The 106,516-nt window shown below is 43.0% G+C and overlaps 1 protein-coding gene and 1 long non-coding RNA gene across 3 annotated transcripts; one reads left to right on the top strand and one right to left on the bottom strand.

Annotated features, from left to right (window-relative positions):
• Positions 1–4,113: 4,113 nt before the first annotated feature.
• On the bottom strand, positions 4,114–8,385 carry LOC112112870. The gene is made up of 2 exons (XR_002908641.2): positions 8,299–8,385; positions 4,114–4,260 (listed from the first exon to the last, which is right to left on the bottom strand). It is a non-coding gene; the product is annotated as an uncharacterized LOC112112870 (long non-coding RNA).
• A 283-nt stretch (positions 8,386–8,668) lies between these two features.
• On the top strand, positions 8,669–62,706 carry AZIN1 (antizyme inhibitor 1). 2 transcript variants are annotated; one of them, XM_024208940.2, is made up of 12 exons: positions 8,669–8,858; positions 15,816–15,953; positions 39,211–39,408; positions 42,591–42,764; positions 43,274–43,446; positions 47,924–48,058; positions 51,808–51,889; positions 53,173–53,247; positions 55,023–55,188; positions 56,188–56,306; positions 61,185–61,399; positions 62,029–62,706. In XM_024208940.2, the coding sequence occupies exons 3-12, from the start codon at positions 39,307–39,309 to the stop codon at positions 62,138–62,140; spliced, it is 1,353 nt and encodes a 450-aa protein (XP_024064708.1). In that variant the 5' UTR covers positions 8,669–8,858; positions 15,816–15,953; positions 39,211–39,306; the 3' UTR covers positions 62,141–62,706. The 2 variants fall into 2 exon arrangements, with proteins under 2 accessions (XP_024064708.1, XP_024064709.1); XM_024208941.2 differs by having other exon boundaries at positions 8,686–8,778.
• Positions 62,707–106,516: the final 43,810 nt, after the last annotated feature.

The following is a 106,516-nucleotide window of genomic DNA, read 5'->3' as shown; positions in this document are numbered from 1 at the left end:
TCCCCCCCCCCCCCCCCGCCCCTGCGCTTGGCTAACTGCAGGGAAGGATTTCTTATCAGCCACAGGCAAACAGCCCAGTAGGAACGGCCACCTCTGTCCCCTTAATTAAGTTCCCGTATTTCAAGCAGGTTACCATGAGCGATATCACTCTCCTGAGGATTACACAGCGAGATAAAGAACGGATGTTGCTTGAATGCCAGCAAACACCGGGACCATACGCTGCCAGGCTTTGTCAGGCAATGATACCAGATTACTTGCTGCAAGCATGGCGTGGACAAGTGTCCTACCATGGAGGACGGAATAAAGCGGCACTGCCCAGAAACCTTGTGGCAAGGCTTTTGGAGTACCTCCAGGAGAGCTTCATGGAGATGTCCCTGGAGGATTTCCGCTCCATCCCCAGACACGTTAACAGACTTTTCCAGTAGCTGTACTGGCTGCGAATGCATCCCAAGTCCTCAGGGCAAAATAATCATTAAAAAACCTTGCTTTTGAACCATGTTTTATATTTTAAAAGGTAAACTCACCTGAGGTCCCTTCCATGGGGTCATGGTCTTGGCTACTGGCTTGGGAGGCTTGGGAGGGTACTTCAGTCAGGCTGAGAAAAAGCTCCTGGCTGTTGGGGAGAACGGAGTGCTGGGTGCTCTCTGCAAGATCCTGATCTTCCTCCTCCTCCTCCTCCTTCTCCTCCTCTTCCCCACCCTCAGAATCCTCAGGTGTAGAGACTATCCCAGACCCGGTTTGCATGATCACAGGTGGGGTAGTGGTGGCGGCCCCCCCTAGAATTGCATTCAGCTCTGCGTAGAAGCGGCATGTCCGCGGCTCTGACCCGGAGCGACAGTTTGCCTCCTTTGTTTTTTGATAGGCTTGTCTGAGCTCCTTCACTTTCACGTGGCACTGATCTGAGTCTCTATTGTGGCCTCTCTCCATCATGCCCTTGGAGATTTTTTCAAAAGTTTTGGCATTTCGTCTCTTTGAACGAAGTTCTGCTAGCACTGAATCCTCACCCCATACAGCGATCAGATCCAGTACCTCCCGTGTGGTCCATGCTGGTGCTCTTTTTCGATTATCAGCCTGCATGGTTACCTGTGCTGATGAGCTGAGGTATCTGTGGTATCTGTGGTCACCTGTGCTCTCCACGCTGAGCAAACAGGAAACAGGAAATGCAATTCAAATTTTCCTGGGTCTTTTCCTGTCTACCTGGCCAGTGCATGCGAGTTCAGATTGCTGTCCAGAGCGGTCAGTGGTGCACTGTGGGATAGCTCCCGGAGGCCAATACCATCGATTTGTGGCCACACTAACCCTAATTCGGATTAACAAAATCGATTTTGACGTTACTCCGTTCGTCGAGGTGGAGTACAGAAATCGATTTAAAGGGCCCTTTAATTCGAATTAACTGGCTCTGTAGTGTGGACGGGTGAAGGGTTAATTCGGATTAACGCTGCTTAATCCGAATTAAAGTCCTAGTGTAGACCAGGCCTTAGATTGACGCTCCCCCCAGTGTAGACCAGCCCTAAGAGACTGACCTACAGAGGTCACAGCAGAGAGGTAGGTGACACAAAAAGTGGCAAGGAGGCAGCAAGGAACAGAGGATGGCAGGGCAGCCAGGCAGTAAGGAACAGCAGCTGGCAGGGTGGCCAACCAGAACAGGTGCTCACATGGCAGTACAAGTCAGGTGTCTTCTTCCCTGGGTGGGAGGTGAACTCACACAGATGCACTTCTGAACCCTGGGTCCTCACTGACCAAGGACAACCACTCTGAGTGGGGGAACAGAGAGGGGCACAGTAAAGGAACTTTTGGTTGTAGAACTCAAGAACAAGAGGCAGAAAACTCTGCCCCATGCACTCAGGGGTGGGTGTCCTGCTCGCAGTTTTATGTTTATGTTATTCTGATGCTCTCACTCCTTCTTTTCCTTAGACTAATGAAATCTCTCATTCTATGATCACTTTCACACAAATTGCCCTCCACCTTCAAATCCACAACCAATTCCTCCCTGTTGGTCAGAATCAAATCTAAAATGGCCGTCCTTGACTTTTTGAAACAAACAGTTGACCCCAATACCTTCCAATATTGGAAATTTTGCAATATTACTTTTCCAACAGATGGCTGGGTAGTTAAAGTCTCCCATTACTACCAGGTCTTGTTTTGGATATTTTTGTTATTTGTTCTAGAAATGCCTCTTTCACCGCCTCTTCCTGATTTGGTGGTCTGTGGTAGACCCCCCTACCATGATGTCACCCCTATTTTTCCTTTTATTTTTACTCAGAGACTTTCAACTGGCCTGCCACTCATCACTTTTAACCAGTTGGTTTCACAGTTAATAATAAATGTGTATTTGATTTGCTTTTCATACAATCTATCTCAAAAATTGAATTCTGACTGTGGTTTCCCCCATGGCTTTCAAAATGTAGTATCTACTTGGTTGCTTCCCCCATCTCTCCGCAGGGTTTTTTCTTTCCATCTTCCCTGCTGCTTGTACACCCTGGGGACGGAGCTCCCAATAGCAGGTTGTAAGCCTGCCTCAGTGGAAAATGAGAAGCATGTGCATAGGGGTGTAGCACTACAGGGATTTTAAATTTTTGTGCCCAGATGCAGAATACCTTGCAAAATACCTGCTTTCTGCCTGCTGATCCTGGTCCTGTTGACTTATACACATGGAACCACCTATGCCTACAGGAGACGAAGAGACGCTGTAATGAACCCAGAATTACTTGCCAGTTTACCTTATCCTCACTGAAGTGATTGACAAAAGGGAAAGCTGAACTGGTGGAAAAGTGAGAAGCAAAGACGAAGACACCCAGACCTACCATGCTTGGATGCTGTATACTTTAAAAAAAAAAAATTCTGAAAAGTTGACAGGTCTGTACCTTTTGCTTAAGACTATCAACTTGCTCTGTATATTATTATAAAAATACCACTATACATAGTCTTGCATTGAAGGAAAACAAGTAGTTTCCCTCCACAGTGGTAATTTAATATTTTTCTAGTGTTGGGTGCATTTTCAGCTCAGCCATAGGTTTGAAAGGCAGAAGCACCCATCCTTATGTGGCTTTTTGGTGGGTGTAATTGAGCTGGACAATTCATTCTATACTTGTGTGTGTATAATAGAATTGTGATAGTTTGAACAAGGTGAGTTTTTAAAATATCCTAAACATGTCATTGTGGTTGAACTACTGGATCAGGACTGTGGATCTGGGTTCAATTCTCAGATCTACCACTTCTTTTGTAACCTTAAGCAGGTTAGTTAATCGCTCTGTGGCTCAGTTGTAAAACTAGGATAATACTTTCTTTCCTCAGGGGGTTTTGTGAGGACAAATTGTTTGTGATGTGCAAAGATACTAGTGTTGGAGACCATAAGTGCCCAGATAAACTCTATGGAATATACAGGGCTACCTAAGTTTTTTAGTGCACATATTTGCTTATGCAATAGTCTTGAGGGCCTGAGAAATCCATAAAAAGCCTGAGTTTGCCAGGTCCGTGAACATGATTAAAGCCTTCTTCAGTGAGAGTTAATAACAGCCTATTAATGCTTAGTGAAGTCAGTCAGTTAATAGGTTGTCATTAGCTCACTGAATGAGGCTGCTGATGGACTTTAAAGACCTAGTTTCTGCCATGACATCTGCTTCCAAATGGATAGAGCGACATTATTTTTGTGGGGGCCTCCAATCAAAAGCAGGGCTCCAAGCTGCCATAAGGAAGTGATGCATGGCTGCCCACCTGTTCTGTATTTTGAGAAATGCCTTTTATTTGATGCCTAATGGTCCATGACCCATTTCCAATAAGGAACTACCACAAAACACTGAATCAGATAAAATGTGTTTTCAAGCAATAATTATGCCAACAATCAGACCCTTTGACATAAATTAATTATTTTGTACTGTGTAAACTTTTGTTCCATGAATAAAAATATTGTGGCCTGGTGTCCTTTAACAATTACTTTTGCCTGACATTTTTCATGGAGCAGTCCTTTATTTTCTTAACAAACTGGTACCACCCCACTCCTTGTGAGTGACAATCAGACTTCATGCTTCCTTTCCCCCCTGCTCCCGTTGCGAAGTAGAGGTGAATAGGATGCTCTAGTAATATGTTGCTTCTTCCATTTTCAGTGCCTTTGCTGAAGTGGGTTGGAGGTTGGGAAGATACGATGGTAAGTTGTTTCCTTATCCTTGGTCCCTTTACGGGGCTGCCATGGGCAGATGCAGTGCTCAGTTGTTTCCTTCTCCTTGGCCCCATGGCTGGCTGGGGGTTGGAGTGGGCAAACACCTAGAAGATAATAAGGTGATAAATAACAGTCAGTGTGGATTTGTCAAGAATAAATCGTGTCAAACCAACCTGATAGCTTTCTTTGACAGGGTAACAAGCCTTGTGGATAGGGGGGAAGCAGTAGATGTGGTATATCTTGACTTTAGTAAGGCTTTTGATACTGTCTCACATGACCTTCTCATAAACAAACTAGGGAAATACAACCTAGATGGAGCTACTATAAGGTGGGTGCATAACTGGTTGGAAAATCGTTCCCAGAGAGTAATTATCAATGGTTCACATTCGTGCTGGAAGGGCATAATGAGTGGGGTCCCGCAGGGATTGGTTCTGGGTCCAGTTCTGTTCAATACCTTCATCAGTGATTTAGATAATGGCATAGAGAGTACACTTATAAAGTTTGTGGATGATACTAAGCTGGGAGGGGTTGCAAGTGCTTTGGAGGATAGGATTAAAATTCAAAATGATCTGGACAAACTGGAGAAATGGTCCGAAGTAAATAGGATGAAATTCAATAAGGACAAATACAAAGTACTGCACTTAAGAAGGAACAATTAGTTGCATACATACAAAATGGGAAATGACTACCTAGGAAGGAGTACTGCGGAAAGGGATCTGGGTGTCATAGTGGATCACAAGCTAAATATGAGTCAATAGTTTTCAAGTATATAGAAGACTGTTACAAGGAGGAGGGAGAAAAATTGTTCTTAACCTCTGAGGATAGGACAAGACGCAATGGGCTTAAACTGCAGCAAGCGCGGTTTAGGTTGGACATTAGGAAAAATTTCCTAACTGTCAGGGTGGTTAAGCACTGGAATAAATTGCCTAGGGAGGTTGTGGAATCTCCATCATTGGGGATTTTTAAGAGCAGGTTGGACAAACACCTGTCAGGGGTGGTCTAGAGAATACTTAGTCCTGCCTTGAGTGCAAGGGACTGGACTAGATGACTTCTCGAGGTCCCTTCCAGTTCTATGATATCCTAGTGAGTTGTTTCCTCCTTTGCCCCCTCACAGGGTGGGTGTGTCAGTAGCCAGCCTGTCTTCCCCCACCCCCCGGGATACCCTGCTGGTCCAGAGGGTGAGCCCGGGAGTTGCTGAGGCGCTCTGAGGCCCCAAGTAGATACTGGCTATGGCCCTATTTTCCTCTACCCCACCCCCATCACACTGCGGTCCTCAGCCTCCTCCATGCCTCTGAAGTCTGAGCCGCAACAGGGCTGGGGCCTCCCCCTGCTGCCTGAGGCCCCGGTTCACGTTACTGCAGCCCCTCAGGGAACGGAGCAAATCCCTCTCGGCCGCTGCTGGGGGGAGGCTGCCCAGCAAGGATTTCCTTAGACACCCCCCCGAATTTCCCCAACACCCCCCAGTTACATGCAGTGTTGCCAATTTAGTCATTGGTTGGAAATTTGAATTGAAATTGAAACATTAATACACACTTTAAAAGCATATGCAGTATATGAGAAAATACTTGTACCTGAGAAAGCATAATGGGTTTGAAAAGTATGAACAAAGACTAGCTTCCTCATACAGCTGTTATTTATGACAATGTCGGCACATTTGTTTTGGCTATACTGGCCTACCTAATAATTTCAAATTATTATTTATAAGCAAGGTCTGAATGAGCTCTCCCCTGACAGCTAATGATGAGCCAGTGGTGGGTGGAAAGGCTTCAGGACCAGACTGTGTTTACATGAACACACCTACTCTGCCTAGGTATCCAGCAGACAGAGCTATGCTGCCCAAGTGATCAATTTTGGCTGGGGTTGGGTTACAAATCACTTAAGTATTAAATGTGTGAGTCATGAAATGTTGTTATCCTTATTGTATGAGTAAAGGGCAGCAAACTGTACTTAGCCTGACTGAATGAGGGGGTCTCCCTCAGTGCTTAATTTGTGCTAGGGCTTGCCAGGGCAGAGCCTCAGCACCTCTAGGCTTGGCAGTTCATAGTTCTGGGACCTCTGGGCTTGTCACATCAGTTATGAAAGTAACAAACTTGCTTGAGCCCCAGCACCTCTTTCATTACAAATTAAGCACTGGTCATCCTCAACTGAACTGCACTTGCTAAGCAGGAGAGTTGGATGCTATATCCTAGTGAAGAGAGAGAGGGTAGGGCACAGGTGTTTTGCTTGGTGGTGTGGGCTCTGCCAAAGAGTCACAGGCACTATTTGACCTGCCCCTCTCTCCTGTTTAGAGAGAGAGATGATTAGGCTCCATAGAGTCTTTTGGTTTGTTAAGTGACCACCAGAGCTGAAATTACTGATAATCAGGTCTAAGTGCTTAGACCTGCTGTGGGACAGTGTTTCTGTGGAAGAGACAGCCCAGCCTGAACTAGCAGTGAGGTTCCCCCAGTGAGAGCTGAAATCACTGAGAGCTGGATGGAACCGCGAGAGACCGACTCACAGAGGTCACAGTGGCAGGTGGCAGCAGAAGGTGACAGTGCAGGGACATTGGGGACAGAGCGGTAAAGTGAACGGTGGCACAACAAATAACAGCGGTCAGAGCATTGGACTATGTTTTAGTGACTTCGCTCCAGAATGCTAGATTTGTGACTGGTAAACTTATATAAATATACATTTCCTAGTAGGCCAAGATTTTTAAAATGCATTATTTGCCAAGGTCATTATCTCACATCATTGCTATCTCAAGAGGTCATTATCTTGGGGAGTTTCTGTACTAAACTTTATTATTATTATTATTTTTTATGTGAGAACGGCCATATTGGGTCAGACCAATGGTCCATCTATCCCAGTATCCTGTCTTCCAACAGTGACTATTCCAGGTGCTTCAGAGGGAATGAACAGAATAGGGAATCACCGAGTGATACATCCCCTAAAAGACTGAAGTCTTGGAAACAAATAGAAGATACACTGGGACTGAAGTTCAAACCTTGGAAAACCTGCCGGCTTTCTCATGAGCAATTCTTGGCTGTTGTCTTAAAATTACTGCAATCATTATTACTGGCTTTGGAAAGTATCCACCAAGATAGGACAGATCTAAGTAATGAGAATGGTGGACTACTTTTTTTTACTTAGTTCAGAGAAGACTATCACCATTCTCTCTCTTGTAAGTCTATTGTTGAAACCACTTGGGTCATTAAACAATGTCATCCAGGCATCTGCTACAACAGTAGTAGATCTTTGTCAAGCAATAGAAACTACCCTTGGATCAATCAGAGATATCCATTGAAAATGTACTAGAAGAAGCAAAGATTTCAGTCCAGAAGTAAACTAATGAAGGTCCTTAAGCGAAGAGGACAAGAAGTGTTTGTTAAGCCAGCTGAAAAAGTACACAGACTTGATTCTTACAAATCTACAATAGCTATTTCTGGATTCTACTCAACCTCTACATAGCTTTTACAGATGCCTGTCTTATAACTACAGTTGAGTGGAGTGAGGCACTACCAGCCATGGGGCTATGATGTGATCAGGACAGAATAGAAAATTTTGAACACAGAGTGGAATATCATATGACAAACAAATGAAGATTTAACTTCAACTTCTTTATCATCACTAGTGGTTCAACCTAATTTTTGTGCTATTTTTCCTGGGACGAAAGAAGTAGAAATTCATCTCTTGCTGCTCCCAGTCACAACAGCTACAGTTGAGAGTTCTTTTTCCTCATTGAATAGAATTTTGTGTTCTGAAAGAAGTTGCCTTCTGCCTGATCATGAACATATCATGAAGGACTGGAAGTGACGGGCACACAAGAAGACACCAAAGAATTGTGCAAAATTCCAACAAGAAACCAAGATGGATGTAGATGTCATGCTTCACAGTAGGCTTGAGTAGCCAACTTTAATTTTTGTGATGATTTTAAAACATGAGTTAAATCTCATAAAATGGTCGTGAAACATTTTTCAGTTTTTACTATGGTGCCATACAGCCCACCTTCACCCTCATGGTCTCAACCCTCCTCGGCCCTGACCCTCCCCCCCAATATTCCATCCCCCCTTCCCATTACAATTCCTGGGGAAAACACTGCCGCCCGGGCTGTAGGGGCCAGGCCCGGCTGCAGCTCCGGGGCTGGGTTACCTCAAGTTTCCCACCTGTTGGCTGGGCGCTCTCGCGGCCTCGCCGGGCAAAGGGAAGCCCAGTCGGCAGCTGAGGGGCAAAGGGCAGGGGCCGGGGCCGGCTCTCTGCCGGCGCACGCGCCCCAGGCCCGCCCAGAGCGCTGTGCCTTGGGTAGTGGAGGCGGGAGGATGCGGGTTACCGGCTTGGCCCGCGGCAGACACCGCCCTCTCCCCCATGCTTGTGACGCGTGGCGCCGCCTCCCGCTCCTCCTATAAGTGCCGGGCTGCGGCGCCCCCTCCTCTTCTTTCCTGTCTGCTCGGCGTTGTTGCGCGTGTCCCTGCCCGGCTGGCCGCCACCACCCCGCTCTGCCCGGCTCGCTCCCTTCGCGCTCCCGGCCTGCCCGTCTCTCCGCGCCCGTGCCCCGCCGTCCCAGCGCTGCCCTGCGCTCCCCCCGCCGGCCGCCCCCGCAGCCTATGGCCCTGGAGGGCGCCGCTGCCGCCGCCTGTATTTCTGCTGTAGGTTCCCACATCCCTCTTTAAAAATTCCGCCTAAAAAGCGAAGACGATTTACCAAATCCTTCGGGCCGTTGTCGCACGTGAGTACCCGGGCTGGGGGCAGGGCGGAGGGAGACCCCCCACCCCCGGGGACACGGCGTGGGGGGGGGTGCAGGCCGACCCCCTGCCCTCCGGCACTGCGCATTGCCGCGCAGGGGCCGGTGGGGGAGATACCCCCAAATGCTGGTACATCCCTTTTTAGTATGGCCACGGGGTGGGGGTGGAAAGCGAGAGCCCCAAACCCCCGGGCACTGTGGCGAGCAGAGACCCCCACGCCTCCAACCCTGGCAGCTGCGAAGCAGACGCTCTCCCAAGCCTGGGACTTGTGGGGGGTGGGACGGGCCCAGCCGGGCTCTGCGGGCTTTTGGTTCCAGACCTCCCGGCTGGTGGAGGGCAAGTTCCTAGGGCTTCGCAGGCTCCAGCCCCCCAGAAACAGCGGGGGCTGTTTGTCCCCTTCCCCGCATGAAGGGGGGTCGGGGGATCCAAGCACCGCTTCTATCCTCAGGAGGGATCCGCGGACCTCCGGCCACCCCCGCGCCGAGCAGCGGCTGTGGGAGGCGTGAGCTGCAGGTTCTCGGCAGCAGTGGCGGGTTGGGGGAGCCGTGGGCAGCACCCCTTCCCAGCAGCGGTAGTCGGGAAGAAGGGGATGAGTCAGATTTGTCCCCCTCCCCCGGTACGCATTGCTGCGGCTCTCTGCCGCTGAATGCGGGGCTGGCGTGTCCTCCCGGAGCGGGCCAGGAGTGAGGTGCTGTTGCACATTTAGCAAGGGAATGTGTGTGTGGAGGGTGCTCAGCAGCCGCTTCTCGAACATGGCGGACACCCGTGTGTGTGTGGGGGGGGAGAGCGGGGATCTAGGGGCTGCTGTACGGTGGCTGATGTATCTGTTCGGGGAGGGGGGGGAGAGGAGACTAGCCACAGACCCAAATGTGACTATGTAAGGGGGCTCAGCAGCTGCTCTAACATGGCGGATTCCTGTGGAGGGGGTTGGGTGGCTGTGTGTGATGTGTCTCAGTCTGAAGTGGGTCAGTTAGCAGTAATAGCGGACTCCTCCTCCAGCTGCTTCTGCGTTGCTCGATGCCCTTTTTTTGGGGGTGGGGGAGGAGAGGGGAGTCTCTTGACCTGGCTACTTAAGAACAGTGAAAAGACCCCTCCCCATCTCCCCCCAGGAATAGTCCTTGTAGCAGGAGCTGTTTCATCATCACTTCCCCTTGTCAGAGCTGCCCTGGCTCAGTAGTGTTGTTTCCCTCCCATGTGGGTTTTCACTGATTCTCTTTACAGTTAGTAAACTGACACTCAGAATGCCATTTTGGGGGGCATAGGGAAATAGGTTTGTAACTAGATGTTTTGATCAGTAAAGAAGGCCTGACTAGACAGGAGAGGAGGACAAGGGAGCAGAAGAGGGTGTTTGTAGCATGGCAAAGACTCTTCTCTTGTTTCTCAGAGGCCATGTTGTATGTCTGTGTAACTGTGACTATCCATCCGGGTTCTGTTGTGGTGTCACATCTCTTTTCCTATCCCCATCACTTGAGCCATGTTGTGGGTGCTGGCAGTTGGTAACCCCCAATGAGATCTTTATGCTCTGCCTTTGTTAATGGGGTTCGTGACCGGGGCATGTGTGAAGCTCATGTGGCAGCAGTGGGAGGAGTAGGGGTTGAGGATATTGCACAAGTGGCCTGCTCTAGCCCTCACCTGGGGGTCTTAATGTCTTGGGCACATTGACTTAATGCTGATATGCCAGTGGGTAAAGAATGCTCTTCCGTACCCCCTCTATCCTGCTTAGCAATCATGCTCAACCTCAGACACAATCTCTCCTTCCCTTGTTGCCTCAAGGACACACACACATTCTCCCCTCCCCTCCACCAGTCTGTCAGGCTAACAGTAACCGGGTTGCTGCTGCCCACCAGTTCTTTTGGAAGTGTCTCGGTTAAGCCCATTTTTCACTGTTTTGGCTGCCTTGGGAGTCCTTTTGGTCTGATTGGTTATGTCCTTCTCGGTCACAGTGGTGGCCTGTGGAAAGTGTATGAAGGAGGACTGAGTCACTACTCAGCGGCTGTTAGAATGTGTACAAAGGGGGTCTGGCTGTCAGTGTATTCTCAGAGTGGTGTCAGCTGGGTGTGTTTGTGTCATGGTCCCATCACCTGCTTCATTGGAAGGGGGTGCTAGCAGAGAGAAGAGCCAGATTGTGAAGTGGGGGGTGAGCATGCAAAGGGGAGATGGTGAGGGAACTGTAGGGCTTTTTATACACACATGTAGAGGCAACATGGTGGGGACTGTATTATACTTGCAAGTGTGCGCACACGTGTATGAGGTGATTGGGTTTGGAAGACTCATGTTCTCACTGTTAGCACACTGCCATCCATACAAAATATAAGCTTGGCTGACTCGGTAGTCAGAACAAATGTGTAACTGCAATAAGGGTGGATCCAAATTGTGGATATCAGAGGAAAACAAGTCTAAACCTCTTTCAATCCTTTTTGATATGTATCTTCTGCTGTGCAACATCCTGCACAACCAAGAAGTGACAGTACACAGGAGCAAAAGTTCTGTTACAGCGATTTCCCACTTGCTGCAATTCAGACCCTGTCTACAGCAGTCTCTGGTGGCTCAGCATAGCTTGTTTGGGTAGCCCCAGTGGAATACAGCTGCATTGTGTCAGTAGCTGTGGGAAGTGGCTGTATAACAATTATGAAATGGATTAGCTCTGGCTTTCCTTTCTCTGGGCCTCTACTCAGAGCTCTGACTTGTTCTTTTACACTGCATGCTTATATGTGAGTGGGCTGAAGTGTTGCCCCAATTCTTCTCCCCTCCCCCGAGTTTGTGAGGGCTGCCAGCTCTAGAGATAATGCACTTGCTTGCTGTTCTTCCCTTGGTGAATGTGAGACACAACAGCATTTCAGCCGGTTTTTGTCGTGAATAATGGTGGTGGAAGGGGAGGAGGGGTTTGTTCCAGTCTGGACTGGTCCAGTCTGGTTCTTTCCTTCCTGTCACCATGCGAACAATGCTGCTGCCGTCGCGGCTGCTTGCGACATTGCCTCTCTCTTCCCCCCCCCCCCCATGTGTCTCAGACTGCAGTGAGTGCAAGAGTGAATGCCCCCTCCCTGCTCTGCCTCGTATACACAGAACAGCAATTCTCCCCAAAGCAGCTCCAGCAGGCGTGCTCTTCTGCCCGCCATCTCTCTCTATTTCCCAGCGGGGTGTCAGACAGGCAGCACTGAACTCCAAGTCTGTGGGGAGGAGGGGATTGTGGCTGCTTCTGAGGCTAGGACAGGATTTGGTAGTAACATAGTAATGTAAATGTTTCTCCTCCGGGGGAATCCTTCTGTATTGGAGAAACTGAGCTACAATAAGCTGTACCTCTGGCTGCCCCAGCCTACACTGTAAAATTAAAAGGGGACTGCATACCTTGGCTAGTTTTGAGTCTCAAATATTTTCCTTAGTGGGCTTGATGCTGATGTGAATATTCTGTGTAATAAATTGCACCATTCTTACCATAGAGGGGGATTAGGAGTGTCACCTGGGGGGGGGGGGGGGAAATTAGGGACATTACATTATTTTCATTAAGTATTTATGTAAATAAATGAGCTAATTTACATAAGCCATAAGCTTCAGTTTAAAAGTAATTGTAGATTTAGTGTTGGTGAAGGGAGTCAGATGGATAGCTCTGGCAACAGAAGACACTTTGATCTGCAGGGCAGCAAGGAAGGCAAGCTTCCCACACGCTGTCCTACCAGCATGCCTCAACACTGATCTTGAAAGGATCTAGGGACAACAGGGATAGTTCTGTTTCCATGACCCATGCACTTCATGCTGTCTCTGCTAAGTGTGCCAACTAGTGCTGTGAGTCATATGATTCTGGATTGTAGGGGTTTGGGCCCTGGATATTTTAGTTCAGTGCCTTTAGTTTTTCATAAGATGATATGGACAATGGATGATTTTATAAGTGTTATAAGGCAAAGTACAGCTACTAGGCATTTAGTTGCAAAAAAATTCCTTGACTGAAAACTTGTTCTTTTGGTAAAGACCATTTTTTTTTATTGCCACTTTTGAGACCTTCAGTAAAAATAGGGAAGAATCAAGCATTTCAGTCTGGACATGAGGCAATTCCTTTAATTCATCTATGCTGCCCAGAAGAATTAGGGACGTGGCAACCCTGCTTGAAATGTTAGCATGTAGTACTTGACATTTTGGCACTGTCCTATTTTGATCTGGAAAACTGAACATTTTCATTAAATTCTTTACCTCTTAGAATAAAATTCTTTCAAAAGTCAGACTTCATTAATGCTGTTCTATCCTTTATGGATATTTGATACAGTTAAATACTCGTGCATGAGAAGTGAAATTGTACTTTCTATACATTAGTTGAGATCACTGACAAGGTGTGTGTGTGGGGGAAATCCTGAGTTTAGGACTTAAAATGCTAAAGTAAAATTCCAGTGCATTCCTCTAAAACACAACACAAAGTTATCGCTAGGGAATATTGTCAATTTTTATTCTAGCTCCAAGGAAACTGGCTCTCCTGCTCTCCCCCAGCTCCTTGTGGCATGTGGCAAAATTCATTTTGACTGTACTGCAGATCATATTTGCTTGTATTGTGGCCTTTTACGTACTGCAGTAAAGGTCATCTTTTCTGCTTGCAACACCTGTTTTTAAGAGACTTGTTGTGCTGTAAGTGTTCTCAGTTTGAAAGCAGCATACAGATGTTCACATTTTTGAACAGCATCCAAAAATAGTGTAGATATTTAAACATTTTGCTTTTGTGAAATTAACACTTGATTTTAAAACAAATATTTCGTATGCCAATAGTTTGAGAGGTAATTTTATTGGCTTAGCTTTAATTTAAATAATTGCAATGGAAAAATTAAAGTTAACTGAACATGAAAAGTAACTTTCAGTCAGTCAGCTAGAAGTAAGGAATCCCAATTCATTTTTAACAAGTGTAGTTCAGTTTTAATATTCATAACTGTATTAGTAAATGTTCTATAGTTTGTATTGTAAAAGTAATGACATTTTATTAACGAGATTCCACTACAGCACTGCTGTTATGCCTTTGCTGGGATGGAAAGAAAGATGATATGTTTGGAGTGCAAATTATGTAATGTGAACTAGCATAATTCTCCTGTTTGCTCATTTATCCTGGCCAATACATATATAAGCAACTGCTATGGTTGAAAAGACCATTATGTGATAAAGGATAGCCATTTTTGGTAGCCCATATGTATTCAAATTTTTCAGTTTAATATAGATTTACTTTTATTAAATATCAGTAGTACTCTGTATTTTATACCATGGATTACCACACACTTCTTAATCTCCGCATGTCCCAGGTTTCCAGATGACCTGTTTGCTTACATTGGTTATTGCAATTATTTTAAAATGTGACAGCCACTTTTAGTTTGTACCTGTGAAGAATTCAGTTTGTGTAAGCAGGGCTGGTTTAAACTCCACTGTTACCCATTACAGCACTTTTCGAAATGACTATTGTAATTGAACTCAGGTATATAAACCCCATATTTTAACACCTAAGGGGATGTCTACATAGGGACAGCTAAGAAAATTAAAGGTGTGAATTTGAAGTGTATTAGTAAAACTGCATTAAATTCCTGTGTGGATGCTGTTACTCAGAATGGAAGAGGCCTTAGTTTGGTTTATTTCAATTCACTTTGGAAGTGAATTAAACTAAGCAGGATTAAATTCACTTTCAAGGTGAATTGAAATAAACCAAACTAAGGCCACTTTAATTAAGAATGAATGTGTTCATGCAGTGGTTTAATGCAGTTTAACTATGCCACTTTCACACCTTTAATTTGAATTAATTATCTTTGCTGTCCCTCTGTAGACAAGACTTTAGTTTGACTTTTGGATCTGTATTTAATAGCTTTGCCCTTTAAGGGCCAATTAAATTGCCAGTTTCTTGATGCACAGACTCTGGCCTCCCCATAGCTCAAGGCCCCCAACTTTGCCCCCAGAATACATCCCCAACCACTCTCTGTTATGCGGGTGGGTGGGGAGGAAGTGAGAGCACTGTAGGAGGGCCTAGAAGATATGTACCCACTTGAGGGTGGGGACTGATTAGAGCTGGGTAGGAATTGGGAAAATATGTTTTTGACTCTTTGAGGACTTGTGGTGGATTCAGCATCTCTACTTAGATTAATTAAATGTGGTCTTTGAGAGAGGGACTGCAGGCCCATGAACTATGGGAAGTTCTTCAAAGAGTATCTGTTCTAACAAACCTGTAGTTCATCATAGGTGGGCTATCAGAACAGTGGTGCTCTTTGCACCACTTCTGACTCTGCTAATCCCCTCAAAAATGACTATTAAATTCCATGTGTACCACCTTATGACCATTACAGTCCCATACCCCCTTATGTCACTCCATCCTAAAGCTTAATTCTCCTGTGTACTTCCCACCATCTCCCTCACCCACGGATTGTTATGTTTTGTCCTTGTATCCACTGCCCGTAGTCCCAATTTCAATCATCACACATTGCTTTGACCTCCTGTGCTTCTCAGAGCCCCTTTGGGAGGGGATTGAGGCTCTCCTGAGGAATATGGGAGATGACCACTACTGTAGTGAGACTAGGGTGACCAGATATCAGGATTATCCCTATAAAATTGGGACATTTGGGGCTTTTTCTTTTATAGGCACCTATTAACCCCACCCACTGTCCCGATTTTTCATCCTTGCTATCTGGTCACCCTAAGTGAAACAGTAAGGGGAGGAGGCTCTAGGGAGGCATAAATGTCAAGAGGCCATAAGGTGGATAACATTTATTGATAGTTAAACATGTCACTGATGACAATTTGACTTCCTTATGCTCATTTGTGTGTGCACTCAGCTTTGAAAAACAGGCTCTGTAAATTATTGTTGTAGATTACTATAACAGGAGACAGCAGTCCATATTAAAAGTGCAGTTAAGAACAGAAGTTCCATGTTTGACAGTAAAGTGTTGTTTACTCCTAAGTTATCAATTTTATTTATCTATGTATTTTTCCTACAGGGCAAACTCTCTGATCAGGTTTACAACTATCCAGAAGGCCTAGGAGAAGTGCTTTATAGAGAACAGTTCGACTTCAACGCCGAGCCACCTTGGGAACCTAGCTGATGATAGTAGGGTTCCATCTCCTAACTTGTCCATGTAAGTCTTTTTTTACAGTTACGTAAGCAAGGAAACAACTTAGAGAAATGTGTAGGACACATCTATTCTCTTTTATAGATCCAGATACCTTGATAAATATTTAATTTACTTTGTTACAAGAGTTTTTAGTGGGTGGAGAAATGTATGGAATCTTGGGCTATGAATCAGGAAAGCACTTAAATTTGTGCTGAAGTCTCTCCCTATTCAGGAAGAATGCTTAAGCATGTGTTTAAGTCCCACTGAAGTCAGATGCTTAAATGCTTTCCTGAATCACAGGAAATTTTTAAAATAAAATGCTATGTTCATTTCCAATCTGTTTGACAATTGTAGTTCCATTGTGCTAAGTTGGAGATCATAGCTATTTAGAATGTTAAATTATAATGTTTGGCACAGCACTATATGTTTTTAATGTTTTATATCTAAATAGTTAAATCGGCTATTGTAAACAGTCAGTATGAATATTGCTCTAGAAGGGTGTGCCTCCCCAAAAAGTCTGTCTGCATTATTTGCTAATTACCTTGCTACTTCCACAAATAGTTATAGTTCAATTAGAGTAGAATCTTGAATTCTGTGCTGGACAGACATTATGTACAAATTATAAACAGACTTAAAATTACAGTGGCAGGCTATGAAAGAAAGCAAAGACTTTGCTCTCCGATAATGAATGTCCATACCAGATCTTCCAATTCCATTACACTTTAATCTTAAGTCATCAGAAGTGCATTAGTGACGAAATGTTCAGGTTTTAGTTATTGTAATTTTCTTAAAGTTGAAAAACCTAATTTCTTGGAAATCTAGAACTTATGCCAGTCATTTTTGAATCAACTTGTTGTTTTTTTCCCCCCAATGGCGGCCTTTAACTTGCAAGATCTTGCTCAGTATTTTGCACTTGTGTAGTCCCCTTTTGTATAATATTGTAAAACAATTGCTTAAGACGGCTTTCATAAGTCTTACTGTTTGTATAAGTGTAACCCTAAAAGTTAAGATGGTTTGATATTCTATACATGGTACCTTTATTTTTTTTCCCTCAATTTGGCTCAAAGCAATATGCTGTATTGGTTTATTTGCTAATTGCTGTATAACTCTTAAGGGTGAGATTTCCAAAAGCACCCAAGCGAGTTAGGAACACTCAAGTGCTTTTGAAATCACCCCTTAGAGTTAAATGAGATACCAAAGTGACTGGTATTTATAATACAAATTGAATCCTTTATTAAAAAACACTTTGGTGGGAGAGGTTGGGGGAACGACTTGGCTGATCGTGACTCATAGCTTTGTTTTGTTGGGGTTATTTTTCTTCAAGCTTATAAGAAAATTGTTTTGAATGAATCTAAATATGCTTACTTTTATGCTCCCCTTCTGAGAGAATGCTTCTCAAATTGAAAACTGCCTGGAAATCTCTTGCTTGCTGTTTTGCAGATAACACCTATGATTACTGTAATGAAAGAGGTTTCTTTTCAGGGGTTTTTTCCCACTTTGAGTTTGACTGCACTTTGTACATGGTCAGTTCTCCTTGACAGATGGGCCTTTCACAGAAATAGGGGATAAAGGAAGTACATTTAAAATGATAGGAAAATGTCACTGCAGAATCAGAAGAATTGTCAGAGGGACTTGGGGGCGGGTGTAGTATACAATTTTAAATTCATTTTGAAAACTGGATAGATACATATCCCTTTAAGTTGATCAGTTACAAAAGCTACTAGCCAAAATGTTTTAATGTTTAAGCCTCCTAATTCTTTTTTTACTGGTGAATTAGCAGACATGGCATAGGGAATAGTGAAAATTGGTTTATCATAGAGCTTAAGAGGAACAAACTAGGTGTGTCCCTGGATGTATTGTTTATAGCGATGTCTGTTTTGTGGTAGGAGCTGTTACTCTTCAAGTAGTATGATTACACGAGTTTAAGCTTAATTTGCTAGTGATGCAAGCAACGGCACACAAGTGTTAATCAGCCAATATACGCACATCTTGGGTGTGCTGAAGCACAGCAGTCCCTCAAACACAGCCAAGATATGCTTAAATTAGCTGATTAATGTGCACCTTGGGAGTTTGTTCCACTTATAAAATGGTTTATTGAGGAAAAAGTCAATTAAGCATTTAAGCATAATTATTAATCTGTGTCATACAGACACTCATAAAAATCTGCTTATGTCTGAGGGTGTGTTTATGTTCCCATTAAACCTGCTTCGCTCCCGTTTTTCTTCCTTCTCTCCCAGCTGATGGTGGCAAAGGAGGACCTGCTTGAGCTGTTTTCCTTTGAAACTACTATGATCCCATTCTCTTGCTTAGCTTTGCCTTGGTCTTTCAAGCCATGCTCCTGCTGAACAGCATATCTGGGCTAGCAAATGTGGTTTGATCTACTGTAGAAAATCTGCTTTGTTTGCTGCCAGATCCAGCTGAATGGAGAGATGAAGGGAATTAGTAGGCAGTGGGGAAGCCATTTAACTTTTAGCCAGACCCACCTCTGTCAGGTGAAAGAAGCAGTGGTTCAAAAAGCTGTCTGAATTTTACAGCTCTTGCCTTCTCCGATCCCATCAACCACTTTTAATAAGATAATTTAAAATTAAAGATTATTCAATTTAAATCTTACATTTTCATATGAATAATTTTTAAAAGTGCTTGGCTATTACAGCGATCTTGTTGAAGAAACTTTGTAGTCCTGATGTGAATTGAAACATGTAATTTTCTCCCAATGAAGTCTCTTCTCCCACTCAGACTGCAGCTTTCATCCAAGCCATTTTTATAATCTTTTAAAAATGCAACCTTAGAATTGATTTTAAACCCTAGACTAAAGGCTTTCAATGGATACTACTTAAGTTAAATAACACATGTAATAATGCATAATGACTGAGTGCACTTGGTTAAATTTATAAGGTCTATCTCATGTACTTATATGGTTCCCATTACTGTAGTATCTGAGCACCTCTCAATCTTCACTAAATTTTAGTGGCCAAAGAATTATGGGAGAAACTTGGGCAAAACGTAAACAATTGATTTAACCTAAGCTTTGGATATTTGAAAGTCTTGGGTTCTTCAGTTACTGTTCAGAAATCCCTATGCAGCTATTGACTTTAAATCCTGATTGTAGTTTTGCCCAGTGAGCAGAGCTGAAACCACTTAACGAGTTTATTCCTTTAAGTTCTTGCAGTCAGATTTTTTTCTTATAATGATGCATAATGGATGTAGTCACTTACGATTTATTAGATAGTCGAGTGTAAGTTTTACTATATGTATGGTCCATAAGAACTGATCTGTAGTAAGGTTATTTTTGGCTTCACTCCTCACCTGCCCAGTTGTAGAGCTACAGTTCTACTGCAAAACCAGAAAACGAACTGAGCTAAACATAAACACATCAGCTCAGCGTTCCCACTGATTAGACTACTGAGGAAAGGGTAATCAGGGAGTAATTTTGCCAGCAGATGTTGTGAGAAGGGGACCGGGGGGGGGGGGGGGGGAAAGAGGAGGAATCAGACTTCTATAACTTTCCAGAAACCTGTGGGACCAGTGGTTTCTATTAACCTCAGATTTTTTGATATTGGTGACATCCCAGAGTGAAGTATTCCTATAGACTTTAAGGCCAGAAGTGACCATCATGTTTGTCTAACCTGACCTCCTGCTCATCGCAGGCCACAGAACCTCACCCACCCACTCCAGTAACTCAGCCAGAGGTTATGGGGCTTTATAGAAATTCACATCTTGATTTAAAGATTTCAAGTTACAGAGAATCAACCATTTAATCTAGTTCAAACCAAGAAGTGACCTGTGCCCCATGCTGCAGAGGAACTTGAACCCCCCCAATCACACATACCCAACCCCCAGGTCTCTGCTAGTCTGACTAGGGATGGGGGGGATTCCTTCCTGTCCCTGAATATGGTGATCATAAGACCCTGAGCATATGTGAGACCCACTAGCCAGATACCTGGGAAAGAATATTCTCTCGTAATTCAGAGCCTTTGCCATCTAATGTCCCATCTCCGGCCAATGGAGATATTTGCTACTAGCAGTCTTGGATGGGCCAAGTGCCATTGCGGGCAACTTCATCTTGCCATTCCCTTCATAAACTTAGCAAGCTTAGTATTGAAATAAGTTAGGTTTTTTTGCTCCTGCTGCTCCCCTTGGAAAGCTGTTCTAGAGCTGCACTCCTCTGCTCATTAGAAACCTTTGTCTAATTTCAGTCCTAAACTTGTTGATGGCCAGTTTATATCTATTTGTTCTTATGCCAACATTGGCCCTTAACTTAAATAACTCTTCTCCCTTGCTGATGTTTATCCCTCTGATGTATTTATAGAAAGCAATCATATCTCCTCTCAGCCTTCATTTTGTTAAGGACCATAACTTGTTTAGCCTAAGTCTCCTCTTGTGAAGTAGGTTCTTCATTCCCATGGTCATCCTAGTAGCCCTTTTCTGCACCTGTTCCAATTTGAATTAATCTTTCTTAAACATGGGAGACCAGAATTGCACACAGTATTTCCGGATTAGGTCTCATCAGTGCCTTGTATAATGATAACACTTTCCTGTCTCCTCTGGAAATACCGCTCCTGATGCATCCTAGGAGCATATTAGTTTTTTTCACAACTGCATCACATTGGTGGCTCGTAGTCATTCTGTGATTGACCAATACACCCAGGTCTTTCTCCTTCTCTTCCTCCTCCTCCTGTCTCTTTGGACTAATATGTCCCCAGCTTATAGAAAAATTCTTGTTAGCCATAAGTGCATGACCTTTCACTTTGCACTATTAAATATCACCCCATTTCTATTACTCCAGTTTTCAAGATTATCCAAACCATCCTGTATGATATTCCAGTTTTCCTCTATATTGGCAATACCTCCCAACTGTCTCATCCGCAAATTTTATTAGCACACTCCCAATTTTTGTTGCAAGGACATGAATTAAAATGTTTATAGGATTTGGTCCCAAGATAGTTCCTTGAGGAATTCCACTAGTAACCTCCCTCCAGCTTGACATTTCACCTTTCTGCATGATCCATTGTAGTCTCCCCTTTAACCATTCCTTAGCCACCTTTTGATTCTCGTATTAATCTCCATCTTCTTCAATATAACTAATTTCCCAGTTCGAACTGGATCAAATCCTTTACTGAAATCTAGGTAGATAAGATCTACTGCATTTCCTTTGTCTAGGAAATCTTATTTTAAAGAGAGAGCAAGTTTGTCTGGCATGATTTACCTTTTTAAACACGTATTTCATCCCAATTACTGTTTGTTTCTGTCTTTAATTACTCTTTCAAAATTTGTTCTAAGACCTTACAGGCTTATTACTTTGACCCCAACTGTATGCAGTTTCCCAGATCACTTTTTTCCCTTTCTTAAATGCAGGCATTGTATTTGCAGTTCCTCCAGTCATAGGTACAAGTTTATGGATTCATTAAAGATCCTTACTATTAGGCTTGCAATTTCATGTGCTGCCACTTCTAATAGCATTGGATGGAGATTATCTGGCCTGCCCAGTTTGGTCCCATTAAACTGTTTGTGTTTGGCTTCCATCTGTGGTAATTTCTACTTCTATATCCTCATTCCCATTAGCCACCCTGCCACTGTCCCCAAGTGCCACATTATTCTTATTAAAAACTGAGGCAAAATATTTAAGTGGTAGACCATACCTACATTACCTTTAATCTCCACCCCATCCCTCAGTGTTTAGTGGTCCTACTTTTTTCATTGTTTTCTTTATATGGCTAAAATAACCTTTTACTATTGGTTTTAATTCCTTTTGCAAAGTCCAACTTTGCTTGGTTTTTGGCAGTTCTCACTTTTTCTCTACACTTTCTGACCTCCAAGAAGTAGCTTTCCTTGCTGATCCATCCCTCCTTCCATTCCTTGTAGGTTTCTTGCTTTCTCTCAATAATCTGGTGCTTGTTCGTCCAGTTTGGTCTGCAACCCTACCTTATGAATTTTTCCCCTTGCTTGGGATGCAGGCTCCAGATACTATCTTCAACTTTGACTAAGTAATTCGAAGCCTCTTTCACATTCAGATCCTTGATTTCTTCAGTCCAGTCCACTTCCCTAACTAATTGCCTTCATTTTTTTTTTTTAAAGTTTTGAAATCAAGGGCCCTAGTTGCAGACCTGTTGTTGTTTATCCTTCCTTTTAGTTTAAACTGAATTAACTCAGGATTCACTCAAACCAAGGTTGTCCTCTACAACCGGCTCTTCTATGAGGTCCTTGCTGCTTACTAAATCTAAAATAGCATCACCTTTTCTTAGTTCAGTGACTATTTAGTGGGAAAAAATCTGTCAGCTATCACATCCAGGAATATCGGTTAAAACTATTAGAGGTCTCTAGCCATATCCAAATCAGATCATGGGGTCTGTAGCAAACCTCAAGTGTTATCCCAGTGGAACCTCTTATCTTTCTTCCCCAAAGTGACTTTGACCTGAACAGATTTTTATCTGTTCCATCACTTCTAATTTCTTTATAATCTACCTCGTCATTAATATACCATGCTACTCCACCACCTTTACTTTTCTTTCCTGAACAGTGCCTATGCTTGATACCTGTAATCGAGTCTTGACTATTATTCCACCATGTTTCTATTATCCCTATATTAGCTACATAATAACTTCCTCATCAGTAGTTCTAGCTCCTCCATTTTGTTACCCAGGCTCCTTGCATTGGTGTACAGACATCGTAATTGTTTCTGTTTGGCTTAACCTATATTTCTAACCTGATTTAGTAGTCATTTTACTTCCAGTATCTCCTACCTCACTGTTACTGTCATTGGTACTGGCACTATCTTTTTATTTTGTTGTCCATTCTCCTACCCTCTGCTCCTTTCTCAATTGTTGTATTTTTACCTGATTTTCCTCACTCAGTATTTTAATCAGATGTAGTGATTACATCACCATCTCCAATTGTCTTCTCTGAGTTCCTAGTTTAAAGCTCTTTTAATCAGTTGTCAACCTCCATCCCAGAAGTCTATTTCTTGCCCTACTCCGGTGGCGTGCATCTCATGCGAACAGTCTTCTGTCCATGAATGCCTCTCAGTAGTCTAACATCCACAATCCCTCCTTATAGCACCATTTCCTGAGCCACTGTTGATCTTCATAATCTTCTCTCCCTTTCTGTCCTCCTCTAGCAACATGTAGAATCCCAATGAAGATCACCTGAGACTGTTTCTTTAAGCATCTTCCCCAGCCTGGCATAGTCTCCCTTGATGTGTCCCAACAAGAATCTTGCTCTCACATTCCTTCCCATGGGAAGGACAATCAGTGGATTCTTTCCTGCTCCCACTAGGACCCTCTTCAGCCTCAGTCCACATCCCATATCTTAACCCCTGAGGATGGAGTGGAGGTTAAGGATAATCGAGGCATGGCCCAATATCTAAACACATACTTTGCCTCAGTCTTTAATGAGGAGCTTAGGGATAATGGCAGGATGACAAAGGGGAATGAGGATACGGAGGTAGATATTACCACATCCGTGGTAGAAGCCAAACTCTAACAGCTTAATGGGACTAAATCGGGAGCCCCAGATAATCTTCATCCGAGAACATTAAAGGAACTGGCACATGAAATTGCAAGCCCATTAGCAAGAATTTTTAATGAATCTGTAAACTCGGGGGTTGTACTGTATGACTGGAGAATTGTTAACATAGTTCCTATTTTTAAGAAAGGGGAAAGAAAAGTGATCTGGGTAACTACAGGCCTGTTACTTTGACATCTGTAGTATGCAAGGTCTTGGAAAAGATTTTGAAGGAGAAAGTAGTTAAGGACATTGAGGTCAACGGTAATTGGGACAAAATACAACATGGTTTTACAAAAGGTAGATCATGCCAAACCAACCTGATCTCCTTCTTTGAGAAGGTGGTAAATTCTTTTTAGACAAAGGAAATGCAGTGGATCTAATTTACCTCGATTTCAGTAAGGCATTTGATACGGTTCCACATGGGGAATTATTAGTTAAATTGGAAAAGATGGGGCTCAATATGAAAATTTGAAAGGTGGATAAGGAACTGGATAAAGGGGAGACTACAACGGGTCATACTGAAAGGTGAACTGTCAGGCTGGAGGGAGGTTACTAGTGGAGTTCTTCGGGGATCGGTTTTGGGACCAATCTTATTTAAACTTTTTATTACTGACCTTGGCACAAAAAGTGGGTGTGCGCTAATAAAGTTTGCGGATGACACAAAGCTGGGAGGTATTGCCAATACAGAGAAGGATTGGGATATCATACAGGAAGATCTGGATGACCTTGTAAACTGGACTAATAGTAATAGGATGAAATTTAATAGTGAAAAGTGCAAGGTCATGCATTTAGGGATTAATAACAAGAATTTTTTGTTATAAGCTAGGGACTCATCAGTTTGAAGTAACAGACGAGGAGAAGGACCTTGGAGTACTGGTCGATCACAGGATGACTATGAGCCGCCAGTGTGATTATGGCCCTGAAAAAAGCTAATGCGGTCTTGGGATGCATCAGGCGAGGTATTTCCAGTAGAGATAAGAAGGTGTTAGTACCATTATACAAGGCACTGGTGAGGCCTCATCTGGAATATTGTGTGCAGTTCTGGTCTCCCATATTTAAGAAGGATGAATTCAAACTGGAACAGGTACAGAGAAGGGCTACTAGGATGGTCCGAGGAATGGAAAACCTGTCTTATGAAAGGAGACCCAAAGAGCTCGGTTTGTTTAGCCTAACCAAAAGAAGGCTGAGGAGAGATAAGATTGCCCTCTATAAATATATCAGGGATAAATACCAGGGAGGGAGAGAAATTATTTAAGCTCAATACCAATGTGGACATAAGAACAAATGAATGTAAACTGGCCATTAGGAAGTTTAGACTTGAAATTAGACAAAGGTGTATGACCATCAGAGGAGTGAAGTTCTGGAACAGCCTTCCAAGGGGAACTGTGGGGGCAAAAGACCTATCTGGCTTCAAGACTAAGCTCGATAAGTTTATGGAGGGGATGGTATGATGGGATAGCCTAATTTTGGCAATTAATTGATCTTTGACTATTAGCGGTAAATATGCCCAATGGCCTGTGATGGGATGTGATTTTCTCTTCCATCAGATCATTCAGGTGCTACTTCATACATACAAACAAAGCATCTTTCAGGTATTCTCTCTGCAGCTTCCACATCCACTCATCTTTGAGTCACTACCTCTGCTGCTTCTGTAGCTGTCATAGCCTTCCCTCCTAAGCTCCTATTAAGAGGGAGAAGGAAAAAATAACTCACACGCCCTTCCTCAAACTCATGTTTTCAGGTCTGTTTGCTGCCTCCTGTGATAGACTCCTGTAGCAAGATGAACTGGCAAACTTGAGGGAAGTGGAAAGGATTTTTTAAAGTTATTTAAAACTGAAATACCTTAGGTAAAAATTTCGGCACTTCTCTGTAAGAGGAAATCTTCCCTAGCACCACCAGTCTTCATGTGGGAAAGGGTTTAGTTCTGAGTTTGTCTTCTCTTCTCCCTTTCCCTACTTCCTTCATCCTCAAAAATTACTCCGCTGCTGTTGTACCATAGAAACCCAGGAGTGAAAACTCATCCAAGCATGGCTAGTTTATGGATTGCTTTTGTGAGAATAGTAGCGTGAAACTGATATAAGCCAGATATTCTGGGGCTGCTGGGGAATTGGGTGTGTTCTCGCGCATAAGCACACTCGCAATCTCCTCTGTGGCATTGTATACCACAAGGCAACTAGGAAAATGCAAGAATTCCACTTAGTCTAAGTTTTATTTACATGGGGATGTTAAATCAGAATAACTACTTTGCCTTAAAGTGCATTGCATCCACACGACTGATTTCTAAACCAAATTTGGTGATTAAGTTGCAGTAAGTAATTCTCCTTAAAACAAGTGTAACTTCACCATGAGTTAGTTTGCTTGAAGTTTCTTGTGGACTCAGTCCTAACTATTCCAACTACTATCCCAGAGTAGATTGCTTCACTTATAGATTGAGCTGTCTTTTATTTGTACCTGTGTGCTTTCCATTGCTTTGTCATCTTGACTGGATGTCACTTCTTTGTTTAAATGCTAGTGGCAGCTAGGAGTGTGTACCCCTTTTTGATACAAGGTAGTAGTGAGTTTACATACCTATTATAGTAGACATACTGCCACCATACTTCCATGTGGACCCCTTCAGAGATCTTGGATTTGACTGCCATAGGAGAGCTTAATGTTCAGTTCCTGCTGGAGAAGAGTCACCAGAATGCAGACATGTACAAGATAATGTCCGAGCAAGTGAAGGCAAGGGACTGCTCCTTGAACTGGTACCAGTAACAGGTCAAAGCAAAGATCAAAGTACTTGAAGACAAGGAATAAGACCATGGATCATGCTCCCAGAGCCTGGCTATACTATGAAGAACTGGACTGCATGTTTTTCAAGCGAGATTTCCACCAAACCAGAGAATATGGTAGGCAGTTCCACAAATAGCCCCCTGACAATAGAGCAAACAGCCACTGAAACATGGCAAAATAAAGCAGATTTCTTGGGACTGCATATCTAGCTAATGTCTTCTTTCTCACCCCCCCCACCTCTTCTTTTGTACCAGTGGAGTGGAAGGGTGGTATTGTCCTGGCAATTAGCAGTGCTACATCCATTCAGAGTTTTCCCTATTACCTTTTTGAATAAGATCCTTCTATGTCTCTTTTGACTTGCCTCTGAGTAACCTCCTCCAACAGAGGACGGCCTGCATGTGCAATTACTAATCTGTCCCCTACTCACCAGAAAGCGTACAGCCTCTCATACCCATCGTACAGCCCAGCAGCCATCCCAATACCAGCTTTTGCACTGAATGCCCTTTCTATGCGGCAATAACTTGGAAAACTCAAAGGGCACTTCCAAGGGGGAAGAGAAGGGAATGCCATTTCCAAAGTGTGGGGAAAGAAACATTTTTAGGGGTGGAGATTAGGTGTGGAATAATAAGTACTTGTGTGTGTGTTTGTCTGTCTGATCGAAATCATCCTACCAGAGTGCCCTGAAGGCAGAGTGGAAAATGCTCCGAAAGCAACCCCTCCACCAAAGATCAAAATGGAACAGATAGCCCTGGAAAGGGACATGATGTAGAGACACACAGCTGCTCAAGTCCCTTTTCTTACAGAGGTCAAATACTGCACCCTACCCTTCCAATGGTCCTGCAAAATAGAGAACTCCTTACTGGACCTACCCTTTCACTTACAGGACATTTGCACACTGTTCTTCCCTAGCGAGTGAATCCCCTACAGGAGTGTTTGAGCACACCTTAGGTTGGCCTTTCCCCGAGGCCATTCGTCTTAAGTTTGTATTACAGTCTTGATTAATTGTTTTTGGTTTCATTAAAGAAGCAATGTAGGAGTGATGGCTTTAATTTAGTACATTCATTTTGGTACAGCTTGGCTGAAAAATTTCAGTGAGGCACAGCACAATCCATAAATGGCATAATATTCCTCCCCATCACCTCTTAATAAAATGAAACACACCTTGGTTTGTTTCTTGGTTACAGTATACTCCTTACCCCTAACAACTTCTGGCCTCAAAGTAAGAGCACAGTGCGTGCCTCACCTTGTTTCCTTGACCACTTGGGGCATGTTCAGCAGCACCCTTTCTGCCTGGTTTGAAAGTCTCGCCACATCCTGCTCCCACCCATCCTCCAGGCTCTCCTTTGTTCTTACAGATGTACAAAATATAGCAGGTGCTTATGATGAGGCACTTAATGATAAACATCCAGCCTTCTCATAAGGCACCACCCTCCTAGCCTTCCTTCCAGACACACTCCACTAGCATTCTATACCTACTCCTGCTAAAATCAAACTACTCCTTTTTCATGTCCAAGTGTACAGTAAAAGACTTTGAGCCACAGAAGCAGAGGATAAGCTTGGTCTCCCAGAGTGACAGGAGGAACCATAACTCCATGAATGTCTGTAGTAGTTGTGGAGTAAACATTGCATCGCCTATTCCTGCAAGGAGGCCTGAATTTCTAAATATCCTGGCATTATGGACCTCCAGCCCCCTGCACATGAATACAGATGGTTCTTCCATGGTTATCAACCAGGTCCTGCAGCAGCATGGAGAAATGCCCCTTCCTGTTGATAATCTTTGTTTTGGTGTGGGAGGGGCAAAAAATAAGCAGGTGGATCCCCTTGATAGCCCATATGCAATGCAGGAGCCCCATCTATGCAAAGTCATCAAACTCCTGTGCCTTGCCAAGATTCATTACATGGCACAGCAGCACCCTCATAGCATTGGAAACTTCATCAGAACAGCCCCAACAGTTGAACTGCCAACATCAAACTGGTTAACTACTGACCTGTTCGCAATCAGGGAGGGTTAGCTTCCAGAAGGTGATGGCCGCATGCTTCTCCACAGTGAGGGGAGCTCTTAATATTGGTGTTCTGCTGCTCCAGCAGCTCTGGGGCAAGCTCTGTACAGATCTTTAGGAAAGTGGCCTTTCTCACTGTGAAGTTCTGCAGCCACTGCTGGTCATCTCAGTTCTGCATCAATATCTCATCCCACCAGTAGTCACTGGGAGTTGGCTGAAATGAGAAGCAGCACTCCACCAAGTAAAGCTGCTCTATATAAATGCTGTGCAGAACTAACTGCTTAATTTTAATCCTCCTTCTCTCTTAGCTGTATTGCTGCATCATCAAAAGCCCTATGAAACTGCAGACCTGAATCCATCTGTCAGCACAGCTCCAAGTGCATGTGTATCATCCTGTTTGTATTGATGACTGTCATGGCACAGGGATTCATCTGTGCTGCCTGACAAATTGGAAAATGACACCGGCAAAATGAATGGATGCTGGGATGGCACCCTGGTCTAATGGCACTTACTGACTCAACAGAATAGCTCCTCGGATATATTTGGTCATATGTGCTGCCTTTAGTGACAATATTTTAACTGTTTTTTACTTGTTAGCCCTGCAGAACTAACGCAGCTAGTGATGTAAGATGAATTCTCTTCCTCTTAGTGCATCAGAAGACTTGTTTGCTAAATTTGCAATCTTTTACCCTTGTAATTCCCCTGAAGACAATGGAGTTGAAAGTTGTTACTGAGAACCTAGCTTAGCCTGCAAAGCCCCTGATACTGATTACAGTGCATCAGAAAACTTACATCAGAATGATTTTCTGACCAAAAAAAGTCCTGTTTGCCAAACTGAAACTTTCTGTGGGAAGTTTCAGCTTTGCTGAAAACTTTTGGTTTTTCTGTTAGGAAAATCAAAATGACAGTTCCCTGGCTTTAGGCCTCAAAGGCTTTTGCCAATTTAAATTTCTGTGAGTGAAATTAATAAAAGCTTTCCAGGACAGGTGCCAAGGCTGAGCACCCTGACTTGGTCTCTCAAACTCCCCCCTCTCTCCCAGCTATGGCAGAGACTATCATTTTGCCTCTCTGCCCCTGGAGCTAGAGGGGAGGCTCTGCGCCCTGGCTCTCTGCCTCTCTGGCAGCCTAGCTGTAAGGCTTGTCAATTTCATTTGTAAGGAAGCTAAAGACAGGAAACTGAAAAATTCCAGTTTGGTTCTCCCAAAATGGATTTTTTTTTCTTGAAACATCTTCCTGTGAATTTTTTTTGCGTTTTTGACCATTTTGTTGTGGTTCAGGATGATTTCTCGCCCCCCCCCTTCCAGAAAAAACATTTGGACGGAAGGGGGTTGGTGGGAGGGGATTTCTATTTTCCAGCTAGCTTTTATGGTGATGTATATCAAAGAAGGAAACCACCTTAGCTTTTTTTAGAACATAGGCTGCATATCCAGTGCTGTCAGTTTAAAAAATACACTGTAAACGAAGGCATTCGTTATGGACACTCAGATACACTAAACCAATAGTTGGTTTGAATCGCTTTTCAAAGCAAAACTGAATTTTAACTTTTTTGGCTTTCAGATATTTGTATTTTAACAGCAGTATTTAAGTATTTTAAATTAAGATATATTTTTAATTGAAAGTTTTTAATCTAGGGATCCACTGTTACATCCCCAGGCTCTTCATGGTTTAACACGTACATCAAAGGTAGCAATTACATGGCTATGTGGCTGTCTTTCATAGTGCTCAGTTGATGGTAGTTGGGTCTGCCTTAAAAGATATTGCCTGGAGCTTGATGAAGAGTGACACTTGTGGGGCAAGGAGGGTATTGTTACTACCAGCACATTACATTTGTGTGACTTATGGTAATTTAACATTCCAAGCAAAACTTTCACTTCATAGTTTGGAATGGTGGTTTCTGCCCAGGTTGTTCAGTGAGGTGCAGAAAATGATTAAAATTAAGTACTAAACCCATTTCCTCCCTCTGTTTGTCATTTTGCCCCCCCTCCAGATATCTTGTCATCTTTGATTCCATTTAATTGAGTTGTGGGGCAGAAGGAGAAGGGATCTGAAGAAATCTCTCCACTGAGCTTAGTCTGTAATAAAGGGGAAAGATTTAGGTTTATACTAAACATCATCACCAACACGTTGATTAAATTTGAAAATCCCAGCCTGTATTGTCGAAGTATGAAACAGTTGGCCTAACTCTGCTCTCACTGAAGTCAATGGTTGACTTTAATGGAAGCAGAGTTAGACCAAGGCTGAGACCTTTAGAAAATGCATATGTACAGTAACTCTTGACAAAATCAGATTTTTTTTTCTAAATCCTAAAATGAAGAGCCAGCTTGAGTGTTGGACAGATGTGTACCTCCAAGGCTACTGAAACCCAACAGCTGAAGCTGTGTTCTCTCTAATCGTCCTTCATAGAAGGATCAGTGCAGCAGAGAATCCACTTGCCTGCCCGCTGTGTAGGGCTGCTGCAAAGCTATGTGCCACATGAGGAGTGAGCAGCTCCTGGAACCTTGCCCCTTTTCCAAACAAATCGACATCCGTTCTACTGCCTGAGGAGCCTCTGCACCTGTGAAGAAGGGATGGATTTGCTGTATTTAATTTTTTCTTTAAATACACTTTAAAGGTATAATGTCTAATTGTATATAAAATGTTAATTAACTGCTCATTCCCAAAAGTCCCTTTATTTTTGCCTCCTGCCTTTACAGTAATTAGTGAGTTTTCATTTTCAGAATTCAGTGGTTTTACTCAAGCTTAACTCAAAGCAGAGATGATACACTCTAACCTTCAGCAGACCAGATGTTCTTAATTGATAAAAAAAATACATAGTGCATCTTCTAAAACCTGGCCTGATTTTTAAAAACTAGCCCATTTTGTAGTACTAGACAGATAATTTAGAAAAACTTTGGGAAATTTGAGCAATTTAAAAATTAATGTACTAAACTGAGAATGAATAAAAGCCTTCTTGCTCCTATTTGTGCTGAATTTCATCAGTTGTCTAAACATGCAGCTTCTTTTTCAAGTAGTGTCCTTGTGGGTGCTCCGCTATAGGTGTATGTGCACCTCTAATCGGAAATTTTAGGTTGCAGTGTCAGTTCAGCCCCCACATGCGCTCTTCCTCCCTCATGGTCTGCCTCGAGTCTCGCTAGCACTGCTCAGATGAACACCCCCCAGTGGGGCCCCAGTTCCTTCTTGCCAGCCTTTGGCCTCAGCGAACAGTTGTCCCTTTCTTATCTGTTATTAGCATAAGTAGTAGTTGTTTTTGTTTTCCTTAACAGTTAATGTTTCCTTTTTACCCCATTGGGATTTTTAAAAAAAAAAAAGGAAGGAAGGAAAAAAAACTTCAGTTTCCCTGCCCTGTCTGGGGGTATTTCTCTCCTCTCTTCTCCTCCCCCCCCCTCCCCCCCAGGGCATTTAGAAGACACTAAGTTTTTTAAAATTAAAAAAGAGAGAGAGAAGAAAGGAAAAGAACTTTCTTCTGCATTTCTTACTGCTAGAGTATGATCGCTCCCCTCCCCTGCCATTCCCAGCTTCAAGAGGTGCCTCCCTCTGCCATCTTGCAAGAGCCAGGGGCTGAAGTTAAAACTCCTCCTTATGGAGAAGGCACTTCAACCTCCAGAGGGCTCTGGTGCTGACCCTGGATCACCTCCAGAGCCTTCAACTTCAAAGGGGGTAGAATTGTGGAAAAACAGATTTCCCCCCATAAAAGCTTGTGGAAAAAGGGGCTCCAAACCCCCAAACTGAGTTGGCCAGCCAGAGGGGTTCCGTAGTGTGATCGACCATCTTGGTACCAGCGGCTCCGAAGCACAGTACCCAAAAACATTAGGGTGCCTGTGCTATGAGCTCTGCCGCACCATCTAGAGACGCCAGTCCTTTAAACTCTTCCTTTCACTTGCGGAAAGATCCAAAGGCTCCACAATACCATAAGAACATAAGAGCAGCCATACTGGGTCAGACCAAAGGTCCATCTAGCCCAGGATCCTGTCTTTGACAGTGGCCAATGCCAGGTGCCCCAGAGGGAATGAACAGAACAGGTAATCAAGTGATCCATCCCCTGTTGCTCATTCCCAGCTTCTGGCAAACAGAGGCTAGGGGAACCATCCCTGCCCATCCTATAGCCATTGATGGATCTATCCTCCATGAACGTATCTAGTTCTTTTTTTGAACACTGTTCTAGTCTTGGACTTCACAACATCCTCTGGCAAGGAGTTCCACAGGTTGACTGCATTGTATGAAAAAATACTTCCTTTCGTTTGTTTTAAACCTGATGCCTATTAATTTCATTTGGTGACCTCAGTTCTTCTTTTATGAGTAAATAACACTTCCTTATGTACTTCTCTACACCAATCCTAATTTTATAGACTTCAATCATATCTCTTCTTCTCTTCTCTGCGCCCCCCCCCCCCCCGGTCGTCTCTTTTCCAAGCTGAAAAGTCCCAGTTCCATACCCCTAATTGTTGTTGTTGCCATTTTTGGAACCTTTTCCAATTCCAATATATCTCTTTGAGATGAGTCGACCACATCTGCATGCAGTATTTCAAGATGTGGGCATACCATAGAAATCATAGAAGTGGAAGGGACCTTGAGAGGTCATCTAGTCCAGTCCCCTGCACTCAAGGCAGGACTAAGTATTGTCTAGACCATCCCTGACAGGTGTTTGTCCAACCTGCTCTTAAAAATCCCCAATGATTGAGATTCCACCACCTTCATAGGCAATTTATTCCAGTGCTTAACCATTCTGATAGGAAGTTTTTCCTAATGTCCAACCTAAACCGCCCTTGCTGCAATTTAAGCCCATTGCTTCTTGTCCTATCCTCAGAGGTTAAGAACAACAATTTTTCTCCCTCTTCTTTGTAACAACCTTTTCATGTACTTGAAAACTATCATGTACCCCCTCAGTCAGTCTGGAGAAGAGAAATCTTCCCTCATAGGTCATGTATTCTAGACCTTTAATCATTTTTGTTGCGCTTCTCTGGACTTTCTCCAATTTGTCCACATCTTTCCTGAAATGTGTGCCCAGAACTGGACAAAATACTGAGGCCTAATGAGTGCGGATTAGAGCAGAAGAATTATTTCTCGTGCCTTGCTTACAATACTCCTGTTAATACATCCCAGAATTATTTTTTGCAACAGTGTTACACTGTTGACTCATATTTAGCTTGTGATCCACTGACACCCAGATCACTTTCTGCAGTACTCCTTCCTAGGCAGTCATTTCCCGTTTTGTATGTGTGCAACTGATTGTTCCTTCCTAAATGGAGTACTTTGCATTGTCCTTATTGAATTTCATCCTGTTTACTTCAGACCATTTCTCCAGTTTGTCCAGATCATTTTGAATTTTAATCCTATCCTCCAAAGCACTTGCAACCCCTCCCAGCTTGGTATTGTCCACAAACTTTAGAAGTGTACTCTCTATGCCATTATCTAAATCATTGATGAAGATATTGAACAGAACCGATCTCTGCGGGACCCCACTCATTATGCCCTTCCAGCATGACTGTAAACCCCTGATAACTACTCTCTGGGAATTATTTTCCAACCAGTTATGCACCCACCTTTATAGAGGCTCCATCTAGGTTATATTTCCCAATTTTGTTTGAGAAAGTCATGCGAGACAGTATCAAAAGCCTTACTAAAGTCAAGATATACCACATCTACCGATTTTTCCCCCCCTCTATCCACAAGGCTTGTTACCCTGGCAAAGAAAGCTATCAGGTTGGTTTGACACGGTTTGTTCTTGACAAATCCATGCTGTTACTTATCACCTTATTGTCTTCTAGGTGTTTGCAAATTGATTTAATTATTTGCTCCATTGTCTTTCTGAGTACAGAAGTTAAGATGACTGGTCTGTAATTCCCTAGGTTGTCCTTATTTCCCTTTTTATAGATGGGCAAATATAGGGCCCTTTTCCAGTCTTCTGGAATGTTTCCCATCTTCCGTGACTCTTCAAAGATGATTGCTAATGGTTCAGATATCTCCTCCATCAGCTCCTTGAGTATTCTAGGATGCATCATCAGGCCCTGGTGATTTGAAGACCTCTAACTTGTCGAAGTAATTTTTAACTTGTTCTTTCCCTATTTTAGACTCTGATCCTACCTCATTTTCACTGGCATTCACTATTTTAATGTCCAATCGCCACCAACCTTCTTGGATTTGTATAGAGGCAATATGATATTTTGTCTTATTATCTATCCCTTTCTTAATGATTCCCAACACTCTGTTCACTTTTTTGACAGCTGCTGTACATTGGGTGGATGTTTTCAGAGAACTATCCACAATGACTCAAAGATCTTTCCTGAGTGGTAACAGCTAATTTAGACCCCATCATTTTATGTGTATAGTTGGGATTGTCTTCCAATGTGCATATTAGCTCAGACTATCCAAATGGGTTTCGGGTTGCATTAATCACTGTTATCAGGGGCGCAAACTGTTGCCTCGGTCCGGAATCCTTATGCACTCCACAATTTCTATCGTGGTGGCATTCCTTAAAAATGTCCTTATTTTGGAAATCTGCAGAAGTGCGACTTGGGCCTCTGTCCACACTTTCACAGAACAGTATGCAATCACTGGAGATTTGGCCTTTGATGTCATCTTGGACTCCACAGTACTCTGTAGTAACAGACTCCACTCCAAAGTCCCAGCCCTCCATCGGGGATACTGCTGTGAAGTCACCTACAGTGGAACACACAGAGGGACACCTCTTGAACAGTCAAACACTAGTTTTGCCTTAAATGGTAGTACACCTCTACCTCGATATAATGCTACCCGATATAACACGAATTCAGATGTAAAGCAGTGCTCCGGGGGGGTGATGCTACGCATTCTGGCGGATCAAAGAAAGTTCGATATAACGTGGTTTCACTTACAACGCAGTAAGATTTTTTTTTTTTTTTTTTTTTTGGCACAGCGTTATATCGGGGTAGAGGTATATTAAGAAATGACAGCAACGGAAGTGAGCTTATTTTCCATCTTTTTAACTCCTGTTATAACTTGTCCTCTCTTTTGTCCATCAGTCCCTGACTAGATTCCAGAACTACACCAAATTTAATAAAATGAAGATTTGAGCTAGAGTCTTCCCAGTGTTGTTTTGTTGTAACTGCTGCCTGCGGTCTGAAAATTGGGTTCATGGGCTCCTCCCTAGGACACCGGCTAGCTGTCAAGTCCAGGATATTGCTGGAGTGTTTAAAATGTTATTGCATTGTGCATAGTAGCTATGTAAACAGTACTCTGGTGTTCCATATTGGTGTCACTGATTCCAAACCAAATGTGCTGAGGTTAAAAGTAAATTTTTAATTGCCAAACATACAAACTCAACCTGATCTGATAGACATCTCCACTGTCTTTCTGGTTCACATCACTTGTAGTGAGGTTTCTACAGCTAAGAACTTTGTAAATAATTCTGTTGATGCTAATCAGGGGATCCATCTCCCTCTGCTGGAGTTGTTTTGGCCCTGCAGGCCTCTCGAAAGTACACTTCTCAGATAAGCTAGATGTACAAGGGCAGGTATGCCAGATAAGAATGTACAGTTTTTTTAAGGCACTTTTCTGACCATATAGTTTTAAAATGAGTCAAGGCCCCAGGATTTGTTTCCATACACCAGATTAAAATGCGAAGTAGAATTGCATATTAGTTGTCCATCTCAAAGATGGCCTGAGATACCAGCAGTATTGTTTTTCATAACCGTACTAAACAGGATTAACTAAATTAGTTTTACATTTCATTTCTGAGTATCCTTTTGGGGGAAAGGGTGAAGGGGTTAGTACAGTGTACTCCTGAGAGAATTCTGTGCCAAAAAAATAAAAATTCTGCACACAGTATTTTAAAATTCTGTAAATGTTATTTGTCAATAAATAAATGTGATGGCTCCAATATGGCATTGGGGAGCACAGGCTACTGACAGCACGGAGATGGGAGATCACCCTGCAGCCCTGTCCCCTCCTCACTAGGACATGGACTTTGGTGGTGAGGCTGCACCACCTCTGACACAGCACAAGGGCCAGGCCTGCCCCAGAAACACCCCGAGTCCCTGCCCCTCCATGCCAGGTGAGCTAGGGGTAGGCAGGAAGACTCAGCCCAGCTGGATGCAAGTGTGAGGGGGTGCAGGTGTCTTGGTGGGGGTTCTAGGTGTCGGGGGATCTGGATGCAGATCTGGGGTGGAGTTTGTCAGAGTGGGGCTTTGAGTGTAGGGGCAGTTTGGATGCAGGGGTGAGGGTCCAGATGCTGAGTGGGCATGGGCTTGGGTGCAGGGGGGCTCCAGCTGCAGAATGTGAGGCTCATTAGGGTGGGGGTTTGGGTGCAGGGGGCTCTGGGGGGGGGATATGGATTGGGGGGGGTGTCCTGGATGCATGGGGGTTGGGCGGATGGGGGAGCAGCTCCCTATACAGTGACGCTTCCCCTCTTGGACTGAGAAGCGGGGAGGTGGGAGGTGTGGGGGTGGGTCTGACCCAGCCCTGGCTGCTCCTTGCAGGGGAAGAGGAAGTCCCATCCTCCCAAGCCAGGATTAACAGCTGAGCCTGGCACAGGGTAGGAGCCACTGGCTGGAGCATCCCAACCCCCCACCCCCCCGCCCCCAGATTTACCTCTCAGCTGGCTGCTCTGGGCACGCAGAACAACACACCCACGCTGCTGGGAAGTGGAACATGACGACTTTTGCGGATTCCTGTTGCTTCCCCATCAGAGAGTCATTTTTCATCAGGGAAGCAAAGAAATCTGCGGGGACGTGAATTCTGCGCATGTGCAGTGGTGCAGAATTCCCCCATGAATAGTACAGTGGTCTTCACGCCATCTGAAGTCCTAGTTATCTTACTAACTTTTGGAAACTCAGCCATGTTTTGTGGTGGTTTGGGTTATTTTTAACCCCTTGATAGAAATATAGCTTTTTGTGCTTTACTTAGGACCCCAAATATAGGAAAATGCTGATCTTTGAAACAATGGGTTCTTTTCATTTGGTTATTGCAGCTTCTGTACAATTATTCCCAGAACTGTTGTTAAAATCTACAAAGCTTTTATTTCAAAGCAAAGTAGCACATCTTTCTAGTAAGCTCACAGCTTTTTCCTAATCAGTGTGACATCTTCAACCAGAGATTTTGGGGAATATCCACAATGTTTATGTAAAAATGGTAGCTAGACAATTTTTATAAGCTCCAGTCTGGGATCTGGACAGTTAATCTTTAAAATCTCAAAGGGTTCTAACAGAACTTGTTTTAAGCAGGATTAAACGAGTTCAGCCTATTAAGCAAGTAAAACTGATGGAATGATCCAGTCAGCAATTGGTAGTTCTCAGCCATGTGCACATTTTTATGTGAAATTACTTGGCCTTATGTCACATACCCCCATATTAATACATTGCGTATATTTAATAAAAAATGTTTTAGTTATTCAGGGCCCTTCTTGAGCCAAATTGTCACTCTGTTAAATTGAATTGATGCACCTTGTTCAGAAAAAAACTTTTAACTGTCAATACAGACTTTATTATTAAACAAGACAAATGAATTGAAACTTGGCTATGAATATATTTAGAAATACATATATTTGCATGTTTCTTACATCAGCGATTTATTTTGAAGTCTATCACTAGTAATCTCACCATAGCAAACACAACAAATGAGCTTTAAAACATGCAGTTATAGCTCTTATACAGTTTCAAAGCTTCTTAAATAACTGCTTTTCACTGATCTTATCTCCATTCTATTGATGTCTTTAGCTCTTCTGAAATAGAGATGTGAAAGACAGTATATAAAGTTAGAGTGGCACAAAGTCAAGTATTTTTTCCATCCTGGATTTAATATATGCATAAAATGGGTATGCATTTGTATTTTATAAATTCAAAACAAAACTGTGAACGGAAAATATAAGAACAGCCTAACAAATCTCAATGCTAGCATGTTTCCAATAGACTCAAGGCTTCTTTGCAGATAAGGCGTCTACAAATAAGGGCTTGTCTACACTTAAAACGCTGCAGTAGCACTGCTGTAGCACTTCAGTGAGGACGCTACCTATGCCGATGGGAGGGGTTCTGTCAGTGTAGATACTCCACCTCCCCAAGAGGCAGTTGCCAGGATTCTCCCATTGACCTAGCGTTTTCTACACCAGTGGTTAGGTTGGTTTAACTGCATTGCTCAGGATTATGGATTTTTCATGCCCATGAGCAACATAGTTATACCAAGCTAATTTTCTCCTTTAGACCAGGCCTCAGCAAGAAGCATACTGTTGAAAGCCTTGGTATACACATCTGTCTCCAAACATAAGGAATAACACAGAAGTTGCAGCTATTAAGACAATAAAGAACATCCAGTGCTGATGGCACTCAGGATGTTGAACTATGCTTCCACACACAAGGTGGATGAGGTAATATATTTTATTGGACCAACTTCTGTTGATGAAAGAGACATACTTTCAAGGCACACACAGCTCTGCACAGATCAAAAGCTTGTCTTTTTCACCAACAGAAGTTGGCCCAATAAAAGAGATTACCTCACCCAACTTGTCTCTAATATCCTGGGACCAACATGGCTACAACAATACTGCAAACAAGCTTCCACCCACCCATGTTTTGGGTTTATGGTTTATCTATGAGTATTTTTAATCATTTGTATAATCCAGAGCAGTACATTTTGAATCCCTGTTGCAAAACACAAATAAATGTGTCCAGCCTGAGACCCTTACCAAGAACAGGACTTTCATATGAACTATTTCAGCCATTTGAATAGCAGTAAGGGTAGTGCCTTTCTAGTAGAAAATGACAGTTGACTCATCTCAAAGTTTAGCATCAGTTTAAGGCAGTTTTATTCTATTTTACTCCAAGAATTAGTAAAATTGTGTATCTTTGTGCAGGACTCACGATCTCTTGATCCAAGGTAAGTGAAGGGAGCAGAGCAGAAAGCTTCATTTAACAAGTGTCTTGTCTTATTTGCAGCACAACAAAAATGGAAGGTCCTTTGTAAATTTAAATAGAAGCGTTGGGGAATGATGAGTGCTGTTTATCAACTGTTTATTTTACCATTTTTTTCCTGTTGTGCAGTTTGTTGCATAATTTAAGGACCCGGATCTAAGGCTTGGCGGCCTGTCCCTTGTGTTTCTTGGTTTATGACTGTCGGCTTTGCGGAATACGGCTGAGATGAAAGGATTTCTTGAGGATGCAAACTACTCCATTGGCCTGCTGGATGAAGGAGCAACTCTTGGAGATGTTATTGACAACTATGTTTATGAACATACACTTGTAAGTATTTGATATCCAAGCCCTTCTAGTCTAACTGAATTAATTTTCATTTATAATTTGCTAGTATTTAAATTCTTCAATTCCTAGTCTCAAATTAAGTCTGACTAGCAAGTGTATTGTAGGCAAGATGGCAATGACACATACAGTTAAGGTTGCCTAACATTTTTAATTATAAACCCCTTTCCAATTGCTTATAACTTTGCCAAATTTTAACCATTTGGGCTGAAATTTTCCATGTTTGCTCTCTGCCTCGCTGAATTTTGTTGGCAATGTTTGAGCAAAAACTGGTCAGCCACTTCCAAAAATGAGGTTGTGGGGGAAATATCTTCGCCAATGTTAAATAAATAAAATTATCCAGCTGTTCCTATGAAGAGCTTTAGCATCTATGGGATTTGGAGCAGCGACCTGAAGTTTGGCCAGTAGATAGTGCTGGGGTTAGAGAAGTGTGTTTTACTGCCCCCATGAAAATTTGCCCAGAGTTGGCTGATTCATAAGCTTCTGAAAGGAATCATTTGCACATGCTCAGAGATTGTTTGGGTCTTCCTGTTAAAAATTTCTATATTCCATCTGCACTGAGTACCCCCACTAGTTCCACAGAGCTCTTCTCTGCATATGCTAAGTGCACTGTTTATGCTCCCAGTTCCCAACGAGCCTCCTACATGCTAGGAACAGAGGGGGTGGGGTGGGGGAACAACAGCAGCTACTCTTTCAGCCTAGAGGAAGGTATGCTGCACTGGGAGCCAGGAGGAGACCATGAGTTCTAGGCTTGGATCTTTTACTGACTGGTTTTATTAATTCTGTGATGTCAGACTTTTTTATTGAGCAAGGTCTCTCACCCCTATCTTAAGAAGCAGGCAAACAGCATAAAGGGGTAATGGAAGGGTTGCACAAGGCCATCTGTGGCAGAGCTCAGAATACAACCCCTGTTCTTTAATATGCCATACCTAAGAGTTAACCAGGTTGCACAGGTGACCTGGCATTTTCCTAACTTTTGAGTGCTTGACTTTAGAACCTTAATGTACTTTTAGTATAGACTCTTGTATAGAATTGTAATTATAATCTTGATGCCTCAGATAGATGGGGGAAAGAACCCTCAAATCATGTCAAACCAACCTAATATCCTTCTCTGACAGGGTAACAGGGTTTGTGGAGGGGGGAAGCAGTAAATGTCATATCTCGACTTTAGTAAGACTTGATACTATCTCACATGAACTCTTCTTAAGCAAACTAGGGAAATATAGCCTAGTGACGAACCTACTATAAGATGGGTGCACAACTGGTTGGAAAATCGTACTCTGAGAGTAGCTATCAATGGTTCATACTGAAGCTGGAAAGGCATATCAAGTGGGGTGCAGGAGGGATCTGTCCTGGGTTCAGTTCTAGTCAGTATCTTCATAAATTTGCCTAGTGGCATAGAGAGTACACTTATAAAGTTTGCAGACGATACCAAGCTGGGAGGGGTTGCAAGCACTTTGGAGGATAGGATTAGAATTCAAAATGACCTTGATAAATTGAAGAATGGTCTGAAAAAATAGGATGAAATTCAGTAAGGACAAGTGCAAAGTACTACAGTTAGGAAGGAATAATCAATTGCACAAATACAAAATGGGAAATGACTGCCTAGGAAGGAGTACTGTAGAATAAGATCTGGGGGTTATAGTGGATCACAAACTAAATATGAGTCAACATTGTAATATTGTTACAAAAAAAAGTGAACATCACTCTCGGACATAGTAGCAGGAGTGTTGTAAGCAAGACATGAGAAGTAATTCTTCCACTATGGTCTCAGTTGGAGTACACTGCTCAGCACTAAATTGCTCAGCAAAGGCCTCCACAGGAAAGATGTGGATAAATTGGAGAAAGTCCAGAGGAGAGCAACAAAAATGATTGAAGGTCTAAAAAACTTGACCTACAAGGAAAGGTTGAAAAAATAGGATTTGTTTAGTCAAGAGAAGACTGAGGGGGGACATAAGTTTTCAAGTATGTAAAATGTTGTTACAAAGAAGAGGGTGATAAATTGTTCTCCTTATCCACAGAAGGCAGGTCAAGAAGTAATGGGCTTGAATTGCAGAAAGGCAGACGTATATTAGACATTAGGAAAAATTTTCTAATTGTAAGGGTAGTTAAGCACTGGAACAAATTACCTAGGAAAGTTGTGGAATCTCCATCACTAGATGTTTTTACGATCAGGATAGACAAAGACCTGCCAGGGATGGTCATGATTAAGGCTACGGTTTAGTCACGGGTATTTTTAGTAAAAGTTATGGACAGGTCACAGGCAATAAACAAAAATTCACGGCCCATGACCTGTCCATGACTTTTATTAAAAATACTTGTGATTAAACCTTGGAGGGTGTGGGGGGGCATCTGGGTGGGTGGCTGAGGCTGGGGGGGGGGATGCTGCTGGAAGGGAAACATCCAGGTGGTGGCTGAGGCGGGGCACCCGGGGACAGCGGACCACAGCGGCTCTGGCCGGCTGGGGACCGCTGCCCGGGGCCAGCGGACCGCAGTGGCTGGTGTGGCTGTCCTGGAGGCCACCTGAATAGCTGTCCCCAGAGCCAGCTGCTTCGGTGGCTCTGGGGTCAGCCACCCTGGCCCCTGCAGAAGTCACGAAAGTCATGGAATCCATGACTTCCATGACCTCCATGACAGACACGGAGCCCTAGTCATGACAAATACTTAATCCTGCCTCAGTGCAGGGGAACTGGACTAGATGATCTATCGATGTGCCTTCCAGTCCTACATTTCTGTGATGCTATGGCCCTGCCCCCGCTCAGGAAAGTTAAGGACTTCTTTAAAAAACAAGCACTTTTTTTTAATGGAAATATTTTGTTACCTTAAATATAGATCTTGCAAAAGCCATAATACTAGGCATTTAAGGTAGGGCCTTTCATCCAAAGAATTTTAAAGTATTCTGTAAATAATTTTAACAACTTCTTTGAAGGAGTAGGTATTGCCTTCATTTTAAAATTGGGTAAATTTTGGCACAGAAGTCAAATGAATTGTCCAAGGTCATACATTAAGCCAATGGCAGAATAAAAAATATATAATCTATTCTTCCCAGTCATTCTTTGACCTAATAAACATGAGATATTTGTGCTTCATAGGATATGTTTGCTTTGACTTCAGGTCCACCATTATAGATACGTGATTTTTATTTTTCTACTGTCCTTTGTTTATAGACTGGAAAAAATGCATTTTTTGTTGGTGATCTTGGAAAGCTTCTGAAGAAACACAATCAATGGCAGAATGTGATGGCACCAGTAAAACCATTTTACGCTGTAAAATGCAATTCCACTCCAGGTGTACTTGAGATTCTGGCAGCTCTTGGAATTGGGTTTGCATGTTCTAGTAAAGTGAGTGTTTGTTCTGTATATCCTGTTTGCCTGTCAAATTACCCTCTCTCTATCCTGGAGTCTGTTAAATCTGTCCTATATAAAACTTCTGCTCTTGGTGTTAGTTACCATGCGGACACATTCTTTGCCTTAAACTGTAAACCCTTTATTATGACTCAGTATAGCAATTCCATTTTGTACTATTGAAGCAGCTTATAATACACAGTTTAGCTAGAAGAAAACCTTATTTGAGCTATACAGATGCTCCCCGACTTACGCAAGCATTCCGTTCTGGAACGCCTTGCGTAACTCGAATTTTGCATAAGTTGGAAATGTATAACCGACCATTACGCAAAAAAACAAAAACCCTCCTATTTCTAGCTTACGGAACTTTTTCCATAAGTGCGGATTTGCATTAGGTTTGCATGACCCGGGGGATGTCTGTATATCCCCACATAAATTGAAGATAAATTCACTACTGAAACTCATTTGTCATGTGTCTAACACTTTAATACTGTCTTGTTTTTCAGTCTGAAATGGCATTGGTACAAGACTTGGGCATTGCTCCTGAAAACATTATATATACAAATCCTTGCAAGCAAGCTTCTCAGATAAAATATGCAGCGAAAACTGGGGTAAACATCCTGACTTGTGACAATGAAAGTGAATTAAAGAAAATTGCACGTAACCATCCAAGTGCTAAGTAAGTGTTGCATTGAAAAGAGAGAGAAATCTTAGTTTCTCTTATTGCTGTGGGAATTTAACTTTGACTGTGGTATGGGTTGTCTGTAAACCTGGAAGGAAGAGAAGCATGTGTGTTTTTTAATGCAGTTTACTTGCATGTATTTTGTCCAACCTTGGCTCTGGTGTAGCAGTGTTTCTCTAAAGATATTTTGTTGCAGGATTTTCTCTTCTGGGTCTCAGCTTCCTAGCATAACAGGTGGAACTCCCCATGCTCAGAAAAACCTGAGGGGAACTTTGGCTTTGGGGGCCGAACTTTCACGTCAGTATTCTGGCAGTTTAATTTCAGTACATTGGCGCCTGCCTTGGGGCCTCAGCTCCTCTTCATCTACCAGTAGTCTTACTTTGCATGGCTTCAGTGTTTTATTTCAGGATGTCATCCATTTACTTGACTCCCAATGGCTTCAATTGTCAACAAATGAGCACATACATTGAATCTTCTGCCTGGGATTTGGGTGTGTTGTGTAGTGGTGTCAGATACACCTGCAGATGTCACTAGCGAATTAAGAGTAATGGGTATTGCCTTCAGTCCCTTCTTGAGATACCCCAGCCATGGCTTAGAGTACTTCCAAAGAGAAATCACTCAATCATAAACCTGAGTCTGCTTCCGCTGCTGAGTGCTGGAGTTCTGTTAGTGCCACCCACATTGGTACAGATTCCACTTCCCTCTAGACCCAATGCGAGAGAGCTTCCTCAGAGCATCTTGTATCATCCCCATTCATAGCTGGGGGCTTGACTATGGTCTGAGCCTCCCTGTGGAAGAAGAGAGTTTTTCTCCGACACTCCCAAGTCACAGGGAGTCAGTACTTGAAGTGAATAGTACTGTGCTTCATGTTGGTTAACAAGGCGTTGCTTCCATGTAAATTTCAACAGGAAACACCAAGAAACAAGGTGCCCTGACATATCACTACCAAAGCGCCTGACTCTGTTCAGGTTCACATCTTGGAGATGGATCTGGGGAGATTCTGTGATAGTACTGTTTGGGATCTTGCCAAGTCCCTCCTGGTTATCTCTCAGGCTGTCTCAAAGGCTACAGTACTACCTTCAGTGCTTCTTTCCCACCCTGCATTGGGACCTGCTGGCGCTTCACACAATCAGAGCACCATCTGCACAGATACTACACCCACACTAAGTTGGTTTGGTTGGTGCATGAAGCATTGGCTTTGACATAGGTACCTCATGCAATTGAAGGGTCTTAACAAAAGTAGTGTAGATGACTTCTGTGCTACTGTTTATGCTCCATTAGCTTGTTAAATAGATCACTGTAGTGGGAGCAGGGTGGTGATCAGGATGACATGGCTTCTATTTGGAATCAGATAAGCTGACCACCAACTAATTGCAAAAACATCTCCATTGCAGAGCAGCAGCACATTAGCAAGACTGTGGGAGGATCTGGCTTCCTCCAGTTTCTTGAAAAACTGGCTAAGTTGGCTAGTTTGAGTTAGTGCCAGTTCAGGAATCTTCAAAGGCTATAATCAAGACTTTCACCTCCATCCAGTAGGGTTGTGGTGCCATTGCACTCTCTTTGGGTCCAGCTGGTGAAGAAGCAACAGGCTGCCCAGACTGCCCTGTCAGACAGTCAAGAAGTGTATTTCTGTTAAGTTTCCCCTCTCTCTGCCCTGCCCCATCCCCTCATGAGCTTGTGGTTGAGGTGGCCATGGCTGGAGCAAAGACTGTTCATTGTGATCCTGAGCTTCAGTGCTAAGATTCTTTTGGACAAAGGTTTACTAGTCCACAGTTGGATCCTTTTGCATTATGAAATATCAGTTCTTCACAGTCAAAGGACAGACTGACTTTTGAAAAAGGCCTCTGCCCTAGTTCAGTCCATTTCTTATGAGAAAATCCTTGGAGTCTTTAAGGTAAATAAATAATCTTAGTGCAGGAGGTCATGGACCTGGGCTGGCATCTGGTGCGGACAGCCTTTGATGTGGGTGATAGTAGCTAGCATGTGTATGTGAAAGCCTTTGTAAACTAGAAGGCCATGTTAAAGAATCATTCAATCAGAGTCAAAGTGGCTTGTGCTGTCTTCCTCATGGATGTTTCTAGCAGTCTACAAGACTGCTACATGATACTTGCTCCATGCATTTACAAAGCAGTTGCTTAGATTCAGCATATAGGAAGAAATCCCATTTTGGAGTATAAATCCTGTAGAACTTGAGTCCAAATTCTCTTACCACATAGTTTTATTTCTTTCTGGATTTCACCTGAGTTGGCTAAACTTTTAAAGTCCTTGTGTTTGTCCTACAGACTGTTCTACAGTCTGAAGTGATAAGCCTGGTTTTCCTTTTGGGAGGTATCTTATACCTTCTTTATGTACTTCAAAAATAATTCCATATTTTTTGCATTGACTTGCTGCCAGTTCCAGTCATGTGACTCTAATTACTTGCATTCCTGGAGAGAATCCTGCACAGAAAATTGAAATTCTTCTCTGAAGATTTTCATCCATCTCCATCGATGTTTGGAGAGGAACTTTTTTGAAGTGTTGGTTTCTCAGATTTTGATGCTTTTACTATTCAGCCTTCTGAGGCATTCTTTTTTTCTAATCATTTTTGTTTTGTGATTGGCTAATTTTTCTTTGCGGAGCCTTCACATTTTGCTAAAATCTGGAATTGACTGAAAGAATCCAAGGGCAGTAATTATGCTCAGGGTGTCATGTGACCTCCAGTAGGGAAAGATGGATCATGCTCCTACCCACTACCATTGCCTTTAAGGGCCAAAAAGCACCAAGATCTTAGACTTCCTCCAGCCTCACTTTAGCCAGCTGAGACCCAGGCGTGAGAATCCTGCAAGATATTTTGAGAAGAGCAAAATTACAAGGTAAAGTAGTTTTCTTTTATCTTGTACAGTTGTTTTTGCTAGAAAATCTTTACTGATGCTTTATAATGCTGTCATGAAAACTTGTCAGTTCAGTATGGCATATGTAGTCTTGGTTAACAAATGTTTTCAGACTAACCTTGGTGCTACATAACCTGTAGTGTGCAGAAATAGATATATTTTTGGTGTTTTCATATGGTGAATTCAAAGGATTTGATTTTGTCAAATAACTAGGCCCAATATATAGGTTTGTCCAAATGTTATTACAGAACATTGTATAACTAAAATTGTTTAATTTTGATCACAGAAATTTTTTTTTTAAAATCATTTACGTGTTTGTGCTGGTGAAAGAGAACCAGGAAATGAAACTGGCCAGTCTACTTTATCCAAAATGAGTGAAATGCCAGCAGTAACAAATGGCATAAATGATGAGCAAGGATGCTGAAGGGCACACGTGGAAGAAATGGAAGTTAGATTTCCCCCCTCAGGCATACCCCTTTAAACTGTCTTTCGTAAATGTTTGCAATTTGAGGATTCTATTAAATTTTTGGCAGTTGCTAGATTATCACATCACTGGTAGTAGCCAACAGTGTGCTTATCTTTGCTTGGCAAGGAGACTGTGATCTTTCCTTTCAGATGCAGAACTTGCCAGTTATCCATGCCTTTTTCATCTCCAGATTGGATTACTGCAGTTCACTCTGCATGGGGTGCTTGGACTTCACCAGTCAACCTTCAGCTAGTGCAAAATGCGGCTTTTTATGTTTGATGGTGTTTCTCACTTGGGATTGAAAATGGAGTCATTGACCCTTTTAGCTGACGTTGAGTGAGTTTGTATTAATATAATCTTGTGTTTGTACACTCTGGTTTTGATAGGCATGTCTTATCAAATTACCACTCCATAGTAATTAAAGCATAACAAGACTGATTAAATATCAATTAATGAGACTCAGCTCACGAAGCCACAAGAAATTAGCCACCCCCAGCTCTAGCCAAAGACTGAGTTAATAGGTCTTCTAGCTATGATATGTGAGACCCATTGGAGGAGGAGAAATGGCACTCCGACAGCAGCCTCCTTCTCGCAGGCAACGAGGAAGTAATGGGGGAGGGAATGGAACACCCCTTGCACCCAGTCCAACTGCCAGTGGAGTAGGGGGGTTGGGAGGGGTCTCTACATGTATCAGACTTCTACTAGACAAGGCTGATGTAAAAAGATAAACACAGCAGGCTCCAAAGGGAATCCCAGGGCACTCTTCCTCCTGCCAGCCAGGAGGAAAGGGCTGGAGAGAAGCAATCCCATTGTCACTAAAGAGCAGTTTATGAGCAAGCACTCCTTATGAGAAGGTAACCCTTTCTTTATTACAGCACCCAACAGACTCTTGCTGCTACAACAGAGTCTTAGTTGCTGCATTTCCAAATCCCTTTTCCTTGTTGGCTCCATGTTTTAGCCCCTAATTGCTAGTTTTTTCTCTGTACAGGATTGTTTTTATTAGGCTCACTTGACTCGTCCATCGATGGAGCTGGAGTATTGACAACATAATCAACATACTTCTGACAGTCTTCAGGCTTCACATGTGCTGATGATGATGTAAACCAACTGTGCCCCAATCATCTTCCCCTTCTCTTAGGCTCTTACTACATATTGCCACAGAAGACATTAGTGGAGCTGAGGAGATGAACATGAAATTTGGCACCATGCTGAAGAGCTGTAGGCACCTCATGGAATGTGCTAAGGAGCTTGAAGTCCAAATAGTTGGTGTTAAGTGAGTAGCTTTTTCATTTTTTTCCCTTTTATGTGTAATATTAAATACTCAAACTTAGATTTAACTCAAATTTTTTATTGTGCCAGTTTATTCTCCTTCCCTTATAGGGAACAATATAAAATCCAGTTGCATCATTTGAGAATTTTTGGTGACACTTATGCATTCAAATCAGTATGAAACAGAAAAGTAATTGCATTTGAGCTACAAAAAGTGTCACTGATGTTAAGGCAACCCAAAGTGGATATGTGAAATCCATTTTGCTGTAGTCAGAAAAACTGCTAGAGCGTTTCAGCCACTGACTTCCCTACTCTTGCTCTTGTGCTTTCCAGTGATTGGCTTTTATCTGTCTAACTCTGCATAGAAAAATGAACAGTTGGACTGATAAAAGGCAGTAGGTCAGTGTGGGAAAATCAGTACAGATACTGGGTGAGATAATGCTGTAAGATTTAACTATGAAAAGTTTTTAATGATGTCCATAGTAATCACTTCAAGTTCAGAGTTCTAGTAATTTTAGTTTTTGACCTGTAGATGGCAGAGGATCTTCTTGAAGTGTTTTTAGTCTTCCTAAACTGAGTGACCTGTGGTACTTAAATCTAGAGTAAGCTAGATACACAAAGATGAAAAATTCTCATATCACACTGATCAAAAATTGATGCACAAATTGTCTGTATGCTTTCAACTGCTGCAAAAACTTGTGGAACACTAATGAACATGTTTGATAGATTAAGGAAACAGTCAAAATAAGAGGAATATTCCTTTATCAGTCACCGGGGTGGGTTAAAAAAATCTATTTTTTTTTTTAACCTAAACACATTGGATTTTTTAAATTAAATACATTTTTCTTTTTAAATAAATGAACCTATTTAAAATTGAAGTTGGCAACATATGTTAATGCCTAAACTTACTATAATCTCTTAAAAGTATTAAAATTTAAATAAAAAAGTATTCAAACAGTATATGTTTGCTGCCATAGCTTTAAAGAAAGTCAAAGCACTGAACTGATGGAAGTCATTGGCTAAGCACCTGGAACCAGAGTGTGTTGAAATGCGGAACCAGCTTTTGACAGCATTAGCTGCTTCTGCAAGTACAGAGATAATATTTTCTTCATTTCAATTTATTCAGTTAGTTCAGTTTAATGACTCATTCATTCAAATTTGAGAAACCAATTGGGAGCTGAAAAAGCAGAGAAGCTGCTTCTGCTCTTCCAATATACAAAAATGAGGAGGTGTCTGAAGATGAGATGAACTACTTCTAAATCCTGAAGGACATGACCAGAAACAATTCAGTTCGCTAACTGCAGATACTTCCTTTGTTTATAAATCTGTTTTAAATGCAAAATATGTTTTGATAAACTTTATGTATCCAGCACACTTAAGGTATTTTTAACTAATTTTAAAAAGTTTTGTGCATTTTTAATTGAATTCCAATTTCCATTGAAATGTAGTTTGACAAACATCAGAAGTAAAAATATTAATCTAGTAAACCATCTAGAACTGCATCATTCACCATTTTCTAACATAATAAAATGCAAAAATCTGAATAAATGTATGTAAGCTATATAATTGCTTTGAAATAATGTTTATAGATAATGTATCATCCTGGTTAGCAAAAAGAAATACCAAATTTAACCAACCAATGAGAATCACCCTTTCTTTAGAAAAATAACTAAAATGTACAAATGCAAAACAGGATGAAAATTGATTTAAATTGATCCATCGTGTCTGTCACAATGAAGACTTAGACTCTGGATGAGGTATCAGTAGCTTAATCGGTCTAATTTTTGTCACTTCAGTAACCGTCATATTGTGGCTGAGCTTACTTAGCACTAAGGATGAGAAGAGAATACAAATTGTCAGCACACAGGGTTAAATCAGTTTGTCTAAAACTGTTCTAACTTAATTTTAGAAATGAAAATCAGTGGGGCCACATGGCTCACAAGGGTCCAAAAAGAGGCAGAAAATATAGCTGACTCTGAGTTTGTGCCTTCATTGTCTCCTTCCCTCTTTCAGATGTTTGTCCAAATAATCTGGAAAAGAACGCTTAGTCCATCCTTGTGGCAGTGCAGGATTGGGCTCTAAAATATGTTAAAATACTCTATCCATTTTAGTTCAAACTTACATTCTACTCTTTCTCCTTCCCATCATTTGGTTGTGGTGAGCTTTTTCTTCTAGCTACGGGTCATCTGTTTTATAAATAAAAAACGGTACAAAATGCAAAACAGCTTATAGAATACTGAGTGAATACATGTTGCATATCAAAGAAGTATGCACATGTTAGAGGTTGAATGACTCAAGTGGATTGATAATGGGATACAGAGCCTTTCACCTCTAGATTGGTTCTTACCCAAGTTAGTAGTGATCAGAAGCGACCAATGGCTTTTCTGACCTTATCTGATGCAGAGTTAGTGTTTTTCACAAGCGCCGAAGCTTTATATTATAGGGGCTTGAAACATACAAGATGTAAAATGAATTGGTCTTCATCTAGTTCCCTTGGACAAGAGTCACCCTCTTAATTGGCACTTTGTTGGAAGCCTGAGCAGAGTGGTCTAGACTGCATAACCATGGAAACTGAATTACCTTCTCATCCCTTGTGTCCATATGGATATATTTTTATAAAGGAAATGTATACCTTCACAGTTGTATTTATATTTTTGTGTTCTGTACATAAATAAGACCTCATCATTCTTCTGGGGTGTCAGAACAACAAAGTTCATAAGCACTAGGTCACTTTTAAAAGGCCCTGTGCTAGTGAGTGGGCACAAGGAACAATTTTTCTGAATAAACATGGTGTCACAATATTTTAAATTTCCAGGATGAAAATGTTTATTTTCTTGTGTCATCGCAAGATAGTGATCTTAGATTTCGAGACCAGACTTCTGGCTTAAACTGTGCTCTATTCCTTTTATGTCTGTAGTTTTAGATATGAGAAAATGACTGGTTTGACTGATCTGTTCTTAGACTCTTGTTTCCTAGCTAATGTTTTCTGTTCACCTGTTTTGAATTACCCCATCTCATCTGTGCCATCAGTCTGTCTAGTCCACAATCTGGTCTACAATGAAAATAATCATAAAGAGGATAATTGGGAATAACTGTTCCCAATTGTTATAATATCTACTGTTTTACTGTGTCCCTCTGGTCATTTGTACAGTTCTATAAACATGCATTACAAAAGTTTTAATTCTCCAAACCTAAAATTCTGTTTTTAAAAAAATCAAAACTGATATGGACACTGTGAGTAGGGAGGTGCTAGGACTGTTTTTGGAGTATTTTCTGTAACTGGTTCTCAGATGCTATCTCACTACTGAGCCTATTTTTCTTTATAAACCTCTTTCAATAAACTATTTCTATGGACTTGCCCTTAGGCAACTTTAACTGTCATATCTTGAAAACACTGACACTCAAATTTCCTTTTTTTAAAAGATTAGAATGAAGCCATTGTTAGACATTCTTAAATTGTGCTATACAAATTTGTCTTGTGTGTGCAAATGGGCTAGAAGGAAAGCAAAGATGTTTTGAGGTCTCTTCCTATTGCATAAATTTCTCGTAAACAAATAAAACCTTAATCACCTATGCATGGAATATACATGCATTTCTACTACTATAAATACGTGTGTACTGTCAAAACATTACTTCGTTTGTCAAATTCCCTTGAGTGATCTGCTATACGTCCCTATTGGTCTAGATATACCAATGTTCTGTTGTTAATGCAGGTTGTAGGTTTGTGTATTTATTATATTTCATTTCTTTTAGATTTCACATTTCAAGCTCTTGCAAGGAACCTCAAGTGTACATTCATGCTATAGCTGATGCTCGGTGTGTGTTTGACATGGCTGTAAGTAAATATGCTAACATACGATTTAATAGAGGAGTCATCCTACTATATTCTCGCTAATGGAGATAAGAAAAATTCTTTCCTAAAATGTGTATTGCTAGTCTGATAAGGACCCTTCAAATAACAGAATGATTACACACAACTGAATAGTAAATTATAGACCTTACTGAATATTTAATGTGAGACAAATAAAATCTTCCACTAAAACGGATTGTATTTTATAATTTTAATTAAGGGCCAATGGGTGGTGGTGTTTTTGTTTTGTTTTGTGGTGGTGGTGGTTTTTTTTAAAGTCCAAGATCTCAACTCGAGCAGAATACAGTTAAGAATTTATTGTAAATTCTTTCTAAGTTAAGCTTTCTTAACTTAGCTTTCTAAGTTAAGAATACATTGTAAAAGTAAACTAAAATGTTTATCTACCAAGACCAGTGAACAGGTTTTGTTTTCTCTGCATGAGATGAAATCACTACCAACTGAACAATGCATGTGGCTGCCTTCCTTATGTTGCCGTATATAATTATGTCATTGGGTTTTGCGGTGGGGAGGAACAGAACTCTGATCCTCTTGGCAAAAAGGAACTGACTTGTTGACACTGGTAAATTAATTTGTTGTTTTAGGCTATAAATGTATACTACTTGTGTTAAGGAAACAGATTTTTGTATTGAAAATATTTCTCTTCACTTTAAGTGAGAAAGAAAAGTTTAAGCTCGACTTCAGCAAAATCCAAGATCATGACCTTACTGTGATTATTGCAAAATTATTGATGTGATTAATTACACAAGGAAGACAGTTGAAGTTCCCACAGCAGTTTTAACTCTGCCCCCTTGTGCATATGCATTACAAGAGTGGCTTTCATTACATTATCACACCATGCAGCCATTTATATTATACATAATATTATGTGCATCTAACGTTAAAAACATGTAATTCTTTTCCACTAGATTGTAGTAAAGTATTTGCTGAACAGTGTATTGCACTGTCAAGTTTTGTGAGAAAAGACTCTTCTACTGCATACTCAGAGGCCAAATTAAGGTTGCTTTACTTTAGAATTGCTTGATTTATTTAGTCTCTTTACTAATATTGCAGTAATGTTTAATGTAGAATAATACTAGGTATAACCGGAGTGAATTGTTCTCTGGAATACTCTTTACTGTATTTAAGATGTCACAATTTCACATTTAAAGCATGAGCATACAATATTGAATGAGATTGGAGAGCTCGTCAATAAAAACTTTAATTTCTATTGTCTGCATACTTAAAGGCCTGTCTATACTTCCTTTTAGGAAGAATTTGGCTTTAAGATGAACATGTTGGACATTGGTGGGGGCTTCACAGGTTCAGAACTTCAGCTGGAAGAGGTATGCAACTCAGTGGAAGTTAGAACTAGCTTGCCTTTCATTTGTCGGTTTGGAGTTTTTGACATGTCAGTTTCCAGCTAATATTGATAGTTAAAACCTGGATTGACAGTAGATTTAAAACCATGGGGATGGACTGGATTATATGCCACAATTGCACTGTGGAGTCATTAGCAGAGAATTAGTACAGATCCATGAAGTCCTGCTAGTCTCTCAATTCTGATTCAACCAATGTTACATAAATTAGTCACAAAATTGTCCCTCAGGTGCTAAGGATTTACAGATGAGAGAAACAGTAACCATTCTAAATTGACAGCAAACCAAAGCCTCAGTTATCCTTGTAATTTTTAAAATTTGCATGCTTCTTACCATGAAGATTTTAGCCCTTTCTTCTGGAGGCAGTTCTTTTTACTGTGTTCATAGTGGATGAATACTGACCTGCTGCTGCAGCTGGAATTTTCAGTATTTTGGTTTAGAACTGAAGACATAATGCATCAGCTGGACATTTGCTTTAATGAGCCAAATTAAGGTTGCTTTACTTTACATCTGGCTTCTGCTTTGCATCCCACAATGCACCGTGAGAAATCCCGGAATGCACACTGCTCAGCAGCAAAGGACAATGCAATACCTCCAAGAATGCCAGCAAGCCTCCCTCATGTGTATACAGTGAAACACACTGACAGAGAGCACACCATCTACACTGAAGAGTGACAGTGGCATAGCTACATTTTTTTTAGGGATGTTAAAAATCCACGCCCCTGAGAGACGCAGTTAAGCCAACCTAAAGCCTAGTGAGGACAGTGCTAGGTCAACAGAGAAATTCTTCCATTGACCTAGCTCCACCTCTCAGGGAGGTGGGTTACCTACAGCTATGGCAGAACCCCTCCTGTTGCTGTAGTAAGTGTCTACATTGAAGCATTTTAAGTGTAGACAGAGCCTCATTTGATCTCTGGTTTGGTGTCATGACCTGGTCACTAGTGAATAATGGCGATTTAGACTGATCACTGTATTTTGTGTACTCTTAAAGATAAACTCCCAAAGCCTAGGTTGCTGAAATGAATAGGTTCAAACAGCTAAAATCATTAATAGAACTTTGAAAATTGCCTACTTAGTCCGTGTTTGCCTTATCAAGCAGCTGTGGACAAGTCATGCAAGACTATGGCATTAATATTGAAGTTAAAAATCAGATTAATGTTGGGTAAATTCAGAGAATACCATCTGTTTCTTTATTTGTCAAGATGCAAAACTGTAGTTGACCAAATTGCTCTGTTTTGTTTTTGTTTTTTAAATGCAACCCTGATGCACTTCATGGATTCGTAAATAATTTTACATCTGTTGTACTACAACCACTTTGAAATTACTTAAATGGGTGATTCGGTCATTTGGATGACTTGGACTTAACTGGAGACTGAAGATAATGATACTTAACTCCTTTGTAAAGTGCTTTGAGATCTACTGATGAAAAGCACTATATAAGAGCTAGCAATTATTATTAGGTGCCTAGGTATGGCATCAGTATCCCAAAAGTAACACCCATTTTATTTTTGTAAATCTTAACTGTGGTGTCTGAGACTTGATTCAGCAAAGGCCCAATATGGGTAGTAAAAATCAGCTTGTGGCCAACTCACCAGCACTGTAAATTGTTGGTTGGGAATTTGTGACAGAGGACTTCTGTGTCTTGATTTATCAATCAAGCACCTTTCACAAGAACTGTAAATAAAACTTCAAAATAAATCAGATGAGCAATCTAAACATTAGCTGTGACTTCAATTTCCTAGGTTAATCATGTCATCAGTCCATTGTTGGATGTCTACTTTCCTGAAGAATCCGGTGTTAATGTGATTGCAGAGCCTGGATGTTACTATGTTTCATCTGCATTTACTCTAGCAGTTAACATCATTGCAAAGAAAGCTGTTGAATATGATAAATTTCTTCCCTCTGGAAGTAAGCAACTTTTTTTTTTTTGTACATGTGTGAATCAGTACAAATAAGTCTCCATTTTTGTCAGCATAGCTCAATTTTATGTGTCGATCATGAATTATGCTTTTTTTTTATATTTTTTTCTATTCAGTAACTGGCTCATACTTGAGTCTCAGTCTATTTTTTAAGGTTCTGTCCCTATGTTAATCTTAGGCTTGACAGAATTAAGTGTTGATTTTTTAAAAATAATTTTGACTGATAATACTGATGTTTGTTTTGAAGCATATTTTTTTCATTTATATATAATTTAAATTTTCACATTTGTGGGATATTATGCGGCGTGGTCAGACAATACTTACTTTGTTATAGTAGATGTTGAGTTTCAAAAAGTCCAAATTTTTTATAACTGTGAAAACAAATTATCAACATCACATGTCAAAATATATTAAATGAATATCGTTAATCAAACTCTAAATTTCTCAAGCAGCGCTTTTCTTTCTTTGCCTATCTGTACACTTTGTTATCATTGGTGGAAATATTTTTTCATCAGTTGGTGTGTGTACAGTAAAAGACATTTACTGATAAAAATCTAATCCTTCCAAGCCTGGTTAATCTGCACCTCTGTTCATTTTCTGTTTTCTGGGTTTGTTTGGCATTGCTGGTTGTTTCCTCACTAGTAAATAGATGTGACTCATTTATGATCTTCAGGCATCCTATCAGCATATAATTAAAGCTGAATTAGGGGAAGATGGAAGAACATGCATTGGAGCTACTATTGTCCCTCTTGTACTAAAAATGGAATTTTTGGATGTTTTCAGTAATGACTAGAATATTAAGTATGCAAAATGTGTCCTTAAGCATAGCCTTTAGGGGTAGGCTTGAATTGATATTGTAGTCTCATAATTACACTTCTTATCCCAGTGCATGTTTTACGTACTCTTGGGTGTCGGGGGGGAATTAACTGTTACAGAGGATTGCAAATTGAATGTTTATTATAAAAATATGTAACCATTTTTCTTCCAGTGGAGCAAACCAGGAGTGATGATGAGCCAATCTTTATGTACTACATGAACGATGGTGTTTATGGTTCTTTTGCAAGTAAATTGTCTGAGAAATTTAATACCATCCCAGAGGTTCACAAGGTGAGTCTATATCATATTCTTACAGAATTTACAAAGCATTATTCTTTTGCAGGGAAATTCTGCAGATCCATTACAATGGATCTTACTCCTGTTTGCAGCTTCTTTGGAGCAGTACTGCCCCAATCACAGGCGCAAGTGGCCACAACCCTGAAGACCCAGCCACTTCTAGCCAGTTTGAACTGCCTCCAGCAGCTGCAGGAGGGCTTTACCAGATGACCTGCTCAGAGCAACAACCAACCAAACAAAAAGGATTCTAAGTATTACTGGGCTTTTATTTGGCCTTGGAAAGGGTGTAGGTGGGGGGAGGAGTTGTGCTCTGCAGCAGGCTTGCTGAAACACCTTTTCCCCCCGCCCCGTTTTTATACCAGGGTTGCTGGCTGCAGAAGTTTCCATTGTAACCTTTCTGGACATGCCGCTCTGGTGGAACAGCTTCAAGGCAATTAGAGGAATAGAGAAGTTGGAGGAAAAGGGCACAAAAATGTCTGGGCTAACTGGACCCCACTTAGCATAGTCGGCTATGCCAGAACTGCCTGGCCAGCTGAACTCAGCTTGTTTTGCCACTCAGCCATGCACTACTTGCCTGACTAATGGGACCCTGCTCATTGCAGGTCAGCTATGCCCCATACTGCCAGTCCTGGAGGGCTGAGGTAGAGAACAGCCCAGACGTGGAGGAACAAGCAGCAGTAAAGGGCCTCTTACTTGTTTCTAATTTACTTCACCCTCTTTAACAAGGTGGGAGTCATCCCTTATGGAAGCCTGCCTTGCCCATCCTAGGATTCAGTGAGACAACATCGGTGTTAACTGTTGTGTAGCACTACAGGGCCCACTAGGGGATTTAGTAAGACAAAAGGGCTGTGCCATGTGATTATTTTCCCTGCTCCTTCCACAGGCAGGGATTTAAGGAGCTTCTATAACATTCAAGGGCTCATCTCAAAATAATGTTATTTCTGTAGCACAGCAGGTGCAGTTCTTTCCCCTGATCCCCTCTTTGTTGATATTCTATTACCATAGGTAAGGCTAAGATTACGTCACAGAGGTCATGGAATCTGTGACTTCCAGAGACCTCTGTGACATTTTCTGCTTCAGCCAGGGGCTGGAGCTGGCAAGGGCCCCCACAGCTCCCAACCGCTGCGGGGTGGGGCTGCAGCTCCCAACCGCTGCGGGGTGGGGACAGACCCCCACATCTCTGAGCACCTTGGGGGCCACGGACCTGCGCTGAGTGCTGGACCCACCCCTCCCTATTTTGTCAGTTATTTTTCGTAAAAGTCAGGGACAGGTCATGAGCTTCTGTGAATTTCTGTTGATGGCCTGTGAGCAGTCTGACTTTTACTAAAAGTAACCGTGACAAAATCTTAACCATAGGCTGCTGAGGCCACTCTTCTTTTGTCCTATAGAGCAAGGGATAGGCAATACTCAGCAGCTGCCCCCCCCCACCCCTTAGAGTTAATTTCTCTTGCTTTTTCTTCCCTATAAATCTGAGAAGAACATAAAAGGCACACTATGGACTCTGGCCACAGGTGTCACTCCTCCACAGAGGAAATTTCTAAGGCTTGATTTTTCCTAGTAAAAAGGAGGAGAAAAAGGTGCAGGGACTTCCTTCTACTTGTAGGTCACCACAATACAGGAAGAACTCAGTTTTTGTTTTTTTTTTCTTTTGAGGAGTAATCAGAAACCATTCTCAGGAGTATTTGGTGGGGACTCTGTATGCCTCCAGATAAGCCCCTACAAAAGGAAACATGGGGAGTGTGAGGGAAGGGGAATTAGTTCATCCACAAACAAATTTGTGATAATTTGTACTCCCAACGTTGATGCAGTCCTCATGTTAAAGAAATTGATAGTGTTTATATAAACACTATAATTTAAAAAACAACCCCCAACCCTTTTGTGCCTCCACATCTTGGACTAGAACCAGGCATACGTGGCCAGACTACCTATTGAACATTGTGTCATTAAGAACAGAAGATCCTTCAGACCAGCAGCCTGGTTGAGAGATTTCCTTAACCCTCTCACATCAGAACAGCCTGAGATTTACAGTAAGAGCAATGAGCTAAACTTAGTCACACCACCAGCTCTGCCTGAGGCTATGGAAGTCCAATCAGGTACTGGTTACTGCTGAGTAGCACAGGGAGCACACGCTTTTTGTGACTATAAACAAAGCTGTCATGGAAACCTGCTTACATAAAATAATTTAAAAAACGTACTAATCATGTAAGGAGCCCTGATAACTCAACAGGAGAAACAGACTCTTCTTTGGGTCTTGGCACTCTTTGATCCAGCTAAGACTTATAGGAGGGATGCCCAGCTAGCTGATTGATACACAAAGTGGCACAAGAGACAGAGATGATACAGCAAGAAAACGCTCTGCCTTTTTCAAGCAAACATGATTACAAGGTGATAATATATGATGTAGTTTCCCAAATAGAGGGCATATAGAAAGAAATTTGTAGTGGTGGATCAATGCTACATCAGAAGAATGAATCTTAGGCAGATAAATCCAGTCCAGCTTACCAACTTCCTGCTCCCCCCCCCTTTTTTTTAAGCTGACAAACACCAGAATATAAAGACTGCAGTATATTGTCTGCTTCAGAATGGGGTAATTGGGCTCCCAGAGAACAAGAAGGCTTAGACTTCTACTCCATCTGCTTCCAGGACCAAGTTCCAAAGAGTGGAAGTTCTTGAATGGATTTTCTCCAAAGTCACAGGTCAGGATGGAGACCCTAAGTTCTACCACTGCACCAGCTTTTCATCATTAATTGATCTGAAGAACACCTATCTACACATTATTATGCAACCCTCCCGGAGGAGATATTAGCATCATGTGCAACAGACTCACCATTACCCATATACTCCTTTATTCTTTGGCCTACCTGCCTTTCTGAGGCTGTCCTCCAAAGTGCTTTAACATTGTTTCTGCTCAAGCAGAAAAAGGTTCTTGTATACACGTGCTCAGATGACCTGTTCATCAGAGCACTGTTCCTGGAAAATGCCCACACAAGAGAGTCACCATACAGTCCAGATTCTTTCCTGTCAACATCACAAACATCTAAATGATGGCGCTATTACTTCTGGGAATAGTTATAGCTATCAACCTCCACTCCAAGCCAGTGGTCAGAAAGCACAGTGTTCTTCGTTCTCCAGTCACATCTAACAGGGCTCTGATGTCTTGGATAAGAACAGAAGTCTCTCTAGGAACAACATACTGTTGAGAGACTCCACATGGTTTTTCTCCATAAATTTCTTGAGCATGTAGGACTGTCCTTTTTGTGCCATTGCCGGGGTACTTGGAAGAAAGGGTATGTTGCAATGAGGAGATTGGTGGAGAAAACCTATACCAGCTTCAAGAGCAGGAAACCTCATTCAGGGAACAAATTTCATCCAAAGTTAATGCAAGAACAGACTTCCAACACAGTATCAAGTGGATCAAAATAATTAGGCCTTAAGAGCTGTCCTGATCAGCCAAAGTGTAGCGGTGATCCCTTACAACACTTCAGCAATAGCTTTAAACAAGGACAAAGGTACCAGATCCTCAGCCTGGATGAGCATCTAATCTTTGCTGTTCCTGGCTGCATATTTTGAAAAGAGCAAAAAAAATCTTCTGTATATTCAAGCACTACATATAGAATGAATAAATAAATATAGCACCTGATTAAAGTAAAGGAAAAATCCAGGAAAGTGGAGGCTACAGCCTAAGGTCTTTGAGTGGAGTCAGCCCTGAGTCACCAGTGTGTTAATGGACATATCTGCAGGCAGAACCCAGCAAAGACGAGTCTCCTTTCTGATGAATAAATTAATAGGCTGCAGCCATGATTATGCACCTTTCTTCCAAGGCCAAAAGCCTGACTTTCTGTTTCTGATCACAACACTCTCCAGGACAAACAAACAAGGCAGAAGTGAGCCATGGTGACCCCCACGCTGTCATGGGAAATCCTGGGTCTCATGTATAATTCAGGTGGCAACCCCACTCAGCTATGTCTCCTCTATAAAAAGAATCTGCTCCCAAGGACAAAATTCTGTACCCAAGCCCAGAAAATTAAATCTTAACTACATTATGTGAGAGGTATCAATTAAAATAGGATATTCAGATGTGTTAACACTACCTCTTTAGCCCTGAAAAAGTATTTTTACAAACAGGGCATCTTCAAGGGCCTGGTCTGTGTGTCGTGTTACGTTATTGGCCTGCATGGAACAGGCAAAGCATGCCTCCCACCAACAATAACTGGTGCTCATTCATTCAGAGTCACTCATCTCCCTGTCTTCTCATTGTTCCTGTTTTCCCTTCATGGAAATGCACTGCTTTTAGACACCCTGTTGTAATGGCTCTGTGGACTTTCCCTGTGAAAAATACGAAAACTTACCTTATCTTTTCTCAAAAGTTTCCTTTCTTCCAGTAGTAAAAGTCCACAGATCCAACCCAGCACAAGGACTGTGGTCTGAGGTAGGCTTAAACCATCACATTCGCCTCCATTTTGGGGGGGACACACTATATATTTCCTTGGGGTGGAATTTGAAGTTGGGGGCATAATATATTTGGGGTGGAATTTCAAGTTGCTCTGCAGCAGAAAATGTTTATGAATTCTTATCTGTTAACCTGTGAATTAACCTTTAGAGGACTTTGCACTACAAAACATCTTTGGAAGTATCTTGAACTGGCTAGGTCTTTAGGGGTATGGCCACTCCCAGACTGCCTGATTGACAAGGCTTTTCTGCCCCAAGAAACTGCAAGCAGGTGTGAGACCTATTGTAATGGATCTGTGGACTTTTCCCCTAGAAGAGAGGAATTTTTCAGATATAAGAACATTTATATTACTTTTTTAATGTGTCTGTAAAACTTTCTTTTGCCTTAAACTAAAGCCTGACTTGACTGGATTGTTTTTGTAGAAATACAAGGAAGATGAGCCTCTGTTTGCCAGCAGCCTTTGGGGTCCATCCTGTGATGAGCTTGATCAAATCGTGGAAAACTGTCTTCTTCCTGAGTTGAGTGTCGGAGACTGGCTGATCTTTGATAATATGGGTTCTGGTACCTTGGGTCAACAGTCTGCCTTTAATGATTTTCAGAGGCCACCAGTTTACTACATGATGTCTTTCAATGACTGGTAAGATGATGTTCTCAATATTTGCAGTGGTAGTTGCACTCAGCTTTCCCCCCCGAAAACATTTAAACATAATCCTACAGTTGGATGCATGGTATTGATATAGGAAGATTTATTTCAAAAATCAACTTACTTCATTTTTCTTTTTTACAATGCTACCACACTGTTTCACCTTTCAAACTGGACTACATTAACATGGACTAGGTATTCTCACCAGCAGTGTCCATGCAGGGCAGTTAGAGCACAATGGTTTGGAGTGCTCTACAGTCCACAGCCCCATAGTCTACCCTGTGGTGCGATGGAGACGAGTCTTTCATTTAAGACAATAGTAGAATGCATACAGTTGTAGGTATTGCTTTGCTGGCTGATGAGTCTCTGTGCAACTGTCCAATGTGTTAAAAGGAAGTGTTGTGATAAGCACAGCCTATGTAACATATATTCACCAGTAAATACCTCAATGCGAGTATTACTAAAGTGGAAAAGGTGAACTTAATCTTAAGTCTGCCAAATAATTTTTTTGTTCGACTGAATACTGAATTTAATGCTGGTTTCCAATGTTAAGCCGCCATGAGAACTTTAAACTCTCAGGTCTATGCTTCCTGAACATACCTCTGTTATACTTTCTGCTGTAGGTATGAGATGCAAGATGCTGGAATTACTTCAGACACATTGATGAAGAACTTCTTCTTTGTGCCTTCTTGCATTCAGCTGAGCCCAGAAGACAGCTTTTCCACTGCAGCTTAAACAGGCAGTAACGCTTCATGTAGACTTGCAGTTGCAAGCCTGTAGTTTGTCTGGTCAACATTCCACTGTGGAATTAAAATGGAACAATCTTGAATTCAACTCGTTCTCTTCAAAACTTGAAAATTAGTAATAGCCAATTGGGACCAGGCAAAACCAGCTACAACTACAATTCACTGGGGGTGGGAGGGTTAAATAATAATGTCCAGATTTAAACTTGCCAGTTCGTTCAACCCCTGAGCGTTTAAATAAAATATGCAACAAAATGGATGACTTAGTCGAGATGGAAACCCATCACTTGGGTTCTCAGTTAAACAGTTTACATACAAGTACACAGTTTTTATACAAAGGATTCCTGTTAGAAAGTCTTGTAAAGTTATTGTCTTTCACCCAGATATATCAAATGTCAGTGGGAGACTAGTGTGACTTCATTAGAGATGTTCAGTGTATTTAGTGTGTAAATTTGTGCTTTGAACTGTAGTTCAATAAATGTAAAATTGCATCATAGTATTTGTTGTATTTGACCCTTGACGTAACCCGTGTATGATTGCAATAAAACTTTGTGTAGATTTTTTTTTTCCCAGGCTCTCTTTGTGAGAGGGACTAGATAGCAGTGAAATGGATATGTAGATTGTTTTGAAAGGATTTTTTTTTTTCTTCCAGCCTATTTCAGGTTTAGGTTGGCAGAACATTAATGAATAATTAATTTAAGTTTGGTGAACTAGTGTGAAGGGAAGTTCAGATAAGTTCCTGGAAAGCTGAAATGCAGTTTGTGATGTTGCTTCAACATAAACTAAATTATATTAACATTTCTAACACCAAAAATAGCAAACCTTCAAGACAACAGTAGTGAATAGCAGTACCTAGGAGAGGTAGCTGTAGCTAGAATGCATGTAGAACCCATGTAGATTACAGCTGTACTGAATGTTAAATAGAAATGTCAGGTCCCTTTTTTTGAACCAGCTTTATAGAAAACCTTCAACTAGTCCTGTACAGCATTAAGTCTTTGTAATAGAAGGGCTACATGTCTTCAGAAACCTTGATGCTCTTTTGCACTGTACTTTGTGTATTTAAGTAACAGCAAAGCACACCAACTATATATGCCAACTAATCTTAACTGAAGCTGTTAGTGGAATTACTTGTTCTGTTATTAAAGCATCTTGATTCTTTTCTCCCGTCCTCCCCTTTTTCATTTTAACTTATTTTTCTTGCTAATCTGAAACTGTTAGTCAGCCATGAGTATTTCACAATCCTATTAAATCCTGGATCCCTGAATCAAAAGGATTAATTAGAAAATGGAGATTATTTTTTTAGCTCCTTACCCGGAGTTGTGAAATTTCCACCTGACATGTACACATGCATTTAACATTAGTGCTAACTGGCAGGAAATCCAAGTTTGCAGTTCAGAAAGGCTAAGAATACATAATATTTTATACCTTTAAAGGTGGAAAGAAAGTGAGTTTATCATGGAATGATCCTTTCACCTTGGACTTCCAGCGCCAAGGGCTTGCCTACACACAGTTCTAGATCTGTAATTACATTCACAGTAGGGAATTGTACCATGCTGTTTCTCAATTGATAGAATAGTGTAGGCCAGCCTTAAGGGAAGCACTAAGATACCTAAATACTTCTGAGGATTTGGGCCTAAGTACCATTGAAATCAGTGGCTGTTAGGTGCTTAAATACCTTTGCACCTCTGGGCTTAACTGTCTTGTGCTTTTTGAGTTAATGAATTGTTCCTGTCTTTTGAAGGGATAGACTGAAGATGGTCATGTTATAAGAATTATTTATGGGGGTTAATACATTGGGAGTTAGTTTCTTATGGAAAATCTAGCCATCAGACCAAATTTCTCTAGGTTTGAAAGAGTCCATGTACTCTAGTCCTCCAATGGCAGGTTTGGCTGAAACCCTAAACAAATATAAAACATCAGCTAGGGTTATCTGAGATCATGTTGAAAAATTCTGCTGTGGAGCCTTAAGGAGAATTGTTTTATGTTGAACTTACAGCTCAGTTGCAAATTCCTTTGTAAATGTTATGGTGGTCACTTCAGACATATCTATTGTATATGAAGACAGTTTGCCATAAAAAAAATTAAGTTTGAACCCAGTATGTATTTCAATTTGATGCTAAAAATTGTTACCATCATTTGTTTACAATATTGTAATCTCAATTCAAACGTTAAAATATAAACCTGAATGATTTCTATATAGTAATTGAACTGTAATGTAGCTTTGTCATGCTGAATACACATCTACAACTTCTTGCTCAGTGGCTCAGAAAACTACTCTTGTGGACCTTGGTATGAATACAGTGGGGATTTTAAACCATTAATTTCCATGATAATATTCAAGCGCTGTTTCAAGTACACTGGAATAATCATGTATGTCCCAAACAGGCTCAGTGTTACACCATACCTATGTTCACAAAACTATTAAACTATAAAGCCCAAGATCTACTGCTGCTTAACAGGCCCTACCACCAGCACCCTCAAACGGCCCTCACTGTGTGGCAGGAGGTGAGTGAAAGAGGCTCCCCTACATCAGTTCTTAAGATAAATAAGAGTAAGGCCCTAGTACTTACCCGAGAAGATACTGTCATCCCTGCAAGGGAGATGGGACCCAGAAATGGTAGACCCTGACTTTTGTTGCTCATGGAGTAGATCAGGGTACCTGCTGCCACCTCTCTGGGAAGGAAGGTAGGCCCACAGTCACTTCAGGTGCTGGACAGGGTGGGGGGCAAGCTGTGGCATGCCAATGGCACTTGATAGTCTTAATCCATTCCTGCCTGTGGTGAACAACCAAGCCTTTTAAGTATTCAGCCCTTCAGTTCACACAAATAATAGCCTAAACTTATTACTTTAGATCAGTAGTTTTCAAACTTTTCTACTTGTGACCCCTTTCACATAGCAAGCCTCTGAGTGCTTATAAATTAAAAAACACTTTTTAATATATTTAACACCATTAGAAACGCTGGATGCAAAGCAGTGTTTGGAGTGGAGGCAGACAGCTCGCGACCTCCCATGTAATAACCTTGCAACCCCCAGTTTGAGAACCCCTGCTTTAGATCATCTCCTTTCCTACCTGAAGCCAACTAGAATCTGCATCCTGAGAGTTTCCATGGTAAAATGCAATTAGCTATAAACCCATTTTTTATTAAAACCCTTCTTAAAAAGATGGTGGTCATGCAGGCATACCATTTACTACTGCAGTATTATAGAGTCAAAGATTTTAAGGTCAGATGGGACCATTATGATAGTCTAGTCTGACCTGCACAATGCAGGGCACAGTATATCACCCACCCACTCCTGTAATAAACCCCTAACCTATGTCTGAGCTATTGAAGTCCTCAAATCATGGTTTAAAGACTTCAAGGTGCAGAGAATCCTCCAGCAAGTGACCCGTGCCCCACGCTGCAGAGCAAGGCGAAAAATTCCTTCCCGATCCCAAATATGGTGATCAGCTAAACCCTGAGCATGTGGGCAAGACTCACCAACCAGACACCCAGGAAAGAATTCTCTGTAGTAACTCAGATCCCGCCCCATCTAACATCCCATCACAAGCCATTGGGCATATTCAAAGATCAATTAATTGCCAAAATTAGGCTATCCCATCATACCATCCCCTCCATAAACTTATCAAGCTTAGTCTTGAAGCCAGATATGTCTTTTGCCCCCATTGTTCCCCTTGGAAGGCTGTTCCAGAACTTCACTCCTCTGATGGTTAGAAACCTTCATCTAATTTCAAGTCTAAACTTCCTGATGGCCAGTTTATATCCATTTGTTCTTGTGTCCACATTGGTACAGAGCTTAAATAATTCCTCTCCTTCCCTGGTATTTATCCCTCTGATATATTTCGAGAGAGCAATCATATCTCCCCTCAGCCTTCTTTTGGTTAGGCTAAAGAAGCCAAGCTCTTGGAGTCCCCTTTCATAAGACAGGTTTTCCATTCCTCAGATCATCCTAGTAGCCCTTCTCTGTACCTGTTCCAGTTTGAATTCATCCTTCTTAAATAGGGAGACCAGAACTGCACACAGTATTCCAGATGTGGTCTCACCAGTGCCTTGTACAACGGTACTAACACCTTATCTCTACTGGAAATACCTCTCCTGAAGCACCCCAAGACAGCATTAGCTTTTTTCACGGCCATATCACATTGGCAGCTCATAGTCATCCTGTGATCAACCAATACTCCGAGGTCCTTCTCCTCCTCTGTTACTTCCAACTGATGAGTCCCCAGTTTATAACAAAAATTCTTATTAATCCCTAAATGCATGACCTTGCACTTTTCACTATTAAATTTCATCCTATTACTATTACTCCAGTTTACAAGATCATCCAGCTCTTCCTGTATGATATCCTGGTCCTTCTCTGTATTGACAATACCTCCCAGCTTTGTTTCATCTGCAAACTATTAGCACACTCCCACTTTTTGTGCCAAGGTCAGTAATAAAAAGATTAAATAAGATTGGTCCCAAAACCGATCCCCGAGGAACTCCACTAGTAACCTCATTCCAGCCTGACAGTTCACCTTTCAGTATGACCCATTGTAGTCTCACCTTTAACCAGTTCCTTATCCACCTTTCAATTTTCATATTGAGCCCCATCTTTTCCAATTTAACTAATAATTCCCCATGTGGAACCGTATCAAATGCCTTACTGAAATAGAGGTAAATTAGATCCACTGCATTTCCTTTGTCTAAAAAGAATTTACCACCTTCTCAAAGAAGGAGATCAGGTTGGTTTGGCATGATCTACCTTTTGTAAAACCATGTTGTATTTTGTCCCAATTGCCATTGACCTCAATGTCCTTAACTACTTTCTCCTTCAAATTTTTTTCCAAGACCTTGCATACTACAGATGTCAAACTAACAGGCCTGGATCACCCGGATCACTTTTTTCCCCCCCTTTCTTAAAAATAGGAACTATGTTAACAATGCTCCAGTCATACGGTACAACCCCCGAGTTTACAGATTCATTAAAAATTCTTGCTAATGGGCTTGCAATTTCATGTGCCAGTTCCTTTAATATTCTTGGATGAAAATTATCTGGGCCCACCGATTTAGTCCCATTAAGCTGTTCAAGTTTGGCTTCTACCGTGGCTGTGGTAATATCTACCTCCATATCCTCATTCCCATTTGTCATTCTGCCATTATCCCTAAGCTCCTCATTAGCCTCATTAAAGACTGAGGCAAAGTATTTGTTTAGATATTGGACCATGCCTAGATTATCCTTAACCTCCCTCCATCCTCAGTGTTTAGTGGTCCCACTTCTTCTTTCTTTGTTTTCTTCTTATTTATATGGCTATAGAGCCTTTTACTATTGGTTTTAATTCCCTTTGCAAGGTCCAACTCTACATGGCTTTTGGCCTTTCTCACTTTATCCCTACATGTTCTGACCTCAATAAGGTAGCTTTCTTTGCTGATCCCTCCCATCTTCCACTTCTTGTAGGCTTTCTGTTTTTTCTTAATCACCTCGCTGAGGTGCTTACTCATCCAGTTTGGTCTACAACTCGTGCCTATGAATTTTTTCCCCCTTTCTTGGGATGCAAGCTTCTGATAGTTTCTGCAATTTTGACTAATTTCCTTATTTTTTTTAAGTTAGCCCTTTTGAAATCAAAAACCCTAGTCACAGATGTATTTTTGTTTATCCTTCCATTTAGTTTGAACTGAATTAGCTCATGATCGCTCGAACCAAGGTTGTCCCCTACAACCATTTCTTCTATGAGGTCTTCACTACTCACCAAAACCAAATCTAAAATAGCATCCCCTCTTGTTGGTTCAGCAACTGCTTGGTGAAGGAATCCATCAGCTATTGCATCCAGGAAAATCTGAGCCCTATTAGTATTACTAGCACTCGTCCTCCAGTCTATATCTAGGAAGTTGAAGTAAATACTAATGGGACTTGTGTGATCATGGCAGACTTTATTAAAAACATTAAAGAGGTCTCTATCCATATCCAAATCAGATCCCGGTGGTCTATAGCACACCGCAAGTAATATCCCAAGGGAGGCTCTAGTAGCTTTCTTCCCCAATGTGATTTTTGCCCAGACTCTGTCTTATCCATTCCATCACTTATTTCTTTACAGTCTACCTCATCGTTGATATACACTGCTACTCCACCACCTTTACCTTTATTTCTGTCTTTCCTAAACAACACATACCCTTCAATACTTGTACTCCAGTCATGACTACTATTCCACCATGTTTCTGTTATCCCTATAATATCTGGTTTCACTTCCGGCACCAGTAACTCTAGTTCCTCCATTTTGTTACCTAGGCTCCTCGCATTGGTGTACAAACATCTTAATTTTTGCTGTTTGGCTTTGCTCACATTCTTTACCCAATTAGGCCCAGACATTCTACCGCCAGTATCACCTATTAGACTGGTATCTACACTACCCTTCCTCCTTATGTGTTGCTTCCCCCTGCCCCCAATCTCCTGGAGAGAAGTGATATGGATCAGCTTTTTATTTTTAAGTAAGTTTTTAGATCTCATGGTTGCAGAGAAAAGCATGAGAACGTGAACTGGAATGTATGCTGAAGGCTCAGAACCAGAAGGCAAGTAAACCCCCCTATTTTTAAAATTATGATTTTTTTTTTTAAATTACATCTGACTCATGATCTTTGAATGGTTGAGATTGGCAATACTACTACTTCATAAGCAAATTGGTGTTTGGATCGTAGTACAGCTACCCCGTAGCCTCTTTGTATAATACAATAGTATTGGGTCCTCCAGTGGAAGAATGGCTGGCATGAGAAAATTACCTGTGGGCAAAAGGACCTATCTATTCTGAAGAGGAGGAGGGCTTGACTTTGTTGCAAAACTAGCTCCTGTGGAAGTGGTCACAGGCTGAGTAGAATATAGAACCCAATATTAAACAATACCGTAACCTTCAAGCTAAACAAAGCCACATTTTTCACATTACATTTTAATCTCCTTGCCCTCTGTATAGTCTAATCTGAGTTAGGTGTTTTAATAGGATTATCCAGCCAATTGCTGTAGAACAAAGCCAATTATGCTTGACAGTAAGAGCTAGCTGACAGAAGGGAAACTTGCTGTAAGACAGTAACAGCACTAACAGATGAATTTCTGTTACTGCAGCCATTCCAAAGTCTGGAAATTGACACTAATTAAAAAAAAAAAAAAAAAAGTCCACATTGTTGAATGGCTGAGTAGGTCCTATTTTCTTAACCTTGAGATTTAGAATGAGAAGACATTTCCTATCATATAAAAGTTATACAGAAGTCATATTTGGAAGATTAATTCACGTTTGTGTTATTAAAAATACACTAGCCAAAGATTTAGACCTCAATTCTTTGCTAGCTTTCACTGTCTCTGAAAAATGTGACATTTTAAAGGTCTGCTAGCATATTCATATTACAAGTTTACTGTACATCCTCTGCCTACTGAGGGCACCTGCTGTTTGTAGCCAATCGCCTCCCAACAAGGCCCTCAATTCTACCGAGGGCACAAATAGCTATGATGCAGAAAACACCCATCGAGGTCTGAAAATGTAATTGTAAACAGGGAATCACCATCAAGCCAGTGTGGTTCTAGCAGGATCCCACATAGATCAGTTCTTGACCCTATGCTGTTTAACATTTCATTCAGTGGCTTGGAAGAAAACAAAATCATCACTAAGCAAGTTTGCAGATTACACAAAAATTGGGGGAAGTGGTAAATAATGAAGAGGACTGGTCACTAATACAGAGTGATCTGGATCACTTGGTTACATTAAAATACATACTGTTTGCTTGCACTCAGTTTACTAAGTGTAAATGTATACCTCTAGGAACAAAGAATGTAAGCCATACTTGTAGGATGGGGGACTCTATCCTAGGAAACAGTGACTTTGAAAAAGATTTAGGCATTGGGGTTGATCATCAGATGAACATGAGCTCACAATGCAACCCAGACGCCCAAAGGGCTAATGCGATCCTTGGATGCATAAACTGAAATCTTGAGTAGGAGTAGAGAGGATAGTTTACCTCTGAATTTGACACTAGTGCAACCACTGCTAAAATACTGTGTCCAGTCCTGGTGACCACAATTCAAGAAGGATGAGGGGAGGGGGGATTGACAGAGTTCAGAGAAGAGCCATGAGAATGATTAAAGGATTAGAAAGCATGCTTTATAGTGACAGACTCAAGGAGTTCAAACTATTTAACATTAAAAAAGGATGAAGGGGTGACTTGATCACCGCTATAGGTACATATGAGAGAAACAAATTTAATAAGATATTCAATCTAGCAAGAAGCTAGACAAATTCAGACTGGAAATAAGGCATATATTTTTAACAGGGAGGGTAATTAATAACACTGCTCTACAGCCAAAATGCTTCTGAAATAAATGTAGTCAAACTTTACTAATTCTGGGTCACTGAGAACGAAAATGACGCTTAAAATTGTTGATTGGCTCTAGTTTTCAAGATATGCTATTGGGTCAGTATATACGACCCTTGACTTGGGAATGGCGGAGGATAAGTGAGTTATAAAGGGAAGGGATCTCAATTTAAACCAGAAATGACTAAAATATATCTTTGACTGGATCTATGAATAAATCTATGACTGGGTTTGGACAGTACTTGCTTTTTAGGCAAAACAATGAATGATGCAATTTGAAGCTGGTATTGCATCATACATTATATGAATTGCATCATGTTATTCCTAGAAGTCATGGATGATGCAATCATAACGAAGCTTACATCTCTCTGCTGAACAAATTGTCCTATATCAGCTCTAGAAATCATACAGTGTCGTGCTCTCTTATTTGTCAGTGTTTGATTTTGCAAAGAGACACATTTCTGTTTAGCCAAAGTGAGCAGAGATGCCTCGTACTTGTGTGAACAGTGCAGATAACTTCTGCTATGTTTGTGGTGAAGTGACTTTTGCATCACAAAAGCGCAGTATAACCACTATGGTTAAGAAAGCCTATCACCTTTATTTTGGCTGCAAAACGAGATCAGGACAAGAGGTGGGCCCCACACATGCTGCAACACTTGTGCAACAAATCTTCGCCAGTGGTTGAACAGGAAAAGGAAATCTATGCCTTTTGCAGTGCCAATGATTTGGAGAGAGCCAACAGATCATACCAGCAATTGTTACTTCTGCATGGTGCCTCCAGTTGGGAAAGGTGTGTCAAAGAAGAAAAAGTGGACTGTGCATTATCCAAACATTCCATCAGCTAAACGCCCAGTACCCCACGGAGAAGGACTGCCGGTTCCTGATGCACCAGAATCATTCTCACTTGAGTCAGACGAGGAAGAGGATGAAACTTCTGGTCCTGAACCATCAGTGTCACAGGACCCACATTTTCTCCCATCCTCCTCCTCTGAACCACACCTCATAACACAAGGTGAACTGAATGACCTTGTCAGGGATTTGGAACTACCCAAGAGTAAGGCAGAGCAGTTGGGCTCCAGACTACAGCAGTGGAATCTCCTGGCGGGTGATGTTAGGGTTTCCATGTTCCGTGACCGTCTAAAGGATCTTGTCCCATTCTTCTTATGGAAGGTGATCTTGTAGCCTGCAACTACGTCCATGGTGTGATGGCAGCCCTCAACATCGTTCACGATCCAGATGAGTGGAGACTGTTCATTGATTCATCGAAGACGAGTCTTAAAGCTGTTTTACTGCATAATGGCAATGTTTTCCCATCAATTCCAGTTGGTCATGCAGTCTATATGAAGGAAATCTATGACAACATGAAACAACTTTTGAGGTGCATAAATTATGACCAACATCAGTGGCAGCTTTGTGGCGATTTGAAGGTTGTTGCTCTCTTGCTTGGTCTGCAGACTGGATACACAAAGTACAGCTGTTTTCTCTGCAAATGGGATAGTCGTGCAAGAGATTCCCACTACATCAAGAAAGATTGGCCACTCCGACAGTCATTGGAGCCTGGGAGGAAAAGTGTTCAGCATCCACCACTTGTTGAATCAAGGAAGATTTTGTTACCACCCTTACACATCAAGCTGGGTCTGATGAAGAACTTTGTCAAGGCCATTGACAAAACACAAGCAGCTTTCAAGTACCTCCGTGGAAAATTTCCAAGGTTAAGTGAAGCTAAGATAAAGGAAGGTGTCTTTGTTGGTCCTCAGATCCGTGAACTTCTTCGAGATGATGCATTTTACCATGCACTGCGTGGCAAGGAAAAGACGGCATGGAAAGCCTTCCAGTTAGTGGCAATAAATTTTCTCGGAAACAACAAGGCAGAGAACTACAGGTTGTTGGTGGAAAACCTCCTCAAGGCATACAAAAGCCTTGGTTGCAACATGTCACTAAAGATACATTTTTTGCACTCTCATCTAGATTTTTTTCCACCGAGCTGCGGAGCAGTGAGCAACGAGAACGGTGAGCGATTTCACCAGGACATTGCAACAATGGAGAAACGCTATCAGGGCAAATGGAGCCCATCAATGCTTGCAGGCTATTGCTGGACAGTGACAAGAGATGCTCCATTTAATGAATACAAGAGACAAGCCAAGAAGCGCCGAGTAGACACTGAATAGGACTAAACTATGTACATAATAGTTTTTTGCCTTTTGTTTCATAATAAATTTTATTTATATAACCCTTTTGCTGATTTTTAAAGTGTTACATAAACAGGACAGGTGAAATATTATCATGTAAAGCAACCATAAACACATGAAAAGACCTAGGTTTACAATTTATGATTAAAACTCTACTATCTACACAATATACATAGACATAAAATGTAAAGACTTAAATATCTTAGGGTACGTCTATACCCAGCCGTTAGTTCGGCGGCTGGAAATCGAAGTTCTGGGTTCGACTTATCGCGTCTTGTCTGGACGCGATAAGTCGAACCAGGAAGTGATTGCCGTCGACTGTGGTACTCCAGCTAGACGAGAGGAGTACCGCGGAGTCGACGGGGGAGCCTGCCTGCCGCGTGTGGACCGAGGTAAGTTCGAACTAAGGTACTTCGAACTTCAGCTACGTTATTCACGTAGCTGAAGTTGCGTACCTTAGTTCGAATTGGGGGTAAGTGTAGACCAAGCCTTAGAAACAGTAGCCAATCAGTTGTTTTAATTGTCATATTTGAATTCAGCACATCAAAATACATAATAAATAGCACATTTTATCTCTGAAGCAGACGACTTCTCAAAAATTGTAGACCAGTGTAATTGGAACAATTTACCACATGTTATGGTGGATTCTCAGTCACAGGCTATTTTTCAATCCAGATGATGTGTTTTTCTAAAAGATATGATCTACACATTATTTTGGGGAACTTCTATGGCCTATGTTATACAGGAGGTCAGATCACAATGGTGCCTTCGTCCTTGGAACCTATGAAACTGTGTCTGGCCAGAAAATAAAGCCCCATCCATAGATAACTGTGGCCACATGTATGTGACCTCCAGGCTTTGTTATTGCAACTCATGCCTAGGAAAGAAGCCATAAACCCTGAAAAAGTCTAAATGGTACTACACATAGCAGCCTGTCTGCTTGTCACATGTCTCCTAGAACTCCCCCCCAGTGTTCTGCCTCCCCTAATAAGAGAGTCCAGTTCAGCATCTCTATCCTGATATTTAAAGCTCTTCGTGTGAATTGATCTAGTTACCTGAGCCACTACCTTTCTCTCCAGCACAGTGATCTCCCGTGACACCTTGGTTTCACTGGATCAAATTTATGACCAATAACTGAGAGGTTTGTCAACGTGGGAGACAAAACCTCCACAAGAGGTAGACAGAAACTATGGAACTCGCTTCTGCAACAGGTAAGAATAACCACAGTTATCAGCCTTCTCAGAACTAAATGCAAAGCTCATCCCTTAGACTTGGCTTTCCTTCACTAAAGTCTTTGCACCCACACAAGACCTAACCAAGCAGTTTCTCCTACATGTTGAAAATGGAGAAGGAGAGATTGTTACATTTTCTTTTAAGTAGCTGGCAGGCACTCAATACTATAGTGATGGGGACAAGATACTTAAACCAGTCTGATTATTTGTAATATAATCCTGCATTGGCAGGGGATAGACTAAGTTATCTAATAGGTCTTCTCTCTGCATTCAGTTCTGCACATACCTGTTTTGAGATGGCAGTACATGTAAAATACCTGTTTTACCCTTTCAGGAAAGGATGACAGAAATCAGTCACCATCATCCCAAACCCAGATATGAGAAAACCAGAGGCTCCATCAGAATAACATTCTACATTAACACTTCTGTTGTATGTGTAATGGGTGAAAATGGGATGTATCATTTCCTACACAGCTCAAACAGTTATGTCTATGGACTTGTTCAATCTGATCTTACAGGCTTGATAGGACAGCACATGGGCTAATCAAATACTTCTTTAATGAAACAGACAAACCAGGAAGGGTTGTCTGTTGGTGCTACCTCATCACTTTTTACCAGCTTACTCCCCTCTTCCAGCATTAGCCTCCTCTTAGTGTCCCACTATCACTCTCCACTAGGGGTCACAGCTTTACTGGTATATTCCATCTGACCGACTTAGTGCCTATTCCCTCAAGAGCCAGCCAGTAGATCGCTTTAAATCTTGCATTAGAATATATCTTCTGTCTCTAGCTTATGAGCGTAAAGCATTGTGTAATACTCGATGTGATGAACATTCTGTAAAATAACAATATTGTATTTATCACAATGACTATAATGTGAACAACTCCAATCCCTGACTTCCACAGCAAGGGTTAACTTCTCAATTCCCCCACCCAGATACATTCATTACAGAAGTGGGTCTTGCCTTCTAAAGTGACTATTATGCCTTTCATTTCTCTGGGCAGGACTTTCCTTGAAAAGCTCAGACCTGAGGACGTTTCTGGGATTTGGTAGTGACACAATAAGTAGTGAAAGTGACAGTCAAGTCAGATATACGAAAGTGCAACGTGTTTTATTCTTAACCACACATTGCATGAGCCCTGTCACTAGTCTGGCACCAGCACTCCCTTCTCCCCCCACTTGGATGAGATCTACTGCTTTCTTGACAGTAGCTATTCCTTTTCCTAGAGTATTATCAGTGCACTAACACATGGTGATACCAGCAGTACTGACAGCTGCAGCATGAAATACTTGGTTTGTTGCAGTACAAAGAACCAGCACAGAATTCAGGGACCAGCCCATCTGCATGTCACAAACAGACTGTCTCCTTCTGCCAAAGAGACCTTTTTCCCCAGCCTAGTTGGTTTATTCAAATGCAAATGTCCATGTAGCACTGAAGGCACTGCCTGAATCACTGGCTCTTTAACTTTACGTAGGCAGACAGATTGGACGTTAAAAAAAACAAGCAAACAAACAAACAAAAATCTTTGGCTTAAGTAACATTATATTGACAAATATTTGTTCTGTTTTACTTGTAGTTAAAGTGTTATTAAATGATTATTAATAAATAACACCTAGTACTTACATGATAAATTTCCATTTGTAGATCTTAAAGTTCTTTACAACATTGGGTACCCATTGTCATCCTCACGTGAGTTCTGGGGAAACTGTAGCACAGAGGTTAAGAAACTTGCCCCAGGTAACAGTGTGTCAATGGCAGAGCCAGGAACAGAAGCCAGTGCCTCAGGCCCAGTGCCCATGTCATTTGATCATACTACCCCTTTATTCTTCCCAGCAGATTGAAATAAAAAGCTAACTCTTCCCTACACACAGTTACAAGAGATCAGAACATAATTTCTGTACATCTGGTCAAAGCTACAGTCAAACAAAATGGATGTAATTGTGTCAAGTTCGCTGCTAGAACCTTAGAGCAAGAATTCTCCCTTCCTCTCCCTGCTATTTATTTTAAACCCCTCCCTCCATCACAGTTGCTTTGTTAGGGCCTAAACCCAAGAATGCAGATTATCAGCACAAGTCCCCTTTTAAGTCACTGGGAGATGCAGGTGCTCAGCACCTCTCACGATCAGGCCACTGCATTAGGGTAGAAATTCATTCTCCGAATCAGAGACACTTTCCTGAGACTTGCTTTTGCAACAAAACCAAAATGCTAACCATTTATTTTTGGTCCTTTTCTTTTCCAATTGAGGACATGGTCTCTAGTGTGTTTGTCTCAGCCACAAGCCTCTTCAGGCCCATTATTCAGATGTATCTGAAATGGAGTCAATGCCAGTTGCAGCCTAGAGCATCTGTTTGGATGATACGTTGTGAGTCATGTCCTCCTAAGGATCTATACCAGAGGCAAAGCTTTACTGGCTTCCAAAGATGTTCAGAAACCATGCACTGGTCTCCGTTGTTGATTTTCTACAGTTTTCCAGTAAATTTGGACCAGTCTAGCTGACCATCAACATGCTGCATCAGTGCATGATCTCCTCTCCTTATAGTCCTGAAAGAAGAGCTTCATTTGGAAGGCATGGTCCAGGATGGATTGAAAGTGCAGCTGAAGCCGGAGAGGAATGAGTTTTTGTCTCATCCCATTCTCCCCATACTACGTTTCTGTCTAGACCTCACCTTTTTGTCCATTTTCCTATTTTCTCCTCCACTTGTGTCTTACCCCATTATCTGGGGTCTGGTCATTGTGCTTCTGCTATTTTCACCTGCCCTAGCTGGCACTAATGTCCACTTGCTTATCAACTTCTTTGATACAATCCATCCATTGCTTCCTCAGCTTTCCTCATGGTCTCTTTCTTACCACCCTCTCCTGCCATGCTATCTTCACTCTCCTCTTCATTCATTCTTTGTACATATCCAAACCAGCAAAGTTGCGCTTCCTAGATTTGTCAGCCACATCACAGACTTTGACTTCCATCGTAGAATCATAGAACTGGAAGGGACCTTGAAAGGCCATCTAGTCCAGTCCCCTGCACTTAAGGCAGGACTATATTATCTAGAGCATTCCTGACAGGTGTTTGTCTAACTTGCTCTTAAAAATCTCCAATGATGGAGATTCCACAACCTCCCTAAGCAATTTATTCCAATGCTTAACCACCCTGACAATTAGGAAGTTTTTCCTAATGTCCAACCTAAACCTCCCTTGCCAGAATTTAAGTCCATTGCGTCTTGTCCTACCCTCAGAGGTGAAGAAAAACAATTTTTCTTCCTCTTCTTTGTAACAACCTTTTACATACTTGAAAAAAGTTATCATACATGTTATCATGTCCCCCCTCCGTCTTCCTTTTCCAGACTAAACAAACCAATTTTTTTTTTTTTCAATCTTCCTTCATAGGTCATGTTTTCTAGACCTTTAATCATTTTTGTCACTCTTCTCTGGATTCTCTCCAATTTGTCCACATCCTTCCTGAAATGTGGTGCCCAGAACTGGACACAATACTCCAGTTGAGGCCTAATCAGCACAGAGTAGAGCGGAAGAATTACTTCTTGTGTCTTGCTTACAATACTCCTGCTAATACATCCCAGAAGGATGTTTGCTTTTTTTTTTTTGCAACAGCGTTACACTGTTGACTCATATTTAGCTTGTGGTCCACTATGACCCACAAATCCCTTTCCGCAGTACTCTTTCCTAGGCAGTCATTTCCCATTTTGTATGTGTGCAACTGATTGTTCCTTCCTAAATGGAGTACTTTGCATTTGTCCTTACTGAATTTCATCTTATTTACTTCAGATCATTTCTCCAGTTTGTCCAGATCATTTTGAATTTTAAATTCTACCCTCCAAAGCACTTGCAACTGCTCCCAGCTTGGTATCGTCTGCAAACTTTATAAAATGTACTCTCTATGCCATTATCTAAATTATTGATGAAGATATTGAACAGAACCGGACCCAGAACTGATCCCTGCAGGACCCCACTCATTATGCATTTCCAGCATGACTGTGAACCACTGATAACTACTCTCTGGGAACAGTTTTCCAACCAGTTTTGCACCCACCTTATAGTATCTCCATCTAGGTTGCATTTCCCTAGTTTGTTTATGAGCAGGTCATGCGAGACAGTATCAAAAGCTTTACTGAAGTCAAGCTATACCACCTCTACTGCTTCCCCTCCCTCCCCTCCATATGTATAAGGCTTGTTACCCTGTCAAAGAACGCTATCAGGTTGGTTTGACACGGCTTGTTCTTGCCAAATCCATGTTGACTGTTACTTATCACTTTATTGTCTTCTAGATGTTTTCAGATTGATTTCTTAATTATTTGCTCCATTATCTTTCCAGGTACTGAAATTAAGCTGACTGGTCTATAATTCCCTGAGTTGTCCTTATTTCCCTTTTTATAGATGGGCAAATATAGGGCCATTTTGCAGTCTTCGGAAATCTCTCCCGTCTTCCATGACTTTTCAAAGATAATCGCTAATGGCTCAGATATCTCCTCAGTCGGCTCCTTGAGTATTCTAGGATGCATTTCATCAGGCCCTGGTGACTTGAAGACATCTAATTTGTCCAAGTAATTTTTAACTTGTTCTTTCCCTATTTTAGCCTCTTCTGATCCTACCTTGTTTTCACTGGCATTCGCTATGTTATACATCGAATCACCACCTACCTTCTTGGTGAAAACTGAAACAAAGAAGTCATTAAGCACCTCTGCCATTTCCACATTTTCTGTTATTATTTTTCTCCCCTCATTGAGTAATGGGCCTACCTTGTCCTTGGTCTTCCTCTTGCTTCTAATATATTTGTAGAATGTTTACTTGTTACCCTTTATGTATCTAGCTAGTTTGATCTCGTTTTGTGCCTTGGCCTTTCTAATTTTGTCACTATATACTTGTGTTATTTGTTTATTCATCCTGTGTAATTTTCCACTTTTTGCAGGACTCTTCTTTGATTTTTAGATCATTGAAGATCTCCTGGTTAAGCCAGGGTGGTCTCTTGCCATACTTCCTATCTTTCCTACGCAGTGGGATAGTTTGCTCTTGTGCCCTTAATAATGTCTCTTTGAAAAACTGCCACCTGTCTTCTATTGTTTTTCCCCTTAGACTTGTTTCCCCATGGGATCTTACCTACCAACTCCCCGAGTTTGCTAAAGTCTGCCTTCTTGAAATCCAATGTCTTTATTTTGCTGTTCTCCCTCCTACCATTCCTTAGAATCATGAACTCTATCATTTCATGATCACTTTCACCCGAGCTGCCTTCCTCTTTCAAATTTTCAACCAGTTCCTCCCTATTTGTCAAAATCAGCTTCTCCCCTAGTAGCTGTCATCACCTTCTGAAATAAAAAATTGTCTCTAATACATTCTAAGAACTTATTGGATAATCTGTGCCCTGCTGTGTTATTTTCCCAACAGATGTCTGGGTAGTTGAAGTCCCCCATCACCACCAAGTCCTGTGCTTTAGATGATTTTGTTAGTTGTTTAAAAAAAGCCTCATATACTTCTTCTTCCTGGTTAGGTGGTCTGTAGTAGACCCCTACCATAACATCACCCTTGTTTTTTACCCCCTTTATCCTTGCCTAGAAACTTTCAACAAGTCTGTCTCCTATTTCCATCTCAACCTCAGTCCAAGTGTACACATTTTTAATAGATAAGGCAACACCTCCTCCCTTTTTTCCCTGCCTGTCCTTCCTGAGCAAGCTGTACCCTTCTATACCAATATTGCAGTCATGCATATTATCCCACCAGGTCTCTGTGATAACAACTGTGTCATAGTTGTATTTATTTACTAGCATTTCAAGTTCTTACTGCTTATTCCCCATACTTCTTGCATTAATATACAGACATCTAAGATACTGATTTGATCCCCTCCCATCCCCGCCTGTTCTGTCTTGTCTCTCCCTTATCCCTGCTATAACAGCCCATGCTCCCACTCTAATTCCAAACCTTCTCCCAGGTCTCCACGTTCTTGACTTACCTCTGGGCTTTGGTCACTTGCCCCCTTTGAATCTAGTTTAAAGCCCTCCTCTCTAGGCTAGCCAGTCTGTATCCAAATATGCTCTTCCCCTTCCTCGATAGGGGACCCCATCTCTGCTTAGCAGTCCTTCCTGGAACAGCATCCCGTGGTCAAGGAAGCTGAAGCCCTCCTGATGACACCATCTTCACAGCCAGGCATTCACCTCTAGGATGCATCTGTCTCTGCCTGGGCCCCTACCCTTGGCCGGAAGGATCGAAGAGACCACCACCTGCACTCCCCACTCCCTCACCCTTACTCCCACCAGAGCCCTGTAGCCACTTCTGATCTGCTCAGAGTCATACCTCGCAGTATCATCAGTGCCCACATGGATGAGTAGCATGGGGTAGTAGTCAGAGGGCTGGATGATCCTTGACAATCTCTCCATAACGTCTCGGATACAGGCCCCTGGCAGGCAGCATACCTCCTAGGATGCCATGTCAGGACGACAGATGGGTGCCTCCATCCCTCTCAGAAAAGTGTCACCAACCACCACTACTACCCTACTTTTCCTCCTGGGAGTGGTGGCTGCGATCCTCCCAGCCTTGGGGGTACGTGGCTTCTCCTCCTCCACCTTTGGGGGGCGGGGTGGATTCCTCATCGCTAATTGCCAGGGCAGCATATCAGTTTTCCATCACCATGGTGGGTGGGTTGGGAGTAGAGGTGGAGCACTGCTGCCAGAAGTAACCAGCTGCCAGTGCCCTCCTTGTGACAGAGCCGTATCCTCCTCCCCCAGTGGTGTGACAGCAATCCTCTGTAGCTGGATAGCTTCCTCAGCCTTGGATGTCTCCATGTGAATACTCTTGAGGAATTCCTCGTGGGCACGGACGCTCCTCAGCCTAGTCATCTCCTGTATCGCTCCCACCTGCTTCCTGAGAGATTCCACCAGCAGGCACCTTTCACACTGGATGGTCCCCCCAGCTTGGCTTTCTGGGAGTGGGAAATGCAGGCCACAGTCTCTGCAAATCCACACCAGGATCTGGGTAGAGGCATCTGTGGTTAGGTTGTCTGTCTGGATATAGGCGCATGTGGAGGAGACAGGAGCAGCGTTGGCACTGGCGATACGGCCCTTCCTAACCATAGCGACTATATTACAACTCCCCTCCTACAAACTCCCTCTCAAACTCCCCTGTTTGCTAGCTCCCCATCCTAAGGCTTTCATTTCAAAATCTTGTCCTGTCACATAACTCTTTTTATTGCGTGAAGACTTTTAATCGCAAACCCCTGTAGGCACTCAACCTGCAGTCTCTTCACTGCCCCTGCTTCAGAACTATTGCTCTGTACAGTGGGCCTTCAGTCTCAGTGGCATACACAACTCCTGAGAAGTTATCCCACACTCTTCCAGCTCTCCCCAGTCTGAACTGTATTTCATGTTCAAACTTGCCATCTTCTGTAACTTGGCCACCCAGGTACTTGAATGGAATAAGAATAAACCAGACGGATCAGTTCATGTTTTATTTCATAATTGTTTATATCAGAGGCAGGGGTACAAGTATAGGGAATACATCCTTCCATAACTTGACAAACCATTACTTGAAGAGTGTCCTGGATGTAATTCTCCATGAGTCCACACACTGTTACTCAGCCCTGAAGAAACAGCCTTCTATCAAGCACAGCACTGAGCTGAGTTGACTTAGCAAAGCAGGCATGCACTGAGCCAGTGGTAAGAGCAGCTACAGCAGAAAAGAGGCTGAGGTCAGTGAACCCTCAGGAGCAGGATTCAGGGGCTGGGGGAAAGCTTGTGGATAGCATTCATGGAGAACGTTGTAAGGATTTTGATACACTTTCCTTGTTTTCCCCCAACTGCTACTTCCAGGAACCCTTCTGTTCTTGCGCCTCCCTCCCTGTATTGTTACCTCTCCAAACTGTTATTGGGCCTGATCCTCTTTTCCTTCTATACCAGGGCTCGGCAACCTTTCAGAAGTGCTGGGCCGAGTCTTCATTTATTCACTCTGATTTAAGGTTTCACGTGTCAGTAATACATTTTAAGGTTTTTAGAAGGGCTCTTTCTATAAGTCTATAATATAGAACTAAACTATTGTATGTAAAGTAAGTAAGGCTTTTAAAATGTTTAAGAAGCTTAATTTAAAAGTAAATTAAAATGCAGAGCCCCCAGGACCGGTGGCCAGGACCCGGGCAGTGTGAGTGCCACTGAAAATCAGCTCGCGTACCACCTTTGGCACATGTGCCATAGGTTGCCTACCCCTGCTCTATATCCTGTTACTGGGTGACCTAATTTGCTTACTCTGTTGCAGCTGCCATCTATGTCAACGACTCGGAAATCTCTCTCTCCACCCTGACCTTCCCCTGCAGTCCAGCTGCCCTCCTCCAACTATCCTGCTATCTATGATGCTGGATGTTCAGTCTCCAGTCCAGCTTCAATATGGTGAAGACTGACCTTCTCACCTCTCTTCTCCCTCCCTCCAACACCATCTTTCTGTTCATCCAGATTGCAACCTTGAGGCTAGAGCCACAAAGGGATGTAGGTGCCTACATCCAAAATTTAGATCCTCAAAACCTCTGCTTGGCTGTCACCTACCCCTCTACGTGCCTAAATTTCTGCCAGTGGAAGAGAGAGACTGAGGCTGACTCTATAGCCCAGTAGTTACGGCTCTCATGTACAATGAGGGCAAGTCAGGGTCAAGACTTTGCTCCACATTCACTGGACTACGGGGGAAAGTCATCACTACCACCAGTTTTTGTGAGAAAGTTGCCCAAGTCAGGTAAGCCTAACTCAAGGAGGGGGTTCATGTCTCTGAATCCCAACTAGATATAGGCACCTTCCTCTGACCTGGTGTTAGGCACCTAAATCCCTTTCAAAAGCAGGGCTTAGGCCAGACCCCTCTCCTCAGCATGTCCTATTGGCTAGCTTAGGTAGCCTTCCACTCAGTGTGCTGGCTTTTGTGGATCCCATTCTCATACATCTCCCCCCCCCATCCAGGGTGTATAGGGAGCCTGGGCACCTGACTCAAGGCTGTGAGTTATGCTAGGCGGCAGGGCATCTAAACATTAGGCCTTGCTACACTGAACCTAAGTCCCCTTTGTAGATCTAGCATTTGGTGTCATGTTTCACACATCCAGGATGCCACCAAATCCTGACATTTCTTCCTCCACAATATACAGTCATTCCAACCCTTCCTTTCTGCCCCCACAGCTAAGAAGCATCTCCATGCCTTGGTTATCTCCTGCCTTGATGCAGTCTTGAGGATTTCCCCACAATTTTCTTTCTGCTTTACAACTCATATCATGGCCACCATCACTCCAGCTGGAGCTAGCCAGCCCAGACAGGACCCCCCGCTTCCAAGCCTGACAATAGTAACCTTTAATTGGCTAGTGGACTGGCTGCTGACTGGCAGAGTTTCCCTTGTCCCTGACCAGGTCATCTCTGTAGCATTCCCATACCCTGCTGATGGACCTTGATTTTTTTGTTTAAAAGCTGACATCTGACGATAACACAGCCCCAGCTGGAAAAGAGGTGTGGAGACCAAGGAGATATAGGGGTGACGGTAAAAAGAGACAGGCATCGAAGAAAGTGAGGACAAGGATTAGGAGCTAATATGTCTCCTTTTCCAATTTGCCTTGAACCTGATGTTCATAAACCCTCTAAATCACTCTCATTTTCCATAGTAACTGCCATCAGCAGGAGAGGAGCCAAAATAAACTGTCAGCTCAGGGTAAATTGTTCTGCAACAGATTCCAAGGTAATACGCAAGGCCCTGTCTATTCACAGATGTTCTACTGTTTTAACGATATTGGTAGAAGCCCTAGGGTGGATACAGTTACTCTGTATAACTGCTTATACCAGCATAGCTATTCCTGTAGGGGAAGGGGAATGTGCGTTACTGGTATAAAGGTGCCTTTTACCAGTATAACTGTGCCCACACTTGAGGTTATACTAGTATAACTATGTCAGTTAAAAACAAAAAAACTAAAACCCCAAAATAAATCATACCCTCTCAGAAATAGTTATACCTGTACAAAAACTGGGTGTAGCTGTGACAAAGTGGGAGTTTTCTATAATATGATTCCTAGGCATGCCTCAGTTTCTCGATTTTCCTTTCCTCTCCCCTTCCCTGATCTGTCCCGCCCACCGCACCAGTCCGCCCACAACCCTGTTCCCCAGCTCCAGATGGCAGCCAGCAGCAGGGCACAGCTGCAGCCTCTATCTTAGCCCCCTCTCCTGCAGCTGACTCGAATCATGAAAATATTTTGTGCAAAATGCATAAGCGTATGGAGACAGTGATTACAGGGAAAGAAGTTTGGTTGGCATTCTCTGTTTGCATGAGGTAGACATGGACATTGCATGCCAGTAAAGTTACAGGTTTCAGAGTAGCAGCCGTGTTAGTCTGTATCCGCAAAAAGAACAGGAGTACTTGTGGCACCTTAGAGACTAACAAATTTATTAGAGCATAAGCTTTCGTGGGCTACAACCCACTTCTTCGGATGCATATTGAGTGAAACATATCGAGGAGATATATATACACACATACAGAGAGCATGAACAGGTGGGAGTTGTCTTACCAACTCTGAGAGGCCAATTAAGTAAGAGAAAAAAAACTTTTGAAGTGATAATCAGGTAGCCAAGTACAGACAGTTTGATAAGAAGCAAGTGTGAGAATACTTACAAGGGGAGATAGATTCAATGTTTGTAATGGCTCAGCCATTCCCAATCCCTATTTAGCCCTGAGTTGATTGTGTCTAGTTTGCATATCAATTCCAGCTCAGCAGTCTCTCGTTGGAGTCTGTTTTTGAAGTTTTTCTGTTTTAAGATAGCCACCCGCAGGTCTGTCATAGAATGGCCAGACAGGTTAAAGTGTTCTCCCACTGGTTTTTGAGTATTATGGTTACAAACACCTGCTCCCAGCTGAGATATAAAAGCTCCATAACATGTTACAGTACAAAAACTTTACTGTAGGGACAGCAAAGATCTTAGTGGCCTTTCACAGGCTCACACAGAGGAAAAACTGGGAACACTGAATGCTTCAATCATTGCAGAACTCTATTTTTCTCTGAACTTTCACCATGGCTGCAGGGCAGATAAAGCAAAATCAAAGACTGAGAAATTGCTCAGGTTTTGGCTGGATATTTTGAGGAATAGCTGCATGGTATAGCTCACAACTCCTTTCCATGCCTGCAGCACTTCTGGGAGGGACCATCTTGGTGAATAACTTCAGTGTACCTCACTGGTCTATCCTTTGCCTTTTTGAATAAGGCCATTCTCTGCCTCCTGCCTCAGTGTAATGTCATCCAGAATCAGGACAGCCTAAATGGGATGTAGAGGGGATTACTGTCCAGCTCGCTCCTGGAAGTGCCCCTTCTGACAGCATACAGGCACCTCCAAGATACACCAAAACTGCAAAGCCAGACTGGGAACATACTTCCCGACCACCCCCAGACTCAGAACATAATTCCCAACCCAGCCTATGTCCCCACCTCCAATGCACAACAGCAAAAACAAAAATCCCAAAGCACACACCTCTCACCGGCTCCCCCAAGGATGGGAAGACTCTCAGGGAGATAAAGTCAGAAATGCACGCTAAAAATGCTGTCACAGCTTCCCTAGAATATGAACAATAGTCACTTGTGAATTTTTTCCTCTCTTCCAAATACTCCCTCAGCCACAGCACCTGCACTGGCCAGAACCTCAAGGACAGGGCCTTTATCAATGGCTGAGTGGCTGGCTAACCCGAGGGGGAGAAAACAAAACTTGTGATGAAAACTTCACGGACATCACTGCAAAGTCCAAAACACCCCCCCCCCCCCCCCCCCCCCCCCCCCCACACACACAAAAATGGTGGAGGTAGTTGTTGAGGATGGAAAGGGAAACAGACAGACAGGGAACTCTTCAGAGATTGCGGGAGTGGCCAATGACATTGTGGGATTCAAAGCATTGCAGTTGCCGGAGCCAATATTGCCGTGGCCAAAGCCTGCACCAAAGAAGACAGGGAGATACAGAGGCAGCTCCTGAATACAACACAAAGCCAACGTGCTGTGCTACAACGTAGGTTGCTGTTCAGGCAGCAGGCACTGCACTGTTGTAAGCCAGGACCCAGTCATGTTCTGCAGCCCCTAGACAACACAGGGTAGTGGGAGCACCAGTAACTCCTCCCTGCTGTACCCCACAGCAGAGCTCCCAGAGGCCATTCCCCTCGTAGAGCCAAGCTCAGGGCACGGAGAACAGTTGTACCTGCCGGCCCAGCTCTTTAGAGACCTCTACTGCCTGGTAACTTCAAGCCTCACCATTCAACACCATAAGACCCATGAATAAGAAGAGGCAGAGGCAAGACATAAAGTTTGCCTGTGACTTCAAGCCATGCACTGTGCGGTTGCACTTTAATGTTTTGACTATTGTTTTAATTAGAGGTTCCTTTGTTTTTTAATGCATTGTTTCATAATTGAAAAACTGTTTCATTATGGCTTCATTTATAGGTTATGTTTTGCTTATTACGTAATAGATTAATGTTTCTTCTATAATAAAAACACTGAGAAATTCAATTAGGGGTCAAGGCACGTAACACTGAAATTCATTACATTTTATATAACTCATACTATTTTACAAGAGTACTAGGCAAAGAAATGAGGCAAAATAAGGATTGCCACAACATTGCACCTCCAGTGCCCATAAACACCACGAAACTGCTCACAATCCATCCAGCCTTCCCTCCGGGTTAACAGCTGGATGTACAGCTGCACAGTTTCAGGCTTGAGACTCAAAGTAGGAGCAACAGGCATCCTTGACAAAATTGTCCTGTCTGTTTTCATTTTCTACTGGACACCTTGCTGGCTGCTCAAACTGCTGAGCAAGTGTCTGCGCCTCAGCCTCCCACTCATCGCTAAGACTCTCCCCCTTTTTCTCACAAACATTGTGCAAAGCACAACATGTTGCTATGATCTTGGGCACTTTTTTTCCTGCTGCTTCCAACCTATTCCACAAACAGCACCACGTTCCTTTCAAACAGCCAAATGCATGCTCCACTGTCATTCTGCAACTACTGAGACAGTAGTTGAACAAGTGTCCTATGAATGGCTTCATTAGCCAGGGAAACAAGAGGACAAGCCGTGTCTCCCAGGATAATGAGCAGCGTCCACACCATGAAGGTCCATAGTGTTCCTGGTGGCAAGCAGTCCTTCCACCACTAAGGTATGGAGTTCTGAAAGATCATAGCGTCATGGATCTTTCCAGACCAGCCAGCATGTGACCTTAGATTTGCCCATGGTGTTCTGCAAGCCCTTGAAGCACCATGGAGAAATGACCCTTTCTGTTTATAAATTCTGATCCCTGATGGGGGAGGGAGGTTTGTGGGCAAATAATAGGTGCATGGGTCCCATCAATTATCCCAGTACAATGTTGGAAGCCCATGTGTATAAAGCCATCAATAACTTCCTGAACATTACCAAACTTTATAACCCAATTCAGCAGTACCTTTTCCATGGCAGAACACGCCTATATGACAATGGCCCCTCCCCATGCTGAATTGGTTAGCTATGAACCAGTATCATAGAATATCAGGGGTGGAAGGGACCTCAGGAGGTCATCTAGTCCAACCCCCTGCTCAAAGCAGGACTAATTCCCAACTAAATCATCCCAGCCAGGGCTTTGTCAAGCCAGGCCTTAAAAACCTCCAAGGAAGGAGATTCCACCACCTCCCTAGGTAACGCATTCCAGTGCTTCACCACCCTCCTACTGAAATAGTGTTTCCTAATATCCAACCTAGACCTCCCCCACTGCAACTTGAGACCATTGCTCCTTGTTCTGTCATCTGCCACCACTGAGAACAGCCGAGCTCCATCCTCTTTGGAACCCCCATTCAGGTAGTTGAAAGCAGCTATCAAATCCCCCCTCATTCTTCTCTTCTGGAGACTAAACAATCCCAGTTCCCTCAGCCTCTCCTCATAAGTCATGTGCTCCAGATCCCTAATCATTTTTGTTGCCCTCCGCTGGACTCTTTCCAATTTTTCCACATCCTTCTTGTAGTGTGGGGCCCAAAACTGGACACAGTACTCCAGATGAGGCCTCACCAATGTCGAATAAAGGGGAACGATCACGTTCCTCGATCTGCTGGCAATGCCCCTATTTATACAGCCCAAAATGCCGTTAGCCTTCTTGGCAACAAGAGCACACTGTTGACTCATATCCAGCTTCTTGTCCACTGTGACCCCTAGGTCCTTTTCTGCAGAACTGCTACCTAGCCATTCGGTCCCTAGTCTGTAGCAGTGCATAGGATTCTTCCGTCCTAAGTGCAGGACTCTGCACTTGTCCTTGTTGAACCTCATCAGGTTTTTTTTGCCCCAATCCTCTAATTTGTTTAGGTCCCTCTGTATCCGATCCCTACCCTCCAGTGTATCTACCACACCTCCCAGTTTAGTGTCATCTGCAAACTTGCTGAGAGTGCAGTCCACACCATCCTCCAGATCATTAATAAAGATATTAAGCAAAACCGGTCCCAGGACTGACCCTTGGGGCACTACGCTTGAAACCGGCTGCCAACTAGACATGGAGCCATTGATCACTACCCGTTGAGCCCGACGATCTAGCCAGCTTTCTATCCACCTTACAGTCCATTCATCCAGCCCATACTTCTTTAACTTGGCGGCAAGAATACTGTGGGAGACCGTATCAAAAGCTTTGCTAAAGTCAAGGAATAACACATCCACTGCTTTCCCCTCATCCACAGAGCCAGTTATCTCATCATAGAAGGCAATTAGGTTAGTCAGGCACAACTTTCCCTTGGTGAATCCATGCTGACTGTTCCTGATCACTTTCCTCTCCTCTAAGTGTTTCATAATTGATTCCTTGAGGACTTGCTCCATGATTTTTCCAGGGACTGAGGTGAGACTGACTGGCCTGTAGTTCCCCGGATCCTCCTTCTTCCCTTTTTTAAAGATGGGCACTACATTAGCCTTTTTCCAGTCATCCGGGACCTCCCCCAATTTTTGGAAAAGTAGCATTTGGGGAGGGGGAGTGGGGCTGGTTTTCAGATGGCAAGGACAACCCAACTGATCACAGGTATGGGACAGCTTATATTGGTTCGCTGCTGCTGCAACTCAGGGGTTAGTTCAGCGCATAACTCCAAAAAGGCTGTCTTTCCCATCCTGAAATTCTCTCCCCACTGCTATTTGTTCCAGGTCTGCAGAATGTCCAATCCACACTGGTTTCCCCAAGCCCAGAAACGGCCCTGCACAGCATCAAGCTGCTCCAGGAACCAGTCCTCTGCTGTCAGTTGCTTAGCGTCCTCCTCTTCTTCGTCATCCTTGTCCTGCTTCTTCTGGCCCTGAATCTCCTACTACTGAGATCACATCACTTGCTCAGTGGGTGGAGTCCAAAGCCAAATGTATCCAGCATTGAGAGCTCGAATACAGCCCAAACTGCTTCTGCACATTCAAGGTTGCCAGCATAGCAATGCAGAGCATTGTTGGGTCTGTGTGGGCTGACAGCAATTCAGAAATGGTGCTAGGCCGCCCAAAGCGGAAGGACAGAGTGGAGACAGAGGAAACATCGGTGTTGGGGGGGTTGTTTGTTTTTCCAAAAATTAAACACATCTGGCTTCTGCTTTGCATCCCACAATGCACAGTGAGAAATCCCGGAATGCACACCGCTCAAAGGACAATGCAATACCTCCAAGAATGCCAGCAAGCCTCCCTCATGTGTATACAGTGAAACACACTGACAGAGAGCACACCATCCTGTGTGCACACTATTAGTGGCGCTTGCATATTGTGCATTACCTGACACACCCCACTTGTAGTCAAGCCCCACGTGTCTGCGATTCAACAGATACACTGAGCTATATGGGCACATGGCTGCAGCTTTGATCGATCCCCACACAACCAGTGAAAACAATTCAGGGCCCAATTATTGCATTTTGTCACTGGCCTCTGCAGGGGGCAGAGCATCAGGAAGCGTTCAAGGGGCACACTCCTTCCCTGAGCACCTCAACACAAAGGGGGAGCAAGTGGAACCCACTGGTTGGTATGTGTTACATGTCCCCCTCTGTGCCTGATCCACAGAGGATATGAGTCTCTTACAGTGCCAGCTATACACGCTGGCTCTTCAGCTCAGCTCAAGCTGTAGAAACTCATGTGGTCCGCTGTGAAGGTCTCAGTTTAGCCCCTACTATCAGCCAAAATGGTAGCTGTCTCTGGGCCCAACTATGCTCCACTTCTTCTGTGCACTCTCAGCTCCTCCTGCCCTCCTCCCGTGCAAGGCCAGGGCAAGTTCCCCTACAGCAGTGGGTCTCAAACTTTTTTTTACTGGCGACCCCTTTCACACAGCAAGCCTCTGAGTGCAACCCCCTAATAAATTTAAAACACACTTAATATATTTAACACCATTATAAATGCTGGAGGCAAGCGGGGTTTGTGCTGGAGGTTGACAGCTCGTGACCCCCCACGTAATAACCTCACGACCCCCAGTTTGAGAATCCCTGCCCTACAGCATTGGGACTTCTCGAAAGGAAAGCCCTTTGGAGAAGTGAACAGTTTTGGGGTTAGCAATTTAAGATGTTAAAATTCACTTGAAATCCTTGCCAAATAATTCCAGCTTACTTGCCAAGTGTGTCAGAGTGCAATTACATCTTGCACAATGTCCTCAGCAGAACATCTGGTACTTACCAGCCAGTTGTGGAAGAATGCAAACATACAGGATTGAAAAGCCCAAATCCTGATTCCTCAGCTACAGCCAAGCAGCACCCATGGCAGCTCAGAAACGGGGAGGAGAAGGTGGCCTTTCTGCTCTCTTGATTCCAAACTGCTGTGTGCCAGGCCATTTCCCCCAGCATACCTCTGAGCCCACAGGGCCAACACAACAGGCAGGGCTCAGGAGGACACAGGAAAGCTCCAGTCATGCCCTCTATGCCAACAGCAGGGAGCTAGGGGATGAGACAGCAGCTCCTATGTCACACTAAATGCCACTGGATGATCCCCCTGCACAGGGTGATCCTCCCATGGTCAGTTATACCAACTTTAGGAACAGAACCTGACCGCAATGTGATGCAAAGTGACCACGGAGCACCCAGGATCTGGCCCAAGTTGCCTCCAGCCCCAGGATTCAAACTCCTTGAAGCCCTTAGCAGAATTAATCTAGCCAGCATGCCAGGGCACAAACTGGTAGAGGGTGACTCCCCGTTGTTTGAGTCACTTTCATGCAGTGTTTTGTTCTTACATGTAAACTTCACTTTGCATCTCCTTGCTTTCTCGTGACAGGTATTCAAGATCACCAATATTCTTTTAAGACATTTCCCCATAAAGTCACTGGTTCACCTGTAGAATCTCACATAGGATACTCATCCTTCCAATGTTAACGCAAGATGCAGAATTATCCATTTTATTTTTTTTTAACAAAATAATTGCAGACCCCAGGCTAGAGAGTATGTTTTGAGATTAAGCCCACGTGGGAAGGGCAAAGTTGAGGGTATGAGCCGCTCTACATTAAGGAGCCCATTTTATAATGAGCTAAGATCAAAATGGCTAAAGCCTCTGATAGAAAGCAGCAGAGCTTTGTCTCAAGATCTAGCACAGCAGTTCTCAAACTGTGGGTCGCGACCCCCTTTGAAAGGGGTCACCAGGGCTGGCTTAGACTTGCTGGGGCCCAGGGTTGAAGCCCAAGCCCCACTGCCCAGGGCCGAAGTCAAAGACCAAGGGCTACAGCCCTGGGCGGCAGGGCTCAGGTTGCAGGCCCCCTGACTAGGGTCTGAAGCCCTTGGGCTTCAGCTTGGCCCCCCTGCCCAGAGTGATGGGGCTTAGGCTTTGGCCCCCTTGGGCTTGGGCAGGCTCAGGCTTCGGTCCACCCTCCTGGGGTCCTCCGCATAGGAGCCAGAGGTGGGCCATACCACTGCTCCTGGGAGCTGCTTGAGGTAAGCATTGCCTGGAGCCTCCACCCCTCACCTGCTCCCGTGCCCCAACCCCTTGCCCCAGCCCTGATCCCCCTCACACCCTCCAAACCCCTTGGTCCTACCCTTCTGCACCCCAGAGCCCGCACCCCCAGCCACAGCCCTCACCCCCCCCACCCGCACCCCAACCCCCAATTTCGTGAGCATTCATGGCCCACCATACAATTTCCATACCCAAATGTGGCCCTCGGGCCAAAAAGTTTGCCCACCCCTGGTCTAGTCTGACCTCCCGTATAACACAGGTCTTGGAACTTCCCCAAAATAATTCCCACAGCATCTCTCTTAGAAAAAAACATCCAATCTTGACTGAAAAATTGTCAGTGGTGGAGAATCCACCAGAACCCTTGGTAAATTGTTCCACTGGTTAATTACCCTCACTGTTAAACATTTACACTTTATTTCCAGTCTGAATTTGTCAAGCTTCAGCTTCCAGCCATTCAATTATGTTATGCCTTTCTCTGCTAGACTGAGGAACCCATTATCAAAATATTTGTTCCCCATGCAGGTACTTTTAGACATGTGATCAAGTTGCCCCTTAACCTTTTTATTAAGTTAAGTAGATTGAGCTCCCTGACTCTTCTATAAATGCATGCTTTCTAATCCTTTAATCAGTCTCATTGCTCCTCTCTGAACCCTCTCCAACTGTTCAACATCCCTCTTGAATTGTGGACACCAGAACTGGACACAGTATTCCAGGAGTGGTTTCAACATTTAGCTATATTAAAAACACACATTTGCTTGCACCCAGCTTACCAAGAGATCCAGATTACTCTGTATGAGTGACCTGTCCTCTTTATTATTTACAACCCCCCCAATTTTGGGGTTATCTGTAAACTTTATGTTTTCTTCCAAGTCATTAATAAAGATGTTAAATAGCAAGGGGCCAAGAACCAATCCCGGCGGGACCCCACTGGAAACACACCCACTGGATGATGAGGATTCTCTGTTTACAGTTACATTTTTGAGACCTATCAATTAGCAAGTTTTTAGTCCATTTAACATGTGATGTGGCACGTCAATTTTATATCATTCTAGTTTTTCCCCCAATCAAAATGTCATGTGGTACCAAGTCAAACACCTTACAGAAGTCTAAGTATATTATATCAACCAAGCATGAAATCTCATTAAAAAAAGATAGATCCTGTCAAATTAACTTATTTTCCATAAACCCATGTTGATTGGCATTAATTATACTGCCCTCCTTTAACTATTGAGTCCCATAGCAGCTGCTCCACTGTCTTGCCTGGGGTTCATATTAGACTGACAGGCCTATAATTATCTGGGTCATCCCAGTTACCCTTTTTAAATACTGGCACAACATTAGCTTTCTTCCAGTCATCTGGAATTTCCTCAGTTTCCTAGATTTGTTGAATAATAATATTAATGTCCAGCAAGCTCATCAGCCAGCTCTTTTAAGACTCTTGGATGCAAGTTATCCAGATCTGCTGATTTTAAGAGTCTAACTTCAGTAGCAACTGTTTAACCTTCTCCTCAGATGCTAGTGAAATGGACAGATTGTTATATGATATGGCTATAGCAGCTGTTTTTTCCCCTCTAATACAAAACAGAAATATTTACTGAACATTTCTACCTTTATCAGAAGTAAGTCATTGTAGTCAATGGTGTCATATCAGAGTAAGGGAGATCAGAATCAGGCCCCTTACTTTAAAATTGTTCACACTAGACCTTGCCCTGGGTATGCTAAGGTCCAAGCTAATTTCTGCCTTGAAAAAAATGGAGTTTAAAATGGAAACACTGGCCAAACATAGCTACAGCATAGCAGTAATAGCACCAGCAGAGGGGCCATTCCTGCAAGGTGCTGAGCCCCTTCAATTCCCATTCAACTGGTTATATGCTCAGCAATCTACTTCACCATGGTGACTTCCACTTAGACCAGAATTAAGAAGTAAAGGGAAAACCCATTAGAAAAAATCCATCTTTGCATCCAATTTTCCCAGAGCTGGATGGGTCCATCTCTGTGCTTGTTTGTTCACTCACACCAAGACTGGCTGAACCATTATCCTGGGTCCTCCTCTCAGCGTGTCTGGAGATAGACCTCATAGTTATAGATATTCCACCTTTCACACCGTCCTTTATGAGACACGAGAGACTACTGAAAACAAACACACTCATCAAATAATACTGCAGTAAACAAGGTCTTCGCTATGCTGCAACAACAAAACTGGCAATGCAACATGATAGCGTCCCGGGATGGATAATAAGTGCTAGTGTAGTAAACAGGACTCCCAGGCCCTTTCACCTACATAACTCTGTCTACATAGTTCTGCCTTGTGTTGTATTTGGCAGTGCTATGTGGTGTTCTCATTTAGGCAAGAAGCCTGACATGTATTTGTACAGCAGAGGAATCAACAGGGGGAAAAAAGTTTTTTGGATGCTTAATCTGTATCAGTTTATAATGTGTGCAGTGTTGTTATAGTGGTGTTAGTCCCAGGAGATTAGAGAGAGAAGGTGGGTGAGGTAATATCTTTTATTGGACCAATTTCTGTTGGAGAGAGAGACAAGCTTTCGAGCTTACCAACAGAAATTGGTCCAACAACAGATATATTACCTCACCCACCTTGTCAGTTTAGAATGGTACATTATGATTTGCTTGCTGCTGACAATGGACTTGCTGCTGTATAATATGCGGAACTCAGACAGACTCTGTCTCAAAGACCTTACCCACTAACGCAGACACGAAAGAGCAGGGCTAGATGGATGAACAGTTGTGGGGAAAAGGGGGGGCATTAAAATCTGTTTTAAAGCATTTTCATTCACTTCTTGTGGCAGTGCAGAAGACGGGAGTGTTTAAAGCAGTGGTTTTCAAATTTTTTCAGGCAACCCAGTTGAAGAAAATTGTTAATGCCTGTGACCCAACAGAGCTGGGGATGAGGGATTTGAGGTGTGAGAGAGGCTCAGGGCTGGGGCAGAGGTTTGGGATGCGGGGGTGAGGGCTGCAGGGTTTGGGGGGCTCAGGGCAGGGGGTGCAGGCTCTGGGCTGGGGATGAGGGGGTTGGGATGCAGGAAGAGGTGAGGGCTCTGGGCTGGGGTTGGGAATTAGGGGTTTGGGTTGCAAGAGAGGGCTCAGGGCTGGGGCAGGGGATTGGGGCACGGGCTTACCTCCGGCGGCTCCCAGGTCAGCAGCGCAGCCGGGGTTTAGAGGCAGGCTTCCCGCCTGTCCTGGCACCACGCATCGCCCTGTGCCCCAGAAGTGGCTAGCAGCAGGTATAGAATCACATACAAGGCATAACCCATAATAATTCCAATCCATACTGCAGAAGCTGCATACCATAGCTGTTCAATTTAGTTAAACACAGTTCCCTCCAAGGCTGGCTGGGGAGTGAGAGCTCCTCCAGTCCCAGGGCCGGACCAAGGGTCTAGGCACTGGGGCTTCCCCTGCCCCGCCCCATTCGCCTGGCACTGCTGCTGGGGAGCAGAGCGGGGTCGGGGGCTTCCTCTGCCCCACCTTGGTGCTTGTCTGCTGGGGGCAGTGCACTCATTTTCTGGCCCCCCCCCCCAATTGGCCAGGGCCCCTAGGCATAGGCCCCATGGGACCATTGGCTAATCCTCCACTGCCTGCTCTTCCACCCCTTCCCCCGCAGCCCAGTCCCCAATTCACCCACAGTCCTGCCCCATTCCGCTCTCCCTCCCCGCACTGCAGTCCCGCAACCTGTTGCCTCCTTTTGTTCCCCCTACCCCCACCCCCAACCGGAGAAGCTCTGTCCTTCCACCATTGCTCCGGGGCTGCAGCCGGGAATAAGAGCTACTCCAATTCTGGGACCGCACGCAGCCAGCCTCTGGATGCTGGGGCTTCCCCCGTCCCACCCACCTAACACTTTTGCAGGGGCCCTGGGTCAAGGCACTGGGGCTTTCCCTGCCCATCCCGGGGCTTCTGCAAAGACTCTGGGCTTCTGCCATCCCACGACAGGTTTCTGCTGGAGCTCCCATTTTTCTGGGGCTCCCCAATTGGCCAGGGCCCCTGGGCACGGGCCCATTGGATAATCTGCCACTGGGCATACCAAACATAACACAGCTCAGTTCACAAGGTTATGGGTAATCCCAGCAAATTCACTCACAAAACAGCACTCACATGGACTTCTGGAACTTCAGGGATTCCTTCACCAGCATTTGCTGTTCCACAGAAGAGAGAAAACAGACAAAGCATGTTTGGGTGGAAAGGATTCACTGATGTTTCCTGCTCCAGAGCACTAAATGTCACCCTGCACAAAGTGCTTTCTGTTGTTACAAAACTGACCTGAGTTTAAGTCTGACCTCAAAGCTTCCTCAGGGCAATGGAGATCAAAGGTCTGAATTTCAAAGGGCTCCAACCCATCCTCCTTTTGTGCACTTGCTTGTGTTTGTATGTGTAAAATTGCAAGTGCACTTTTCTAGCACTAGTACCTGCAAACACAGGTTATAGACTGAACATGCACAAAATCCATTTATCTAGAAACCATCAACCGCACACACAAGCATTTGCACTGCATGCACAAATTGACAGCACTTTCTGAAAGAAAACCAGTTCACAAAGGGTCTCTAAGAACAAAGAGCTTGTGTCACAAATGTGTGGGCAGTGTGTACAAGAGGCTTGGGGAGGCTAAGCCTCCCAAAAAAAAAAAAAAAAAAAAAAAAAAAGGCTGGCCATGCAGGAGGGCAAATGCCACAGATGCGCCATGGGTCACCTCCCTTTGGAGGCACGCCAGCCCATCACCTTTGTAATGCCAGAAGCGAAGCTCCCTAGAAGTGGGGGAGCCACCAGCCTCCCTTCCCCCTCTCCATCTCTTCCCTCAAGGCCCCCACCCTCACTCCGCCTCTTCCTTCAAGGCTCTGCCTGCCCACTGCTCACTCCTCTCAGCCACAAGGCCCTTGCTCAAGAAAACCTCTGAGCAGAACTGCAGGATCAGGCCCTCTGCACGTACCACAAACACCATCACCAATCCTTCCTTGTCCTTAGGTTGAAGTGAGGTGAAATGGGTTTGTACAACAAATCACTTTGTCCTGTCATTGCTATAGAAACAGATGGTTAAATTTAGATAGTGCCATTCCACTGACACAAAGAGCTATTTGAAAGATAAAAACTGATATTGCTATACATTTACTTTGCACATTTATATCTTAATAAAACTAGAATTTGTTTAAACAATCTAACCATTAAACAAGAAAATATAAAAATAAAAAACTGAAATGGATAAATGCAAATACTGGGAGCTAAGATAATATATTTTGTAACAATTAATTCCAGGAAGATTTAACAAAGTAATCATACAAGTAAACAAGTATTCTCACTAAATGGGATTTTGACAGCTCACAAACAAAGCTGGGTGTCAATTGGTTTAATAAAAGCATTTTAAGATAGTCGTCAGAGACAGGTAAGGGGCCACACCAAAAACAAGGCCTAATAGAGTCTTCCCAGAAACTAGCACCACGTGGGCAGGAGTTCCACCGGGTACTGTGACCAGATGGGCATGTGAGAGAACGCACAGAAACGAAGAACAGACAAGAACAGAGAGCGGGTGAAAAACAAAAAGCAAGCAAGCCAACCAGTAACCTGCAAGCACAGTCTGACCCTGGGAAAAGCTACAGAGACCTTTTGAGGCTGTTGGCTAAAGAGGCTTGGGGATGGAAGCTAAGAATTGCTCCTTTTGCTTTTGATTCCTCTTACGTTTGTTGCAGCAGGACTTTGTACATTCCTTGTAAACAAACAAGATAGCATCAAGAAAATACCACACACCATCAATTTCTATTTCTAATTGAAACAACCCCAGGGCCCCAAAATTTGACTAGCCCCTCAGGTCAAAAAGGGGCAACAGGAGCCACAGAAGCAGACACTGGTACCTGACAATGAAGTCAGCAGGGCTTTACATAGGCGCAGGGGTTCACATACGGTGATACTACTGCAGCATCAGGGCTTATATAGACAATGCCACTGATACGCAACCATCTCTGGGGTGGAGGCATGCAGTATGCTGCACATCAAGGCAGAGAGGTGAAAATCAAGGACACTAGGGTAAAGAGGGAAGACAAGACCTTCATTTTAAGGCCTCAAAAGACATATTTACACACAGAGAAGCTAGACAGTATTCTATTTATCTGCCTTAGAAGGATGAAAGGCTGAATTGTCCCTGCTAGGATTTGAATCCATATCAATATGCCAATTGTGGCATTTAGATCACTAAACAATCCCACTTCCTACATCCTGAGCTTATCACATCAAAGGAGCTCTGTCAAGAATAGCAGTAATTAAGTCACCTATATCACAAATAAATTGTGGTTTTGATATTAAAAAACACAGAGTTTGCGTTTAGCACTTTGCCAAGAAATTTGCTTATTTGATCATAGTACAGACAGATGGTGTTGTGCTCAATGAAAGCCCATCATTCTGTCATGCTTAAAGGCTGTTGTATTTCAACCAAGGTGGCTGACAGCTCAGTTATTAGTGTTGGCAAGATCAAGCCCTAATTCACATTGATCAAGTGGGCTTTACATATGGCAGATCAACAAATCATTATAGCAGGAGACCTTTGAATGTCCTACACCACTCCCAATGATACACCATACAGGCTTCTTTTATCCTTCCATGAAAAAAAAAAAAAAAACATTTCTGATTGTGTACTATGAGCAGCGTTCCCTGTAATTTTTTCCATCCATGTGCAAAATGAATTTTGTTATGTGCACCATATCGAGGTATGTGTGGATGTGCGCCACCAGTAGAAACCAAAAACCTAGATATAATATATATTTTTTAAGAGTTACCATAGGGATAATTACTCCATCCAGGATAGGTTAGGCACTTTAGAACTCATTACTGAAAGAATTAAATTTAAGCGTAAGAGAGAAATAAAAATTATGAAATGCATAGAACAGCCAAAAAACTAAAACAACACACTTTGAAAGAAGTATCAAGAAGTAACAACAACATGATGTATGTGTTGGGAGGTGAGTGTGAAAGACAGTGTGCGTGAGAGAGAGAGAGAGAGAGAGACAGACAGACAGACAGAGATGCGTGTTGCCCCTTTAAGTACGCTGACCCCACTTTAAATATGCTGCCCTTTTAAGTAGATCAGCAAGTTCAGACACAGCAGCAGCTGCCAGCAAGCTCCCTCCTTCCTGAGCCCTGTCATATTCCTGCTCTGTGGAGGTGGGGTACAGGGAGGGGGGGAGGGGAACATCCTGACATCAGCACTCCTCTCCCCCCTACTCTGCACAGCAAGCAGGAGGCTCCTGGGAGCAGCTCCAAGGCAGAAGCAACACACGGCAGTGGGGGGAGGGACCCCTGAACTATGTGGCACTTGATAGCCTGCTGGGCAGCTGCCCAACCATGCAGCTTACAGGGAACTTAGGTTATGAGATTTTTCAAGTACTGCAAAAAGGTAATTTAACTTCATCCAATAATTTATGACATCTATCGAATGTTTCTGTAACTATCCAAAGACATTCTTAAATGGGATACATTTAGAACTTGTTGAATTATGATATGGGACCTGACAAGGCTGCCCACTGTCCCTACCCTTATTTGTCTTATTTATAGAACCACTAGCAGTTTATACTCAGTGAAGCAAGATATTCATTTATATCAGTGCCTTGTGTATTACTCCTGTGGGAATTCTGCACCACTGCACATGTGCAAAATCACATCCTTCCCCCCCAAAACTTTTTTTCCTCCACAGAATATAGATTCTGCTGGAGAGGCGCTACAGTTACACCTCTCGCCCACCAGAGGCTGCTGTGGCACCAGAAGAGAGGGCAGCCAGCCAGAGAGGATGCGTTCCTCACAAGGGGGCTAGGTGAGGAGACCCGGGATGGACAGAGCAGGGCACAAGGAGCTGCTGTGGGGGAGGGGGTCACAGACTGGGGTTCAGAAGGGCTAGTGGCAGGAACAGACTGGAGCGTGGGCTCAGGAGCTAGTGAGGTGACAGCATTGAGCCAGGGGCTGAATGGGAGGGAGGCTGCAGGGCCACATGAGGACGGGGTGCAGGGTCACACTGGGACAGGTGGCAGATGTGCTTGACTGAACGGGAGAGGCTAGGAGTCAACCAGGATCTGCATAGGGGAGGCTCCCCAACTCCCTAACAATCCCTCCCCTCCTGCCCACCAAAAAACCAACAGTTCCATACTGCTCCCACCCACACCCAACAACGCTCCAGGTTCACTCTCAGGCTCCTTCTCTCTTCCTCAGCTCCTCTGTTACCCCTGACTTCTCCAAGCCTTTGCTCTGCTTCTGAGGGTACACCGGAAATACATTTCTGTATTGTAGTTTAAATGAATTACTCAACATTCTGTATTAATATGCCTAGTAAGGAATCTATTTGTCAAAAAAAAAAAAAAAAAAAAAAAAAAGATATTTTTTTTTTGGTATCTGGATTGCTACAGACATACTTGCTGATAAGTATTTTGAAATATATTACCAAAATAATTGAAACTGGCATGATTATAGTGTTATTTTGCAGAATTTTAAAATATTATGCACAGAATTTTTAGTTTTTTGGCACAGAATTCCCCCAGGAGTGGAATATGAACACAAGTTCTGACTACTTGTGTGTGATATTTTGGTATCCCTAACTGAAACTGGCAACTCTATTCAATATAGCTCTAGAAGAACAGTGCCATATTCAGTTTCTAGGTAAACATGGAGAAATTTGAAACACTGCCTATAGGGAATGAATCAGCAAATCAATCCATAATTAACTTCTAATGTGATTGAACCCTAAAGGCTACAAATATCTGGGAGTGCAAGTGTTTATCTAAACAGATAATTGAAGAAGGGAGAGTAGGTGAAAGGTTTAGATTAGACCTCCAAAGGTTGCAAAGTCTTCCTTTACCTCTAGTTGGCTGCATTAATTTAGTGAAGACAAACATTCCTTCAGCTCTTACCAGGAGTTTTTGCAGTGTGGTATGGGAAAGAATTGGCCCATATATGTGCTTCATTTCCCTGGCAAGGCAATTCCCCAGAATGAGAGTTCAAAGCAATGGGGCAGAGAGAGATTCAGCTTCCCTATCTGCAAGTTTGACTAGAAGATTGTAACTTTGTTGCTTCTGTAGACGGAGCAGGTTGCACATACACCAGGAGCTCCCCGCATCCCTCCATTCTTCCCACAAACTCCTTCCTTGTGTGCCACCCTCCCATCTCCCTCCATTTCAGAGACTCCCTACATCTTCTCCCACCACCTCCTTCATGCCAGGAGCACTGTGTACCCCTGCATCCCACCTCCCGTACCAGGGTCCCCTATTCTTCCCCCACCTGGGCTCTGTGTACTCCCCATTCCCCCCGCCCCATAGCAGGGGCTCTGTATGTGTCCCCCTTCCTCCCTCTCCCATACCAGGGGCTATTGCTCCCTCCCTTAATCCTCCCCTCCATACCAGGGATTCTGTGCCCCCTTCACCCTCATACCAGGGTCCCCTATTCTGCTCCTGCCAAGGGTTCTGTGTCCCATCCCCCCATTTTCCACATGCCATATACCCTCATCTGGGAACACTCCTTTGCAGATCTCTTGCCTAGGCTGATTAGACCCAAAAGGCCATCTAAACAAGGGCGTATATCTTATCCATAAGAACATTTCCAAGACTATACTCCAAATAGTGAACCCTGGGCTTCAGAACCAAAAGCTACCATGGAAGACAGAGGGCATACATTTAGCTGTACCCACTTGAAACAGCAATTCTTACAAACAGATGTAGGGCTTGTATTATATACAGGCACTCCTACTCATCTTTAACCCCAAACAGAATGGAACCAACATAAAGAGCTATTTCCCATAAGTATGGGCAGAAGGCTGCTTCACTAATACATTGCATCTGAAGCTGGCCCCTAATGCAGCTATTTTGGGCAGCAGCCAATTGGTTTGAGAAAACCAGGGCAACTACCATCTCAGATCAAGACTCAAGGTTTTGCATTTATGGGGTAGATGCAAATTATCATCATCCTATAAAGAGCTTAAGCTCAAGAATACAGCGTCATTGATTTGGGTGGCAGTGAGGAGGAAAAGCTAATTCTGAATCTGTGTGCACTACCTGCAGTTCTAAATGTGAAGGAGTTAGGACAACAAACAAACAATCTAACTAGAGCAGCGCACACTAACCCAATGTCTCCAATAACACCGTAGGAAAGTTATAGGATGAGTGGGGCCAGTACACAGCAGCCCTTGGTTTTGCCTGGGTTGGAACACTGATCTTTTTAATTCTAGGCACACGGGCTACTTTAATCACGATAGTCAACATGTAAATGTTGTATTTTGTCATCCCAGTACTTCACGTCACCAGCATTCACAAGTTTCCACCTGACTGCTATATTGCATAACTTCAAAAATAAGACCTACCAAATTCACAGACATTAAAAATGTGTCCGACCGTGAAATCTGGTCTCACCCAAGAAATCTGGCTAGTGTAGGGGAGGGCAGGGCTGGGGGCTCTAACTATACACTGGTCTCCAGATGCTAGTCCCAGCTGGACTGAGGAGGGATGGGACTTCCTCTTCCCCTGCAGCAGGGCCGGCCCACAACATTTTGGCACCTGAGGCGGGGAGCTCAAATGACACCCCCATGCTCCCTTGCTCAATTCTGCCTTCTTCCTGTTCTACCCCTCTCATGGTACTGCTCTGCTACCTACCCCAATAAAGGAGAACTAACAACTTTAAATGTCTTGTTCAAAAATTTTAAACAACACTTAACTTGCAAATGCCTGAACAGCAAATGTAACTTTTCTTGTCTGCATAGTAAACACTGGCGTTTTTATCTGTTTGATTATTCAAAGTGTGCTTTCCGTGCCTTCTTGGTTGCAAAGATTTGAACTGCTTCCTGAAGGTCCACAGTCTGGGCCAGCTCATGCTCTATTGAGATGGTTGCAGGGTCGACCAGCCTCTCCTGTGTCATTGTGGAACATAGATGTGTTTTTATTAACTTCAGCTTGGAGAAGCTGCGTTCTCCACTGGCAACTGTTACAGGAAGTGTTAGAAGCATGCAAAGAGCAACAAAAGCATTTGGAAAGAGGGTTGTCATCTTATTTGTGCACATATATTCCAGAACAGCCTTTGGAGTTGATCCTGCTGAAATGTATCTTGAAAGGTCTTTCAGTTCATCACCTAAATCACTCGCATCAGTATCACGCATGTCATCATGTGTCAACATTGTCTCTAGTGACCTCCATTGCCGGTGTAGGTCTTCTTCAGGTATAGTGAGGAGTTTGGGAATTTCATACAACATCCCAAATATACTGCTGTGTTCCTTGAGCTGCATGAAACGTTCTTCAACTGACTGTATTGCACAATCTAACCCCTAGTTAAAAGAATTCAACTTTGAATTGTTGTTTGGGGTCTCTTATGGGATTATCCCGTGCCTTGTAATCAAAATGTCATCTTCTTCTTTGGTGACTCTTATATTCTTGAATGGGTGGGAAAATAGCTTCAGTGTGAAGTTCCTCTGCCAACTTCTGTGCACTCTTCAGAACATTTTGAAATCCCTCATCTGACCAGTAAGACTGTAGGTATGACTTTGCTTTGTCCAGTTGTTTCACTGCTCCAGATATATATATGAAGGTCAACACCTTGGAGTCTCTTGCTTACAACATTTATTTCAAACAGTATGTCATGCCACAACACTAAGCCACACAGAAATTTGAAGTTATGTATGTTTCTGGTGATTCCATTTCCCTCTGCCACTGTTCTCCCACGAACAGTTCCTGTCATAGCATTATCCTCCATAATGGCAACTGTGGCAGGGCAGGGGTGAAACCCCTTGAATGCCCTGCTAAAATGCTGGCTAAGCCCTGCTTTCAGGCAGAAAGGCCAGGGGCAGAGGCTCAAAGCAGCCAGCAGAGAGCCCAGCTGCAGGCCCTAACGAGGGCTGGCTCACTGCAATAGACTGAGCTAAGCAGCGACAGCTGGGCTGAAGGCTGGGAGGGCTATAAAAGCCCTGAACAAAACTCAGTTGGGAGGCTAGCCTGGGAGGGGACAGGAGGCTACAGCTCTGTCTCCTCACCACAGGAAGGGAACCTCAAGGGCCAAGAGACCCTGGAACGGGTTAAAAAGGGGATAACTGTTGGGGGATAAAGGGGACTGCACGGTGGCACTGTAAAATAAAACACAAGGGTGAAACACCAGAAGAAGGTGTGAGAACTCTTATTTTACCAGCCAGGGCACAGGGTGAGAAGGCAAAAACCTGTGTGGACCCTGTGACAGCAACTATGGCATCATCTATCATCCCAATTTGGTGTTTGATAGGTTTTATTGCCTCCACTTGACTTTCCCATCATATGGCACTCAGTGGTTTCAGTGTCAGAGAGGATGTTCCCAGATGTTGCTTCAAAATTTGCCGTTGATGCAGAGAAAAAAATATACATAGATGCTTTGACTTACATTAAAAAAATTCAGCAGCCTCACTAGAAGCTGATGCTGCATCACTGACCACCAAGTTCAATGAATGAGAACTGCATGGGATAAAAAAAGTTTGAGGGTTTAACTCTCGGATCCATGTCTGCACTCCTCTGTTCTTTCCTCTCATGTTGGCACCATTATCGTAGCCCTGATCTCTCATGTCAACTATTGCAATTCCCATATCTTCCAGCTTTTTAAAAAGTACATTTGTCATACCAGCTCCTGTAGTATCATCAATGTCAATAAATTCTAGAAAATGCTCTCTGACAGTCACCATTGCAGGGACATTTTCACTAGGTTCTGTTGTTACAAAACGCACTATTAAAGTCATTTATTCTGTAGGGCTGATGTCAGGTGTGCAGTCCAGAATAACAGCGTAATATCTTGCTGACTTCAGATCTGCCACAATCTTCTGTTTGACTTTTGTTGCCCATAAGTGTATGATCTCATTTTGAATTGTTTTTCCACTGTAGTGGTGTGTGTACATTTCTTGGGTGGTTTCGGAGTAGCAGCCATGTTAGTCTGTATCCGCAAAAAAAAACAACAGGAGTACTTGTGGCCACAAGTCCCGTGAGCCGCTCCAGCCATTTTGCAAACTGCTCCGCTCCGCTCACCATCCCGTGGGCCACACCAGCTGTCCCACAAACTACACTGCTCAACTCTGCTCGCCGTCCCATGGGTCGCACCAACTGTCCCACAAACTGCACTGCTCAGCTCAACTCAACTCTGCTCCGCTCCACTCACCGTCCCATGGGCCGCACCAACTGTCCCACAAACTGCTCCGCTCACTGTTCTGTGGGCCACGCCAACCATCCCACAAACTGCTCCACTCCGCTAGCCACTTAACAATAAGTCTTTAGGCTCCCCCACTAGTTAACACAGCACTCAGTGATCTCAGCTCTTAGTGATTTCAGCTTGTAGTAGAAGAGCCCCAGTGCTAGTGCACGATTGGCCCAAAGTGAATTCAGCATAGCAACCTGTAATTAGACTCTTAATGAAATAAAAATGAGCTCTGCTATTCAACAGTGGAGAAAGGAGGTGGTGCAATTGGTGTTACAAGGCCCATACCATCAGGTACAAATACCTATCTTCAGCCTCTCTCAATTCACTGGGTTTTGTAACCCATGCCCCTTGTCTAGCGAGTGCTACATAGTTAATGGTGAGTCCCTCTGTCATACAACTGTTCCACTGGCCTTGATTCACAGAATCAGGGTAACAAAACTTTATTCTTCCTGCCCCAATAACAGAGAAACTGGGGATCCCACACCAGCCAAAGTAACCACTTTCAGTTGTTGTGGGCTCATGCTAGGCCGGTGGGTGTGCCTATGCAAACAAGATCAGCCCCTGGAGTTCTTTTCCACCCTCACCATAATTCACCACCAGATGTCAGGGTAGAGCTCATCCTGACTCTGCTTACACAAGCATTCTCACAATGGCAATGAGCCTTTTCAGAACATTTTGCCAGTAAAGAGACTCTGATGCAATCTTCTCTTGATGCTGATCATCTATGGTGGCCTTTAACTTTAGTCTCATCTCAAGCTCTTTCCACCTATGGAATGCTCTCTGGTGATCTGCTGCCTTCTCAGGCCATGCTGGATTTCTAGCCAGATTTTTCCAGTCCTTTGTTCCTGTAGAACCCAATGTGGCTGGAACATTAGACTGGAAGAGTTTGCAACAAAAACAGTATGCAGCATTCTGGGCTTATGAGTACATAAGCCATGGCCTCTCCACTTTGTCACCATTGGGGATTTCACACCAGTAATGTGTTGGATGGAAACTTCTATTTTCATTGTCTTTGAGGAACATGAAGTTTTTCACTTGCTGTGGCCCATGCAGTACAAGGAAGTCCCTCAGGCTACTGCTCAAGTGGGTCCACAGTCCTGGATCATCTAGACTTAAGGAACTAAACTCAACAGCAGCTTCACCACACTCTTTCTTGCACCTTCACCACACTCTTCTCTGATCTACACTTTTCTTCAGGAATGTGCAGGTTACATCCATTTGAGATAGAGATATGGATGCTGCAGTAGCTGCCAGGTCACCTGCACTCTAAGTAACTGCAAGATCAGGCTTCTCCTCAACACTCACATCCTCACTGGGGCTGGAAGGCTCACCGTGAACATTTGTGTCTATTTTCAGAGTGGTAGCCGTGTTAGTCTGTATCAGCAAAAACAACTAGGAGTTCTTGGGGCACCTTAGAGACCAACAAATTTATTTGGGCATAAGCTTTTGTGGGCTTCTGACACTCCTAACCCTAACCCACTCCATCAGATGTATAAAGTAAAAAATACAGGAGCAGGTTAGGGTGACCAGATCACCCAGGTCAAATATCGGGACGTGGGAGGGGTGGGGCGGGCGGGGGACAGGGGGGGGGG

Source organism: Terrapene carolina, unplaced genomic scaffold (assembly GCF_002925995.2).
Source record: "Terrapene carolina triunguis isolate 2854851 unplaced genomic scaffold, T_m_triunguis-2.0 Scaffold58, whole genome shotgun sequence".
Lineage (NCBI taxonomy): Eukaryota > Metazoa > Chordata > Testudines > Emydidae > Terrapene > Terrapene triunguis.
Note: the sequence above shows the minus strand (reverse complement) of the source record. Positions and strands in the feature narration are given on the sequence as shown.

What these genes read in the sequence shown, in the direction of transcription:
- AZIN1 (XM_024208940.2), top strand. Translation starts at nt 39,307, where the DNA reads ATGAAAGGATTTCTTGAGGATGCAAACTACTCCATTGGCCTGCTGGAT. An exon ending in ATGTTTATGAACATACACTT is followed by an intron (nt 39,409 to 42,590) that starts GTAAGTATTTGA and finishes CTTTGTTTATAG; the next exon opens with ACTGGAAAAAATGCATTTTT. An exon ending in CCATCCCAGAGGTTCACAAG is followed by an intron (nt 56,307 to 61,184) that starts GTGAGTCTATAT and finishes TTGTTTTTGTAG; the next exon opens with AAATACAAGGAAGATGAGCC.